This window comes from Vipera berus (genome assembly GCF_964194415.1).
Source record: "Vipera berus genome assembly, chromosome: 4".
NCBI classification, from domain to species: Eukaryota; Metazoa; Chordata; class Lepidosauria; order Squamata; family Viperidae; genus Vipera; species Vipera berus.
Window position 1 is genome coordinate 5,670,420 of NC_138206.1, and position 144,179 is coordinate 5,814,598.

Consider the following 144,179-nt stretch of genomic DNA (forward strand, 5'->3'; position numbering starts at 1 on the left):
GTTGCTTCTCTCCTTGATTAGTGTGTGTGTTTGTGTGTGTGTGTGCGTGCGTGCACGCGCGCATGACAAGGCAGAAGAGGACACATTATGAACCTACTTCACAAGGTTGTTTAGTCAAAAGAACAAAATAAAAGCCAGCAGTTTTCAGACGTTGTGTAAAAGTTACGATTGCTTTTTTCAATTGTAACAAACCTTTGTTTCGCCCATGTCTGCAGCTGGCGGAAATAAGAAAACAAGCAGGGTGACCTCAATTCTTTGGAGAAAAATCTAATCCACGAAGGAGCTCAAATTGCGATTTTGTTGTCGTGAAGGAGTCGGAGGAAAAAAAAACCTGTCCAGCCTTCTCCAGGCATATAGGTAGTCCTCGACTTACGAGCCCAAAATTTACGTTGCTAAAGGAAACATTTGCGAAGTGAGTTTCGCTCCATTTTACGATCTTTCTTCCCACAGTTGTTAAGTCCATCACTGCAAATTGTTAAGTTAGCAGCACTGTTGTGAAAATCTCGCTTCCCCATTGATTTTGCTTGTCAGAAGGTCACGAAAGGGGATAACATGACCCCGGAACCAGCCGCCAAGTGTCCAATTTTTTTTGATCACGTGACCATGGGAATGCTGCAACGGTCCTAAGTATGAAAAATGGACATCAGTCACTTTTTTTCCAGTGCTGTTGTAACTTTGAATGGCCGCTAAACAAATGGTTGTTAAGTCGAGGACTAGATACATGGCCGATGACTCCATCTTAAAAAGTTGGCGGGACCAGGCCCCACCCTCAATTCACTATCACTTAAATCGAAATTACATAAAACGCAAGTAACGTGATCTAATCACGTTGCTTTTCTGTAGCGTGAAAACCTCGTACCCCCCGAGAGAAAACTTTTGTCAGCCACGGCCACCTTTCTTTCAGGTGACATGTATTTTTCTGAACTTCTTGTTTCCTTCTTTATGCTTCATACTTCCAGGTCATAAAGGGGATGGAATTATCCCACCGGCCGTCTTCCTTAGAAAAAGCTGCTGGATTAGTTAGATAATAAACAATTCATTCTTGCATCGAGCCCGCAAAGTTCTAGATGGCCGCTAGAGAGCAGCAAAGAACAACAGGAGCAACTCACTTTTTGCCGCCCTCTAGTGGCGATCTAGATCATCGCAGGTCACATACAAGCAGTCCTCAAATTACATTCATTTACTGAATGTCTCAAGTTGGAACGGCACTGGAAAAAAGTGACTTACGACCATTTTTCACACTTATGACCATTGCAGCATCCCTGTGCTTAGCAACTGGCCTGTATTTATGACAGTTGCAACATCCCGGGGTCAAATGATCGCCTTTTTCACCCTTCTGACAAGCAAAGTCAATGAGAAAGCCAGATTCACTTAAACCACTGTGGCAAGCAAGGTCATAAAATGGGGCAAACCTCACTTAACAACTGTCTTCCTTAGCAATGGAAACTTTGGGGTCAATTATGGTCATACGTTGAGGACTATCTGTACAGCAGCTCGTCTCTTACCTAAAGCCCTTCCAGTGCAATAACTCTAAGCAGCCACAATAAGGACTCACACCATCTCATCGATAAATAACCACTTTGAATTATTAAATTGTAATGACTGAATTGCATGCCACTTCTTAGCTAAGAAAATTTCCATCCTTGGCAGCTGCTTTGGAGGGCTAAAGACAAGACATTTTGTTCTCAAAAGCAGACAGCAAAGTAACTGATATGGGAGAATAGAATAAAATAGAATAATACAGTTGGAAGGGACCTTGGAGGTCATCTAATCCAACCCACTGCTCAGGAAGGAAACCATATACATTTCAGACAAATGGCTGTCCAGTCTCTTCTTAAAAACTTCCAGTGTTGGAGCACTCACAACTTCTGGAGGCAGGTTGCTCCACGGATTAATTGTTCTAACTGTCAGGAAATTTCTCCTTAGTTCTAGGTTGCTTTTCTCGATGAGTTTCCATCCGTTGCTTCTTGTCCTGCCTTGTGCTTTGGACGATAGCTTGACTCCCTCTTCTTTGGGGCAGCCCCTGAGAGATTGGAAGACTGCTATCATGTCACCCCTAGTCCTTCTCTACATTAAATTAAAGGTAAAAGGTAAAGGTTCCCCCACACATGCGTGCTAGTCGTTTCCGACTCTAGGGGCCGGTGCTCATGTCCGTTTCAAAGCCGAAGAGCCAGCGCTTGTCCGAGGACGTCTCCGTGGTCATGTGGCCGGCATGACTAGACGCCAAAGGCGCACGGAACGCTGTTACCTTCCCACCATAGTGATCCCTATTTTTCTACTTGCATTTTATGTGCTTTCGAACTGCTAGGTTGGCAGAAGCTGGGACGAGTAACAGGCCCTCACTCTGTTACGTGGCACTCGGGATTCGACCCGCCAAACTGTTGACCTTCTGATCGACAAGCTCAGCATCCTAACCCACTGAGCCACCGCGTCCCTCTTCATTAAACTAGACATCCCCAATTCCAGCAACCGTTCTTCATATGTCTTAGCCTCCAGTCCCTTAATCATCTTTGTTGCTCTTCTCTGCACTCTTTCCAGAGTCTCATCTTTTTTCACACTGTGGTAAACTGGGTAGATAGATGGATGAATGGAATATGGACAGACAAATGCCTTGGATGAGTCTGCCTCTCAGTCCAGAAACCGGTGTGGTCTGATGGAGAAGATGCTGGACGGGAAGTAAAGAGATCAAGATTCTAGTCCTTCTTGTCTACACCAGCTCCCTGTTATGCTCTTGTGGGAACATGCGGGGAGTGGAAAATCAGACTTGTAATGTAACAATCTTTTGCATGCAATTGGGAATCCGTATCTCATTCAAACACGCACACCCTAATGTCTTCTCCTAACGAAGGCAGAAAAAAAAACACGCCTTGGAAATGACGGTGATCCGATTAGCATTTTTCCTCATGGGGAAGGAATGAATTGGAAGAGTTGCACAAGTGTTTTGCAGGCATTGCCAGGCACCGCTGCATTACAAAAGCCAGGGAGGTTTTCCTGTGAAATACGGTTCTCTCTCTCTCTCTCTCCTTGCCAAAATTCCCTCCTACTGCAGAGTATTGGCGGCCTCACCTTCCCCTGCCAAACCAGGAAGCAGAGATGGTGAAGCAACTTCTCAAGAGTTCCTTCATGTCTGCTGGGTGAGAAAAATAAGCTCTGATCTGCTCACTGGTGTTGTGTCATCTGTGAGTCAAGCGCCACCACCCACAATGGCATCACGAGATGATGTCGCTCTTTGCAGTATCGGTGCAAGCAAGCAAATGAGCCGGGGAAAACAATTTGTGTCTGCAGAGGAATTCTCCCACCGTTCCTGCTTCCCCAAATATTTCAAGTGGTCCTCGCCTTACGACCGCAACTTTAGCCCAAAGTTTAGGTTGCTAAGGGAAATATTTGTTTAGTGAGTTTTGCCCCGTTTTTCCACCTTTTCTTCTTCTTTTTTTTTTGCCACGGTGGTTAAGTAAATCACCGCGGTTGTTAAATTAGTAACACCGTTGTTAAGTAAATCTGGCTTCCCCATGGACTTTGCTGGTCACAAAAGCGGATCGCATGAGTCATAAAGGTTGTCATAAGGTTGTCATAAATGCGAACCAGTTGCCAAGCGTCAGAATTTGGAATATCTGACCACGGGGATGCTGTGACGGTCGTTAAGTGTGAAAAACAGTTGTGTCATTTTTTCCCCCGTGTCGTCGTAACTTTGAAACAGTGACTGAACGAACGGTTGTTAAGTCAAGGACGAGCTGTATTTAGGAGAGAAATTTTCACACCACAGGGCGCAACTTCCTTGCATCTCCTTCAAGGCAAGGAGATCATTATCGGAATATAGAATGCCAGGGCTGGAAGGGACCTTAGAGGCCTTCTAGTCCAACCCCCTATTCAAGGCAGAAGACCTTATTCCATCCTGGTTTAATAGCTGTCCAGTCAATTCTTGAAAACCTCCAGCGATGATGGTAAAAAAACCCAGTGCAATCTTAACTGGTTAAATTAGTAACACCGTTGTTAAGTAAATCTGGCTTCCCCATGGACTTTGCTGGTCACAAAAGCGGATCGCATGAGTCCGGGAGGACGCTGCAACCTGTCATAAATGCGAACCAGAGGGACAGAATGAAGATCACGCAAGCTGTTAGTACTGCTCCATAAAGCCTTAGTAAGGTCACACCTGGAACACTGCATCCAGTTGTGGTTAAAGGTAAAGGTTCCCCCGCACATGCGTGCTAGTCGTTTCCGACTCTAGGGGCCGGTGCTCATCTCCGTTTCAAAGCCTAAGAGCCAGCGCTTGTCCGAGGACGTCTCTGTGGTCACGTAGCCGGTATGACTAGACGCCAAAGGCGCACGGAACGCTGTTACCTTCCCACCGGAGTGGTCCCTATTTTTCTACTTGCATTTTTTATGTGCTTTCGAACTGCTAGGTTGGCAGAAGCTGGGACGAGGAACAGGCACTCAGTCTGTTACACTGCATCCCGTTGTGGTTACCACACTGTATAAAAAATGTTGAGACTCTAGAAAGAGGGCAGAGAAGAGCAACAAAGATGATCAGGGGACTGGAGACTTAAACATATAAAGAACGGTTGCAAAAACTGGGCACGGCTAGTCTTGGGAAGAGAAGGACCAGTGGTGGTGGTGGGGAGATGACAGCAGTGATCCAATATTTGAGGGGCTGTCACAGAGAGGAGGGGCTCCACCTATTTTCCATAGCCCCTGAAGGCCAGACAAGGAACAACGGATGGAAACTGATCAAGGAGAGATTCAACCTAGAAATAAGGAATATTTTTTGCTGACAGTGAGAACAATCAACCAACGGAAGAACTTGTTCTCAGAGGTTCTGGTGGCTTCATCACTGGAGGCTTTTCAGAAGAGATTGGACAGCCACTGGTCAGAAATGGTACAAGGTCTCCGGCCTGAGCAAGGGGGCTCGACTAGAACAGAGCTTTTCAACCTTTTCACCCATTGTACCACTTTTAGCATATGGCAACATCCGAGGACCACCGGTCGCCTAGCAAGGGGTCAAAAACTTGATGACCAAAAAAAAAAAAAAGGAAAAAAACTGATGAAGTGCAGGTAGTCCTCGACTTACAACAGTTCGCTTAGTGACTGTTCAAAGTTACAAAGGCACTGAAAAAAGTGCCCCCCAAGCCGCAGCTGAGCAAGACACCTGCCTGCCCACCCGGAGGCGCTCTTCCTCCTGTCCGAGGTTTTCATGGTTCTGAGCATTTCTGTTGAGGATTGGCAGCGGGGGTGGGGTGGGGGGGTGTTTGGTTTTTATTTCCCCCCACCGTCTGCTGGGTGGTTGCAGCAGGTTTTGGTCACTTCCTATGACCCTGGGACACTGTGACCGTCATAAATATGAATCAGTTGCCGAGCATCTGAATGTAAATCACAAGACCCTGGAGATGCTGCAACATTCCAGCTGATCGGCGCTTCTTCTTGCCTCAGAAGTGCCAGGATCAGTGCCGAACTCCGGCTGGATACTGGCGCTGATCCTGGCGCTTCCGCTGAGCCCTGACAGCCTTGCAGCTCCAGCCGTCTCTCGCTTGGGCTTGTGCGGTGCAACCACTAGTTCAGCTCATTCCCCTCCCCCGCTACCACTTTTCTAGGATGGTCGCGTACCACCTGCCAGGTGCCAATGTAGCACAGGTGGTACCCGTACCACTGGTTGAAAAGCCCTGGATTAGATGACCTACAAGGTCCCTTCCAAATCCGTTATTCTGTTATGATTGATAGTGAGAACAATTAATCAGTGGAACAACCTGCCTTCAGAAGTTGTGGGTGCTCCATCACTGGAGGCTTTCAAGAAAAGATTGGGCAGCCATTTGTCTGAAATGGTACAGGGTTTCCTGGCTGAGCAGGGGGCTGGACTGGAAGACCTTGCAAGGTCCCTTCCAACTCCGTTATTCTGTTAAAACACCGATCTCTTGCATTCCAGATTTGGCGAGCTAAAATTTCCAGAAGCCTCATCCAATAATGAGGTATGCTAGTAACTGTAATTCAGCAGTAACTGCCTGCTTCTGATTTACACCACATCTATTTTACTTTATTGTTGTTAAAAACAATCATCTGCACAACCATCACATTAATTTTAAAGGCCTTATAAAGAAGCTCTATATTATTGGGGGGGGGGGGCAAAAGTATTTAAGATTTGGGCTCTTTCTAGGTTTTCTAATTTTTTTGCCAACTCCCTCTTCTAGATCACACCTCATTTACTGTATGTCCTTGGACATAAATGCTGGAGATCCATATCACCAGAGCTACTTATAAACTGAGTTAAGACCCTAACCCTAAACTCCTTTAACAGCATGCAAATGCTATATTCATAGATCACACTATCCAGGGGTCTTCAAACATGGCCCTTTTATGACTCGTGGACTTCAACTCCCAGAATTCCTGAGCCAGCATGGGGGAACTATGCCCCCTTCAGAACTAGTGGACTTCAACTCCCAGAATTCCCGAGTCAGCATGGGGGAATTATGGCCCCTTCAGGACTCGTGGACTTCAACTCCCAGAATTCCTGAGCCAGCATGGGGGAACTATGGCCCCTTCAGGACTTGTGGACTTCAACCCCAGAATTCCTGAGCCAGCATGAGGGAACTATGGCCCCTTCAGGACTCGTGGACTTCAACTCCCAGAATTCCTGAGCCACCATGGGGGAACGATGGCCCCTTCAGGACTCGTGGACTTCAACTCCCAGAATTCCTGAGCCAGCATGACGGAACTATGGCCCCTTCATGACTCGTGGACTTCAACTCCCAGAATTCCTGAGCCAGCATGGGGGAACTATGGCCCCTTCAGGACTTGTGGACTTCAACTCCCAGAATTCCTCAGCCAGCATGGCTCAGCTTGGAAACCTTTCCCTTTCCCCTCAGCATGGCTGGCTCAGGAATTCTGGGAGTTGAAGTCCCTGAGTCATAAAAGAGCCAAGGTTGCCTACCCCTGCACTATACAGATAGACCTTGAGGTACAACAATCCATGTAGTGACTGTTTGAAGTTACAACGGCACTGAAAAAAGTGACTTAGCACTGTTTTTCATGCTTAACAACCGTTGCAGCATCCCCGCGGTCACGTGATCAAAATTCAGAGGCTTGGCAACTGGCATGTACTTATGACGGCCGCAGTGTCCCAGGGTCACGTGATAGCCTTTTGTGGCCTTCTGACAAGCAATGGGGAAGTCAGATTCACTTAACAACTGTGTTACTAACTTAACAACTGCAGTGATTCACTTAATAACCGGGTCAAGAAAGATCATAAAATGGGACAAAACTCTTTTAAAAGACTGTCTTGTTTAGCAGCAGAAATTTTGGGCTCAATTGTAGTCGTAAGTCGAGGACCACCTGTATGGCTGAACAGCTTGGATCGTACACCATGATCACACAATATGCTGGGTTCATACAACGTTCAGATTTAAAATTGAGTCTCCTTTGAGGGAAGCCCAACTTTGGGCGAACATGTCGTAATACAAAGAATTGCCACAGTTCTTCTCTTGGGTTCTTCTAACTTCCCAGCCTAGACTGTAGCTAGAGGATTTCCTGGTGGTCTCCTATCCCTATAGAACCAGTTCCAAGTTTTTTTTTTTTTTAGGCTTTTCAAGACCAGCCAAAGTCAGCTCGGTGCTGCCATCTGTTGGTCACAAACTGCAAAATAGGCTGTTCTTGGTGCTGTTATCTTGTTTACTGACTTCCCTCCTTCTTTTACAATTGACATACAGGTAGTCCTTGACTTATGACCGGCTGCTTAGCGACCCCTTGAATTTGGGAAAAGAGAGTTAGGACCCAGTTCTACCTCCTTGGTTGGGTGACCACACTTTGGCCACTTTTAGGGCTTTTCATGTAGCCCTCAACAAAACAAGAGTTCATTTAGTAACAGTTCAAAAGTTACAACATCCGTGAAAAAAGTGACTTAGGGCCATTTTTCACACTTACGACCTTAGCAGCGTCCCCATGGGTCACTTGATCAAAGTTCAGATGCTTGGCCACCGACTCATACTTATGACGGTTCCAGTGTCCCGGGGTCATGTGATCCCCTTTTGCGACCTTCTGGCAAGCAATGGGGGGGGGGGAAGGGGAGAAGCCAGTCTTGCTTAACAACCGTGTTACTAATTTAACAACGGCAGTGATTCACTTAACGACTGTGGCAAGAAAAGTCTAAAATGCGGCAAAACTCACTTAACGTCTCACTCAGCAACATAAATTTAGGGCTCAGTTGGGGTCGTAAGTTGAGGACTACCTGTACAGGTAGCTTTCTGTAATCCAATGCAACTTCCACAGCGAAACCAACTTCCTATCCACCAAGCCAAGGTCAAAATCTAAATTTCAGGTGGAGGCAAAATTACTCCCCTTAACCATCCTAGTTGCTCTTCTCTGCACTTTTTCCAAAGTCCCAACAACTTTTTTGTAATGTGGTGACCAAAATTGGATGCAGCATTACCAAGGCTTTATAAGGGTGCTTGTTGGTTCTAACGTGGGAACGTTGTTCAGTTGTATAACAGTTTCTTTTACTGCACTGTTCTGTGGAACAACTCTGAATGAAAACTGAGTTAAGTGTGATCAAGTACTTAATGAGTTCGGAAGCAGTGAGTAAGCCTCCTTCAAGGGCAGAAAATTCTCATTCTTGCATTCCCTTGACCCGAGCAATAATTATGTCAATAGCTTTTCCCACATAACAACAGCCCTGTGATGTGGGTTGGACTGCGTAGAGCAGACATGTCAAACCCGCGACGTCACGCGACGTATCGGGACTGTTTTGCCATTGCCAGCAATGGGGTGGGCGCGGCTTCCGCGTGACGTGTCCGGCCTGTGGGCCGGCAGTTTGACCCCTCTGGCGTAGAGTGACTGGCCCAAGATCACCCAACCGGCTTTCATGCCTAAGATGGGACTAGAACTCACAGTCACCTGGTGATTGGTTCAAAGTCATCCAACTGGCTTTCATGCCTAAGGCAGGACTAGAACTCACCCTCTCCTGATAATTGGCCCCAAATCACCCAGCTGGCTTTCATGCCTAAGATGGAACTAGAACTCAGTCGCCTGGTGATTGGCCCATAGTCATCCAGCTGACTTTCATGCCTAAGGCGGCACTAGAACGGACAGTCACCTGGTGATTGGCCCAAAGTCACCCAGCCGGCTTTCATGCCTCAGGCGGCACTAGAATTCACAGTCACCTGGTGCTTGGCCAAAAGTCACCCACCTGGCTTTCATGCATAAGGTGGGATTAGGACTCACGGTCTCAGGTCTACCAGTTTCTAGCATATATTTTCTTTCAAACTCACCAAATCAGAATATAATTTGAAATGTTAATTAGGGAAATCCCAGAGCTGAAGTGGAACGTTGAAAAGCAAAGCCAAATATAATATTGGAACAAGATGATGGGAAATCAGCTTTGTGGCTAAGAAAGCTATGCAGTCTTGTTTCTGAGGTCCCTAAGAATCAAATGCATCTTGAAGGAGCTTTTTAATCTTTTTATCTTGATAGAACTGAGACAAGAGTTCAGATGCTTTTACTATTTCAAAGCGGTGGCGCTTAACAATTTTGCAGCTGCTTTAATCTTCGCTTTATCCAGTCACAAACTACCGGTAATTAAAACTTCTTGCTTTCCCAGGCTCTGAGATCTGAGCTGTGCTGAAATTATCTTAGCTGGCAGATGAAGACCTAGGAAAGTTTGAATATATTCAATCCAGAGAGTCCTTGACTTAACAATCACAGGCCAGAGTTTTAGTTACTAAAGAGAGAAGCAACCTAGAACTAAGGAGAAACTTCCTGACAGTTAGAACAATTCACCAGTGGAACAACCTGCCTCCAGAAGTTGTGAACGCTCCAACACTGGAAGTTTTTAAGAAGAGACTGGACAGCCATTTGTCTGAAATGGTATAGGGTTTCCTGCCTGAGCAGGGGGGTTGGACTAGAAGACCTCCAAGGTCCCTTCCAACTTTATTATTATTATAAACAAAGCGGTTGTTAAAAAAAAGTCACGCCTGATTTTTACAACCTTTTTCTCACAGCGAATCATAGCGATTGTTAGCTGAATCACACGGCCGTTAAGCAAATCCAGCTTGTCAAAAGCTGGCTGGCAAGGTTGCAAATGGTGATCCCATGGTCCCGAGATGCTTCGAACATTGTAAATACATGCCAGTTGCCAAGCTCCTTGAATTGTGATCACATTGTGGTGGGGATGCTGCTATGGTCATAAGTGTGAGGACTTGTTTCTTTTCAGCGCCACTGTAGCTTCGAAGGACCACTAAAGCAACAGTCGTCACTTGAGGATGACCTGTATAACTGGACTACATCCAGGCAGGTGTCAGAAGGTTAAAAGGGCCCTGCGTTTTTTAAAAATGGATTTGAAGAAAATGGAATATATATACACACCAGGGGTCTTCAGACCTGGCCCTTTTATGACTTGTGGACTTCAACTCCCAGAATCCCTCAGCCAGCCCTGAGGGCTGACTCGGGAATTCTGGGAGTTGAAGTCCACAAGTCATAAAAGGGCCAAGTTTGAAGACCCCTGATATACACAAATACCTACTTCTGCAGACAGGGCAGCTTTCAAATCTGAGTTTTACCCTCCATTTAGTGGAAAACCGAGAAGGGGAAAAAGGAAAAATAGAAGAAAAAAAAGAGGCAGAAAAAAACGAAGTCTCTTATTTTTTTCTCTCTCTCTAAATGTTGCGTAGAGTCATTTATGCATGCCGTAAATTTACAACAGAAGGAAAACAGAAGTTGGGACAAAGAGTTATAAAACGCACGAGTGAGGAAATCGCGGGAACGGAATGACATCCTTAATATTCTGAACTCCCAGGATGCACTGCAGGTATCGCTCGAACCCCATTCCGAATCCTCCGTGGGGGGTTGATCCAAATTGGCGCAGTTCTACGTACCTGCGCAGCAAAGAAATGGGATAATTTAGCCTTGGATTTATTTCCCAATCAGTTTAATGGCTTATCTGCAATCAGAGCTTCCTGTTTACTATAGTGCAGCGGCAGCACCCGACATTTTTTAAAAACTCTCTTTTTTAAAAACAAAAAATAAGAGTTAACAAAATTTTAAACTCCAAAACAACAACAACAACCCCTAAGAAAAACTTGAAAGGAGACAAATTAAAAGAGGGGTCTTCAAACTTGGCCCGACAGCACGCTGGCTGAGGAATTCTAGGAGTTGAAGTCCACAAGTCATAAAAGGGCCAAGTTTGAAGACCCCTGAATTAAAAACACCAATTCAGGAAAAAAATAATAAAAATAAATCTGCAATACCTTATATTTTATCCTTAGCAATAGTCACTGATTTACTAATGAATACATTCCCCTAGTTCAGTGTTTCTCAACCTTGGCAACTTCATGATGGGTGGACTTCAGTTCCCAGAATTCCCCAGCCAGCAAGGGAATTCTGGGAGTTGTAGTCCACCCACCTTTAAGCTGCCATGCTTGAAAAACACTGCTCTATAAATATGATTGGTAAAGGTATTGCCATATACCACAAAACCTCTACCACAGTCATACGTATTGCTGTATCTTTGGATTCGTAGGAAATATTTGGCAAAACAGGTAGATCACCCATTTCCAACATCTTGATATCTGGAATTTCACATTTCCAATTTCTCAACGTGATTTTCTATTTATGTAAGATTTTTATCCAGCCTTTATTTATTTATTTCGATAAATAACTCAAGGAAGCGAACATATATAATATTCCTTCTTCCTATTTTTCTCACAACGACAGCCCTGTGAGGTGGGTTGGGCTGAGGGAGGGGGACTGACACAACGTCACCCATCTGGCTTTCAAAGCTAAGGTGGGACTAGAACTCACAGTCTCCTGGTAATTGGCCTCAAGTCACCCAGCCGGCTTTCAGGCCTGAGAAAGGACTAGAACTCACCATCTCCTGGTGATTGGCTCAAAGTCACACAGCCAGCTTTCATCGCTAAGGCGCAACTAGAATTTACCATCTCCTGGTGATTGGCCTCAAGTCACCCAGCCGGCTTTCATGGCTGAGGCAGGACTAGAACTCACTGTTTCCTGGTGATTGGCCCAAAGTCACCCAGTCGGCTTTCAGGGCAGAGAAAGGACTAGATCTCACTGTCTCCTGGTGACTGGCCTAAAGTCACCCAGCTGGCTTTCATGGCTGAGGCAGGACTAGAACTCACTGTCTCCTGGTGATTGGCCTCAAGTCACCCAGCCGGCTTTCATGGCTGAGGCAGGATTAGAACTCACTGTCTCCTGGTGATTGGCCTCAAGTCACCCAGCCGGCTTTCATGGCTGAGGCAGGACTAGAACTCACTGTCTCCTGGTGATTGGCCTCAAATCACCCAGCTGGCTTTCATGCCTAAGATGGGACTAGAACTCACTGTCTCCTAGTGATTGGCCTAAAGTCACCTAGCTGGCTTTCATGCCTAAGGCGGCACTAGAACTTATCATCTCCTAGTGTGATTGGCCCAAAGTCATCCAACTGGCTTTCACGTTTAAAGGGTGACTAGAACTCACTGTCTCCCAATTTCTAGGCCAGCACCCTAACCACTACTCCAAGGTGGATCTCTTAAGAAAAAAAGGGGGAAATAAATAGACAAATTATTGAAAACCACAGTCAGTTTACAGTGGTCTTTCTGTACCGTGGTCTTTCTAACCCTACAATTGTTTATCTGGGGTTTTGCTCCTTTGAGATAATTCTCTGCTTCTCGAAGATTTAAGAATCACCGGCAGAGGAGTATCTCAAGAGGCATTCAGTGTGGTTTTTGCCTTTGCAGATTTTTGTAAATTTGGAAAGAAAGGAGGAAATGATGTCATGGAGCAGAACTGGGGGAAAGAGAGAGAAATAAAGGATGGGGGGGTGGGGGGGGGAAAAGGGGAACTGTGACAAATGCAAAAATATCTTTATTTGGCGTTTGGAAGGATCTGTCGTTGTCTGACTTGTTTTTATGCCTCCAGTGGAAACTCGGAAGACATTTTCAAGTTTTACCTTCAAGAGGACTTGAAACGTTTTGCACTCAAAGCTTAACAAGTACAGATAGTCCCCGACTTACGACCACCCGAGCCCAAAATTTCCACTGCTAAGCGAGCCACTTGTTCAGTGAGTTTTACCCCCGTTTTGCGACCTTTTTTTGCCACAGTCCTTAAGTGAATCCCTGCAGTTGTTAAATTAGTAACACGGTCGTTAAGTGAATCTGGCTTCCCCATTGGCTTTGCTTGTCAGAAGGTTGCAAAAGGGGATCACGTGGCCCCGGGACACTGCGACCGTCATAAATAGGAACCAGTTGCCAAGCATCCGAATTTTGCCCATGTGGTTGTTAAGTGTGAAACATGGTCATAAGTCACTTTTTTCTAGTGCCGTTGTAAAGTCGAGGACTACCTCCAATGCGCTAAGGGCTACTTAATGACCCAGATTCAAAATTCCAACAACCAGCCCCTCTGACCCCAGGCTTATGGCAACAGGCCTACTTTTACAGTTGTTTGACCATAATTTATCTTTTCGCCGGAAATCAGCGTTTACTTCCATTTTCCAGCAAAAATTCCCTTTATAGGCAATGGATTTGCCTAACGACCACGGCGTTTGCTTTACAAGAGCCGCATTCACTGCTGCAAAAAATGTTGCAAAGTCATGTGGTGATCCATTTAATGGCTGGTATGACTAATTCCTGTCTAATTATGGTCATAAGTCCAAGGACTACATGGACTTGCTGGTCCCTTGGTTAATTAAAAAAAAAAATAGGGGGGGGGGCTTTCCTGTATCCCAACTGGTGGCACATTGTCACGTTTATTATAAAGGGCCATCACTAACATAATAAAGGTTGGTTTCTGGTTGAACTGAGATTTTATTTGCTTTTTCTCAGAAGATTTCCAAAGGCCAGGGGAAGACACGAATAATATCGAGGAAATATATCTTACCACTGATAGGTGTCTTCAAGCTTCAACCTGTAGAAACAACAAAATAATATTTTGTCAGCCAAAGGCCAGAACGCTAGGAAGTTGGCAAAAAGATTACATTTGCATGCGGCAAATCTGGACGATGGCATATAAATAATATTATAATGAAATTAATATCAGTGTTGACGTTTTGTAGCCTCTTAAAGATGTTCAAGGGACGCAGCGGCTCTGTGGGTTAGGACGCTGAGCTTGTCGATCAGAAGGTCAGCAGTTTGGCGGGTCGAATCCCGAGTGCCGCGTAACAGAGTGAGCGCCTGTTACTCGTCCCAGCTTCTGCCAACCTAGCAGTTCGAAAGCACGTAAAAATGCAAGTAGAAAAATAGGGACCACTCCGGTGGGAAGGTAACAGCGTTCCGTGTGCCTTTGGCATCTAGTCATGCCGGCCACATGACCACGGAGACGTCCTCGGACAAGCGCTGGCTCCTCGGCTTTGAAACGGAGATGAGCACCGGCCCCTAAAGTCGGAAATGAGTAGCACGCACGTGCGGGGGAACCTTTACCTTTAGTAAAGATGTTCAAGATGATTGCCGCTAGGGTTATCTCTAGCCAGGATGAAAAAATGGGCTTCCACAGTTTTAAGGTGCCACAGAATTTTGCTTCTGACACCGAAAGAGATGAAAAGCCCCCGCTTTTTGTGTGTGTTCAGACATTAAGCGAGTTTAAAAGAGCAAATTGACAGGCAAAGGTGATCGTTTTTGTCCGGCCTGCAAACTGTGAATTTTGCTCCCAGCAGACCTGATGACAAATTGGTGAGGGATAACAGGGAGGAATGTAATCACGAGTGTTTACAGTGTGTGTGAAGCTGACTCACAGCCGAGTCCAGGAACCTGTCTTTGAAAGGAATGATGGACACAGATCACAGAATCAAACGTGGAACCACCGTGGTAATTGGAAGGGTCTTCAAGGAGCGCAGAGGATACGTAAGAAAAAACCAATGAAACCATCTATCGTAGGGGTCCCCAACCCCTGGGCCGTGGCGTGGTCAGAACCGGGCCGCAAAAAGCGTTGGGCAAGTGTGCATGTACGCACAGTTCCACTCCTGCCAGCGTTGGGACACTTGTGTGTGCTCGCAGCTTTCTCCACTTGCACAAATAGTGCTTTGCCTGCACATACGGGCACCTGCCGCTCGCACAAAACCATATTCTCTCCCCTCCCCAATCGCCTTGCCAGGCCCTCAAGCTGGAAAAGTTGGGGACTGCTGATCTATCGCACCCACTGCCTTATCGAAATGCTTGCACAACGATCATGTACCATCGTCAGAGACTGCCTGGAGAAATCCCTTCAGTTTTCTTGGCAAGGTTTATCAGAAGTGGCTTGCCAATGCTTCCTTCTTAGGGTCAAGGGACAGTGACTGGCCCAAGGTCACCCAGTTGGTTTGGTGCCTAAAGCGGAACTAGAACTCACCGTCTCCTGATGATTGGCCCAAAGTCACCTGGTGGGCTTTCATGCCTAAGGTGGGACTACAACTCACCGTCTCCTGGTGATTGGCCCAAAGTCACCCAAATGGCTTGCGTGCCTAAGGCGGGGCTAGAATTCTCCATCGCCTGGTGATTGGTTTCAAAGTCACCCAACCGGCTTTGTTACCTAAGGCAGGATTAGAACTCACCATCTAGCCATGATTGGCCCAAAATCACCCAGCCAATTTCATGCCTAATGCGAGACTAAAATGCCGGTATACCAGTTTCTACCCTGAGGACTTATCCTTATTCTTAAAATAGAAAAATATAAATGAAATTCAGAATTTTGAAGATTTAATAATTGGGTAGTTGTAGAACTGGCTTGTAATAATTATAGGTCATGTACAAAGTTGAGCTTGTAACTATTAGTAATTTACAGGGAGTCCTCGACTTACAACAGTACATTTACTGACCGTCCAAAGTCACAACGGCGCTGAAAAAAGTGAGTTTTGACCATTTTTCACACTTACGACCACTGCTGCATCCACGGGGTCGCGTGATCCAAAATTCAGACGCTTGGCAACTGGCTCATACTTACCGACAGCTGCCGTATTCCCGGGATCGTGTGAATCACTTTTTGTGACCTTCTGACAAGCAGAAGTCAATGGGGAAGCCAGATTCACTTAACAACCGTGTCCCTAACTTAACAGTTGCAGTGATTCGCTTGGCCACCGTCGCGAGAAAGGTTGTAAAATGGGGCAAAATTCACTTAACAAGCGTCTCGCCTAACAACCAGAAATTTGGGGGCCCAACTGTGGTCGTATGTTGAGGATTGTTTGGTCCAGACTGTGGGGTTGTTAATTTAACTGGGTTTTAGATTTACTCTTGGGGCTTGAATTTAATTTAATTTGTTTTATTTGTTTTTAATTTTTCGTATTCATGGTTTTAACTGCCCTGTAAACCGCCCTGAGTCCTACGGGAATAGGGCGGTATACAAATCCAATAAAATAAAATAAATAAATAAATAAATTATCTGTTCTGTCTGGGAAAGAGTTGGAATCAGCACTTTTTTTCCCCTTTTCTCCTTTTTCCCCCCCTCCTTCCCCCCCCTCAATCTTTGTTCTCGTTACGTTTTTTTATGTTATCATAAGGCTCAACGAAACATGCGATTAAAATAAATAAATAAACAAATAAATAAAAGCAGGACGGCTGGCAAACGGGTTGATCGCGTGACTCTTAGCCGACCAGGTAAGATTATAGAGAATTGCAGAGATAAATTGGAGGGAGAGAAGACAAGAAATGTTAGCAGAACTATTAAAGAGATAATCGAGGAGAAAGTAAACAACAGCTCAGCTCCAAAGGGAAGGGGTGTGTGAGAAATAACCACACCTTCAATCTGGCTTTCTCAGAAGGACAGTATTTGATCAGCAGGAGAAGGCACAGCCTGCCAAATTGCTGGGGGAAATCCCCAAGCGCTTTGTGGAATTCTGCGCAATCCATTTGATGCTGGGCGTGGAGCCCTTTTTTTTTTTTTTGCAGAAGAATCGGGTGACCCACAGCTTGACAGAAAAGCAGAAAAACCACCCCAGGAGAAAACTAGCACGGCACAGCCACAAACATCAACTAGCAGTCAAGAGGTCACGATGACAAAACTCCTTTAATTTCACAACGTACGGGCAGACTCGATCACGGTTTCAACTGGGAAACCGTAGACATACGAAGAACGGCTGCGAGACTTGGGTTTGGCTAGTCTAAAGAAAAGGAGAAATAGGGGAGACACGATAGCAGCGTTCCAGTATCTCAGGGGCTACCACAAGGCAGAGGGCGGCAGGTTGTTCACCAAAGCACCAGAGGGAAGGACGAGAAACAATGGTTGGAAACTGATCGAAGGGAGAAGCAACCAGGAATTAAGGAGAAACTTCCTGACAGTGAGGACAATTAACCAGTGGAACAGCTTGCCACCAGAAATCATGGCCGCTCCATCATTGGAGATTTTTAAGAAGAGAGTGGACAGTCACTTGTCTGAAATGGTACTATAGGTTCTCTTGCATGAGCAGGGGGCTGGACTAGAAGACCTCCAAGTTCCGTTCCAGCTTCTATTCTATTCTATTCTATTCTATTCTATTCTATTCTATTCTATTCTATTCTATTCTATTCTATTCTATTCTATTCTATTCTAATTTTCTATATTTTATATTCTATATTCTGTATTCTATTCTATTCTATTCTATTCTATTCTATTCTATTCTATTCTATTCTATTCTATTCTATTCTATTCTATTCTATTCTATTCTATTCTATTCCATTCCATTCCATTCCATTCCATTCCATTCCTACTCCACTCTATTCCAAACACCTTTTACCGGTCTACCATAGAGAGCGTCCTCTCGTATGGTATTGTGGTTTGGTATGCTGGTCTGACAGCCGCGGACAGGAAAGTATTACAGAGGGTAGTGAGCACAGCACAAGACATTGTGGGCTGTTCCCTGACACCACCGGATGACATCGCCAGGGCTCGCTGCCTTGGAAGAGTGAGGAAGATTCTCAGGGATGACTCACACCCTGGACGGTATCTCTTTACTCTACTACCATCCGGTAGGAGATATAGGAATATAGCCAGCCGTAACAACAGGCTGAAAAATAGCTTTTATCCGTGGGCTGTTAGGCTTTTAAATGGGACATAATCTTATGCAGAATTGACTTGGGAGGCCGGTGTGTGGTGTAGTTGGTTCACATAGTGTGGTGGGATGGAGGGTTTGTTGTCACTGTGTTGGGGGGAGAGAGCACGGGGGGAGGCTCAGCTAATCTCAATGTACACATGTTGTACTTTGACAATAAAGGTTTATTATTTATAATTCCCCCAAATGCTAGAAAAAGCATAGAAGCTTGTCAGACAAATGAGCCATCAACAGACACACAGAGATAAAGCACATTTACACACCATTCAAAAGAAACGATGAAAAAAACGAAGAAGGAAACAAAAAGACGATCACGTATCACCTCCGGCAGCCTATACCCAGATAAGCATGGATTAAGACAAGACAAACAACCAAGCAGAAAAGAGAATCCCAACCATGGAGAAAAACTACTCCCCACCAACACAGCGCTACAAGCTGATCTATGAAAACAGGGATATTACGTAGCTGGATAGTGAAATGTCTGCAAATATCTCGCAAAAGAATCCGTGACCCGTAGTTTTGACACGAAAGGAAAGATGAAAAACCCTCCCAAGAGGACGGCAAGGCAAATCAGAATCTGCAGTTCCAAAAAGAAGCATTGGAATATCTTGTTTCTCCTAATACTCGCAGGTGGGGGTCTCAAAACTACATGCCCTTCCCTAATCCAAATTTAGAAATGCACAAAAACAGGAGTCTGAACATCGCCTTTGAAAAAGAGACTCAAAGAACATCTGAACTGAAGACACCACACACGGAGTCCTTGACTAATGACTATCACTGAGCCATAAATTTCTGTGGTTAAGTGACACATAGGATAAGGGGGTTTTGCCCCATTTTGTGATCTTCCTTAATAATAGTAGTAATAAAGTTGGAAGGGACCTTGGAGGTCATCTAGTCCAACCCCCTGCTCAGGCAGAAACCCTATACCATTTCAGACAAATGGCTGTCCAGTCTCTTCTTAAAAATTTCCAGTCTTGGAGCATTCACAACTTCTGGAGGCAGGTTGTTCCACTGATTAACTGTTCCAACTGTCAGAAAATTTCTCCTCAGTTCTAGGTTGCTTCTCTCCTTGATTAGTTTCCATCTGTTGCTTCTTATCCTGCCTTCAGGCGCTTTGGAGAATAGCTTGACTCCCTCTTCTTTGGGGCAGCCCCTGAGATACTGGAAGACTGCTGTCCTGTCCCCCCTCGTCCTTCTCTTCATTAGACTAGACCAGGGGTAGGCAACCTCGGCTCTTTTATGACTCATGGACTTCAACTCCCAGAATTCCTGAGCCAGCCAAGCTGGCTCAGGAAATCTGGGAGTTGAAGTCCTTGAGTCATAAAAGAGCTGAGGTTGCCTACCCCTGGACTAGACATACCCAATTCCAGCAGCCGTTCCTTATATGTTTTAGCCTCCAGCCCCCTAATCATCTTTTTTGCTCTTCTCTGCCCTCTTTCTAGACTCTCAGCATCTTTTTTACATCGTGGTGACCAAAACGTGATGCAGCATTCCAAGTGTGGCCTTACCAAGGCCTTGCCTTGTAAAGTAGTATTAACACTTCACGTGATCTTGATTCTATCCCTCTGTTAATGCAGCCTAGCACTGCGTTGGCTTTTTTGGCAGCTGCCGCACACGGCTGGCTCCTATCTAAGGGATTGTCCACTAGGACTCCAAGATCCCTCTCACGGTTGCTACTATTGAACAAGGTACGCCCTATACCAAGGGTGTCAAACTCAATTTCATTGAGGGCCGCATCAGCATTGCGGTTGCCCTCAAGGGGCCGGGTGGGTATGGCCTGGGTGGGCATGGCCTACTGGGTGGGCGTGGCTAGAGTGCGTATGGCCTACTGGGTGGACATGGCCAGCTCTACATCGTTCGCATCAAGGGTGCCTATGGGGGCCTGGGCAGGAGTGGGACAGATCTGGGGGTCTCTGGCAGAAGGAGGGTCTCTGGGCCAGGGCCAAGGCAGTGGGGGCCGTTCCCTCACTGTTTCCAGGATGGCTTTGTGGGCCATATGAAACCACTTCGTTGGCCGGATCCGGCCCCCGGGCCTTGTGTTTGACATGTCTGCCCTATACTATACCTGTGCATTTGGCTTTTCTTGCTTAAATGTAGAGCCCTTACTTTTTTCACCACTGAATTTCATTTCGTTAGATAGCGCCCAGTGTTCGAGTCTGTCCAGAGTTGTTAAGTGAATCACTGCAATTGTTAAGTTAGTAACCCAGTTGTTCAGTGAATCTGACTTTGTTTCTCCAAGGGTCACAAAAGGGGATCCTATGACAGTGGGACACAGCAACGATCATAAAAATGAACAAGTTGCCAAGCATCTGAATTGTGACCAGGTGACCATGGGGATGCCGCAAGAGTCCCTAGATGTGAAAAAACGGTTCTAAGTCACATTTTTCAATACGGCTGTAACTTTGAACCATCGCTAAATGAACTGATGCAAGTCGAGGACTTCCTGCATTGTAATCGCCCAGAGTAGATGGGATCCTTAGCAAACAGATTCCCCAGAAGTCCTCTCCTGCCTGAGCCCGCTACCTCTTCTTTCTCCTATACATTTTTGACGTCTTTCAGAAAAGTCTTCGATTACTTATTAAGTGGTTCCCAGCCTCTTCCCCAACAGCCAGGCAGAATAACCCCACCCTCCCGCTACCTTTGTAAGCGAGATTGCAGAAAATCCAGGCGATCTTCTCTCAAACTCCCACCGAAAAGTTCTCCAACATCTGGGACCAGTAGATCCACCGCTGCTACCTTGTAGGGAACAGAAGGTGACAAGTATCTCTGAAATCTCTCTCTGTGCGAAAGTAAACCACCACCAGGCCTACAGCTAGTCTCCAGAGGCATTCCTGAATGGCTAAAGGCAAAGGTAAAAGGTTCTCCGGCTTGAACAGGGGGCTGGACTAGAAGACCTCCAAGGTCCCTTACAGCTCTATCCCATCCTATCCTATCCTTATTTCCATTTCCATTCCACTCTACTCTATTCTATCCACAAGTCATACAAGGAGCCGTAGTTCCCCCATGCTGGCTGAGGAATTCTGGGAGTTGAAGTCCACAAGTCATGAAGGGGCCTTAGTTCCCCCGTGCTGGCTGAGGAATTCTGGGAGTTGAAGTCCCCAAGTCATGAAGGGGCCATAGTTCCCCCATGCTGGCTGAGGAATTCTGGGAGTTGAAGTCCACAAGTCATGCAAGGGGCCATAGTTCCCCCATGCTGGCTCAGGAATTCTGGGAGTTGAAGTCCACAAGTCCTGAAGGGGCCATAGTTCCCCCATGCTGGCTCAGGAATTCTGGGAGTTGAAGTCCACGAGTCATGAAGGGGCCATAGTTCCCCCATGCTGGCTCAGGAATTCTGGGAGTTGAAGTCCACAAGTCATGAAGGGGCCAAGGTTTCCCCCATGCTGGCTGAGGAATTCTGGGAGTTGAAGTCCACAAGTCATGAAGGGGCCAAGGTTTCCCCCATGCTGGCTCAGGAATTCTGGGAGTTGAAGTCCACAAGTCATGAAGGGGCCATAGTTCCCCCATGCTGGCTCAGGAATTCTGGGAGTTGAAGTCCACAAGTCATGAAGGGGCCAAGGTTTCCCCCATGCTGGCTCAGGAATTCTGGGAGTTGAAGTCCACAAGTCATGAAGGGGCCATAGTTCCCCCATGCTGGCTCAGGAATTCTGGGAGTTGAAGTCCACAAGTCATGAAGGGGCCAAGGTTTCCCCCATGCTGGCTCAGGAATTCTGGGAGTTGAAGTCCACAAGTCATGAAGGGGCCAAGGTTTCCCCCATGCTGGCTCAGGAATTCTGGGAGTTGAAGTCCACAAGTCATGAAGGGGCCATAGTTCCCCCATGCTGGCTCAGGAATTCTGGGAGTTGAAGTCCACAAGTCATGAAGGGGCCAAGGTTTCCCCCATGCTGGCTCAGGAATTCTGGGAGTTGAAGTCCACAAGTCATGAAGGGGCCATAGTTCCCCCATGCTGGCTCAGGAATTCTGGGAGTTGAAGTTCACGAATCATAAAAGAGCCAAGGTTTCCTACCCCTGGTCTACCGGGTAAGGCCGACACCCTTACTGTCAATCACCTTTTTCTCTTTCCTTCCATCTAACCTAGCATTAAGCAGCCCCATTAAGCAGAAACCAATTTCATCCTAGAAGAGAATTTATTTCAGTCCGAAAAGCTTGAGAGAGCAAAGCGAGAAACCAAAAGAGCGTGTCTGCCTTGATCGAAGCATTTTAATTAGTTCTTACAGTCCTACGAGGTCCATCTTCGTTGTCTCGCATGTAGAACGGCTTAAGATCATAGGGATAGTTGTACACAAAAACGGGAATGTCACCACAGTGTCGCACCAGGTACTTCTCGTGTTCGCTCTGGAGATCCTGCCCCCACTAAGGAAAGAGGTTTTTTTTTTTAAAAAAAAAGCAGGTTGTAAAATGAACAAGCCATAACAATCTCAAGTCGCTTTAGGTTTGCAAGCTACTTGAAAGCATGGTGAAGCTGGCTGAGGAATTCTGGGAGTTGAAGTCCACACAGTGTAAAATTGCTAAGATTGAGCAACATTGCTCTAAATAGACAGAACAGAGTTGGAAGGGACCTCGAGAGGTACTCTAGTCTGATCCCCCTGCTCAGGCAAGTGATCCTATACCACTTCAGACAAATGGTTGTCCAATCTCTTCTTAAAAACCTCCAATGTTGGAGCACCCACAACTTCTGGAGGCAGGTCGTTCCACTGGTTAATTGTTCTCACTGTCAGGAAATTTCTCCTTAGTTCTAGGTTTGATCTTTCCTTGATTCGTTTCCATCCACTGCTTCTTATTCTGTCTTCAGGTGTTTGGGGGAATAGGTTGACCCTCCCTCTTCTTTGTGGCAGCACCCTCAAATATTGGAAGACTGCTATCATGTCCCCCCTCGTCCTTCTCTTCATTAAACTAGACATACCCAATTCCACCAACTGTTCCTTATATGTTTTAGCCTCAAGACCTCTAATCATTTTTGTTGCTCTTCTCTACATTCTTTCTAGAGTCTCGACATCTTTTTTACATCGTGGTGACCAAAACTGGATGCAGGATTCCAAGTGTGGCCTGACCCAATGCCTTGTAAAGTGATATCAACACTTCCTGTGATCTTGATTCTATCCCTCTGTTAATGCAGCCTAGCACTGTGTTGGCTTTTTTGACCAATCTACTATGAAACAGCCTCTGTGTTTATTTTTTGGAAAGTGTTGAAGAGGCAGTTGTTTCCCTGATTTTAGGAGTCTATCTTTTTAATGTTCATTGTTACTGTTGAACTTGCGGTTTTACATTCGTTTACTGCTTTAATGGTGTTTACTTCTACAGTTTTGGCTTATCACGGATGTTTCAAATTTGTTCTGCCATATACTGCGTAAGATGTGGAATGTTGTTTTATTTTGCTCCAGCAGGGTAGAAATGTTTAAATAAATAAATATGGTTGTGTAATTACAATGATAGTAAAATGGGAAGCAACACAGAAAAATACAGAAGAGGTCCAATTCAGAAGGAGAACATCACCAAAGGAATGCACAGCCTTGTAAAATTTGAATATTAGGGTGAAAGTGCATGTAAATGTTCCAATATCTCAGGGGTTGCCTCAAAGAAGAGGGAGTCAAGCTACTCTCCAAAGCACCTGAAGGCAGGAGAAGAAGCAATAGATGGAAAATAATCAAAGAGAGAAGCAACCTAGAAATAAGGAGAAATTTCCCGACAGCGAGAACAATTAACCAGTGGGACAGCCTGCCTCCAGAAGTTGTGGGTATTCCAACACTCAAGGTTTTTAAGAAGAGACTGGACAACCATTTGTCTCAAATAGTATAAGGTTTCCTGCCTGAGCAGGGGGTTGGACTAGATGACCTCCAAGGTCCCTTCTAACTCTGTTGTCCTGTCCTGTCCTGTCCTGTCCTGTCCTGTCCTATCCTATCCTATCCTATCCTATCCTATCCTATCCTATCCTATCCTATCCTATCCTATCCTATCCTATCTGGGGACTCTAATGCACCATAGTGAAAGTTGGATCTGATCATTGTGATGCGGTATAATCTACATAAATGGGTCAGCAATGCTACAACGACCGTTGTAGTATCCTCGTGCTCACGTGATCAGAATTCAGACGCTTGGCAACTGACTCATATTTACGACGGTTGCAGTGTGTCCCGGGGTCACGCGATTCTCTTTTGTGACCTTCGGACAAGCAAAATCAACGGGGGAAGCCAGATTCAACTTAACCACCAGGCTCTAGCAATTTAACAAACTGCAGTGATTCACTTCACCAACGTGGCAAGAAGAGTCATAAAACGGGGGGGGGGAGAGAACTCACTTAACAAATGTCACATGATCAAGAGCCTTGGTGGAGCAGTGGGCTAATGCCTCCTTAAGTAACACCAGCTGCCTGCAATTAGTGCAGGTTCGCATCCCACCAGGCTCAAGGTTGACTCAGCCTTCCATCCTTCCGAGGTAGGTAAAATGAGGACCCAGATTGTTGGGGGCAATAAGCTGACTTTGTAATAATGCCGCTTGGGGGGGGGCGAAAGCCCTAATAAGCAGGCATATACATAGAATGAAGGCTATTGCTAAGCACATTGGTTTGTGCTTAAATTGTAAGCCACCCTGAGTCTTCGGAGAAGGGCGGGATATAAATGGGATTAAAAAAAATGTCTCACTTAGCAACATTAAATTTGGGGCTCGATGGTGGCCTCCTAAAGGTGAGGACTACCTGTACAAATTTTCGTTACTCTTGAGAAGCAACTCTAGAAAGTCTCTAGAAGTTTTCTATCAACCTTCTAAATAATTGAGTTTTACCCAACCTCCACCCCCCCCACCCCCGCAGCAATAAAAAACTCCCCAAAATACTCACGGCTGGTTTGTAAGTGAATTCTTGGTAAGACCTCCCCAAAATTTCAATGGCTTCAGTATAAGACATTCTTTAAAAAAACAACAAAACAAAAACGTAAGTATAAGGAATTATTTGCTGGAAGCTACATGTGCACAGAAGTGGCCAAAATTGTGGAAACCCTTTTGGGAAAAAATGTATTTTTGAGGTTCAGCGGCTAGTAACACCGCTTTTTTTTTTTGGAGTAGTACCATAAAATCATATGTATCGATGGAAAGATAATGTAATCAAGCATGCAATGAAGTTTCTTCAATTATCTGTACTGGTATTCTATGAAAAGTTACAGCCAAATAAGCAGAAAAAGGAAGCACAACTTGCTCGGGTTGGTGTCAGGTAGCTTTCCTTCATCTGGTGGTAGCCAATGAGCACGAGTGTTTAGAGACCCAATCGGGTGTCACCTTGTTTTGGCGATGAGCCAATCAGATCTCAGTAGGATCCGGTTATGGATGTCATGTATTGAAGCCGAGAGGAGGACATTTGTCAGTTGTGTTGTGTGATGGCTATCGAGTTGGTTGGGTTTTTTTTGTGTGTTCTTTCATTTGGTGAGCTTGTAAAACGTAATAAAAGTAAAGTCATGGTGCAAAGAATTGACCGGTCGCCCAGAAAGCGATGCAAAACAGTATTATTAAGTGAACAAGGCTACGGTCAGGGGTTTTTTTTGTCATAGAACGCTCAGAATGGAGTTCCGGCACCTTTTTTGGGATGGAACCTTGTAGTGTAGGCAAGGCGGGTTGTATGACATGTGTGAGTTCCAGCACCTTTTTTTTTTTTACAAAAAAAGCACTGGCTACGGTTATAAAGAAATTAGAAGAAAAACCAAGAGTTAAATTCAAGATTTTACAAGATGCCAGGGAAAGAGGGGGACTCAAGGCGCCGAACTTGAAATTGTACTATGATGCGGTTGCCTTGACCTGGGTTAGTGATTGGCTTAATCTAACTAACAAGAGAATACTTCATCTTGAGGGATGGGATTTGGTATATGGATGGCATGCATACTTGCTTTATGATAAGAAGGTAGACAGGGCTTTTAAATCTCATATTCTTAGAAGTGCTTTATTGCGTGTCTGGAAAAAGTATTATTATAAGTTAAATTATAAAATACCGATTTGGGGAATTCCTGGACACGCGATAGAGGGCGTATCTATGGGAGTGAGTATGGATATGGTTTCTTATAAGGAACTACTTAGATTGCAAGGGAATGATTGGCAACTTAAACCAGTAGAGGAGTTAAGACAAGAAAACATAAGTTACTCTTGGTTTCAATATACCCAATTGAAAGCTAGGTGGAAGTCAGATCAAAAGGTTGGCATCACAACTACAGATCAAAATTTAGTAAAGCAAATTAGAGATTCAAATTGTGCACATATAAAGAGGATATATAATGCTTTAATTGAATTGGATTCGGAAACGGAACTGGTTAAAGACTGCATGATAAAGTGGGCACAAAATATTCAGGAACCAATTTCATTGGACACCTGGGAGATAATTTGGGTCAGAAATGTTAAATTTACCCAGGCTCAAAATTTAAGAGAAATTTTTTATAAAATGTTTTATAGATGGCATCTGGATCCCAAGAAGCTGTCCAACATGTATCCTAATCTACAGTCTAAATGTTGGAGGTGTGGTAGTTTAGAAGCTACTTATTTTCACATGTGGTGGACTTGTAGAAATATAAAAGCTTTTTGGATTAAAATTTGGTGGAACATTCAAAAGATTTTTAAGAGAAAGATAAAGTTTTCCCCGCAATTGTTTTTATTGGGCATTGTTGTAGATTGTGATGTTAAAGAAACTAACTTGATGTTGAACATGATAACAGCAGCACGGTTACTGGTGGGACAATATTGGAAGAAGGATAGTTTGCCCACTGTAGAAGAATGGGTGTTTAAAGTTTCGAATCTTGCAGAAATGTCTAAGAGTTCTGCTTATCTAAAGGATCATTCACAGGAAAGATATATTTCAGTTTGGAGGAGATGGATAAATTATATTCAAAACAAATATGGGACTAAAAAGTATCATTTAGCTTATGAGTAGATTTTAGTGGGATATTGTTATTGGTACGTTGTTTGTAGTTATGTTAAAAGAGAGTTAAAGCGCATTATGAATTTGGTTAATTGTATATTATGCATAATTTTTATTTAGAATATGATTATTGTAACTATAATCCTGTATTTAGCTCTGGGAAGTGGGGGGGGGGAAGTGGGTGGGTTTGGGGTGGGAGGGATTTGGGGATATATTGTAAAATTTTGTTTTTGTAAAACTCTTTAATAAAAAAAAAAAGAAATTAGAAGAAAAATGGGTGGAAACTTTAACCAAAGGGGGCATTCCTACTGTACACTTTTTCCAAAAGGTTTCCACAGTTTTGGCCACTACGGTACGTTTTAAAGGTTTATCATGCATCTCAACAAAGTTATTGGTGCGGGAGACAAGCAGACAGAGCTGGGAGGTGGAGTCAAGACCGTCATTAGCTTAGGGTCCTTAAAAGGTAAAGGTTCCCCCGCATGTGCGTGCTTGTCATTTCCAACTCTAGGGGCCGGTGCTCATCTCCGTTTCAAAGCTGAAGAGCCAGCACTTGTCCAAGGACGTCTCCGTGGTCATGTGGCTGGCATGACTAGACGCCAAAGGCGCACGGAACGCTGTTACCTTCCCACCGGAGTGGTCCCTATTTTTCTACTTGCATTTTTACGTTCTTTCGAACTGCTAGGTTGGCAGAAGCTGGGACGAGTAACAGGCGCTCACTCTGTTACGCGGCACTCGGGATTTGACCCGCCAAACTGCTGACCTTCTGATCAACAAGCTCAGCGTCCTAACCCACTGAGCCACCGCATCCCTTGTAGGTCCTTACGTTCCCACAAAGGATCGAAGTCAGTGGGCCTCAAAACATTTGGGCACCAGGGACCGATTCCGTGGAGCCATGGTTTACCGCGGACTGGAGGGGGCGTGATTTCGCATGCTGCCTGCATCCTGTGGATGGGACTTTGCTTGTTTACGTGGACCGGTTTTCAGCATGCTGTGGACCATTGCTGGTCCACGGGCCGTGGCTTGGGGACCCCTGATCTAAGTCCAACCCGTCTTGAATCCTGTTGAGCCTTGTCAGGCACCAGTTTAGTACTGAATTTTAATTAACTCGATTCTACAGATCTTCTGAACTGCAACTTAACATTTTGATCTGGATTCTTTGCATTGGATAATTGCTAAACTATTCTACAGAGAGAGAGAGAGAGAGAGAGCCCATTTTGATGCCGACATGCATCCTCTTCTAGCACTGGCGATGTTACCTAGGTGCATACGGGTAGCCCTTGACTTACGACCACAACTGAGCCCTAAATTTTTGCTACAAAGCGAGACGTCGGTTCAGCGGCTTTTGCCCCATTTTACTAAGCTGTTTAAGTTGTGAGTCGCTGCAGTTCTCAAGTTGGTAACACGGCGGTTAAGCGAATCTGGCTTCCCTCGTTGACTTTGCTTGGCAGACGGTCGCAAAAGGGGATCACGTGAGCTCGCCCGGGATGCTGCAACTGTCGTTATTTGAGTCAGTTGCCGAGCCTCTGAATTTTGATCACGTGACCCTTGGGGAGGCTGCAATGGTAATAAGTGTGAAAAGTGCTCCTATAAAGTGGACAGTTCACTTAGCGACCGTTCAAAGTTACAACGGCACTGAAAACAGTGACTCATTACCCTCTTTTGTGGTGCGTGCCTGTTTGTTGCAGCAGTTTTGTATCCTGCTGGGATATTTAAATATGAGTGCTGCCTGGGGAATTCTGGGTGTTGCCTCCAGAAGCTGTGAATGCTCCAACACGGGAAGTTTTCAAGAGACTGGACAGCCACTTGTCTGAAATGGTATAGGGTTTCCTGCCTGAGCAGGGGGTTGGACTAGATGACCTCCAAGGTCCCTTCCAACTTTATTATTATTATAAAACTTTTATTCATAAAACATGAAACTCAGTCAACTGAACACTCAAATTGACTGGCACTAATGGTTGACACGGGTTGCTGCCAGCGTCCTAGGTATCAACCAGGTATCTCCTTAAAATGTAAGATGTTCCGAGTAGCACAGTTTTTTGTAGCTTTGCTGGAGTAATTGCAGGAAGTTGCAATTTCTTGATGTGTTTTGTAAAGTTTTTGGACATAGTTCCCAGTGCCCCGATGACAATGGGTATCACTGTTACACGTTTCATCCATTATCGCGCAGTTTCGATGGCCAGGTTGCGGTATTTTGTAATTTTTTCCAGTTCTTTTTCTTCGATTCTGGCATCTCCTGGTACAGCGATATCAATCAGCTGTACGCTTCGGTTCTCTACAACTGTGATATCTGGCGTGATGTGTTCCAAATGGCTATGTGTTTGTATTCGGAAGTCCCACAAGATCTTCACCCTCTCATTCTCGACAACTTTTTCCACCTTATGTTCCCACGGCTTTTCGGACAAAGGCAAGTCGTATTTTTTACACAATGCCCAGTGGATTAGTTTAGCAACTCGGTCATGTCTAGCTTTGTAATCAGTTTGCGCGATTTTGCTGCACTCACATATTAAATGTGAAACAGTTTCAAGCTTTGTTGTTGCAAAGTCGGCAATTTGGATTGTCAGTAGATTTTTGTATCTTCGCTTTCATGGCATTAGTTTGTAGTGCTTGTTCTTGAGCAGCCAGTATTAAGCCTTCCATTTCTTTCTTGACGGTTTCCATCTTAAGCCATGCCCATGTCAAGTTGTTATCACATTTTCCTTCAATGTTTTTCAAATATTGTCCATGCAAAGCTTTGGTTTTCCATCTATTTAATCTATCATCCAGCCGTTTTTCCTTATATTCTGCCTTTGTTTTTGTTATTTTGATAATGCTCTGTTTTCACAGCCTGCTGCAATTTTTCTGTACTTTGATTCACATAGTCATTCAAACTTCGTTTTTCTTCATCTACAGTTTGGTGGAGTTGCAGTAGCCCTCTGCCCCCTATTCTTCTTGGCAGGTGTTGTTGTTAGTTGCGAAGTCGTGTCCGACCCATCACGACCCTATGGACAACATTCCTCCAGGCCTTCCTGTCCTCTACCATCTTCTGGAGTCCATTTAAGCTCACGCCTACTGCTTCAGTGACTCCATCCAGCCACCTCATTCTCTGTCGTCCCCTTCTTCTATTGCCCTCAATCTTTCCCAGCATGAGGCTCTTCTCCAGTGAGTCCTTCCTTCTCATTAGGTGGCCAAAGTACTTGAGTTTTAGCTTCAGGATCTGGCCTTCTAAAGAGCAGTCAGGGTTGATCTCCTCTAGGACTGACCGGTTTGATCGCCTTGCAGTCCAAGGGACTCACAGGAGTCTTCTCCAGCACCAGAGTTCCAAGGCCTCAATTCTTTTGCGCTCAGCCTTTCTTATGGCAGGTACATTATTATTATTGTTGTTGTTGTTATTGTTATTATTATTATTATTAAGTCCACATGTCTTAAAGTGGCCCCATTTGAGAAATACTACTTTAGCCCCTTCCACATACAGGTAGTCCTCAACTTATGACCCACAATTGAGCACATTTTGTGTCGCTAAGCGAGACAGTTATTGAGATTGGTCCCATTTTGTGACCGTTTTCGCCAGTTAAGTGAATCACTGCAGCTGTTAGTAAGACGGTTGTTAAGTGAATCTGGTTTGCCCACGGAAAGTCACAAAAGGCGAAATCACATGACCTCAAGACACGGCAGCCGTCATAAATACGAATCAGTGGCCAAGCCTCTGAATTTGATCATGTGACCCTGGAGATGCTGCAATGGTCGTAAGTGTGAAAAACGGCCATAAGTCACTTTTTACAGGGCCATTGTAACTTTGAGCGGTCACTAAATGAACTGTTGTTAAATCGAGAACTACCTGTAATGAAATGTCTTCAAGCAAACAACCAAGCTGAGAGAACATAAAGGACTCCACAAAGATCAATGTCATAGCATGGAACAAAGCTTCACTTAAATGCTAATTTCCATTGCCGCTTTGTCATAAATAAATCCTCCTTTGAATTAAGCATCACGGACACATCTTTATAATGTTCCAAATAAATGGTCCCTGCTTCCATTTTCTGGACCGTGTTTGTAGTGTGGTTGTAGCCTAAGGTCTTCCTGGTGGTCTCCCATCCAAATCCCAACCAAGACCAATTCCAATCAACTTTTCTCAAGATAAATCAAAATTGTTCCAGGCTGAGAAACGTTAAGTCAAACTCATAAATTATGCTTAGGAATGAAGCAACAACAGCAACAAATCCCTTTTTCTTTTCAATATACTTACATTAAAAACGGGTTCTTCAACATTTTTTCTAGTTTGGCCTAATGAGGATGGGGAACAGAAGGGAAAGGAAAAATTAAAACTGACAGTTAGTGTCAGAAACAGGTAAGCTTTTGAAACAACAACAACAAAAAAAACATTTTGCAGAAGTCATTGGGGTGCTCAAAGGCATCAAATTGAAAGCAAACCATTCCCGTTTCAGGAGAAACTGAGAAATTTGAAGGAAAAAAACTTGAGAAAAATCTGAGAAAACCTTGGAGAAATCCAAAGAGTCAAAGGAAAGCAAATTTTGCATCAAGATAAGCCCACCCGAACCGTTTTAAATGTGGTTTGAATTACCGTATGTGGTTTGAATTACCGTATGTGGCACTGTGCCTATACCAGGGATAGGCAACCTTGGCTCTTTTATGACTCGTGGACTTCAACTCCCAGAATTCCTGAGCCAGCATGGGGAAACTATGGCCCTTTCACGACTTGTGGACTTCAACTCCCAGAATTCCTGAGCCAGCATGGGGGAAACTTTGGCCCCTTCATGACTTGTGGACTTGCAACTCCCAGAATTCCTGAGCCAGCATGGGGGAACTATGGCCCCTTCATGACTTGTGGACTTCAACTCCCAGAATTCCTCAGCCAGCATGGGGGAACTATGGCCCCTTCGTGACTTGTGGACTTCAACTCCCAGAATTCCTGAGCCAGTCTGAGAGAAACTTTGGCCCCTTCATAACTTGTGGACTTCAACTCCCAGAATTCCTGAGCCAGCCTGGGGGAAGTATGGCCCCTTCGTGACTTGTGGACTTCAACTGCCAGAATTCCTGAGCCAGGATGGGGAAAACTTTGGCCCCTTCATGACTTGCGGACTTCAACTCATAGCTGTCTCAGGAATTCTGGGAGTTGAAGTCCACAAGTCATAAAAGAGCCAAAGTTGCCTACCCCTGGCCTATACCATTTCAAACAAGGGAAAGCATTCTTGCATTTTTACAGAAACCATACAAATCTACACAAAGAGCCTGTCCAGTGTTCAGGGCAGCCAATTATATGAGCCTATGAACAGGCTCACTTACAGAAAATGAACAAAATAATGATGTCCCAGTATAATCAATGACAACTTGGATCCTTAGAAATAATAGCCATTAGTAGCCTTATTTTTCTCCACATACTCAGCTTTATAATCATTTGTTTCGTGAGACTTATGACTGGTCCTTGCAAGTACAGTCAGTCCTCGGCTTACAACAGTTCGTTCAGTGACCATTCAAAGTTGAAAAATGTGACTTATGACCTTTTTCACAGCTACACCTGTTGTTCACAGTCACCGCCTTTGCAGCATCCCCACGGTTACGTGATCAAAATTCGGATGTTTGGCAACCGACTCATACTTATGACGGTTGCAACGTCCCGGGGACATTCGATTCCCTTTTTGCGACCTTCTGATAAGCAAACTCAATCCGGAAACCAGATTCACTCCACAATTGGTTGACTTAACTTATTGGCTGCAGTGATTCACTTCACGACGGTGGCAAGAGCGATCGTAACATGGGGCAAAACTCAGTTAACCCATGTCTTAACAACATAATTTTGGGGCTCAATTGTGGTCGTAAATCAGGGATTACCCGTGTGACCACATCAGCTTTCCTACTGTCACATAATTGAAAATTTGGGTGCTTGGCAACGAATCTGCCTTTGTTGCACCCCACGGTCAGGAGACAAGCTTTTTTATGGTTTCCCAGCATTTTCTTCTGGTTCCAGCAAAAAACAACAACCCACCCATCAGGAAAAATGGTCCTGTGTAAAGAGTGCAGAGTTCACAACAATAATAGTAAAATTGGAAGGGACCTTGGAGGTCATCTAGTCCAACCCCCTGCTCAGGCAGGAAAGACTATGCCATTGGCTGTCCAGTCTCTTCTTAAAGACTTCCAGTGTTGGAGCATTCACAGCTTTTGGAGGCAGGTTGTTCCACTGGTTAATTGTTCTCACTGTCAGGAAGTTTCTCCTTAGTTCTAGGTTGCTTCTCTCCTTGGTTAGTTTCCATCCGTTGCTTCTTGTCCTGCTTTCAGGTGCTTTGGAGAATAGCTTGACTCCCTCTTCTTTGGGGCAGCCCCTGAGATACTGGAAGACTGCTATCATGTCACCCCTCGCCCTTCTCTTCATTAAACTAGACATCTCTAATTCCAGCAACCGTTCCTGATATGTTTTAGCCTCCAGTCCCCCAATCATCTTTGTTGCTCTTCTCTGTACTCTTTCTAGAGTCTTGACATCTTTTTTACATCGTGGTGACCAAAACTGGATGCAGTATTCCAGGTGTGGCCTTACCAAGGCATTGTAAAGTGGTATTAGTACTTCACGTGATCTTGATTCTATCCCTCTGTTAATGCAGCCTAACAATCATGGCATTTGCTTAATAATCTCCACAAAAGACTGTAAAATCAGGCATAGTTACATGGTAGCTTGCTTAACAACCACCATGACATGGGACCATAACTCTGGGCTCAATTATGGCCCTAATTCGAGGACCACAATTGAGGTCAGAATTTATGTTGCTAAGTGAGACATTTGTTAAGTGGGTTTTGCCCCATTTTATGCCTCTTCTTTGCCACATTTGTTAGGTGAATCACTGAAGTTGTTAAGTTAGTAACATGGTTGTTAAGTGAATCTGGCTTCCCCACTGACTTTGCTTGTCAGAAGATCGCAAATGGGGATCACATGACCCCGGGACACTGCAACCGTCATAAATATGAGTCAGTTGTCAAGCATCTGGATGTAAATCACGTGACCATGGGGATGCTACAATGGTCATTAGTGCGAAAAATGGTCATCAATCACTTTTTCCAGTGCTGTTGTAACTCTGAACAGTCACTAAATGAACTGCTGTAAGTTGAGGACTACCTGCATTTGCATAGCCCCGCCCCTTCACTGGCCTGGTTCAGCCAGGTTCCCACCGCTTGGTATCTTCATTTGATACCCTCTGAAGGCATCAAGTCCCTGAATCAAAAGGGCCATGGATGATCCAAAGGTAGGGAAGAATACCGGTGTCCGAGAGAACACTAAAAAACTGATTTAAGCCTGGCTGTAATTAAGTTACAGGAAAGGTAGCAGGAAATTATATATACATTAGAAAAAATTAACCTCATGGCCAGGAGCCATACGTTTATGAAAAAGTGCAGCATCTTGAGGGCATTTGGCTAGCACTCTGTCTGTCACGGTCTTGAAAAGATCTTCTATAACCTAAGGAAAGAAGGGGGGGGGGGAAACCAGGTTAAAAGAGAAGAATATAACCCCAAATAAACGTCCTACATCTTAAAAAATAAATACGTGGGATAAATCCATTGCAATTACAATAGCAGGTAAGTTGGTGACTTACCTGAAGGGGCCATTTTGGAACAGTCGCTTTCCCTCAGCCCATTTCACAGAGTGACACCATTATATACATTGTCTTGGGTTGTCAAAAGCAAAGGTGATATATATATAGAGAGAGACAGACAAATAGAAAGATAATGGGCGGATGGATAGACAGAAAGATAGATATAGATAGATAGATAGATAGATAGATAGATAGATAGATAGATAGATAGATAGATAGATAGATAGATAGATAGATAGGATAATAATGGATAATGAATGGATAAAGAGATAGATAGATAAGATAGATAGATAGATAGATAGATAGATAGATAGATAGATAGATAGATAGATAGATAGATAGATAGATAGATAGATAGATAGATAGATAGATAGATAGATAGATAGATAGATAGATAGATAGAGATAGATAGGATAATAATGGATAATGAATGGATAAAGAGATAGATAGATATAGAAAGACAGAATGGATGGATGAAGAGAAAGAGAGAGAGAAAGAGAGAAAAGAGAGACAGAGAGAGACAGAGAGCGAGCGAGCGCTGTAGTGGTGCAGTGGTTAGAATGCAGTACTGCAGGCTAACTCACTGCCCACAGTCAGGAGTTCAATCCTGACCAGCTCAAGCTGGACTCAGCCTCCCATCCTTCCGAGGTCGATAAAATGAAGACCCGGATTGTTGGGGGCCACATGCTGACTCTGTAAACCGCTTAGGGAGGGCTGTAGGTCACTGTGAAGTGGTATATAAGTCCAAGTGCTATTGCTATTGTTAAAGGAAGGAAGGAAGGAAGGAAGGAAGGAAGGAAGGAAGGAAGGAAGGAAGGAAGGAAGGAAGGAAGGAAGGGAGATATAGACAGATATGAGAGGAGGAGGAAAAGGAATGGTGTAGAAGGAGAAGGAATAGAAAAAGAAGGAGGAGAAAAGGGGATGATAAGGAACACTTAAACATTAGAATCAACTCTCTTTGTCCAAGTTGCTGTCTTGTACAATGTGTGTTGTAAAAAGTGACTTATAACCAGAACTCACATTTATGATTATTAACAGCATCCCCACAACCTCATAATTTAAATTTGGGTGTTTGGCAATCGGTATATCCATCACTGGAGATTTTTAAGAAGAGACTAGACAATCACCTGTCTGAGATGGTATGGGTTCTCCTGCTTGAGCAGGGGGCTGGACTAGAAGACCTCTAAGGTCCCTTCCAGTTCTATTCTGTTCATATATTTACACTATTTGCTGCGTCCTGGGATATGCGATTGCCCTTTACAACCTACCAGGCTGGTTTCTGACAAGCAACATCAATGAAGGAAGCCACATTCACTTAACAACCGCAGGATTCGCTTAATGACTGTGGCAAAAAGGGTCACTGGGCACGATTCACTAAACACCTTGCCTTGTTTAGCAATGGAAATTCTTGTCCCGATTGTGGTCGTAAGCCGAGGACCACTTATATCTCACACATGAGGGGGGAAAAAAATTAGGAAATATCCTAATTTTGTGGTATAGTATTCCTCTCTTGTGCCTCAGAGCTGGGAGATGTAAACATGTCACACTTTTCCTTTTTATGTTGCGCCGTGTGTGAGAATGGGGTGGTGAACCTGTGACCAAAACCCGCTTCCGTTTCCCCCAAAGGAGAGGAACTTTCCATTCCACAAACTTCCACCCTGAGCAAAAACTGCACACTCAACAAAAGCCGGCAAATATTTCCATTCTTCTTTGCTGGAATTATTTCCAGGAAACCATTTTTTAAAAATGTAAAACCTTAGCAAAATGCAAGCTCTTCCCCCCCCCCCCCCCAGCAAAAAAAAAGGTGGCCTGGCCCTTGAGGTAGCAAAATTTGGCTAGAATGGAAAAAAAGAATGAAAAAGAGGAGAAAGAAAAGGAAGGTAACATTATGGGTGGAAGAAAGAGCTGGTAAAAAGGAGGAAAATGGTGGAAGAGTAGAGGAAAATTGATGGGACCTCTTCTTTTGAAATTGCAAGCTCCTCGAGTCATTTGGCTATTTATTTTTTAAATTATTTTCCTGCCTTATAAATAGTGAAATCAGTAACTGCATTCCACTGTAAATTAGAGCAGCACCTTTAATATTTATTTGGTGTTTTTCCCCCCGCCTTTTTACTTTATAATTAACTCAAAGTGGCAAACATATGTAATACTCCTTCCTCTCCTATTTTTCCCAACAACAACCCTGTAAGGTGGGTTGGGGTAAGAAACAGTGACTGACCCAAGGTCACCCAGCTGGCTTTCGTGCCTAAGGCGGGACTAGAACTCTCAGTCTCCTGGTGATTGGTTCAGCGTCACCAAGCTGGCTTTCGTGCCTAAGGTGGGACTAGAACTCTCGGTCTCCTGGTGATTGGTTCAAAGTCATCCAGCTGGCTTTCGTGCCTAAGGCGGAACTAGAAGTCTCAATCTCCTGGTGATTGGTTCAAAGTCACCCAGCTGGCTTTCATGCCTAAGGCGGGACTAGAACTCTCGATCTCCTGGTGACTGGTTCAAAGTCATCCAGCTGGCTTTCGTGCCTAAGGTGGGACTAGAAGTCTCGATCTCCTGGTGATTGGTTCAAAGTCATCCAGCTGGCTTTCGTGCCTAAGGCGGGACTAGAACTCTCGATCTCCTGGTGACTGGTTCAAAGTCATCCAGCTGGCTTTCGTGCCTAAGGTGGGACTAGAAGTCTCGATCTCCTGGTGATTGGTTCAAAGTCACCCAGCTGGCTTTCGTGCCTAAGGCGGAACTAGAAGTCTCAATCTCCTGGTGATTGGTTCAAAGTCACCCAGCTGGCTTTCATGCCTAAGGTGGGACTAGAACTCTCGATCTCCTGGTGACTGGTTCAAAGTCAACCAGCTGGCTTTCGTGCCTAAGGTGGGACTAGAACTCGCAATCTCCTGGTGATTGGCCCAAAATCACCCCAATCACCTTAATGTCGAAGCAACAGCTGGGAAACACATTGTTTCATTTTTTAATAGAAACTTACCAACAATAAAAAAATTAATAAAGATGGGATAGAAACGATTAGTAAAGGTAAAGGTTCCCCCGCACATGCGTGCTAGTCGTTTCCAACTCTAGGGGCCGGTGCTCATCTCCGTTTCAAAGCCGAAGAGCCAGCGCTTGTCCGAGGACGTCTCCATGGTCATGTGGCCGGCATGACTAGACACCAAAGGCGCACGGAACGCTGTTACCTTCCCACCGTAGTGGTCTCTATTTTTCTACTTGCATTTTTACGTGCTTTCGAACTGCTAGGTTGGCAGAAGCTGGGACGAGTAACAGGCGCTTACTCTGTTTACGCGGCACTCGGGATTCGACCCGCCAAACTGCCGACCATCTGATTGACAAGCTCAGCGTCCTAACCCACTGAGCCGATTACAAACATTAAAAATGACTTAGTTAGTGGCAATGCATGTGATTGTCTTTTAGAAGTTCATAAAAATGTTTTCATCAGATTTTTCATTCAAGCAACTATCCAACCATGTAAGATAAAGACTAGGGAACGTGTATTTATAGCATCCTGTCTAACTCTAAACCAGGGGTCTCCAACCTTGGCAACTTTTAAGACTTGTGGACTTCAACTCCTCAAATAGCTGGCTGAGGAATTCTGGGACTTGAAGTCCACAAGTCTTAAAGTTGCCAAGGTTGAGGACCCCCTGCTCTAAACCTTTTTTTTTTTGTGCAGTTCCCTAATCCACTCTATATAGGGACGTGGTGGCTCAGTGGGTTAGGACGCTGAGCTTGTCGCTCAGAATGTCGGCAGTTTGGCGGGTCGAATCCCGAGTGTCGCGTAGCAGAGAGAGCGCCTGTTACTCGTCCCAGCTTCTGCCAGCCTAGCAGTTCGAAAGCACGTAAAAAATGCAAGTAGAAAAATAGGGACCACTCCGGTGGGAAGGTAACAGCGTTCCGTGTGCCCTTGGCATCTAGTCTTGCCGGCCACATGACCACAGAGACATCCTTGGACAAGCGCTGGCTCTTCGGCTTTGAAACGGAGATGAGCACCGGCCCCTAGGATCGGAAACGACTAGCACGCATGTGCGGGGGAACCTTTACCTTTTATCTTTAATCCACTCTAGCTATAACTGAAAAGAGATGATAGTGTTTTCTATATGGCAGTCCTTGACTTAACAACCATTCATTTAGTGACCGTTCAGTGGAGGAAGCTGGATTCACTTAATGACTGCATGATTCAACTAATGGCTGTGCTGATTCGCTTTAAAACTCTAACAAAAACGTTCATAAAATCGGTCACAGCAAATTTAACAGTGGGCTTGTTTTACCAACCGAAAGTCCAGTCTCCATTGTGACTGTAAGTCGCTGTAGTTCTCAAATGGGAAATATACAAGCCCTGCAATATAAACCCCAAATCTAAAAAAAAAATGTGGCAAGTTACCTCAAGATGTTATACAAAAACCGAAGAAAATCTGAAAATTCTGGCTCTTTAAAAATTCTTAAGGCATATCTCTAGCTTCCAGACAGCTGTCTACAATATTTCCCTGAAAATAAGATTGGGTCTCATATTATTTTTTGCTCCAAAAGGCTTATTTTCCAGTTAGAATCTTATATTTGGGGAAATACGGTACAATCTTAATTAGGGCTTATTTTTGGGGTAGGGCTTATATTACAAGCATCCTGAAAAATCAAGCTAAGGCTTATTTTCCGATTAGTTATTTTGGGGAAAATAGGGTATTCCTCCTATAAAATGGGGGCGCGGGGGGGGGGGAAACATTGAATTAAATACACAAAATCTGCAACCCTGAGAAACACACCCAGAAAAAGCTCTGTTTACAGTTTCCCCTGGGGAATCTTACCTGCATTATATCCTGAAGCGTGTCAACAAAAAATACTTCAGCCTCCACCATATAAAACTCCGCCAGGTGTCTGCGGGTTTGAGAATTATCTGCTCGGAAGGTTGGGCCGAAAGTGAACACTTTAGTAAATGCCCTGCAATGTGAAAAACAACACAAAAAAAGATTGAAATACTGCCTTCCGGCTAGTGCGCACTCATGCTGAAACACCCGAACGTGGAAATGCTCACATACAGGTTAGTCCTTGACTTTTCAATGTCCGCTAGCCAGATAACCTGAATCTGTTTTGAGGTCTTAGCAAAGTTTTAAACAAGTGATATGGGGTGGCGTGGGAGCAGTCTTCCAATATTTGAGGGGCTGACACAAAGAAAAGGGGGGGGGGTCAAGCTATTCTCCAAAGCACCTGACGAAGGCAGGACAAGGCTCAAGGTTGACTCAGCCTTCCATCCTTCCGAGGTAGGTAGGACCCAGATTGTTGGGGGCAATTAAGCTGACTTTGTAATGATGCCGCTTGGGGTGTGTGTGAAAGCCCTAATAAGCAGGCATATACATAGAATGAAGGCTACTGCTAAGCTTGAAAGCCGCCCTGAGTCTTCGGAGAAGGGCGGGATATAAATGGAATTAAAAAAAAAAGAAGAAGCAACGGATGGAAACTCATCGAGGAGAGAAGCAACCTGGAACTAAGGAGAAACTTCCTGAGTGTTAGAACAATTAACCCAGGGGTCTTCAAACTTGGCCCATTTATGACTTGTGGACTTCAACTCCCAGAATTCCTCAGCCAGCATGTCTGGCTGAGGAATTCTGGGAGTTGAAGTCCACAAGTCATAAAAGGGCCAAGTTTGAAGGTCCCGGAATTAACCAGTGGAATGGCTTACCTGAGGTGCACCATCACTAGAGGCTTTCAAGAAGAGACTGGATAGTCACTTGTCGGGAAGTTTAATGAAAAGTTTAATGGCTAGGATAACATGACAACAGCGAAGATGTTTTGCCACTCATCCAAGAAGCTCCTTCAGCTCTGACTGGATAGTGGGGAATGAAAAAAACAAGAAAATCCAGTTGCCTCCCGAAAAAGCACCTTGGGGACAAGCAATGGATGGAAACTAACCAAGGAGAGAAGCAACCTAGAAACAAGGAGAATTTTCCTGACTGTTTAGAACAATTAAACAGTGGAATGGCTTACCTCGGGTGCACCATTCCTGGAGGTTTTCAAGAAAAGATTGGACATCCGTTTGTTGGGAAGTTTAATGAAAAGAAGGACTAGGGGTGACATGCTAGCAGTCTTCCAATATTTGAGAGACTGCCCCAAAGAAGAGGGAGTCAAGCTATTTTCCAAAGCGCCTGCAGGCAGGACAAGAAGCAACGGATGGAAACTCATCAAGGGGAGATTCAACCTGGAACTAAGGAGAAATTTCCTGACAATTAGAACAATTAGCCAGTGGAACTACCTGCCTCCAGAAGTTATGAATGCTCCAACGCTGGAAGTTTTTAAGAAGGGAATATGTTATTCTGTTAAGTATGAGCCAGCAATGTACTGCAGCTGCTAATAAACAGAGGGACAGAATCAAGATCACATGCTAGTACCCTTTTATAATGCCTTGGTAAGCCCACACTTGGAATATTTCATCCAGTTTTGGTCCCCAGGATATGAACAAGATGTTGAGACTCTGGAAAGAGGGCAGAGAAGAGCATCAAAGACGATTAGGGGACTGGAGGCTAAAGTATATGAAGAAAAGTTGCAGAAATTGGATATGTCTAGTCTAGTAAAAAGAAGAACTAGGACTGACACGATAGCAATCTTCCAACATCTGCCACAAAGAAGAGGGAGTCAAGCTATTCTCTAAAGCACCTGAAGGCAGGACAAGAAGCAATGGATGGAAACTCATCAAGGAGAGAAGCAACCTCGAACTAAATCAGTGTTTGAAGCACAGATTGAAAAGCAGTTGCTTCAGACATCTTTGAATCAAGTTAGTGCACATTTGAATTTTTTAAAAAAACCAGGGTTTTGAACCCCAAATAGAGCAGATTTAGGCTGAACCCCCCCACCACCACAAAAGGCTTGGTACGCTAAGTTTTTTGTTTTTGTTTTGAAAACAAGAATCAAACATCATCTGTATCTCTGTCCTTGGAGCAATCTGAAAGCTGCAAGGGACGCAACAGAGATTAAGCCTATCAGCAATAAGATGATGAGCAAACAGCTGAGTTTATTACCTTTTTTTTTTTTGACCTTCCCCAAAAACTAAACAAAACCACACCTAGTCTGGCATCTCAGTCAGTAAAATTTTGTCCAGCAAAGGGCTCAAATTAAGAGTCTGCACGAGTACGTAAAATTTCCATGGAAGCAAAACAAATGCACTTCCATTTTAAAACCGTCCAGGCCACGAAAGGTTACCCAAAAGGTACAAACACAATTGAAACCAGAACCGTTGCTTAGCAAGGTGGCTATTCAGTCAGTCGCGCCCAGTTTTGTGACTTTTGCCACAGCTGTTAAGCGAATCACCGCAGTCGTTAAATGAATCGTGAGGTCGTTTAAGCGACTCTGGCTTTCCCCTCAACTCTGCTTGTTGGAAAGAGGATGGGAAGAAGGCAAATGGCAACCGTGGGAATGTGCATCCATCATAAATATGCGACAATTGACTTTGATCACGTGGCCGTGGGGATGCTGCAGCGGTTATAAGTGTGAGGATCAGTTATAGGTCACTATTTGCAGGGCCCTTGTAACCTCAAACTGCCATTAAACAAAAAGTTGTCGCGTTGACTAATAAGGTATGTTCTGAATAGGTGAGTTAAGCTTCAGTCCATTTGTATGCAGACTTGAAAAAAGGAACAAAAGTAAAACCACGATTGACTTTGTTATATATTTTGTGTTAACCTGACAGCTCAGCCGGGCATCAGCTGCGTGACACCCGGCAACAACAGGTGGCGTCAAACTCCCGTCCTATTGGTCAGGCCGTTCTGGCGGGACCCTTTAAGGATGTGGATTGGCCGCCGGCTTGCTGGCAACAGTATTTAAAGGAGCTGAGCTGTGGAGAGTTTGCTTGTTCCATCCACAATAAAGCTGAGCACTAACTTGGTGTCCTGTCATCTGTCCTGATCGGTCTACCCACGATACTTAACAGACTTGTTTGTTTCTATAATGTTATGCACAGGTATAGTACTATAGGTGGTACCTGGCTCAACAGTACTAACTGCGAAAAGGAATCCTAGCAGACAATCACTCTACATGGAAGGAAGTGTGTAGCGGGGTGCCCCAGGGCTCTGTTCTGGGCCCAGAGCTCCTCAACATCTTCATCAACGATTTGGACGAGGGGATAGATGGGGAACTCATCAAATTTGCAGATGACACCAAGCTGGCAGGAATAGCCAACACTCCAGAAGATAGGCTTAAGATACAGGAGGATCTGGACAGACTCAAACACTGGGCGCTATCTAACAAAATGAAATTCAATGGTGAAAAAAGTCAGGTTCTACATTTAGGCAGGAAAAATCAAATGCACAGGTATAGTATACGAGGTACCTTGCTCAATAGTAGCAACCGTGAGAGGGATCTCAGAGTCCTAGTGGACAATCACTTAAATAGGAGCCAGCCGTGTGCTGCAGCTGCCAAAAAAAGCCAACACAGTGCTAGGCTGCATTAACAGAGGGATAGAATCAAGATCACGTGAAGTGGCATGGGTCCGGATTACCTACGGCAACACCTGCTGCCGGGGTCAACCTCCCTCCGTCCAGTGCGCTCCCACAGATAGGGCCTCCTCAGGGTGCCACCGGTCAGAGAATGTCAACTGGTGGCCCCCAGGGGGAGGGCGTTCTCTGTGGGCGCGCCAGACCTGTGGAGCCGCTTACCGGTTGAGCTCCGGATGGCCCCCGACCTGCGCTCCTTCCGACGTGATCTAAAAACTTATTTATTTGAACAAGCCGGCCTGGTCTGATGGGTTTGGGGTTTGGGGTTTGAACATGGATTTTAACTAATGTATTATATCGGGCATAATTATTTAATGTTTTTAACTTTTGTATTTCGTATTTTAATATTTATTGCCCTGTACACCGCCCTGAGTCCTTCAAGAGAAGGGCAGTATAAAAATTTAATAAATATAAATATAAAAGTACTAATACCACTTTACAATGCCTTGGTAAGGCCACGCCTGGAATACTGCATCCAGTTTTGGTCACCGCGATGTAAAAAAGATGTTGAGGCTCTAGAAAGGGTACAGAGAAGAGCAACAAAGATGATTGGGGGACTATAGGGTAAAACATATAGGGAACGGTTGGTGGAATTGGGTAAGTGTAGTTTAACGAAGAGAAGAGTGAGGGGTGACATGATAGCAGTGTTCCAGTATCTCAGGGGCTGCCACAAAGAAGAGGGAGTCAAGCTATTCTCCAAAGTACCAGAGGGCAGGACCCTGACATCCCTTAATTTGGGGTAGAGTTGGAGCGACTGGATGGAGCTGAATGTTTACTGGCAAGACAAGAAGCAACGGATGGAAACTAACGAAGGAGAGAAGTAACCTAGAACTAAGGAGAACAATTAATCAGTGGAACAGCTTGCCACCAGAAGTTTTGAATGTTCCAACACTGGAGGTTTTTAAGAAGAGATCAGACAACCATTTGTCTGAACCACTATAGCGTCTTTTGCTTGAGCAGGAGGTTGGGCTAGAAGACCTCCAGGGCCCCTTCCAACTCTGCTATTTTGTTATTCTGTAAAATGGTGAGAAAATAAATGACTGAGGAGACGAATGCGACGAGCGAGTCTGAAGACAGGACAAAGCAAGAACTGGAAATATCAAGTCTTGATCCTGGAGAAAAAGAGATAGGGAAGAAAAGAAGAAAGAAATGAAAACGTGACCTGCATGAATTGATGCTAATCATAGGCATGAAAAGGAACACCTGGTTGAATGATCTAGTAGAAGGGGATACCAACCAGGGGAAAAAAGAAGAAGAATATACAGGAAAGATTACTGCAAAAAAAATGTATGGGAAAAAAAAGAAGAGCTGCAAAGAATGTGATGAATACGTAATTATTACCAGAATCAAACCCACACATTCTAAAGTAGCCAAGTTTGAAAATCACTAATCTATTCTAGAGGGAATGAATGAGGATTGAAATGGGAAAACAAATGCAGGATTGAGAGAAAACCGGGTGGGCTAGAATAACGAAACTCTTCCCAAAAAAAAAAAAAAAAGAAAGAAAGAAAGAAAGAAAGAAAGAAAGAAAGAAAGAAAGAAAGAAAGAAAGAAGAAAGATAGAAAACTGAAATACTTTAAAGAAAGACAATGGAAGTAACCCTCAACTCATGGCCACCATAGAGCCCGACATTTCTGTTGCTAAGCGAGACAGTTGTTAAGTGAGTTTTGCCCCATTTTACGACCTTTCTGGCTGCTGTTCTTAAATAAATCACTGCAAATGGTAAGTTAGTAACCTGGCCGTTCCCCCGTTGACTTTGCTTGTCAGAAGGTCGCCAAAGAGGATCCCCTGACCCCCGGGACACTGCAACCGTCATAAATATGAGTCAGTTGCCGAGCATCTGAATTTTGGGGATGCTACAACAGTCGTAACTGTGAAAACCAGTCAGAACTAGTAGTAGCAGTAGTAGCAGTAGTAGCAGTAGCAGTAGTAGTAATAATAATAATAATAATAATAATAATAATAATAATAATAATAATAATAATAATAATAATAATAATAATAATAAAGTTGGAAGGGACCTTGGAGGTCATCTAGTCCAACCCCCTGCTCAGGCAGGAAACTCTATACCATTTTAGACAAATGGCTGTCCGGTCTCCTCTTAAAAACTGTCAGGAAATTTCTCCTTAGTTCTAGGTTGCTTCTGTCTTTGATGAGTTTCCATCTGTTGCTTCTTGTCCTGCCTTCAGGCGCTTTGGAGAATAGCTTGACTCCCTCTTCTTTGGGGCAGCCCCTGAGATACTGGAACGCTTGCTATCATGTCACCCCTGGTCCTTCTCTTTATTAAACTACTAGACATTCCCAATTCCAGCAACCGTCCCTTATATGTTTTAGCCTCCAGTCCCCTGATCATCCTTGTTGCTCTTCTCTGCACTCTTTCTAGAGTCTCAACATCTTTTTTACATCGTGGTGACCAAAACTGGATGCAGCATTCCAAGTGTGGCCTTACCAAGGCCTTGTAAAGTGGTATTAACCCTTCACGTGATCTTGATTCTATCCCTCTATGTTAATGCAGCCTAGCACTGTGTTGGCTTTTTTGGCAGCTGCAGCACACGGCTGGCTCATATCTAAGTGATTGTCCACTAGGACTCCAAGATCCCTCTCACGGTTGCTACTATTGAGCAAAGTACCACTTATATTATACCTGTGCATTTGGTTTTTCTTGCCTAAATGCAGAACCTTACTTTTTTCACCACTGGATTTCATTTTGTTAGATAGCGCCCAAGTCTTTACAGTGCTGTTGTAACTTCGAAGTCACTAAATGGATGTTTGTTATGACGAGGACCCCGTATAGTAATCAGTAAGATAATCCAGCTAAAATGCTGGCGGAGTTCAAAAAAAAATCTCTATTCTGATGTCATCTCGCCCTGTTTACCACATCACCCAGTAGAATAAACAAACAGGCCTCTACACAGGATGTTGGCTTAGGGCTTCACACTTTGTTCTCCAACAGTGTGTTCCTTTTTTATTTTTAAAAACACCCAAACGAACAAGAGGTTTTCTAAATAGATCAAATGCAAAACTAAATTTAGAGCAGCTATACATAGAGATATTTAGACAGGATTCTTTCTTCTCTGGAGCCAGAATGCCACTCCCAGATCTTCAAAGGAGAGTGATAACCCAACCTTTAATGGATTATAAAAGAGAGGCCGGTTAGGTGGATCTGGACAATATTTTAGGGGGGGGGGAGAAACGGTTTCTAGGAGACAGGTAGTCCTCGATTTACAGCCATTTGTTTAGTGACTGTTCAAAGTTACAACAGCCTCGGAGAAAGGGATTTATGACTATTGTTCACATTTGTAACCATTGCGGCATCCCCATGGTGACCAAATCTGGACACTTGGCAACTGGCATGTACTTACGACGGTTGCGGCGTCCCTGGGGTCACGTGATCCCCTTTTGCGACCTTCTGATAAGCAAAGTCAATGGGGGAAGCCGTGTTACTAACTTAAGAACTGCCACGATTCACTTAACGGTGGCAAGAAGGGTCACAAAACAGGCAAAACTGGGTTTTCCCAAAAAATTTTTCGCCTAGCAATGGAGATTTTGGATTCTGTTGTGGTTCCCATGCATATTTTGGATTGGCGTTTATTCATCCTCTCACACGAACGTGTGAGGCAGTGGGGTAGTTAAAGGTCTTTGATAAGAGTAAAATAAGAAGAAAACGGTTATCACAAAGGCTTCTTAACTCTTCCCCCCCTTGAACCCACGTCTTCTGAGAAGCATCTTCTGAACAAGGGGGCCTGCTTCGTTGTGAAATTAAGATTGTTTGCTTTAATCAATTATTATTTGGATCTATCCAGCGCCATCTTGGAAGAATTACAGGGAGTCCTCGAGTTACAACCACAATCAGGAAATTACAACGGCGCCAAAAAAACGTGGCTTACAACCATCCTTCCACTTACGACCATCATTAGCTTCTCCACAGATCAGAATTTGGGGGTTTGGAAACTGGCATGTATTTACAACAGTCGGAGGCATCCTGGGGTCACAAGATCGCTATTTGAACCATGCCCAGCCGGTTTCTGACAAAGTCAAGGGAGGAAACTAGATTCGCTTAGCGACAGGGGTTTCCTTAACTAACAAGGTGGCAAAAAAGGTTGCAAAATCAGACACTACCACTTAACCATCTTACGATAGAGAGTGAAAATTCTGATCCTGATTGTGGTTCTAAGTCGAGGTTTACCTGCGTAATTCATGAGGTAAAACAAAAAAGAGAAGGAAGGTAGCTAAATCTGATTTATAACTCATCTTTCTAGCTTTACAAAGAAGCCACGTGCAACTCTGTACACAGGTGGTCCTCGACTTACAACAGCTCGTTTAGTGACCGTTCAAAGTTACAAGGGCACTGAAAAAAGTGACTTACGCCCATTATTGTGGTCATAAAATGAGGACTACCGGTACTACAGACTAAAATCATGCTTAAATTCCTGTGAGCCATACCCACTCATGACTTCCAAATGGAGCTGTCCCGAGACTGTGAGAAATGCCGGAATATTGAAGAAATTGTCTTCTTCTCTGGGTTTTCTCTCTTCATTTGCAGGCTGCAGGAATTAAATAGTAGGAAAATTAATTAATACATTCTGAAATTGGGTTAATCTCTCCCCAGAGGCAGCCAAACATCAGCCCTCTGAGTATTTTGAAAACAGATGACTTGCAAAGGAGTTTATTGTAATAAAAATAAATAAATTTAGCAGTGTATCCTAGCGACGACTGTGCAAAAATCACATCAGCTCTGTAGAAAGATCCGTAGAGTAAGCCTGGCAGGAAAAAATAGCCTTGGAGCATGCAAATTTCACAAATCAATCAATCATTTGGAATAATCAAGCATGATTTCTCCTCAAATTCATTCTTTTATTATTGTATACAAATAATACGTTGTAGAATACAAATCAAAACTAAGTACAGTGGTGTCTGTACAATGGAAACTGCAAGCTGCTTTCTGGCAATGACATTTTTGTCTAGTGGCTAAAGCACCAGGCTAAAAAACAGGAGACGGTGAGTTGTAGTCCCACCAGCTGGGTGACTTTGGGACAATCTCTGTGAAAATGTTGAGTTCTAGTCCCGCCTTAGGCATGAAAGCCAGCTGAGTGACTTTGGGCCAATCACTAGGAGATGGTGAGTTCTAGTCCCGCCTTAGGCATGAAAGCCAGCTGAGTGACTTTGTGTCAATCACCAGGAGACGGTGAGTTCTAGTCCCGCCTTAGGCATGAAAGCCAGCTGAGTGACTTTGTGTCAATCACCAGGAGACGGTGAGTTCTAGTCCCGCCTTAGGCATGAAAGCCAGCTGAGTGACTTTGGGCCAATCACCAGGAGACGGTGAGTTCTAGTCCCGCCTTAGGCATGAAAGCCAGCTGAGTGACTTTGGGCCAATCACCAGGAGACAATGAGTTCTAGTCTCACCTTAGGCATGAAATCCGGCTGGTTAACTTTGGACCAGTCCCTCTCTCTCAGCCACCTCACAGGGTTGCTGTTATGAGGATAATAGGAGGAGGCAGGCCTGTTAGGTATATCTGCCTCCCTGATTTATTTGTCAAAATAATAAAGGGGGATACAAATAAATGAAAGTGAAACGGGAAAGCCAGATTTGCCTAAAGACCGCATGGTTCTGCAGCCAGTCACTTGTTAAGTGATGAAAACGGTCAAAAAAATTGGATGTGACACACTCAACAACTTCCCTGATTAACAATGAAAATGCTTGTCTCAGTTGTGATCGTAAATCGAGGACTTATGGATTTACAAGGCAGACCAACTCTCATCACTGCTCTACATCAGGGGTCCCCAACCCCCGGTCTGTGGACCGGTCCCGGTCCGCGGCATGCCAGCAACCGGTCCGCACAAGCAAAGCCCCATCCACGAGATGCAGGCAGCACACAAAACCACACATCCCCTCCGGTCCGTGGAAAAACCTCTCTCCACGGAAACGGTGGTCCCTGGTGCCCCAAAGGTTGGGGGCCTCTGTTCTACGTGGCCAGGACATCTTTGAATGGAGAAAGGAAAGGGGAGAGACCTAGATCACGTCAATGAGAAACGGGCCATGTCTTTCTCAAGAGGAGACCTGCAGATTCGGCCTTCAGCTGGGGGAGACCAGTTATGGCTGGGAGGTTTAAGAAAAACTCCAGTGGGTTAAAAATGGGGGAGCCCGTAAGAAGCTAAAATCTTGGTTCTCCTACCGCGTTACCTTCTCTGATTTAGCCCTCTTTATTTCCTATCCCTCCTGTCATTCTGTTAGACCGGGGGTCTCCAACCCCCGGGCCGTGGACTGGTACCGGGCCGCGGCTTGCCAGCCACCGGTCCGCACAAACAAGCAAAGCCCCATCCGTGGGGTGCAGGCAGCACACAAAACCACACACCCTCCGGTCCACGGAAAAACCTCTCTCCAAGACACCGGTCCCTGGTGCCCAAAAGGTTGGGGGCCTCTGCTCTACATGAGAACTTTTCCATAAGTCTCCCATCAAGTCAAGAATCACGGCCCTTACTCTAGGTCAGCCAACTGAAAACATAAATTATGGATTCTATCCTATTGGAGACCCAATTGAGGTCTTCGTGACACTTCCCAAGTAGCTATACAGGCGGTCCTCTACTTACAACTATTCGTTTAGTGTCCATTCAAAGTTACAACGGCATTGAAAAATGCGACTTACGACCATTTTTTCCACACTGATAACCACTGCAGCATCCCCAGCCATGTAATCAAAATTCAGATGCTTGGCAAGTGGCTCATATTTATGACGGTTACATGACCCCCTTTTGCGAACTTCGGACAAGCAAAGTCAAAGGGGGCCAGCCACATTCACCTAACAACTATGTCTTGAACTTATTAATTGCAATGGCTCACTCAACAGCTGCGTAAAATGGGGCGAAACTGACTTAACAAATATCTCACTTAGCAACATAAAATTTGGGGATTCAACTGTGGTCGTAAGTTGAGGACTGACTACCTGTGTATTTGATGCTGTAGAGCAGAGGGATAAAAAGGGAGAGGTGAATTACTTCAAAATCTCTCCCTTTTTTGCACCACAGAGATAAACCTCCAACTTGCAACCACATTTGGGACAGGAACTTCGGTTGCTAAGTGACACGGCTGTTAAGTGACTCGAAATACTGGTAATCCTCAATTTACATTTATTTAGTGACATCCCAAGTTACAATAAGACTGCAAAAAGTGACTTACAACTGGTCCTCACGCTTATGACTGTTGCAGCCTCCTCACGGTCACGGGGTCAAAATTCAAGCTCTTGGCAATTGGCTTGTATTTACAACGATTGTGGCATCCCAGGGTCACGACTTCATTGTTTTGCGACCTGCTTCTGACCGGCCAAGTTAATGGGGGAAAGCTGGATTCACTTAATGGCCACTTAAGAGCTGCAGTGATCCGCTTAACAACCATGACCGAAAAAGGACATTAAAATCAGGCGTGACTTACTTAAACCACTGCCTTGCTTAGCGACTGGGATTCTATTCTCTATTGTGGTCGTAAATCGAGGACTATCCCTAGGCTGAAAAAGTCCGAAGCACCTCAACCAACTCTTTTTCCTCCCCCCCCACCTCCAAGCAGCTGAACTTGTTCGGCCAGCAAACGGTGCCAAACGTAAGCAAAGGCGGCATCATTTTTATTTATTTTTTTGCAAAGATAATCGCTTCTTTATACAAAGGGTTGGAAGTGACGAGGTCACAAGGAAGAGGCTGCCAAATGGAACTGCCCCAAAAGGGCTTTTTTTTTTGGAAATAAAATGCTCTTTTTTAAAAAAAAAAAAAAAAGCTTCTATCCAACCCTTAGGACATTTGGCATGGCTGGAGAGGATGGGGAAGGGAGGAATCTGGTTCATTTTTGCTCCAGGAGCAATTAAATTAAACCTGCTAAGCATGTTCAGGTTTTCCTAAATTAAGTTCATCTGTTTTCGACCGCTGGGGAGAAAAACAACAACCAAAAACTGAGTTTTACCCTGCCAATATTTTATTGCCCTTGTTTTCCTACTGCCCCTAAAACCAAGCCATCATCTACGCAACAGATGAACAAACAGCAAGAAGGCTCTTGTATACGTGCAGAGACATGACAAGAATCCGAAATTTGGCATCCAAACGAAGGAGAACCGAACGGGCAGCGTGCAAGCTGTAAAGCCAGCTAAATTACCAGTTTCGATTTGGTTACGGGCCTGAACGAGGCGTCAACCTATTAATCGGACATCTTCCCAGATCTGCCAGGTGGATGTAGCCCCGAGACTGAGAATCGGTATTTTCCAAATATCTATTGCATTTGTTTGTATCCTGCCTTTGTTATTTTTAGAAATAACTCAGCAAACGTATCCAGCACAACTTCCTCCTCTTATTTTTCCCACAACAACAACCCTGTGAGGTGGGTTGGGCTGAGAGAGAGGGACTGGCCCAAAGTCGCCCAGCTGGCTTTCATGCCTAAGGCAGGACTGGAACTCACAGTCACCTGGTGATTGGCCCAAAGTCACCCAGCCACCTTTCATGCCTAAGGCTGGACTAGAATTCACAATCTCCTGGTGATTGGCCCGAAGTCACCCAGTTGGCTTTAATGCCTAAGGCGGGACTAGAATTCAGAGTCTCCTGGTGATTGGTCCAAAGTTGCCCAGCCGGCTTTTATGCCTAAGGTGGGACTAGAACTCACAATCACCTGGTGATTGGCCCGAAGTCACCCAGCTGGCTTTCATGCCTAAGGCGGGACTAGAATTCAGAGTCTTCTGGTGATTGGTCCAAAGTTGCCCAGCCGGCTTTTATGCCTAAGGTGGGACTAGAACTCACAATCACCTGGTGATTGGCCCGAAGTCACCCAGCTGGCTTTCATGCCTAAGGCGGGACTAGAATTCAGAGTCTGCTGGTGATTGGTCCAAAGTTGTCCAGCTGGTTTCATGCCTGAGGTGGGACTAGAACTCACAATCACCTGGTGATTGGCCCAAAGTCACCCAGCTGGCTTTCATGCCTAAGGCGGGACTAGAATTCAGAGTCTGCTGGTGATTGGTCCAAAGTTGTCCAGCTGGTTTTCATGCCTGAGGTGGGACTAGAACTCACAATCACCTGGTGACTGGGCCGAAGTCACCCAGCTGGCTTTCATTCCTAAGGCGGGACTAGAATCCAGTGTCTCCTGGCGATTGGCCCAGAGTTACTCAGCCAACCAGTCCAGTAGCACAACATGCAATTCAACAACCACTGAAGGATAAAGGTTTTCCATGTCAGGATAAAGCAAATATTATCCTGAATTTAAAGGTTTCAGTGAGTCAAAAATAACTTGATAGCATATAATCAATCATAATTCTACGTTAAAAAGTTCAAACTCCTGGAATTCTGGAGGTGCTGATTGGCTGGGACTTTCTGGAAATTGAAGTCCCAACACATTTTTTTAGAGGATCAGGTTGGAGAACAAGGTTTACTTATTTAACTTGGTTAGATTTATATCCTGCTTTTCTTCCTGGAGCACATGGTAGTCATTCATTTAGTGACCATTCGAAATTACAGCGGCACTGGAAAAAGTGAGCTAGGACCAGTTTTCACACTTACGACCACTGCAGCGTCCCCACGGTCACATGATCAAAATTCGGAGCCTTGGCAACTGGCAAGTACTTATGACGGTTGCAGTGCCCTGGGGTCACGCGATCCCCTTTTTCGACCATCTGACGCGCAAGTTCAATGGGGAAGCCAGATTCACTTAACAACCGTGTGACTAACAGCAGCGGTGATTCACTTAACAACTGTGGCAAGAAAGGTCGTAAAACAGGGCAATACTCAGTTAATAACTGTCATGCTTAGCAATGGAAATTTGGGGCCCAATTGTGGTCGTTGAGTTGAGGACTACCTGAATCTCACTCCTTCACCAATTCGACCTGCCAATATTAACTGGATGAAGTGGCGTGAGTTAAGGGATAACTACTGATTTAAATCCCCCCCAAGATGAGGGAGCCCTAAACTCAAACCTTCTCACTCCTGATGTAGCATCTTCAGGCCCATATAGATGGTCCTCATTGAGCGACCACAATTGGGACTAGCCACTAAGTCATTAAGGAAAGTGGCTGTAAAATGACTTTCTTTATGGCCTCATTCCCAGGGTCTTCAAACTTGGCCCTTCCTGACTTGTGGACTTCAACTCCCAGAATTCCTCAGCCAGCATGGGGGAACTATGGCCCCTTCCTGACTTGTGGACTTCAACTCCCAGAATTCCTCAGCCAGCATGGGGGAAACTTTGGCCCCGTCATGACTTGTGGACTTCAACTCCCAGAATTCCTGAGCCAGCATGGGTGAACTATGGCCCCTTCTTGACTTGTGTACTTCAACTCCCAGAATTCCTCAGCCAGCATGGGGAACTGTGGCCCCTTCATGACTTGTGGACTTCAACTCCCAGAATTCCTCAGCCAGCATGGGGGAAACTTTGGCCCCTTCATGACTTGTGTACTTCAACTCCCAGAATTCCTCAGCCAGCATGGGTGAACTATGGCCCCTTCTTGACTTGTGTACTTCAACTCCCAGAATTCCTCAGCCAGCATGGGGAACTGTGGCCCCTTCATGACTTGTGGACTTCAACTCCCAGAATTCCTGAGCCAGCATGGGGGAAACTTTGGCCCCTTCATGACTTGTGGACTTCAACTCCCAGAATTCCTGAGCCAGCATGGGGGAACTATGGCCCCATCATGACTTGTGGACTTCAACTCCCAGAATTCCTCAACCAGCATGCCTGGCTGAGGAATTCTGGGAGTTGAAGTCCACAAGTCATAAAAGGGCCAAGTTTGAAGACCCCTGTCTTACTCCAATCCTCCTTTGCTCTGCAGATCTGTGAAGGTCATAATGTTGAGAACTGGTCGCAAAATTCCTTTTTCATAAGTGTCTTAACTGCAAAGGGTTGCTGTATGAGGCAGGTGCTAAATGAGGGGCTGCCACAAAGAAAGGGGTGGGTGGGTTTCAACCTATTTTCCAAAACACCAGAAGGCAAGACAAGAAACAATGGGTGGAAACTAATCAAGGAGAGAAGCAACCTGGAATTAAGGAGAAACTTCCTGACAGTGAGGACAATTAACCAGTGGAACAGCTTGCCACCAGAAATTGTGGGTGCTCCATGACTGGATGTCTTTAAGAAGAGACTGGACAGCCACCTGTCTGAAATGGTACAGGGTCTCCTGCCTGAGCAGGGGCTGGATTAGATGGCCTCCAAGGTCCCTTCCAGATCTATCCTGATTGATTGATTGATTGAGGGCGATCTATGCTACTCTCCAAGGTCTCCATTGAGATGGATGGCTATATAAATTCAACAAATCCATAAATAAAGTTATACACAACTCAAATTATAGATTTAAAATCCCTTCTAAAAGCCAGACAGCGCTCACAGACATCAGATGTGATATTAAATTGCAAATTGCAGGCTAATAGACAATTTGGCAAGAGACTAAAAGTTTCACAGCTGGACGAAAACATCTGGGAGGCGATAAAAGGTTGCAGCTGTAAGCCTATCCCTTCTGATCCCTCCCCCCTTTTAAAGTTTGTTTTCTAACTCTGATTGCAAAAAATAAATAAATCATTTTCTTGCAAAAATCACGGGTGGAAGCTTCAAGACCCAAGGGCTGCCTTCAAATACAGCAAGGAAACAAAGAAAAATCAGATTATTATTTTTTTTTGCTTCTTTTAACACCCCACCTGGAAATACAGCTGTGGGGAGGGAACGATGTTTGCTTTCTTTTCCTATTATCTTCCCGCAGATTCATAGTTGTTCCTTGATCTTTTGAAACATTCCTGTATCTCTATCAATCCCCTCTTTCTGGCCTCAGCTGAGGGCCAGGCAATTTTGAGAAGCATTAAATAAACCACACACACAAAAAAAAAGCCAAGTTTGGCTCACACATGTTATCCAAACCCTGATACACACGTTTGGCAACCCTGGAGCAACAGAATTGTGTGGCCACAGCCCCCTAAGCTACAGTACATTTTAACTGCAATTGCTTAAATACAGGTAGTCCTTGAATTTACGGACACAAATTAGCATACCGTAAGAAGGCATGCCATCCGAGTTGTAGGTTATGTCCCTCTAGGTATAGTAATCTTTTATCTCTCAGAGTTGTCCCTTCTTTTAACCAAGTTAATACAGATGCTTGATAACATAAAGCCCAATCTGGCAGGCCAAATCCTCCATTTTCTTTCGCTTCTTGTAGCATTTTCAACCATCCTAATTCTAGCTTTTTTTCTCCTTGCCAAATTTCAAAATTAATGTATTTAATTCATAAAAAAAAATTTTCCCCCAGTTTTATAGGTATTCGTTGAAATAAAAAGACTAGTTTTTGTAAAATATTCATCTTCACCGTTGCTCTTCTCCCTAGCATTGAAGTTGTAGATTTTTCCATTTTTCCGGGTTTAATTTTAAATGTTTTAATAATTTTACATACCGGTAGTTGTCTTCTTTTATTGTTGCACATCTTGCTGTTAAATATATCCCCAAGTATTTGATTTTCTTAACTATTTGAAGGTCTGTTTTTTTCTGACAATTGATTTTTTTGTTTATCTGTAAGGTTTTTAGTTATCACTTTGGTCTTTAAATAGAGAAAAGACCAAAGTGATAACTAAAAAAAAATATTTTCAATCCTGCCACTTCTCCAAATTCTTCTATCTTTTTCATAAGCTTGAGGCTTGTCTCAAAGACCAAGTCATCTGCAAATGGTTGTAGTTTATATTTTTCATCTTTTTTATCTCCAGTCCTTTAATTTCTGAGTCTTGCCTAATATTTCAATTCAGTGCTTCCAATGTTAATATAAATAATAATGGGGATAATGGACACCCTTATCGTGCCTTCTTTAATATTAACGTTTTCTGTAAAGTTTCCATTTACGATTACTTTAGCTCTTTGTCTATGATAAATTGTTTTAATTATATTTGTAAGGTTTTCTCCGAAATCCATTTTGTTTAGTTATTGAATCATAAATTGCCAGTTTATGTTATCAAAAGCCTTCGGTGCATTTAGGACAGGAGTAGGCAACCTCGGCTCTTTTATGACTCATGGACTTCAACTCCCAGAATTCCTGAGTCAGCTGACTCAGGAATTCTGGGAGTTGAAGTCCATGAGTCATAAAAGAGCCGAGGTTGCCTACCCCTGGTCTAGGAATATTAGCACCATCTGCTTTCCTAGGTGCATGTCATAGCATTCCAAAATATTTAAGATCATTCTTAAGTTATTTCAAAAGGCAGACTTAAAACCATGGTTTAAAAATTAGGCTGGTTTCCCTCGGGGACGGCTCAACTTGTGACAATTGGGCCTGGAATTTTCAGTCGCTAAGCAATGCCTTTTGCTTAGCTATGGCTGTGAAAGTTGGACCATAAGAAAGGCTGAGCGCCAAAGAATGGAGGCCTTTGAACTATGGTGCTGGAGAAGACTCCTGCGAGTCCCTTGGACTGCAAGGCGATCAAACCGGTCGGTCCTAGAGGAGATCAACCCCGACTGTTCTTTAGAAGGCCAGATCCTGAAGCGGAAACTCAAATACTTTGGCCACCTAAGGAGAAGGAAGGACTCACTGGAGAAGAGCCTCATGCTGGGAAAGGTTGAGGGCAAGAGAAGAAGGGGACGACAGAGAACGAGGTGGCTGGATGGAGTCACTGAAGCAGTACGTTTGAGCCTAAATGGACTCCAGAAGATGGTAGAGGACAGGAAGGCCTGGAGGAACGTTGTCCATGGGGTCGCGATGGGTCGGATACGACTTCGCAGCTAACAACAAAAAAGCAATGCCTTTGTGAAGGTTGTTCTCTGTTCGTATACAAGTAGTCCTCAACTTAAAACAATGGCATTCGTCCAGTGCGCTCCCACAGGGAGGGTCTTCTCAGGGTGCCGCTGGTTAGATTGCCGGCGGATAACACCCAGGGGGAGAACCTTCTCAGTGGGTGCGCCTGCCCTCTGGAACCAGCTGCCCGTGGAGCTCAGGACTGCCCCTGACCTCCGTTCATTCCGCCGGGACCTGAAGACCTGGCTCTTCGAGCTCTCTGGCCCAGGCTGAGAATTTTAATTTTAATTTTAATTGGGGTTTTTACTTTTTTTCAGGGATTGATGTAATTTTTTTAATTGTTTTTAACTTTTGTATTTCTTGTTTTAAATACCCTGTAAACCGCCCTGAGTCCTTCGGGAAAGGGCGGTATATAAATCTAATAAAATAAAATAAAATAAAATAAATAAAAATATTTTTTTAAAAAAGTGTCTTATGACCATTTTAAGGCCGTTGCAGCATCCCCGTGGTCACATGATCAATATTCCGAAGCTTGGCAACTGGTTCACATTTATGATGGTTGCAGTGTCCCGGAGGGTGGGGTGGTTTGTCACGTGATCTCCATTTTGCAACCTTCTGACAAGCAAAGTCAATGGGGAAGCCAGATTCACTTAACAACTGTGTTATTAACTAAACAACTGCGATGATTCCACTTAACAAACGGGGCAGGAAAGGGCTGGTCTGAAATGGTATATACGGTAGGTTCTCCTGCTTGAGCAGGGGGCTGGACTAGAAGACCTTCAAGGTGCCTTCCAGCTCTATTATTATAAGGTGGCAAAAGGGGATCACGTGACCCCGGGACACTGCAACCATCGTAAATACGAGTCAGTTGCCAAGCGTAAATAAATATGAGTCATGAAATGGGGCAAAACTCACTTAACAGATGTCTCACTGAGCAACATAAATTTTGTTGGTCCACTGTGGTGATAAGTCAAGGACTACCTACAATACTGCTTTGCCATGTCAGTGTTCTTGGCGGTTCCTTGATTGGTTTGTTGTTTGCTGCTTGATTCTTTTTGTCCGAGTTGCTAGTTCCTTGAAGCAGAAATTAGAATAGAATAGAGCTGGGAGGGACCTTGGAGGTCTTCTAGTCCAGCCCCCCCCGGTCAAGCAGGAGAACCTATACCATCTCAGACAAGTGACTGTCTAGTCTCTTCTTAAAAACCTCCAGTGATGGAGCGCCCATGATTTCTGGTGGCAAGCTGTTCCACTGGTTAATTGTCCTGACTGTCGGGAAGTTTCTCCTTAATTCCAGGTTGCTTCTTTCCTAGATCAGTTTCCAACCATTGTTTCTCATCCTTCCCTCTGGTGAACAACCTGGGCCCCTCTTCCTTGTGGCAGCCCTTGAGATACTGGAATACTGCTATTAATTAATATTTTAGGTTTGCCATTCTGTAAGAGAAGAGCTGTTTGGTCACCTAAACAATGCAGCTTGCAATCAACTCGATCAGAAACAGGCAAGCCAGTAAACAGCAGGAAGAAAAATGTCAGCTAAACTAGCGCGGGGTGTGTGTGTGTGTGTGAAGCTAAATGCAGAGATCTTATCCAAGTCACTTAATTTTTTTAACTGGGTTTTTCAAGATCGCAGGAGTTAAGGCAATGCTGCAGCCAAAGCAGCGGATCTAAGAAAGACATTTTTGCTGTAGCACGAAATGCTCACAAATGGATATGGATAGGGAGGTGCTTTGGGCAACTGGGTGTAACCACTGAGAAAATCTCTCCGTAGATATATTGGTGCCCTCATCTGGTGTAAATCCTCGGCTTACGGCCACAACTGACCCCCCAAATTCCTGCTGATAAGCAAACGCAGCTGTTAAGTGACCTGGCTGAGGAATTCTGCGAGCTGAAGTCCACAAAGTCTTAAAGTTGTCAAGGTTGCAGGCCCCTGGTCTACATGACCTCTGGGGGAACCCTCCCAGCTCCAATAGTCTATGAATCTGGATGGGGAAACGATGGCAGCCGAATCCCAAACGTATCCAGAGAATGGGCACTTTGGCGATGGGCATTGATTCAGTCAAAAATGTCGGGGTTAAGGTTATCCGGACCTTTACCTCAACTCTGAAGACTTCGCCAGCACCCTCACAGTCGTTGGACGTAATTATCGGGGTGTGTATATGGGTGTAGCCGTTCTCCTAAAAGGTGGGAAAGGGATAGAAAGAAACAGTTATTCTGCTCATGGCTGATCTGAAATAGAACCAACGGCTTGTTCATTAGAATCCAGGCTCCATCAAAAAAAAAATGTGAACGAAAGCATGAATTTTTATTTACTTTTTATTGAGCGTAGTAGGGCATCTACAGAGGTCGTGCCACCACTGCTATACATGAGTACAGATAGTCCCCGACTCACGACCACAACGGAGCCCAGAATTTACGTTGCTATGTGGGACGTCGTTGTGAAGTGAAGTTTGCCCCGTTTTACGACCTTTCTTGCCACACTTATAAGTGAATCCCTCAGGTTGTTAAGCGAATCCGGCTTTGCCCCATTGACTTTGCTTGTCAGAAAGTCGCAGACGGGGATCACGTGATCCCGGGATGCTGCAACCGTCATAAATGTGAGTCAGTTGCCAAGCGTCTGAATTTTGGTCGCAAGTGTGAAAAAGGGTCATGTGTCACTTTTTTCAGCGGTGTAACTGCGAATGGTCGCTAAATAAACTGTTGTAAGTCGTAGGCCTAACTGTAATAAATCACATTATACCGACAGACACAAATGCAAGTTTAAATAAAGCATCAGCAAATATATATGTTGTGTGCACACATACACACACACACGTATGTATGTATGTGTGTGTATATATATATATATGTATGTATGTATGTATGTATGTATGTAGGGATGCAGTGGCTCAGGATGCTGAGCTTGTCGATCAGAAGGTCGGCAGTTTGGCGGGTCAAATCCCGAGTGCCGCGTAGCAGAGGGAGCGCCTGTTACTCGTCCCAGCTTCTACCAACCTAGCAGTTCGAAAGCAGGTAAAAATGCAAGTAGAAAAATAGGGACCACTACGGTGGGAAGGTAACAGCGTTCCATGCGCCTTTGGCGTCTAGTCATGCCGGCCACATGACCACGGAGACGTCCTCGGACAAGCGCTGGCTCTTCGGCTTTGAAACGGAGATGAGCACCGGCCCCTAGAGTCGGAAACGACTAGCAGGCGTGTGCGGGGGAACCTTTACCTTTTTTATATATGTATGTGTATATGTGTGTGTGTGTGTGTGTGTGTATGTGTGTGTGTATGTATGTGTGTGTGTGTATGTACGTATGTATACACACACACACAAGGGTATGGCTACTTTATGATAGCTAAATAGTTTGAAATAGTTATGCTAGTATCCCTTTAATTCTTTGTTGGTAAATTTAAAAATATATGTACACAGACACATATACAGATATACACAGATATACATATTATATACACAGACATACACACTGTATGTGGGATTTTATACTGTACAAGGTCTATACAGAAAGAGGTGGAGGTGAAGAGAAGAGAGGAGAGGAGAGGAAGAGAAGAAAAGAGAGGAGAGGAAGGAAGAGGAAGAGGAGAGAATAACAGTTGGAAGGGACCTTGGAGGTCTTCTATCTAGTCCAATCTCTTGCTCATATATGTATGTATGTATACAATCTCCAAACAGGAGACCATCGTGCAGAAGATGGAACAACCTAGGCAGAACTGTGGAAACAGAGATATAAGCTTAAATCAGGGGGAGGCAATTAATTTTCCCAAGAGGCCACATGAGAAAGTGGAACTGCTGTGGAAGGCCACTCTCGCCACCCCTGGCCCACTGCCGTCACCCACCACCATGGGTCAGACCGGGGCAGCCAAAAGGCCAGATGTGACCCACAGGCCTGTAAAATGCCCAGATCTGGTTTACACCATCCCGTGTGATGCTCACTTTGAACTCATGGCAGAACCGGTTGAGGGCAGTGAAAACCGAGAACACAGATTAACAGAGTTGGGAGGGACCTTGGGTGTGTGTGCGTGTGTGTGTGTGTGTCTTCTAGTCCAACCCCCTACTCAAGCAGGAGACCCTTATACCATTTCAAGCAAATGGTTGTCCAGTCACTTCTTAAAAAACCTCCGGTGATGGAGCACCCACAACTTCCGGAGGCAAGCCTGATTAATTCTTCTCACTGTCAGGAAATCCCTCCTTAGTTCTAAGTTGCTTCTCTCCTTGGTTTGTGTCCATCCGTTGCTTCTTGTCCTGCCTTCGGGCGTTTTGGAAGAATAGATCGACCCCCTTTGTAGTATCTCTTCAAAAATTGGAACCGTGCTCTTGTGTTCCCCCCCTACACACACTTATTTTCATTAAACCATAGGTCATCTACCTCAGGTCAGAAGAGATGGGTTCAGATCCCTGGGTGACCGGGCTTTCGGTATTGTGGACTACCTTGCAAGGTGATCCAAGGATAACACAAGTCCAGTTTGGCTAGAAAGGATTTTAAACAGCCACAACATGCAGCCAATAAAATATTTCTCCAGCAAGGAGAACTTGAAGGCGTACAAATGCTGCCCCCTGGTGGTCCAGTGTCTGAATAGTTTTAAATGCACAACTGGGTTAATTTTAAGAGGGTCCCACTCAAAGGGAAGAACAGGGGGCATATTATAAAAGCACAGACCCAAGGCTGGGGCCGCACAGGATCCTGCCCACCTAGAGGGAGGTTTGGCTTAAAAATAATTTAGAGCAGAGTTTCTCAACCTCGGCAACTTGAAGATATGTGGACATCAACTCTTAGAATGGGAAGGAAAAGGTTAAGTGTTTCTGGAGATTCTCCCGTCCTGGTTGTCCCAAAGGTGCTTTTTTATTTTATTTTATTTTATTTTAATCCCATTTATATCCCGCCCTTCTCCGAAGACTCAGGGCGGCTTATAAGCTTAACAGTAGCCTTCATTCTATGTATATGCCTGCTTATTAGGGCTTTTGGGGGCCCCCCAAGCGGCATTATTACAAAGTCAGCTTATTGCCCCCAACAATCTGGGTCCTCATTTTACCTACCTGGGAAGGATGGAAGGCTGAGTCAACCTGGAGCCTGGTGGGACTCGAACCTGCACTAATTGCAGGCAGCTGGTGTTACTTAAGGAGGCATTAGCCCACTGCTCCACCAAGGCTCCTTTCAAGAGGCAACTGGAACTTGCTTGTTTTTTCTTCGAAGACGTTTCGCTTCTCATCCCAGAAGCTTCTTCAGCTCTGACTGGAGGGTGGGGGAATGGAAGGATTTATACTCCTTACAGACCGCTGGTCATTTGCCTCCTTTTAAGTGAGTCGTTGAGGCCACCTGGAGGTTTACCTGTGTTCTCAGGGTCACCTGAGTGGTGCAAATGGGGGTGGAGCCTTCTTGGCTGCAGGATATTTTTCTGCCCTGGGTCCCTTGAAGGCAGGCACACAGGCTGTTGGGGATGAGTTTGTGTTGTCTGCATCTCAAGCTGAAGAGCAAATAGTTCCTGGAGTCTGCAAATGTTTTCTGGAAATCCATTCACATGCACCATTTAGAGGGCGTTCCTCCCAAAGTGCCTTGCTAAATGTCTACGGAGATTCTCAGTCCTCCAGATCAGAGCTGAGGAAGCTTCTTGGAGGAGAAGCGAAACGTCTTCCAAGGAAAAATAAAGGAAGTCCAGTTGCCTCTTGAAAAAAGCACCTCTGGGAAAACCATGACCTGGAGGACGGAGAATGAAGAATCTTGTTGTTAGCTGCGAAGTCGTGTCCGACCCATCGCGACCTTATGGACAACGTTCCTCCAGGCCTTCCCGTCCTCTACCACAGGGCTTTTCAACCAGTGGTACGGATACCACCTGTGGTACGTTGGCACCTGGCAGGTGGTACGCGGCCATCCTAGAAAAGTGGTAGCGGGGGAGGGGAATCAGCTGAACCGGTGGCAGCACCGCACAAGCCCGAGCGAGAGACGGCTGGAGCTGCAGGGCTGTCAGGGCTCAGCGGAAGCGCCAGGATCAGCGCCAGGATCCAGCTGGAGCTCGGTGCTGATCCTGGCGCTTCTGCTGAGCCCAGAAGAAGCGCCGATCAGCTGGAATGTTGCAGCATCTCCAGGGTCTTGTGATTTACATTCAGATGCTTGGCAACTGATTCATATTTATGACGGTAACTGTGTCCCAGGGTCAAGTGAAGTGACCAAAACCTGCTGCAACCACCCAACAGACGGGGGGGGGGGAATAAAAACCAAACACCCCCCACCCCACCCCCGCTGCCAATCCTCAACAGAAATGCTCACAACAATGAAAAACTCGGACAGGAGGAAGAGCGCCACCGGGCGGGCGGGCAGGTGTCTTGCTCAGCTGTGGCTTGGGGGGCACTTTTTTCAGTGCCATTGTAACTTCGAACAGTCACTAAGCGAAATGTTGTAAGTTGAGGACTACCTGTACTTCATCACTTTTTACCTTTGGTCATCAAGTTTTTGACACCTTGCTAGGTGACTGGTGGTACCCGGATGTTGCCATATGCTAAAAGTGGTACAATGGATGAAAAGGTTGAAAAGCCTTGCTCTACCATCTTCTTGGAGTCCATTTAAGCTCACGCCTACCGCTTCAGTGACTCCATCCAGCCACCTCATTCTCTGTCGTCCCCTTCTTCTCTTGCCCTCAATCTTTCCCAGCATTAGGCTCTTCTCCAGTGAGTCCTTCCTTCTCATTAGGTGGCCAAAGGATTTGAAGAATGAAGAATATATAACATAAAATACACTTAACTAAGTAACACACGAGTGTAAGATTCCATAGGTCGCCCTTGATTTACCATCATAACGAAGCCGGCCATTATAGTCATAAGTTGTGACAGCTGTGAAGTAGGTCACGCAAATGACCAACCTGGTTTTACAACCTTTTTTTGCAGCGGTCGTTAAGTGAATAACCACAGTTTTAAGTAAATGTGGTCGTTAAGCGAACACCGCAGTCATTAAGCGACTTATGACCATTTTTCACACTTAGGACCGTTGCAGCATCCCCATGGTCATGTGATCAAAATTCAGATGCTTGTTAACTGGCTCGTATTTATGACGTTTGCAGTGTCCTGGGGGGGTGGGGGGAGGTCACGCGATCCCCTTTTGCGACCTTCTAACAAGCAAAGTCAAGGGGGGAAATCCAGATTCACTTTAACAACCGTTTTACTAACTTCAACGACTGCAGTGATTGACTTAACAACCGTGGCAAGAAAGGTCGTAAAATGGGGGGGGGACTCAATAAATGTCTTGCTTAGCAACAGAAAGTTTAGGCTCAATTGTGGTCATAAATCAAGGACTGCCTGTCTATGGCTCCGCCCCAGTTAGCAGCCACTTCCGTCTATGAACTGGTCGCCACATCCTGTGGCAGGCAGTTCCCAAGACCGAAGTTACCTTGAAATAGGAGTGGATTGCTGCAGTGGCTTCACTGCGTACCCTCAAGAGGGCACCCAGCACGTTGCTTCGGCATCGGATGTGAGGCAGCTCCCGGAGATATTCCAGAGAATGGTGGACTTTGTATTTCAGAGGGAAAGCCTAAAGAAGGGAGAATATATAGAAAGTATATAAAAAAAATATAGAGGCAGCTTGGTCTAGTGGTTAAAGGACTAAGTTAGAAAGAAGGAGACTCTGAATTCTAGTCCCGACTTAGCTATGAAATCCAGCTGGCTGACTTGGGCCAATTACCAGGAAACTGTGAGTTCTAGTTTGGCCTTAGTCTTGAAAGCTGGCTGGGTGACTTTGGGCCAATCACCAGGAGCCGGTGAATTCTAGTCCCACCTTCGGCATGAAAGCCAGCTGGGTGACTTTGGGCCAATCACCAGGAGCCTGTGAATTCTAGTCCCACCTTTGGCATGAAAGCCGGCTGGGTGACTTTGGGCCAATCACCAGGTGCCTATGAGTTCTGGTCCTGGCTTAGGCAGGCAAGCTGATTGGGTGACTTTGAACCAATCACCAGGAGACTTTTAAGTCCAGGGGTCTTCAAACTTGGCTCTTTTATGACTTGTGGACTTTTATGACTTGTGGACTTCAACTCCCAGAATACCTCAGCCAAGCATGCCTGGCTGAGGAATTCTGGGAGTTGAAGTCCACAAGTCATAAAAGGGCCAGGTTTGAAGACCCCCCCCCCCTGTTCTAGTCACTCCTTTGCCACAAAAACCAGCTGGGCGACTTTGGGCCAGTCCCTCTCTCTCAGACCAACCCACCTCACAGGGTTGTTGTGGGGAAAATAGGAGGAGGAAGGAATATTAGGCATATTCACAGCTTTGGAGTTCTTTGTAAAAACAAGAAAGGTAGGATGCAGATAAACGAACAATAAATTATCTTTACTCCAGGAGAAGCCCTACAGTATTGTGAGCTTGGAATGGAATTCTTTTGCAGAAAAGCTTGCAGCAAAAAAAGCAACAACAAAACACAGTCCCAGCATTGGAAAATAATTCCCTTACCAAAACGTCACAAGGTCCCACCACACGTATATTCTCTGCCGCCAGCTCCACCCTTTGTCCCTTGTGCGGACTTTTCACCAGCTTCCCTTGCACTTCCACGGAACTGCCAAAAGTCAGCGTCCTGGAATGAAACCAGAAAGAGTTTTACGGCAAAAACCTCGATAGAAGGACTTCGAATCAGTGTGGGGTTGGAGGTCACCGACAAAATTTCAGCTCAACGTGCACAACTCCCCAGTCCTTTCTCTCTCTCTCTCTCTCTCTCTCTTTTCAAAACGGGAGTGGCACTGCTGCAACTTTTGAGAGGCTGCCACAAGGAAGAGGGGGGCGGTGGGGGTCAACTTATTTTCTAAAGCACCAGAAGGCAGGACAAGAAGCAACGGATGGAAACTAATCAGCGAGATGTCAAGGTAATGATTTAATAGCTAAACAGCTTATGTAATAATGTAATGTAACGTAAGGTGGATGATGCAATGATAGGAATGACTCAGCAGGGTCTGTATCCCTTTAAGAGCCTGAGTATAAAAGGGAAGGCTTTTGCTGGACTGTTTCTCTCTCATCCGTTTCCTGCTGTAACTGCTGTGTGTTGGAGTTTGCTGTATTACCACGTGCATGTATATTGTTCCTGGTGTATGATATTGTAGATAGTGTAAGATAATCTACCATTTAATATAGACCACTGTTTACTGTGTTTATTCCCGGGTTATCTCAGTGCAATAAGACTGTGCATGCTCTGACAGTCTAGAATTAAGGAGGAATTTCCTAACAGTGAGAAGAATTTAATCAGTGGAGCAGGGGGTTGGACTAGAAGACCTCTAAGGTTCCTACTAACTCAGTTATACTCTTATTCTGAAAGATTTGCCTCCAGAAGTTGTGGGTGCTCCATGACTGGAAGGTTTTAAGAAGAGACTGGACAGCCATTTGTCTGAAATGGCATAGGGTCTCCTGCTTGAGCAGGGGGCTGGACTAGAAGACCTCCAGGGTCCCTTCCAGCTCTATTCTGATTGACTGATTCACTACAATAAATGGCTTAAAATGCCACTACAGGTAGTCCTTGACTTACAAAAACTGAACCCAAACTTTCTGTTACTAAGCGAGGCATTCGTTGTGAATTCTGCCCCATTTTACGACCTTTCCTGCTATCGTTGTTAAGTGAATCGCTGCAGTTGTTAAAACGAATCGTACAGTCATCAAAGAAATCTGGCTTCTCCCGTTGACTTTGCTTGTCAGAAGGTCGCAAAAGGGGTGTGTGTGTGTGTCACCTGATACCGGGACACTGCAACCGTTGTAAATACGAGTGAGTTGCCCAGCGTCTGAATTTTGATCATGCGACCACGGGGGAATGCTGCAACGTTGGTACGTGTGAAAAATGGTTGTAAGCGACATTTTTTTTTAGTGCTGTTCTAACGGTCACTAAATGAGCTGTTGTAAACTGAGAACTACTTCTACTCAATCTCTTTAGGATTTGGAAGCTGCAAAGAAATGGGAAAATGGTGCCTGGATTCAGGCAAAGCCACTTTACCCTCTTAAGCCCGGCAACTTTAAGAGCTGTGAACTTCAACTCCCAGAATTCCCCAGCCAGGCAGGCTGCTGTAGACCCACATGACTCTTAATGGCCTCTAAACCACACCAACAGCTTGTCAAATAAAATACAGACACAAAAGCTTTTGCTGAAAATCAAAACAGATCCTATCCAGAGTGGTCCCCTTGCCCAGCGAAGTGGCTGCCTGTTCTGTACCAGCCTGCTACCGGCCCTGCAGAAAAGGCAGGGACAACCCTTTTACAAACGGCAAGAGGCTGGAATAAAGCCTGCCAAATTTATTCACATAAAACAGAGCAAGACAAGACACCAACCATGAAACAGGAGCTATGAAACAGGAACTATCCAAGCGGTTGCCTTCAGCAAACCAGCCCTCCCACACATTCCCCTTAAATACAGCTCAGGGCGTGGCTTCTCTCTGCCTCCTTCCGAGGTGCCCCATTGCCTTCCTCTGTTTACTCCTGATTGACTGCCTCCTGCGTCAGGCGTCCTTGAACAGGGCCAGCTGTGGGTCATCTTCATCCACGCTGTCAGGCTCACACAGCTGGGTCTCCACCAGGTGGGAGGGGCCTGGCTGAGGGCTCTGCAGAGCCTCAAAGCCATCATCAGCAAGCTCTTCAACACCCCCCTCCTCCTCCTCTGAGTCGTCTGACCCAACTGCCGAACCCACAGGCTGACCCTGAATCACAACACTGCCTTCTCAAAGGAGACAAGATTTATCTTTTAGCAATCGTGCCCTTTTCGTCAAGAGAGGCTTACAAATGGCCTCCTTGATTTGCTCTAGCAAGCGAAGGTCATAACTTTAGTACTCCAGCTTTAGAAAGAGCCATTCTAAAGCCAGGAATATATTCACCAGCCCTTTTAATGAACTATCTTTTGTCATTCCTTTTTGCCCCTTTCCATCCTTTTTCACATAAACAGAGTAAGAGTTGGAAGGGACCTTGGAGGTCTTCTAGTCCAACCCCCTGCCCAAGCAGGAGAACCTATGTCTTTTCGGATAAATGGCTGTCCAGTCTCTTCTTAAAAACCTCCAGTGACTGTTCTCACTGTCAGGAAATTTCTCCTTATTTTTAGGTCGGATCCCTCTTTAATGATCTTCTACCTGGTATATATCCTGGCCTCAGATGCAATTAATCAATGGAACGGCTTCCCTCCAGAAGTTGTGGGTGCTCCATCACTGATACAGGGTTTGCTGCTTGAGCAGGGGGCTGGACTAGAAGACCTCTAAGGTCCCTTCCAACTCTGTTATTTTGTGATGCTTTGAAAGCAACCTCCTTACGAGGCCTAAAGTAGTGTAGCCCCACCCCTCAGCCCCATCCAGCTAGCCAGAGAGGATGAAACAACCTGGGCTCCAAACATGGATCTGCCACCACCTGGAGATGCTCCAACGAGGAGCCATCACTGACATGGAGAAACAAAATTCCTTTCTGAGACCGGACGGAACGGACCCAGCCCTGGACGGGGAAGAAAACAGGAGTTAATTTATCTCTAGCCAAAGATGGAGTTAGACAGAGCTCTATAACAGAAAAATATTTTTTATAGTTTTGTAGCGTTCTTTTATATAGTTTTATTTTTTAATCTTGTAAGTTGCCCAGAATTACCTGGTGGTTAAGATGGGCAGCCGATAAATAAATAAATAGATTGATAGATGATTGATAGATGATTGATATAGATAGATGATAGATTGATAATGATATAGAGGATAGATGATTAGATAGAAAGATAATGATTAGATAGAAGATAGATGATAGGTAGAGATAGATAATAGATATAGACAGATAAATATAGATAGATAGATAATGAAAGATAATGATGATTAGATGGATGATAGATGACAGGTAGACAGGTATAGATTGATTGATGAGAAATAGATGACAGATAATGATTTTTTTTAATTGAAAAGTTTTATAAAAGTTACAATGTTATCCCATCCCAACCCCCCCTAAACCCCCCTCCCCCTCCCCCACTTCCTAAAGCTGATTACAGGGTTACAAATATATAGTAATCATAATCTAATTAACATTGAGCGACTATATAAATAAGCAAATACATAATACACTTTAACCTGCCTATAACATGATTACAAACACTCTAAAAATATCCAACTTATATATAAAAAAAATAAGGAAAAAAAAGTTATTTAAATTATAACAATCTAAAATTTACTCATAAGCTAAATGGAACTTTTTAGTCCCATATTTTTTCAGAGTATAATCTATCCATCTTCTCCAAACCGAAATGTATCTTTCTTGTGAATGATCCTTCAAGTAAGCAGAAATCTTAGCCATTTCTGCTAATTTGACACTTTAAGCGTCCTCTATAGTAGGCAGACAGTCCTTCTTCCAATATTGCCCTACCAATAACCTCGCAGCTGTTATCAAATTCAACATCAAATTAATTTCTTTAGTATCACAATCTGTAATGACACCCAATAAAAATAATTGTGGAGTAAAATTTATCTTTCTCTTAAAAATCTTTTGAATGTTCCACCAAATTTTAATCCAAAAAGCTTTTATATTTCTACAAGATAATGATGATTAGATGACAGATGAAAGGTAGATAATATATAAACAGATATAGACATATAGGTGATAGATAGATAGATAGATAGATAGATAGATAGATAGATAGATAGATAGATAGATATAGGTAGGTAGATAGGTAGGTAGGTAGGCAGGTACAAAGAAAATAAGAAAGAAAATAGTAAGAAAGAAAGACCACCATAACCTCATCACACACTATGCTTATACAGTTAGTCCTTGATTTACAACCATTTGCTGTTTAACGACCATTCAAAATTACAATGGCACTGAAAACAGTGACTTATGACCTGTCCTCATGCTTATGACCATGGCAGCATCCCTACAATTACATGATCAAAATTAGGCTGCATTTATGACAATTGCAGCATCCCAGGGTCATGCGATTACCGGTTAAGTGAATCAGGTGATCATTAAGCAAATCCAGCTTCCCTATTGGGAAGCCTTAGGCACGAAAGCCATCTGGGTGAGTTTGGGCCAATCACCAGGAGACGGTGAGTTCTGGTCCCGCCTTAGGCACAAAAGCCAGCTGGGTAACTTTGGGCCAATCACCAGGAGACGGTGAGTTCTAGTCCCGCCTTAGGCATGAAAGCCGGCTGGGTGACTTTGGGCCAATCTCCAGGAGACAGTGAGTTCTGGTCCCGCCTTAGCCATGAAAGCCAGCCGGGTGACTTTGGGCCAGTCCCTCTCTCTCAGCCCAACCCACCTCACAGGGCTGTCGTTGTGGGGAAACAGGTGGACAAAGGAGCATTAGACACGTTTGCTGCCTTGACTTTCTTATCAAGTAACAAGAGTGAAATCAAAGTCTAATAAATAAAAAATATATATATAGCAATTCTGCTCTTCCCACCTACCTGAATTTTAACATCACACCCAGTTGGATCTTGGACCTCCAATGCCTCTCGGATTTGGAGCTGTCTGGCGGCCACACTAGTTTTTGTGGATGGAAGAGAAGAACAACTCCGAAGAACCAAGCGTGCACAACGGGACCCAAACATCTAGTAGTTGGAGAGAGAAGCAAGAAGTAAAATACAAACTGAGCCGAGACCATCCAAGCAGGAGACCCCACAACCATTTCAGACAAGGGGCTGTCCAGTCTCTTCTTAAAACTTAATTTTTTACACACACAGAGTGTCCAGAGCCAGAGAGTGCCCAAATCAAATTATACATGCAAAAGTAGCCAGGATCATCACCCTAAGCTTGAAATAAATAAGGACTAATAAAAAGTCTTTATTTCTTTTCTTCCTTTCCTTCCCTCCCTTTCTTCTTTTCCTTTCTTTTCCTTTCCTTTCCCCCTTCACTCCCCTCCCCTTCTCCCAAGTTTTAGGTATTCTGAAGTCTGCTTTTGAAAAAATGTTCCGGCTGATAAAACTGGAATCCCTGGGGAGAATATATTTTTAATAGGAAAAAAGGGGGAAACGCAGGAATCTTCTTTTCTTTCTTTTTCTCTCTCTTTCCTTCCTTCTTTCTTTCTCTCTTTCTTTCTTGCTTCCTTTACTTTCTCCCTTTCCTTCCCTCCCCTTCCCCCAAGTTTTAGGTATTCTGAAGTCTGCTTTTGAAAAATATTCTGGCTGATGAAGAATCCCTGTGGAGAATATTTTTTAATAGGAAAGAAGGGGGAAAACGTAGGAATCTTTTTTCTTTCTTTCTCTTTCTTTCTCTTTCTTTCTTTCTTTCTTTCTTTTTCTTTCTTTCTTTCTTTCTTTCTTTCTCTTTCTTCTTTTTCTCTCTCACCACAAAACCAACCCAGCTTACAAGTTTACACTAAAGTTAAAAGGTAAGCTAAACTTATACTAAACTTTAAGCTTTATTACAGCGTTATGGATTTATTTGTCTATTTTTATATTTTGATACCTTTTTTCTACTTTAGGGTCTAGTAGTTCCTCTGCAGCCACCTTCTCCAAGCTGGCGCCCCACCGTTACGGATACCCAGTGCTGCAAAATGCCAGGGAATCACTAGAAGGAGCAACGCAATGCAATAAACCCCGACTCTCTACCGCTACGCTATCTAGCGCCCGTCCGGATGATTGCAGTTTAAGCAGAAAATCTCAGCATGCGCAATCAGCCGCGCATTATGGGTTCTGCTTCTACCCCGCATTGCCCCCACCGCAAAAGTGAATTTCTGCCCGCCACTCCGCTCCCAACTGGTTGCAAAGCGCTTCAATTCGATGCAAACCAGGAATTGCAAAGCCGCCTCCCCTCCCCTTTCCAGCCCAGGACGGGTCGTCTGGCAGCCAATGGGAATGGAGAAATGGGCTGTAAGTCAGCCAATCGCGTAAAGGCAATTCTTTACGGAAGTGACGCCTCTCTCAGGCGCGCTGGCTCACGGGAGTTGTAGTTCCTGGCTTGAATATCACAGGAAGTCGGGAGGCGGACGAATGTGATGGATATTAATATACTTTGCTTTCAATACATAATGAATAATCTGACCTATACTGTACGTGTACATACACATAAATAACCAATGAGCAATAATCGAACAATGACAACAATAAAATAATAATATAGCCACAATAAATGAAGAACAGAAATTTTATATATATATAAATTCGAATTTCAGATAAAGGGTATGACTGACTGATGAGAACATAAGAAGTTCGAAATGAATATCTCAGCCTCCCAAATTCTTTATTAGCAATTTGAATAATTTACACAAATAATGAGCTGTCATAAGTTGACTATATCCTGTGGATAAGCCTTGAGTCAGGCCAAAGCAGGAAGGTAAAGGTAAAGGTAAAGGTTCCCCCGCACATGCGTGCTAGTCGTTTCCAACTCTAGGGGCCGGTGCTCATCTCCGTTTCATAGCCGAAGAGCCAGCGCTTGTCCGAGGACGTCTCCGTGGTCATGTGGCCGGCATGACTAGACGCCAAAGGCGCACGGAACGCTGTTACCTTCCCACCGTAGTGGTCCCTATTTTTCTACTTGCATTTTTACGTGCTTTAGAACTGCTAGGTGGGCAGAAGCTGGGACGAATAAAAGCAGGAAAGAAAGAGTTAAATAAATAAATAAACACACACACACACACACACACACACACACACACACATCATATAGTATATAATTAAAATGCTAAGAAATATAGCAACTAATACACATTAATTTAGTCATTGCAGTACTATACATTAAAATTATTTGTTAGGGTTAGAATTTTATCTATTTGTTTATATCTCACCTTTATTATTTTTATAAATAACTCAAGGCGGCAAACTCACGCAATTCTATTATTATAAAAACTTCATTATACAGCAAGGATAACAATAATAGGAAGAAATCCCCTGCAAAGATTTTGCTCCGCTTATCATGTGCGGTAAAAAAAAATCACTGGTTAGCCCACTTTTTTAAAAAGAGTCTTTTTAAAAAATATTGGGAATATTTTAAGAGAAAGTAGTCCGTGATCGTCTGTTTTTCTTGCTGTTATTTTTATTTCTAATCCTGCTTTTCAACTCCAAATTTATCGGATCTGGCTACCAATATCTCTAGTTGAAGGCAGGTTTAACACTTAAATTCTATTTTAGGTTTGCTTTCTGGAGGCATTAAATACTCAAACAATTAATGGCCAATTAATGACTTGATTGCAAGCCTTGAAAAGTTCTTGGATGCAATAGATTTTGAAAGTGGTAATGTTTTGCATTGGATCTCCTACTCTGTCACTCATCTTTTCATCTGTGTCCTGGGCTGATATTTGATGCTGGACAGTTAGGATATGTGGGATTCCTAGAATCAACAATCCCTGACACGAAAAATGTAAGAGTCATCAGCCACAGCCACAGGGAAGCAGGATTGACCTCTGGGGCATAATAGGTTTAACCCACCACCATCAGAATATCAGAAAGGCACACTCAGACTCAGGTCAAAGTTCATGCCACAGGAAGAACTCCAAACAAAAGCCCAAGAAGGTATAAAAACCCACCACTCCCTACTACATGTGGTTGTTTTTTTTTTCTTGAGCCATCTTTCTGTCTGGCTCTCCTCTTCAATAAACTGCAACCTTCTTTCTAAAGCAGTCGCCATGTTGTTTATTCCCAGCTTGGATTGAACCATGATGAAGACTTTTCCTTCAACAGATAAGATGGAGGTTCTTATTATAAGTTGTCCTTGACTTACGACGGCAATTGAACCCAAAATTTCCCTTGCAAAGCAAGACAGTTCAGGGGGTTTTGTCCCATTTTACAACCTTTTTGTTACAGTTCTTAAGTGAATCAGTTCAGTTAAATGAATCATGCAGTCGTTAAGCGAATCTGGCTTCCCCCATTGACTTCACTTGTCAGAAGCCGGCTTGGGAAGGTTAGAAATATGATCACATGAGCCCGGGACACTGCAAACGTCATAAATACATGCCAGTTACCAAGTGTCTGAATTTTGATCACATTGACCACGGGGATGCTGCAACGGTCACAAGTCTAAAAAATGGTCATAAATCACTTTTTTCAGTGTTGTTGTAACTTCGAATGACCACTAAATGAATACGAATGGTCATAAGTCAAGGACTAACTGTTTTTCCCCATTGTTCTAACTCCTCTCAATTTGTTCTCCACGAAACCCTGCCAATGCTTTTTTGTCCTCGTAAGCTTCAACGTTGTACTTCCCAGCCAAATGTCCAAGGGGAAGTTCATCAGGATAATGATTTAAAGGCTAACCAGCTGATATAATGTAAAGTGGATGATGCAATGATAGGAATGACTCAACAGGTGTCTGTATCCCTTTAAGAGCCTCAGTATAAAAGGGAAGGCTTTTGCTGCTGTGTGTTTTCTCTCGTCCATTTCCTGCTGTAAGTGCTGTATGTTGGAGTTTGCTGTATTACCTTTGAACTACGGTGCTGGAGAAGACTCCTGCAAGTCCCTTGGACTGCAAGGCAATCAAACCGGTCAGTCCTAGAGGAGATCAACCCTGACTGCTCTTTAGAAGGCCAGATCCTGAAGTGGAAACTCAAATACTTTGGCCACGTAATGAGAAGGAAGGACTCACTGGAGAAGAGCCTAATGCTGGGTAAGGTTGAGGGCAAGAGAAGAAGGGGACGACAGAGAATGAGGTGGCTGGATGGAGTCACTGAAGCAGTAGGCATGAGCCTCAATGGACTCCAGAAGATGGTGGAGGACAGGAAGGCCTGGAGGAACGTTGTCCATAGGGTCGCGATGGGTCGGACATGACTTCTCAACTAACAACAACAACATGTTTTTCTAACCCCACCAGATCCAGCCTGAATGGATTAAAAAAATCTGCATTTCTAAAGAGTGGCCTCCTCCAATTTCTGCCTAAGATTTTTTCCCCTCCATTTCTCCTTCATGGGAAATATTCTATCCTGCCTTTTTTAATATTTCTCCAAATATTTCATTCTCTAGGATGGGGGGGGAGTGCTGACTCCCTACAGTGGGAAGACCGTGGGAAACGCCATCTCTGAAAGATTATTACAAGCAGCGGGTTTTGGGGCAGCTAATAGAGAAGAGTAAATTTATCATATTAAAATGCTGGCTTTGGATCTACTGTAAATTCCAGTTCAGGATCGTGAATTTGGAGCAGAAATCTTTTGCTAAGTCAATACCATGGAGCAGTGTTTCTCAACCTGGACTTCAAATCCCAGAATTATTCCATGCTGGCTGGAAAATTCTGGGAGTTGAAGTCCACACATTGTAAAGCTGTCAAGGTCAAGAAACAATTCCATGGACTTTTACCTAAGCTGTGTGTGCATAATGCACAGGGGTAATGTAAAATTAGAAGTGGACAAAAACATTGAAGCTTAAACTTGAGGTTTTTCCATTGTGTCTTCAGAGATAGTCGGTTGGGATTGAGTCATGTCACTCTAATAGAATAGAATAGAATAGAATAGAATAGAATAGAATAGAATAGAATAGAATAGAATAGAATAGAATAGAATAGAATAGAATAGAATAGAGTAGAACAGAATAGAATATATGGTGATGGTGATGAGAATAGAATAGATTAGAATAGAATAGAATAGCAGAACAACAGAATAGAATTAGAATTAGAATTAGAATTAGAATTAGAATAGAATAGAATAGAATAGAATAGAATAGAATAGAATAGAATAGAATAGAATAGAATAGAATAGAATAGAATAGAATCTGAAGGGGACCTTGGAGGTCTTCTAGTCCAGCCCCCTGCTCAAGCAGGAGGACCTATACCATCTCAGACAGGTGATTGTCCAGTCTATTCCAGTGATGGAGCGCCCACGATTTCTGGGTTCAGCCCCATTTTATCCAGTTTGGGGTGCTGCGAATAAAAACTGGAGTGTTCAACCAATGGGGGAGTTCTGCCACTGTAAAATTGTGATTTGCCTCTAAATTAGTAGCTCTCAAGTACATTACAGCCTCTGGCAATTGCCCAAAAATGAATACGTGAAAGTAAGTACATTATTCCATTTATTTCCATGTGATGGGCTGGTCGTTCCTCTGGAATAAAGAAAAAGCTATGAAGCCCTGCAGAAGCCTACTCAATTACAGGTAAGTCTTTGACTTACAACCATTCATTTAGTGACTGTTGAAAGTTACAACGACACTTATGACCGTTTTTCACACTTAGGACTGTTTCAGCATCCCTGTGGTCACATAATAAAACTTTGGCAATGCTTGGCAACTGACTCAGATTTATGACGGTTGCAGTGTCCCAGGATCATGTGATCCCCTTTTGTGACCTTCTTGTTAAGCGAGATTCACTTAACAACCGTGTGACTAACTTAATAACGACAATGATTCACTTAACAATCCTGGCAAGAAAAATCCTAAACTGGCCCCAAACTCAACAATAACAATAACAATAATAGGGTTGGAAGGGACCTTGGAGGTCTTCTAGTCCAACCCCCTGCTCAAGCCCCCTGGCCTGATGGGGGGATTTTAGGGTTTTTAATTGGTTTTTATACTGTATTGTTTTATTGGGCGATTATTTAATTCTCTTTTTAATTTTTGTATTTGTTATTTATATGTGCCCTGTTCACCGCCCTGAGTCCCTCGGGAGAAGGGTGGTATATAAATTTAATAAATAATAATAATAATAATAAAAGCAGGAAACCCTATACCATTTCAGACAAACGGTTGTCTGGTCTCTTCTTAAAAACTTCCAGTGTTGGAACTTAACAACTGTCTTGCTTAACAACATACATTTTGGGGCTCAATTGTGGTCGTAAGTCGAGGACAACATGGAGAACTTGAAATCTTTGGTAACATGGCAACTATATTGGTTTAGGGCTTGGAGGATTGGAGATATATAGATATAGATATATGTATGTATGTATGTATGTATGTATGTATGTATGTATGTATGTATGTGAAGATTAACATACTGCATAACTTGAAGAGTAATCATGGAATTTTTGAATGTCAAAATGAGCCAGCCTGGCATTCTTTCATTTCATTTCATTTATTATATTTGTATACCGCCCTTCTCCCGAAGGACTCAGGGCGGTGAACAGGGCACATATAAAAATACAGAATACAAAAATTAAAAAGGAATTAAATAAGAGCCCGAGCTAAAAACAGTAGAATAATATAAAAATCCCCAATAAAAACCCCAGCACATCCCCCATCAGGCCAGGCTGGCTTGTTCAAATAGATAGGTCTTCAGACCGCGTCCAAATGAAACAGATGGTTAAAATGCATAGAGAGTTAAATTAGCATGCTAATCAAACCCAACAGTTTGTATATCCTGGATGTGAAAAAAATTGGCATTTAGAAGCTTTAAGCTCCTTAGCGAGGGCATGCTTGCAATGGGCTACTAATCCCCTTCTTTCTAGGGCTTCCTTAACGCTGGTCAACTGACAATACAATTCTGGCTTAAAGATTTTTCAACCCTAGCAAAATAAAGATTAGCTTTATGGGTTTTTTTTGTTTTTTTTAAAGACTGCATTTCTCCAGACCTATGTTGTCCTCTAGGTATCTGCCCTCTGAAGGTGGAAAGCAGGCATGGTCTTGCTAGAAAGAGTGCAAAGAACAACAAAGATGATCAAGGGACTGGAGGCTAAAACATACGAAGAACAGTTGCAGGAATTGGGCATGTCTAGTCTAATGAAAAGAAGAACTAGGGTTGACATGATAGCAGTCTTCCAATATCTCAGGGGCTGCCACAAAGAAGAGGGGGTGGGGGGGGTTGTCCACCTCTTTTCCAAAGCACCTAAAGGCTCTCCTGTAATAATAGAATGGAAAATGTTGAAAGAAAAATCAGGTGTGGTTCCAAGCCGGGAATAAAAAAATATGCAGGCTGACTGCTTAGGAAAAAGGGTTCTTGTTTATTGAGCAGAACCAGAAACAGCATTCAGTTCTGGGACAGCTGAGAAAATGGCTGAGTGAGTGGATGGATCTTGATTGAGATGCTCTGGGGGTGTGGGGGTGTGTGTGCGCAATGTAGCGAGCCTTGCATCAATAGTGGTAGGTTTATCCTATTATGTCCTAAAGGTCATGTCCTGTCCTTAGGGTGGGTGGATGTAAATTCTTAACCCCATCAGTTCTGGGGGCTGAAGGCGTTTTGTTTAGGAATAGATTGGCCCAGTCTTCTTAATGGATCTCCTAAAGACTGGCATCTTTGTGTTTCTGCTTGAGCCTGGGGCCACTTTTTGCCTTTGTTAATATTTTTCCTCCATTTCTCCATTAGGGGAAATATTCCCTTTACGTATCGGCATCTCGTGTAGTCCAAGATCTTCCATCTTTGGTTATGGGGGGAGAGGTGTTGCCTCCCGTTGATAGGGCACGCAACTTAGGCGTCCTCCTGGATGCACGACTCAGTTTAGAAGATCATATTGGAGTCATGGCTGGGGGGCATTTGCACAGGTTCGCCTGGTGCGCCAGTTGCGACCCTATCTGGACCGAGATGCTTTACGTACGGTCACTCATGCGCTCGTCACCTCCCGGGTAGATTACTGCAATGCTCTCTACATGGGGCTGCCCTTGAAGACCACCCATAGGCTTCAGCTGGTGCAGAATGCGGCCGCGCGGGTTGTGATGGGAGCATCCCGATACTCCCATATTACACCCCTCCTGCGTGAGCTGCATTGGCTACCGGTTGCCCTCCGGGTGAGATTCAAGGTGCTGATTCTTACCTACAAAGCCCTACATGGCTTAGGCCTGGGATATTTGCAGGACCGTCTGCTGCCAGGAACATTTTCCCATCTCCCTGTGTGCTCACACAGAGAGGGCCTCCTCAGGGTGCCGTCGGCCAGACAATGTTGGCTGGTGACCCCCAGGGGGAGGGCCTTCTCTGTTGGGGCACCTGCTTGGTGGAATCAACTCCCCCGGGAGCTCCGGATGGCCCCAGACCTTCGGTCCTTTCGCCGTGACCTTAAGACCTTTCGCCGTGACCTCTTTTCCAACAGGCCGACCTGGACTGATGATAATGGGGTTTTTAATTATGATTTTAAATGTTTTTATTGGTTTTAGTGGGACTTCGACACAATTTAATTCTTTTTTAATATTTGTATTCATTTGTATTTTATTGTTGTTAGCCGCCCTGAGTCCTTCGGGAGATTGGGCAGCATACAAGTCTCATTCTAGATAAAATAAATAAATAAATATCCCATCCTGCTTTTTTAATATTCCCCCCGTGGAGTTTTGGGTGCTTCGTCGCTGGAAGTTTTCAAAAAATAGACGGGGCAGCCATTTGACCTGGATAGTATAAGGACCCCCGCCTTGAGTAGGGGGTTGGACTAGAAGATCTCTAGAGTCCCTTCCAGACTTATGATTCTGTTTTTTTTTTGGTGTTCTGTCATGTGAGGCCCCAGAATGAAAGGTCCAAAGAGGAACCATCTAAGAAGTGAGCAAAAATAAGGGTTGCTTTTTTTCCCCTTCCCCTCAACAAAATGGCGTTTCTCTGGCTAAAAGGAGCTGTATCGGTCCTATACGGTCACCTGAAGCAGAAGTCTATAATGTACTTTTATTTACAAAAGTCATCAACCGTCTAATTTAACTTCTCCCCTTGGAAAGAAACACTAATGGGATCTACAAAAAATGCTAGTTGTTTTTTTTTTGCATTTAGCATTTAGGAGGCTAAAACACATACGACGAACAGTTATAGGAATGGTGTGGGTCCAGTCTAATGAAAAGAAGGATTAGAATTAGATTAGATAACCTTTATTGTACTTTTTTTTTTTCCTGTGGGCACAATGGCACACGTTGTTGTTGTTAGCTGCGAAGTCGTGTCCGACCCATCGCGACCCTATGGACAACATTCCTCCAGGCCTTCCTGTCTTCTACCATCTTCTGGAGTCCATTTAAGCTCACGCCTACTGCTTCAGTGACTCCATCCAGCCACCTCATTCTCTGTCGTCCCCTTCTTCTATTGCCCTCGATCTTTCCCAGCATTAGGCTCTTCTCCAGTGAGTCCTTCCTTCTCATTAGGTGGCCAAAGTATTTGAGTTTTAGCTTCAGGATCTGGCCTTCTAAAGAGCAGTCAGGATTGATCTCCTCTAGGACTGACCGGTTTGATCGCCTTGCAGTCCAAGGGACTCGCAGGAGTCTTCTCCAGCACCATAGTTCAAAGGCCTCAATTCTTTGGCGCTCAGCCTTTCTTATGGTCCAACTTTCACTGCCATACATTGCAACTGGGAAGACCATAGCCTTGACTATACGCACTTTTGTTGACAGGGTGATGTCTCTGCTTTTTAGTGCGCTGTCTAGATTTGCCATGGCTTTCCTCCCCAGGAGCAAGCGTCTTTTAATTTCTTGGCTACAGTCCCCATCTGCAGTGATCTTGGAGCCCAGGAAAACAAAATCTGTCACTACCTCCATTTCTTCCCCATCTATTTGCCAAGAATTGAGAGGGCCAGATGCCATGATCTTGGTTTTCTTAATGTTAAGTTTCAACCCAAGTTTTGCACTCTCCTTCTTCACCCGCAACAAGAGGCTCTTTAGTTCTTCTTCACTTTCTTCACGTTAAATGGCACACGTTAAAAACGAAATTTAGCTGATAGCAGTCTTCCAGTATTTGAAGATGAGGGGCTCAACCTATTTCCCATAAAAGAGCCTTGGTGGAGCAGTGGGCTAATGCCTCCTTAAGTAACACCAGCTGCCTGCAATTAGTGCAGGTTCGAGTCCCACCAGGCTCAAGGTTGACTCAGCCTTCCATCCTTCCCAGGTAGGTAAAATGAGGACCCAGATTGTTGGGGGCAATAAGCTGACTTTGTAATAATGCCGCTTGGGGGTGTGTGTGAAAGCCCTAACAAGCAGGCATATACATAGAATGAAGGCTACTGCTAAGCTTGTAAGCCACCCTGAGTCTTCGGAGAAGGGCGGGATATAAATGTAATAAAAATAAAAAATAAAATAAATAAAAACCAGAAGGCATAGGAAGAAGCAATGGATGGAGACTAAGCAAGGATAGAAGCAACCTAGGACTAAGACGAGCTCAATCAACCCATGGAATACTGTAGCTTGCCTTCAGATGTTATGGATGATCCATCATTGGAGGGTTTCAGAAAGAGACTGGACTGCCACCTGTCAGAAATGGTGTAGGGTCTCCTGCTTGGGTGGGGGGTGGGTGGGGCGGGGCGGGCTGGACTAGATGACCTACAAGATCCCTTCCAAACTCTGTTACTCTGATTCTGATTATTCTTCCTTGTTCTATTTTTAAAGAATGCCCTTCCTATTTCAGAGGCAACATACCAATCTCCAAAAGATGGCAGTGTTACACAATGAAAGAACAAATGTTTGTGTGTGTGCAAAAAAAGAAACTTTATCTGGGGAGAGGGTTTGTGTGTTTTGCTAAACCTTTCCCCTCATATTTGTAAGATGATATTTTCCCAGCCGTCTCTTCTGTTTGGAGAATTGCTTCAGAAACACGACACCTTCATTAACTTCCCCTGGTATTTTTCTAAAGCAAAGCCGGTGCTGATTACATTTTATGGACATTTGGGGGGGGGGGAATCTGTGCTTGGCCACTTGCTAGCCCTGCAGATATATATTTTTCTGGTTTCCCAAGCGAAAAGAGAGAGAGAGAAGCACCAGATTTTGATTTTCATGTGGAACAAAAAGCTTAATGGAATTAAAAATTTTCCCTGGAGATCATTTCATGGTCTCACCGCTCCTCAGCCGCCAAACTGGATGCAAAATTTGTTGGAACAAACTACAAACTTTGAAAAGAGCTGAATGAGAGGCGAGGTTGAATGTCTAATGCAGCTTTACTCAAACCTTGTTTGATCTGTGTTTGGTTTATCTGTGGTTCAATTCGCTAAAATTACAGAAAGTATGGTAAGAGCTGTAGTTCCGCCATATCCATGAAAGCCAGCCAATTGGTGACTTTGGCCAAACACCAGGAGACAGTGAATTCTAGTCCCACCTTAAGCCAGCTGGGTGACTTTGGGCCAAGCACCAGGAGACAGTGAATTCTAGTCCCGCCTTAAGCCAGCTGGGTGACTTTGGGCCAATCACCAGGAGATAGTGAGTTCTAGTCCTGCCTTAAGCCAGCTGGGTGACTTTGGGCCAATCTCCAGGAGACAGTGAATTCTAGTCCCGCCTTAAGCCAGCTGGGTGACTTTGAGCCAATCACCAGGAGACAGTGAATTCTAGTCCCGCCTTAAGCCAGCTGGGTGACTTTGGGCCAATCACCAGGAGATGGTGAGTTCTAGTCTTGCCTTAGGCATGAAAGCTGGCTGGGTGGCTTTGGACCAGAAGTCCTAGAATTCTCCAACCAGCAGGACCATTGCTGGAATCCAAAGGTTCAGCTCCTCCCTTTTGGAAGTTGCTCAGATTGGGACTTCTGAAGAAGACATTTCCAAAATGGTTGACTTTGTGAGTCGCCTATGTTGTGTAGTGAGTTCTTCATGCAGGAAAGAAGACCAGGCAAGGGAGTTCAACAAAGCTCATGGTTTATTGCTTGCAGGATCTGAACTGAGGATTGGGCTGCAGCTTGCAGCAATTTATAGCCTGGCCCCTAGGCGGCAGCCAATAGATTTAAAGTAACCCATTGCTGCCTAGGGGCAGCCAATAGCAGCACTGGAGACCTGAAGTGTGGGTTGCTGGAGAGCCATTAGCTGCTCCAGCTAACCATGTGGTGTTACACTTGAGCCCAATACATAACAGCCTACAACCCTCAAGTCAATTTCTGGTTCATTGTTTGGCACCCTCAAGAGAGGGTGTCTAGTTTACAGTTGGTAGTCTATAATGACTCTCATAAGCTGGTTCCGAAGAGTTAATTCATGCATCCTTTATTAATGTATGTGTAGAAATTCAGTGTATTTTTATTAAAGACTAATTAATAGCCAAGATTCATCAGATCATGCTCTTGAAATAGGTCTTCATTCATCTGAATGAATGCAGCCTTTCCTTTCCTTTCCTTTCCTTTCCTTTCCTTTCCTTTCCTTTCCTTTCCTTTCCTTTCCTTTCCTTTCCTTTCCCCATTTCTCTTTCCTTTCCTTTCCCTTCCTTTCCTTATCTTTCCTTTCCTTTCCTTTCCTTTCCCCATTTCTCTTTCCTTTCCTTTCCCCATTTCCCTTTCCTCTCCTCTCCTCTCCTCTCCTCTCCTCTCCTCTTTTCCTTTCCTTTCCTTTCCTTTCCTTTCCTTTCCTTTCCTTTCCTTTCCTTTCCTTTCCTTTCCTTTCCCCATTTCTCTTTCCTTTCCTTTCCCTTCCTTTCCTTATCTTTCCTTTCCTTTCCTTTCCCCATTTCTCTTTCCTTTCCTTTCCCCATTTCCCTTTCCTCTCCTCTCCTCTCCTCTCCTCTTTTCCTTTCCTTTCCTTTCCTTTCCTTTCCTTTCCTTTCCTTTCCTTTCCTTTCCTTTCCTTTCCTTTCCTTTCCTTTCCTTTCCTTTCCTTTCCCCATTTCTCTTTCCTTTCCTTTCCCTTCCTTTCCTTATCTTTCCTTTCCTTTCCTTTCCCCATTTCTCTTTCCTTTCCTTTCCCCCTTTCCCCATTTCCCTTTCCTCTCCTCTCCTCTCCTCTTTTCCTTTCCTTTCCTTTCCTTTCCTTTCCTTTCCTTTCCTTTCCTTTCCTTTCCTTTCCTTTCCTTTCCTTTCCTTTCCTTTCCTTTCCTTCCTCCTTTCCTTTCCTTTCCCCATTTCTCTTTCCTTTCCTTTCCCCATTTCCCTCTCCTCTCCTCTCCTCTCCTCTCCTCTTTTCCTTTCCTTTCCTTTCCTTTCCTTTCCTTTCCTTTCCTTTCCTTTCCTTTCCTTTCCTTTCCTTTCCTTTCCTTTCCTTTCCTCCTTTCCTTTCCTTTCCTTTCCTTTCCTTTCCTTTCCTTTCCTTTCCTTTCCTCTCCCTCTCTCCCGTCATTCCAGTCATTCCTTTCCTTTCCTTTCCTTTCCTTTCCTTTCCTTTCCTTTCCTTTCCTTTCCTTTCCTTTCCTTTCCTTTCCTTTCCTTTCCTTTCCTTTCCTTTCCTTTCCTTTTTTCCTTTCATTCCTTTCTCTCCTCTCCTCTCCCTTCCCTTTCTTCCTTTCTTCCTTTACTCTCTCCCTTCCTTCCTTCCTTCCTTCCTTCCTTCCTTCCTTCCTTCCTTCCTTCCTTCCTTCCTTCCTTTACTCCCTCCCTCCCTTCCTTCCTTCCTTCCTTCCTTCCTTCCTTCCTTCCTTCCTTTACTCTCTCCCTTCCTTCCTTCCTTCCCTTTCTCCTTTCTCTCCCCTCCTCTCCCCTCCACTTCCCCTAGGTTTTAGGTATTCTGAAGTCTGCTTTTGAGAAATATTCTGGCTGATAAACAAATCCCTGTGGAAAACTTCTTTAACAGGAAAGATGGGGAATATATCGGAATCTTAATTATGGAAATGTTCCCGTTCTCCAGTGCCTTTCCATCATCTGCTCCTTTCAAAAGTAAGGCCAGATGGTAGAATGAAGCACATTTTTCTCTTCGTGGGATTTGAAAGATTGATATCAGCCTCACCAGGTAGACCAGACAGGAAACATGGCCAGATAAGTTAATTCTGTTTTGTTGTGAAATTACATTAACAGAATCTTGCAAGTCTGAAATTTCAGTACAGTTTTCCCGCGGTCACCTTCACAGCTCAACAGAGGTAGTCCTCTCCTTACGACCGCAGCTGAGCCCCAAATTTCCGTTGCTTAGGGAGACAGGGGTTAAGTCAGTTTTGCCCCATTTTACAACCTTTCTTGTCACAGTTGTTAAATGAATCGTGCAGTTAAGTTAGTAACATGGCTGTTTTAAGTGAATCTGGCTTCTCCGTTGACTTTGCTTGTCAAAAGTTTGGAAAAAGGGGATCACGTGACCCCTAGGGATGCTGCAACCGTCGTTAGTACATGCCAGTTGCCAAGCCCCTGAATTTTGATCACGTGACCACGGGGATGCTGTAACAGTCATAAGCTTGAAAACCAGTCATAAGTCACTTTTTCCAGTGCCGTTGTAAATTCAAACAGTCGCTAAATGAACGGTTATAAGTCGAGGATTACTGTAAAAGTATAAACAAGGGTTTACATTCTGCTTGTGATGCTGGAAAGGGAATTGAACTCCATCCTGTACAAATCAGGTTTCCAAGCAAATTAGGATGGTTCGTGACAAAATCAACCAAGGGAGCTATATTTTGACAATTTCCATGTCAAAATATTGCCCATTTTGAAGCTCAGAGCCCTTGTTTCTTCCACTGTTGCTGGAAGTCTTCCAGTGTTGTTGTGATCATTCCAGCTGTCTTTGCAGTTGTTTCAAACTCAAAATGGAGCATTCAAGCTTGGAACGCTTCCAGAATGATTGGAACAGTCTTGGAAAACTTCCAGTGAGGTCAGGACAATCAATTTTGACTTCAAAACATTTCAAAGTTAGCAAGTTTCGCATATCACTATTTTTGAATACGGTAAACTGCTTAGCAGCAAAAGCTCGTACCATGTCTAGATCTGTTGTTCATTTATTCATTATATCAGCCTTTCTTTGGTCTTCAATTTAGAGAGAGAGATGATTTTATTTTTATTTTTTTTAAATTCCATTTATATCCCGCCCTTCTCCGAAGACTCAGGGCGGCTTACAAGCTTAGCAGTAGCCTTCATTCTATGTATATGCCTGCTTATTAGGGCTTTCAAACACACACCAAGCGGCATTATTACAAAGTCAGCTTAGTTGCCCCCAACAATCTGGGTCCTCATTTTACCTACCTCGGAAGGATGGAAGGCTGAGTCAACCTTGAGCCTGGTGGGATGCGAACCTGCACTAATTGCAGGCAGCTGGTGTTACTTAAGGAGGCATTAGCCCACTGCGCCACCAAGGCTTCTTTCTTTCTGATGGATAGAGATAGATAGATAGATAGATAGATAGATAGATAGATAGATAGATAGATAGATAGATAGATAGACACAGACAGACAGACAGACAGACAGACAGATATAGCAACAGCACTTAGACTTATATACCGCTTCACAGTGTTCTACAGCCCCCTCTAAGCTGTTTACAGAGTCAGCATATTTGGCCCCAACAATCTGGGTCCTCATTTTACCGACCTCAGAAGGATGGAAGGCTGAGTCAACCTTGAGCCAGTCAGAATCAAACTTCTGGCAGTTGGCAGAGTTTGCCTGAAATACTGCATTCTAACCACTGCTCCAGCATAGACATAAATAGATAAAAGATTTACATGATAGATTAAAGATAGAAAGACAAAGAGAAAAATAGATTTAGATAGATAGATATAAAGAGATGATAGGTAATTAGATAGAGGTTAGGTAGATAGATAGATAGATAGATAGATAGATAGATAGATAGATAGATAGATAGATAGACAGACAGATAAATAGATGAATAGATAGATGATAGGTATAGATAGATACTGTATTTTCCGGCGTATAAGATGACTTTTTAACCCATGAAAATCTTCTCAAAAGTTGGGGGGTCGTCTTATACGCCCAGTCGTCTTATATGCTGGAAAATAGTACATAAATCAATCGAGCGCCCCCGTTCTTGCAAAGCAACTTCAAGCCTCCTTAGTCCAGTCCCCCCTCCAACGTGACTCTCCCTTCCCACCCCAAGAGCCTCTAAGCCCCTTCCCCTCCCCCTTGCAAACGCCAGACCCCGGGAGTGGCAGGAAGCCCCTCCCCCTCGCCCAAGCGGCATCTGAGCATAAGCAGAGCGTGCCCTGCTACCCGCTATCTCTCCCAGCAGTCTGGACAGTGGTACTTGGCGGCCTGGCGTCCCTCTCGCCTGCAGACCAAGCAGCGGCCCTTGCCAGCCGGCCTCGGCATGGCCGCCCCAAGCCCGGCTCTCCAGCGCGTCTTCTGGGCCCGCCTGGCTGACTGCCTCCCGGGCGGGGCTTGGCTCCAGACGCGGCGGCTGCTCCGTCTGCAAATGTACTCTCAAAGCCGGATTGTGCTCGGCTGTGCAGGCTGCCGAAAGGCGGGGACTCGGAGTTCCCGCAGTGGTTGCGGCTTCTGGTGTGCCGTTTGCAGAGTCTGGCCTGGAAGAGCGCATCGTGTGAATGCAGCTCTTGCATTTATTCCAAAGGGTGGGTGGAAGGAAAAGGCTCTATGGGCTTCAAAAGGGAGGCTTTGCACCATCTGCATCAGACGGGGCTGAATCGGGCTTCTGTCGGACACTTGGCAACTGGCATGTAAGTATTTTCTGGCGTATAAGACGAAAAATCTTGAAAATCTTCTCAAAAGTCGGGGGTCGTCTTATACGCCCAGTCGTCTTATACGCCGGAAAATACGGTAGGTAGATAAATAGATGATAGGTAGGTAGGTAGATAGAAGATAGATAGATAGATAGATAGATAGATAGATAGATAGATAGATAGATAGATAGATAGATGATAGAGATATCAATAGATGTAGATGATATAGGTTATCTATAGATATAGATAGAAAGATATTTAGATGATAGATTATATCTAGATACTGTATATGCTTATAGATTTTAGAAATAGATGGATAGACAGAGATAGATGATGAGACAGAGAGAGACAGTGTGAGAGAGATGATAGCTAGCTATTTATGCAGACAGATAGACAGGCAAGGCAAGAATATAATACATATTTCAGAAAAAACATGACAAAAACATCTCTTTTTTCTGTTCTGTTCTGTTTGTCTCTCTAAATTACGTTTCGTATTTTTTGCAGTGGTATTAAGAGTTGTAACTGTTATGTACTGGGCTTTTGGCACCACACCACGTGTGTTGCTGGAGAGCTAACGGCTCTCCAGCAACCCAGACACGCTGTCTCCGGTCCTGCAATTGGTCAGCCTCAGACGGCAAGCGCGGGTTCCATCCTATTGGCTGCTACCATAGGGCTAGGCCACAGGTCTGCAACCCGCGGCTCCGGAGCCGCATGCGGCTCTTTCAGCCGTCTCCTGCGGCTCCCAGTCCTCTGCCATGTGCAGTCCCCCCCCCCAAAAAAAAAGTGGGAGTGAAAAAGTTCAACCAATCAATTCAAATGCAGGGTAGGTGCATATCTCGCCTTGGCTCCACTCTTCAGTTAAACTCTGTGCTGCACATGCGCGCATGCGCACACATTTTTTGCGGCTCCCAGTTTTTCCTTTTGTGAGGGAACCGGTTCCGAGTGGCTCTTTCACTGTTTCAGGTTGCTGACCCCTGGGCTAGGCTATATATTGTGGCTGGGAGCAGCCCAAGCTCAAGTACAGTTCCAGCAAGAATAAAAGAATTGAGTTTCTCTGTACTCAACCGTGTGTCTTCATTCCTGCTCACCAGAGCCCATGACTTAACAGTAACAATCCTACAAGTCATGGCCGAAGCCTTAAAACAGGTTTATTTACGTGAGTTTGATCTAAAGATGAACTAATCAAGCAAAGTTGCAACTTGGCCTCAGCAAAATAACCGAGCCAAATTCATGAAATATGATTGCAGGCAGGCTGGGTCCCCAGCAAATCTCCTAGGAGGCTCTGGAATGGCCTTGATTTTACCTCCTGGAGGAGGGAAAAACTGAAAGATTGATCGCTATTATTCATCGGGCCTCCGTCAGGCGCTATTTTAAATATTTTAGCGCTTCTTAAATTATTGGTTTTCTTCTTCCTATGGTGCTTGGGATTGTATTTCTGGTAAGGCTGATTGTAATTACTCTTGTGTGTCATTCGCTTGTTTATGTGTGTATATTTATTCGCTGGGAAACCAGCACGTATCTAGAGACCGAAAGTTGCTAAATAAAACCAGTCCTTTGGCTGAAAGATTTATGCACTTCCCCCTCCTCGGAGGCGTCTCTTCTGCAAAGTTGCTGAAAGGTAACATAACTATTGATGAAAGCTTTTCTTTTCTTTTTTCTTTCTTTCTTTTTTTTTGGAGAATGCCTGAACTCACTGATTCAGCTTGCTTCATTTTAGAACTGGAGAGGCCGCTGAGTTTATTAATCAGAACTATTCTGTTGCTGTGATTAATAATCTCAGAGGAAACTGGAGGATGAAAAGACAATGAAACCTTTTAATCAGTATTCCAAGTAACTTTCTTTCTTTCTGCTTTTCCTTCCTTCCCTCCTTCCTTCCTTCCTTCCTTCCTTCCTTCCTTCCTTCCTTCCTTCCTCTTTCTTTCTTTCTTTCTTTCTTTCTTTCTTTCTTTCTTTCTTTCTTTCTTTCTTTCTTTCTTTCTTTCTTTCTTTCCTTCTTTCTCTCTCCCTCCCTCCCTCCCTCCCTTCCTCTTCTTTCTTTCTTTCTTTCTTTCTTTCTTTCTTTCTTTCTTTCTTTCTTTCTTTCTTTCTTTCTTTCTTTCTTTCTTTCTTTCTTTCTTTCTTTCTCTCTCTCTCTCTCTCTCTCTCTCTCTCTCTCTCTCTCTCTCTCTCTCTCTCTCTCTCTCTCTCTCTCTCTCTCTCTCTCTCTCTCTCTTTCTTTCTTTTTTGTCCCACCTTTATTATTTTTAAAAACAACTCAAGACAGCAAACATAGTATAATCCTGTCTTCTTTTTCTCCCCACAACAGCAACCTGTGAGATGGGTTGGGCTGTGAGAGAGGGACTGGCCTGAAATCACTCAGCTGGTTCCTAAGGTGGGACTAGAACTCACCATCTCCTGGTGATTGGCCCAAAGTCACCCAGCTGGCTTTCATGCCTAAGGCAGGACTAGAACCCATTGCCTCTTGGTGATTGGCCCAAACACACCTAGCCATCTTTCATGACTAAGGCAGGAACTCACCATCTCCTAGTTTCCAGCCTAGTGCCTTCATGACTACACCAAACTGACTTTATTTTACAGTACCTTCCAAATTTTGAGAATTATGCCTTTCCTTCTCTTAATAATCAAGGCTAGTTTTGACATTAGCTGCCTCAAAGTATAAGAAATTAATGTAGACTAGGGTCCCTTCCTGCCCCTTTCCCCCCCCCCCCAAAAAAAAAACCTCCACTCTGTTTCTTGGGGTAATTGCAGTTGGCAGTTCAGAATCACCTAAGAGGCATAAAGTCTGAGGGATGACAGTTAAAAGCTGGTCTGTTATAACGCAGGCGTTTCCAGCGCTTTGTGGAAATCAAAGATGGAGGTTGGGAAAAGCTGCACAGATGGTTTAAATCAAGTAAAAAAGGGAGAAAAGTGAGCCAGGTTTCACTGTTAACGGTACTTAATACAGGATTTATTTACAAATGTGTAGGTTGTGTAGATAGAAGTTTGCAAGTCAGGTTCCTCTTAGGGGGTGTCGTATTTCAGTTCCCATCATCCTGGGTCAAGATGGAGAATGGTAATTGGGCAAGAGTGAGCCAGATAGCACAGGGAGTCAGTCGTGCCCAAAATTTCTGTGGCTAAACAAGACAATTGAGTTTTGCCCCACTTTACAACCTTCCTCACCACAATTGTTAAGTGAATAACACTTAACAATTGTTCCCTTAACAATTTGGTTCCTTCCTATCTTTGTCCACCCTGCTTATGTGACCTCCTTCACCTTTCAACATGGCGGCTTAGGCCTTGTTTCACACCCCAAGAAAGCAAAATCCAGAAATTCTCAGTTGTTCTTTTCAATCCCTTTGGATGTTCTGCTCTTGATTCAGATAGTCCTCAGCTTACGACCACGACGGGACCCAGAATTAACATCCTTAAGCAAGGCGGTTGTTAAGCAAGTCATGTCCAATTTTACAATGGTCGTTAAGCAACTCATTGCAGTTAAACAAATCACCCCGTCATTAAGCAAATCCCCCTCCCCCTCCATTGACTTTGCTTGTCGGAAGCCGGCTGGGAAATTCGCAAATGGTCATCACTTGAACCCAGGACACGGCAACCATCATAAATATATGCCAGGCACCTGAACTTTGATCACGTGACTGTGGGGAATGCTGTGACGGTTGTAAGTGTGAGGACCAGTTGTAAGTCACTTTGTTCAGGGCTGTTGTAACTTTGAATGGTCGCTAAACAAACAGTTGTAAGATGAGGACTGACAGTGCAGATGCTCGTCCTTGGTCTACAAGGTTAAATTGCTGAATCGGAATGGAAAATTTTATTTTATTTTGGAGAACTGCAAATTCTTGGCCCATGACAGGAATTAAGTAACTCACAAAGCAATGGAGAGTGGCTGGAGAAAGCACTTATTGTATTTACTTGATTATGGATTAAACAAATGGTCAGAGGTCGTCCTTTTACCTCTCCTGAGGCCAGGTGTATAATTGTTTCTCATTGCCAATTAATGGACTTATTATAAGTTAAGAGATTCTCTAGAGGGAATTCTTTGGGCAAAGCATTTTTTTTGGAGGAGCAAATTTGTGATAAAAGTTGCACAGAGCAAGCCTGGATAGAATTAAGCTCGATGCCTTTATTTCTCACTTGGTGGGCTGTAGGACTTTACCTCATGAAATTAGTTTACGTAGAGTATGAATCCGGAAAGGGGCTGAACACTTTTAAGAGAATTGTTTAAAAACACTTTATTAGTTTTTAAGACATCAGTAGAGTCTCCGACTGGAGTCACGGTAAGTCATGATACAGGTAGTTCTTGGCTTACGACCGCAATTGAGCACCAGGTTTCTGTCGCTAAGCGAAACATTTGTTAAGTGCATTTTGCCCCATTTTACGACTTTTCTTGCCCCTAGCTGTTCAGTGAATCACTGTAGTTGTTAACTTGGTAACACCGTTGTTAAGTGAATCTGGCTTCCCCGTTGACTTTGCTTGTCAAAAAAGGAGATCGCGTGACCCCAGGACACTGCAACCGTCATAAATATGAATCAGTCGCCAAGCGTCTTGAGTTTTGATCACGGGATCATGAGGATGCTGCAACGGTCATAAGTGTGAAAAACGGTCATAAGTCTCTTTTTTCAGTGCTGTTGTAACTTCAAATGGTCACTAAATGAACTGTCATAAGTTGAGGCCTACCTCAAAGATGGCAGTACTATCGTCATGCAGACGCCGCCATTTTGTATTTGACTCTTGACGTTTATTGTAAGTCGAGGAGCCCGCCCACCATGTTTCACATGACCGACCCAATTTTACAGCCTTTTTTGTAGCGCTCATGAATCGAACATTGTGATTGTTAAGTGAACCACTAATTCACTATTTGTGTCATTTTGCCAAAAGCGCCAATAAGTGCTGGTTTTTGGCAAAACCGTGATAAAATGCAGTCATGTGACTAGAGGATGCTGCAAAATGGCTGCAAATGCAGCCCCCACTGCTGATCATCCAAAATTTGGTCACGTGGCTGGGCTGTGTTGGGGAAGGCAAACATTGTAACCTCGAATGATGGCTAAGCAATCAGTCAGAAGTTGAGGGCTACCTGTGTACAAGCTGTAGCATCTGTGTGGTCACGTCGTTCAGGTTTTGCGCCCCCGTTTGTCCCTCTCTGGTGGAATCCATTCCCCATTGTGGTTTGTAAGCCCAATGTTAGTTTACTAGGTTATGTAATCGATGAGAAGCGAAACGTCTTCAAGGTAAAACCAAGAAAATCCAGGTGCCTCTTGAAAAAATAACTGGATGAATCTCCATAGACACTTATGAGTGGCTTTACAGTGCACCCACAGTGCAAGAAAAGCTGGTGGGGGGGTGTCTCAAAACACCTTTCCCTTGGGCGTTCATCCACACCTGATTTACCCCAAACCCTTTCGTGCTTGGTATCTCTCTACATCTCCTCAGTTCTAGGTTGCTAGTAAGATGGCTGTAAATTGAATCCGGCTTCCCCGTTGTCTTTGCTTGTCAGAAGGGTGCAAAAAAAGGGACCACATGACCCCAGGACACTGCAACCGTCATAAGTTCATGCCAGTTGCCCAGTGTTTGAATTTTGAATATGCGACCACAGGGATGCTGCAGTGGTCGTAAAGGTGAGTCCAGCTTCCCCCCCCCCCCCCTCATTGGTCTTGTTTGTCAGAAGCCGGCTGAGAAGCTTCTAAATCATGATTACCTGATTTGGAGACAGTGCATAACTGTCATAAAAATGAGTGAGTTGCCAAGAGCCTGCATTTTAATCACGTGATCATGGGGACGCTGCAATGGTCCTGGGGGAAGAATCCCGAGAAAGAAATATTTTGGGAAAGATTAAAAAGGCAGAATATATTTTCCCAAAGGAATAATAGAGAAGATCTTTTTTTTTTAAAAAAGGCAGAAACCATCCTCCAGAAATCAGCCTCAGCAGCCCTTAGGCAGAAGCCAGCTTTTAGAAATGCAAATTCAATAATCCATTCAGGAAGGTTGGAGCCTTCCAGCTAGAAACGGAAGAGATTAGGACAGGGGTGTCAAACTCAATTTCATTGAGGGCCGCATCAGCATTGCGGTTGCCCTCAAGGGGCCGGGTGGGTGTGGCCTGGGTAGGCATGGCCTACTGGGTGGGCGTGGCTAAAGTGCGTATGGCCTACTGGGTGGGCGTGGCCAGCTCTACATCGTTCACATCAAGGGTGCCTATGGGGGCCCGGGCAGGAGTGGGACAGATCTGAGGGTCTCTGGCAGAAGGAGGGTCTCTGGGCCAAGGCAGTGGGGGCCGTTCCCTCACTGTTTCCAGGATGGCTTCATGGGCCACATGAAACCACTTTGCGGGCCGGATCTGGCCCCCGGGCCTTGTGTTTGACATGTCTGGATTAGGAAGACAAAGACCCCTAAGATCTACATACTCGACCCAAACTCTAAGACAGGACATAACAGGATTAATCCACCGATGCCAAAGGGGACACCCAGACTCAAGTCAGCAGAATACATGACACAGGAAATACAAAGCCTCAGACAGGAACAGGAAATCACCTCAAGAGCCCCAGAAGGTATAAAAACCCACCACTCCCTGCTACATGCGGTCAGTTTTTTCCCCCCAGAGCCATCTTTCTGTCTGGCTCTCCTCTTCAATAAACTGCAAACCTTCTTTCTAAAGCAGTCTCCATTTTGATTATTACCGGCTTGGACTGGACCCTGATGAAGATTTTTCTTTCAACAGTCCTAAGGGTGAAAAATGGTCGTAAGTCACTTTTTTTCTAGTGCCATTGTAACTTCAAACGGTCACTAAATGTGTTCTGTACCAGCCTGCTACCGGCCCTGCAGAAAAGGCAGGGACAACCCCTTTACAACCGGCAAGAGGCTGGAATACGCCTGCCAAATTTATAGCTACAAAAACAAACAAGACACGAACCAAGAAACAGGAGCTTTAAGAAACATGAACCATCCGAGCGGTTGCCTTCAGCAAACCAGCCCTCCCACACATTCCCCTTATATAGAGTTCAGGGCGTGGCTTCTCTCTGCCTCCTTCCGAGAAGCCCCATTGCCTTCCTCTGTTTACTCCTAATTGACTGCCTCCTGCGTCGGGCGTCCTTGAACAGGGCCAGCTGTGGGTCATCTTCATCCATGCTGTCAGGCTCATACAGCTGGGTCTCCGTGGTGACCAAGTGGGAGGGGCCTGGCTGAGGGCTCTCATCAGCAAGATCTTCAACCCCCTCAGCAAGGTCTTCAACACCCCCCTCCTCCTCTGAGTCGTCCGACCCAACTGCCGAACCCACAGGCTGACCCTGAATCACAACAAAATGAACTGTTGTAAGTCGAGGACCACCTGTACCAATGTGCTAAGCACATTGATTTGTGCTTAGACTGTAAGCCGCCCTGAGTCTTCGGAGAAGGGCGGGATATAAATGGGATTAAAATAAAAAAATAAAAAAAAATCTTCTTGGCAATATGGCTGTCGAGCCTTTGATGACTTCTACTGATGGAGCATCCATAACTTCAGGAGGCGGTTTGTCCCGCTGCTTTATAGCTTTCATCCCCGTGAAATCCCTCCAGTCTTTCTCCCCAAGGCTTTCCCCCATCTTTTGTCAGGTTGCCAGATACCCAGACCTTACTCTTAACAGGAAATCTCTGAAATACGGTGAGGCTTTTTCTCTTTTTTTGCTAAATACTTCTGATTTATTGGTGGAAGAGAAATGCGCAAAATCTTTCCAATATGTTAGCACGTGCTTATGGCATATAACGTAAAACAGTATCATCTTGGGCATCATTTACCTGGTATGTATGTTTTTTTTATGTTATGCTCCGGAATCTGTTTGCTTCAATTAATAAACCTTAAATTTTCTTAAATTATTCACTGTTGTGCTTATTATCTCTGGACCCCAAAGAAGGAATTGCATGGGCACCTGATCACTGCCTTGACAATTGGCAAAATAGCCTGATTGGCTGAGCGTCTCCCAGCCGGCTTTCATTTCCTAAGCGGGGACTAGAACTCACCATCTCCTGGGGATTGGCCCAGAGACACCTAGCAGACTTTCATACCTAAGGTGAGATTAGAACTCACCATCTCTTGGTGATCGGCCCAAAGTCACCCAGCTGGCTTTCATGCCTAAGGCGGGACTAGAACTTTCAGTCTCCTGGTGATTGGCCCAAAGTCACCCAGCTGGCTTTCATGCCTAAGGCGGGACTAGAACTCACTGTCTCCTGGTGATTGGCCCAAAGTCACCCAGCACTGTCGACCTTTGTAGCATCCCCATGATCACGTGATCAAACTTGGGGTGCATGGCAGCTGGCTCATACTTATGATGGTTGCAGTGTCCCGGGGTCATGTGATCCTCTTTTGTGACCTTTTGACCAGCAAACCCAATGGGGGAAGCCAGAATCACTTAACAACCGTGTCCGTAACTGATCAACTGCAGTGATTCACTTAACAACTCTGGCTAGAAAAGTTGTAAAATGGGGCAAAACTCACTTAGCAAATGTCCCCCTCGACAACAAAAATTGGGGGCTCAATTGCCGCCGTACGTCGAGGACTACCTGTAGTGTTCCCAACCCTTGAATACTCCCATGTTGTAAACTTGCCTTGTATTTTTCCAGTTTTCTCCCTCTTGAAGGCCGCGTTCCTCTCAAACCAGACTTCCCTTCCAAATTCCGCTCCCATTTCATTCCGTCAACTGAGCTCCTGGCTAGGCCTCCCAGCGTTCTTTCATCTATCAGTTTGACAGGCAGTCCATCAAATCTGGCCCCAAGATAATTCCCAACAGGACCTCACTGGTTACTCTCCAAGTCTGTGGAAAGCCGTCAGTCCTGGTCTTTTAAAAGTGTTAGCCAGCCACTTCGCTTTTAATGGCCTCCAAACCACACCAATAGCTTGTCCAAGAGATTATGGAGACCTGGCAAAAGCTTTAGCTGAAACTTGAGATACATCCTATCCAGAGTGGTCCCCTTGCCCGCCGAAGTGGCTGCCTTCCCAAAGGAGACAAGATTTATCTTTTAGCAATGGTGCTCTTCTCATCAAGAGAGGCTTGCAAATGGCCTCCTTAATTTGCTTTAGCAAGCGAAGGTCACAACTTTAGTTCTCCAGCTTCAGAAAGAGCCATTCTAAAGCCAGGAATATATTCACCAGCCCTTTTAGTGAACTATCTTTTGTCACTCCTTTTTGCCCCTTTCCATCCTTTTTCACATAAACAGTGTAAGAGTTGGGAGGGACCTTGGAGGTCTTCTAGTCCAACCCCCTGCTCAAGCAGGAGACCCTACCTATGTCTTTTCGTATAAATGGCTGTCCAGTCTCTTATTAAAAACCTCCAGTGATGGATACCTGGAGTTAACCTGTTCCACTGATTAACTGTTCTCAATGTCAGGAAATTTCTCCTTATTTTTAGGTCGGATCCCTCTTTAATGATCTTCTACCTGGTATTTTTCCTGGCCTCAGATGCAGTTAATCAATGGACAGGCTTCCCTCCAGAGGTTGTGGGTGCTCCATCAAAATAGATTATATCCAGAGTGGTCCCCTTGTCCACCAAAGTGGCTACCTTCTCAAAGGAGACAAGATTTATCTTTTAGCAATCCCGCCCTTCTCATCAAGATGGTTACAACTGGCCTCCTGAATTTGCTCTAGCAAGTGAACATCATCAATGCATAATTTTAGTACTCCAGCTTTGGAGCCATTCTAAAACCATGAATATATTCATCAGCCCTTTGAGGAGTTCCTTTTTGTCCCATTTCTATCCTTTTTAACCTAAACCAGGGGTAGGCAACCTCGGCTCTTTTATGACTCATGGACTTCAACTCCCAGAATTCCTGAGTCAGCTGACTCAGGAATTCTGGGAGTTGAAGTCCATGAGTCATAAAAGAGCCGAGGTTGCCTACCCTTGACTTAAACAGAATAAAAAGAGTTGGACGGGAGGTCTTCTGCTTCAATCTCCTACTCAAGTAGGAGACCTCTACTATTTCAGGCAAATGACTGTCCAATCTCTTCATAAAACCTCCAGTGATGGAGCACCCACAACCTCTGGAGGCAAGTCATTCCCCTGATTAAGTGTTCTGATAGGAAATGTCTCCTTAGTTCTAGGTTGCTTCTCTCCTTGATTAGTTTCCATCCGTTGCTTCTTGTCCTGCCTTCAGGTGCTTTGGAGAATAGGTTGACCCCCCCTGTTCTTTGTGGCAGCCCCTCAATTCCTGGAAGACTGCTGTCATGTCACCCCTAGTCCTTCTTGTCACTAGACATATCCAATTCCTGCAACTGTTCTTCATATGGTTTAGCCTCCAGTCCCCTGATCATCCTTGTTGCTCTTCTCTGCACTCTTTTCTTGGGAAGCTGGACTTGCAGGATTGAATGTGGCCTTGTTCACAAAGCCATCGGGAGTCAAGCATAACGGAGTAGACTTTTAACAGAATAACAGAGTTGAAAGGGACCTTGGAGGTCTTCTAGTCCAGCCCTCTGCTCAAGCAATGAGGATTTTACTTTTTTAGCTGCTGCTTTGAACCCTGAGCCTGGATCTAGCAACTGTGAAAGCAAACTCCATGCAATCAAAAACAGTTTCCACTCCTTTCTTTAAACACAAAATATTCTTTTTATTTGTCACCGAAGGCTACACGTGGTCACTTCTGTTCTGAGAGAAATTTTTTTGTTGTTGTCATTTTGATTTTTGTTTTCTAGAAGGTATCTACATCTGCATGTATTTACAGGGTTGTTTTATTTACAGTCAAGAATACAGTGTTAGAAACACAAAAGTTTTCAAGAGAAGAAAAAAAAATTCTCAAGAAAAATAAGTTCCAGACCTCTAGGAAATTTACACACAGTAACAAGAACAGATTGTAGCTGTGCTCGGATGGCAATTGTGATTTTGACAGAAAGCCTTCTTCTCAACCCGCCTGTGGGGTAGTTTTATTTCCTTTTATATAAAGCGTATTTTTGTTTATCAGATGAAATAGATCAGTTATGCTATCCTAACAGGTAGCTTAACTTTCCTCCATTCCTTGGGGCGTGCATGTGTGTAAATATATTCTCACACATATATTTTAATTGTTGATTCATAGGTTTGGGAAGATCATTGTCACAAATCTTGCAGAGTGTGGATAGGGCATCTTAAATTTCAGGATAAATTCTGGATTGATCCTTCTACTCTGAAAATAAAAATCTGGAGCTCATTTGATATTCTTGAGGCACATTTTTATGAAAGATTTGAAGAGGGCATTTAGAGTGAGATGCAGATGGATGTTTATGGAAATTCTCAAGTCATCCAGGTCATGGCTTTTCCCAATAGTGTTTTCTTAAAAGGCCACTGGACTTTGTTTTTCCTTGAAGATGTTTTGTTTCATCAGAACTGAAGAAGCTTCTTGGAATGAGGAGCAAAACTCTTCAAGGAAAAACAAAATCCAGTGGCCTCTTGAAAAAGCATCTTTGGGACAAACAGATGGCTGATCCATCCAAGTATACTCTGGATTTAAATTGTCTAATTGCAATTTTGACCGGGCTTATCGCAAACCATCTTGAACGAAGTGAAATCTACAAAGATGCTTCAAGATGGTTACTTCAGTAACCTCCATTGAGATTACTTCTGTAGATTTCAATCTTCTTAAATTCCTTATAAATGCCCTGCATTCTTAGTTGGCTCTAGATTTTTTTTCCCCAATTTTCTTTTCTTTTTAAATCAACTTTTTGTCATCATTGTCTTTCCTCTTTGAAGTTTTGTTTCAAAATGATTTCCGGATCGGAGTTCTTTTGGGTAGAGCACAAATAAAGCATGCCAATTTATTATAACAGATTTATAAACGTCTAATTGGATGGTTCTGTTTCAAACATGATCCAGTGGTTTTTATCCCCGGGTTTCTTATGCATCAATTTTATCAGGTGCTGATGCGATATTAGAAAACACACTTTAATGTCATTTTTCACACTGCTCAGCATCTGTGTGCAATATATGTGGTGTGTCATTAGAATAATTCTTCAGTTTGAAATATTCAACAATATAGGACCATTGTTGCCAGAGAAAACTAGATTCAAATTTTTGCTGGAATTTTCTTCACGTTCTCCCAACTTTTCCCTTACGTTGGGAACAATTCCTGATTTGTAAAGTGGTAATGTGTGTGGATGCGCACAAGTGTGTGAACAGAGAAATATGTTTTATTTTTTGTCTTGGAGCAGTGGGCTAATGCCTCCCTAAGTATCACCAGCTGCCTGCAATTAGTGCAGGTTCGAGTCCCACCAGGCTCAAGGTTGACTCAGCCTTCCATCCTTCCAAGGTAGGTAAAATGAGGACCCAGATTGTTGGGGGCAATTAAGCTGACTTTGTAATAATGCCGCTTGGGGGGGTGTATGAAAGCCCTAATAAGCAGGCATATACATAGAATGAAGGCTACTGCTAAGCTTGTAAGCCGCCCTGAGTCTTCGGAGAAGGGCGGGATATAAATGGAATTAAAATAAAAAAAATAAAAAAATAAAAAAAATCAAGATGGTGGGAATTGTTTGATCCTAAAAGCAAGTTTCTTGTCATCGTCTGGAGAAAAATGGCTGAATGGTGGCTACAAAATTGGCAAATCAAAGACGCTTTGATTAGTTGTTGAAGAATGGAGATGCCAGTCTTTGTATTAATTTATGCTACCCATCAAAATCTTTGCTGAAGAATCATGTAGTCATAATTCTCAAAGGATTGCTAGCAGTTTTGCCTAAACTGACTCCTTATGGGGCGGGTGTCCAGCCTTGGCAAAGACTAGTGGACTTCAATTCCCAGAATTCCACAGCCCACTATATTTATGGACTTCAACTCCCAGAATTCACCAGCCCGCCATACTTGTGGACTTCAACTCCCAGATTTCTCCAGCCCGCCATACTTGTGGACTTCAATTCCCAAAATTTACCAGCCCGCCATATTTGTGGACTTGACCTCCCAGAATTCCACAGTCCACTATGCTGACTGGGGAATTCTGGGAGTTGAAATCCACAAGTGTTAAAGTTGCCAAGGCTGGATACCCTAGGCTTTGATGTAACTGTTACTTGCAAGTCCTACAAGTACTAGCTCAAACCTAATAATCAAAAGAGCTAGGATTGGGGTGGATCACTCTAATGAATGTTAGTTTAATCAAATCCATGATTTTTTTTTGCGGGGACATGCTAAGAAGTAATGATGAGGATAACTGCCACTATCTTGATCTGTTTTGGCAATTCTAATGGAGAAATATTGTATGTTCTGGGACTCAAAAGCAAGTAACAATTGGGATTATTTTGGTTCCTTAACAGATACACCCATGTGAAACAGTTCCTGGTATGTAGGAAGAACAATGAGTGTGCCACAGAAGTAGCACTAGAAACCATGCTAAACCACTTTAATTGTGCCAAGAAGCACCTATTGTAGGAACTCCTGTATTTTTTATTCATGAAAACATCTGAGAAGGAAGCCGAACTATAACTTTCAGCGCAAGCTTCTATTGCATTTCTATTTTGTCTCTTTAAAAAAAAGATGTATGCTCTGCTGGCTAAGGAATTCTGGGAGTTGAAGTCCACACATCCTAAAGTTGCCAAGGTTGAGAAACACTGTATTAGACAATGTACGTCTTCTTAAAAGAAAAAACAACAACCCTATAATACATGGGTCTTCAAACTCGGCCCTTTTATGACTCATGGACTTCAACTCCCAGAATTTCTCAGCCAGGCATGCTGGCTGAGGAATTCTGGGAGTTGAAGTCCATGAGTCATAAAAGGGCCGAGTTTGAAGACCCCTGCTATAATACAACGTTCTTATCCATCAAGGATGCCAAACATCTGCAGGGTTTCATATATCATCCTGCCTCAAGCTGGCACCTCCTACAGAAGTTTGGACTGCAATTCCCAGAATTAAGTATAGCCTTGGATCCTGCTGGCTGGGAATCCTGGGAGTTGGAACGGTTGCCCCATTATGAAGATGAACCTTTCCAACTTTTCTGAGATATGTCCTACGCCAGGGGTCTTCAAACTTGGCCCTTTTATGACTTGTGGACTTCAACTCCCAGAATTCCTCAGCCAGCATGCCTGGCTGAGGAATTCTGGGAGTTGAAGTCCACAGGTTATATAAGGGCCAAGTTTGAAGACCCCTGTCATACGCTCTAGAACAGGGGATCTTGGCAACTTTAAGACGTGTGGACTTCAACTCCCAGAATTCCTCAGTCAGCCACTAGTCTTAAGGTAGCCACGTTTGGAAACCCCTGCTCTAGAAAACACCAGGAAAATTGCCACAGGCGCTGAATAGATAGATGCCCATGTATGTTTTTGGAAGTCTTAGCTGAACAGGATGAAATCCTTCACTATCTTTATCCCAGTTCCCCAAATTTACCGAATAGTTCTGGTTGTCCACGAGGAACCAAGTCATGAAACAATACGCTTCTCAAAAACTCAATGGAGTTTTAATTCAGTGACTCTTGAAACGTTCTAGCTTAGTCTACACCTTCAGGGATCAGTGGGTGTCCGTCACCTATATATTTACCTCGAATAATGCTCATATTTTGTTACACACTTTTCCTGCTGTCAGCATTTACATCTGATAAAATCAAGCATCTCCCGTCACAACTATTAACAAAATGTGGGGTTTCAAAGAATAGAATAGAATAGAATAGAATAGAATAGAATAGAATAGAATAGAATAGAATAGAATAGAATAGAATAGAATAGAATAGAATAGAATAGAAATAGGAATAAGAATAGAATAGAATAGAATAGAATAGAATAGAATAGAATAGAATAGAATAGAATAGAATAGAATAGAATAGAATAGAATAGAATAGAACAGAACAGAACAGAACAGAATAGAATAGAATAGAATAGAATTGGAAGGGACCTTAGAGGTTATTTATTCCAACCCCCTGCTCAGGCAAGAAAGCCTGTACCATTTCAGACGTATGATTATCCAATCTAGGGTCCTCCTGCTGCTTTGGATTTTAATTCTCCAATTCTCAACCGATAGCCACGTTGGTTGAAATGTTAAATGTACCTGGAAACAATCGACAAACACTCTAGTTTCCTATATGTGGGTAAAGAGAATGTTTTTCCATTCCAAAAACGTCATTTTTAGAAGGGATAACAAGAAGTCAGAGCAATGGTTTGATTTTTGGCCTCAAGAAAAACTAATCAAAAAGCCATTTGGGGTTAAGGTTTCTTCTTGTCGTACTCAAAACACAAATTCTTTGAATCAGCCCCAAAACCTGGATTGATAACACCCTCCTTTAGCGTCAGGAAGAACACGCTTCTTTCCGTTTTTATGAATTTTCATTTAAATACAGTTCACCTCGATACCCCTATCAGGAAATCAGCTTTTTTAAAAAATAAAAGCAGCTCTGGATAGATTTTGATCTCTCGATATGGAGTCTCACGGTTCTACTCAGAAAGCTTTAGGTATCAACGGGGGTTTATACGTGAAAAACAATGTAAAAGGATGAAGTTGAGATGAAAGATCTGTTTAACATTTCTGCCATGCCTGCCCGTCAGCTCACCCACTGACATCAATTTCCAGATGTTTCTATTTTGCTGGCGCTATCTCAACCAACGTCTTTGGAATCTCTTATGTTGGATGAGAATAATTCATACACAAAAGCAACGGATCCAGGCACATATGGGTAACACTATTTCCAGCAGTCCTGGGACTAGACATGACTTGCATCAGCCGTGAATTTCTTTACAAAGAGTAGTAAATCCATTCCCCTTTTGAAACTATAGTACAGAATGCAGCTGGGCGCACGATCCTATCGTACTCTAAGCTAAGATGTTCTTGGTTCCTAATGCCCTAAATTTAACCCTGGTTTTGCTTTTACAAGATGTCTTTGGAGATTCTCAATTGTCCAGATCATGGCTGTCCCAAAGGTTGTTTCCCCCACCCCCCTCCAAAAGGCACGTGGACTTCCTTGGTTTTTTTTTCTTTAGGACTTTTTTTACAAGATGCTATTAAATCAACAAAAGGACTTCCTCCAAATTGTAGGTTCACTCCTAAAAGCTAGAATAGAGAAAAACTGATTTGTGTAGTTGAAAATTCAATCCACGTGGGACCGGATAGATTGATCAAATTCATCCAAGCTAAATTGTCCCGAAGGGGCTTTTTTTCCCCCCCCCAAGAGGCAACTGGACTGTCTTTGTTTTCTTGGAAGACGTTTCACTTCTCATCCAAGAAGCTTCTTCAGTTCTGGCTGAACGGTGGAGGATAGAAGCAGTGGTGGGATTCAAATCGGTGAACAACCGGTTCTCTGTGTGGATGCCGCTTCCGGAAGTCCGTTCTGGGCCTGGGCAATAAAAAATTAGCTACCGATTCTGCCACACTGGTGCGAACTGGCTGAATCCCACCACTGGATAGAAAGATGTATATTCCTTGCAGTCATCTGGTCATTAGTATTCCCTCTGAGAGTCACTGAGGCCGCTCGGAGGTTTATCTGTACCCTCAGGGTCACCTGAACGGTGCAAATGGGTGTGGAGCCTTCTTGGAATTGCTGAAAGGACTGTGTTGTAAACAGGAGGTAGGTGGAGTTGTAGCCCTCCACCTCTGATTTCAAGGCAAAGCAAAGGAAGTCCAGTTGCCTCTTGAAAAAGCATCTTTGGGGACAATCACAATCTGGATGACTGAGAATCTCCACAGACTTCCAGGCCAAATGTTTTGGCCTGATCTTAGTTTGGGAACAGGTAGGAGATACGTTGTCTATTTCCTTACACCCCATCTGCCACCAACCTTAACCTTCTAAAAGTCATCCCAGCGCTAGAAAAGAACCATTTTGGTAGAAGCGGCCCGTGGAGAAGCAATTAAGCATCTTTTCATCTACTGATGCTTCCTTAAAGTAAAAAAAAGAATATATATATATATATATATATATATATATATATATATATATATATATATATACACATATACATATGTATATATGTATATATATATGTATATATATATATGTGTATATATATATATATATGTATATGTGTATGTATGTGTGTGTATATATATATATATATATATATATATGATTAAGGATGACCCTACTCTAGACAAATCCACCATTAGCAGAAAAGAGGTTGTATCCTCAAAAGTTAAAGACACTTCACTTGGTATACAGAAATACTATATATTTAAGGAGGGTTTTACTGTTGACAAATATACATCATTGGTGCTTCCCATCTAACAGTATGTGCAACAAAGGTAGTGAGAATGTGGTTTTCCCCGCCCCACCACCCCGGTCGGATAGCTGTTGGGGGTGTGTGTGTTTCCAAATGAAAAAAAAGATGCATCCTCTGTCACACAACAGCAGAAAAACAAACCGGTGAACAAAATAGCCTATCGTAATAAAAAAGACCCATTTTTAAAAAAAAAAATTAAAAAAAGAGAAAGATTTTTTGAGTTCACAAGTCTCAAGATTGCAGCGGTTTGGCCTCCTTCAGCAAATAACCCCACAAGGCAGGTTATCCAGAAAGAATGGGAAATGTAAAAATGACACCCGCCCCCCAAGTTCTTGTTTTGAGGCTCACAAAATGTTTGAAGGGGATCCAGTTTTCATTTTCTTTGCAGGACGCTGCAGGAAATTGTGAATTTTTCTCCTCCGCCAGGCCTTCTTCCTGTGCCCGTTCCTCATAAATCCTTTTTTTTTCCCCTCCAACCCCATTAGGAAAGGTTAACCAAACCTAATACAGAGGCTCTTTCCCCCCCCTTTAAAAAATAGAAACACAACAAAAGAAAACCAACAAATAGAAACTAGGGATTTAAACAAACCCCTCCTCGACCTGTGCAATGCCCTTGCACGAAAGGCCTCGCACCATGGCGAAATGACACTTCCAAGAGAGGAGATGGGGAAGAGCAGAGAAGGGGAAGAATGAAAAACAGCCAACGGCGAGAGAGAGAGAGAGAAGAAAAAAAATCTAACGTAAAAGATGTTGCCTGAGCTATGGTGCCACCGTGTTCTTCCTCCACCTTGCCTGTTTTCCGTAAAGTCCTTTGTGTGTTTTGTCTTTTTGTTTAGAAAAGAAAAAAAGAAAGAAAGGCTCAAGTACGACGCAGTCTCAAACAGCTGTCTTTGGCAAGAAGTCAATGCTATCACCCCTCTCTGTCACCTTCTGCCCATCTCGCTCTGTCGCATAAAATGGATATTGTTTGCGCTGTCCGACAGTTCTGGGTATTGTTCGGCGGAAATGACGAAGTAGCCGTCATAGCCCTGAACGAGTCCCGTGTTCAGCAGTTGCTGCTTCTCCCCCTCTGTCCACGACCGGCTACCCTCCTCCCCATCCTGCAGTCTCTGTTGCTCCTGCGCCCACGCGTGGCTCACGGCCCGTTGCCTGGCCAATTCCAGCACGCGGGTCTTTTCCTCGTCCAAACTGGTCCCGTATCGGGTGTTGAGGCACAAGGCTCCGTACTGGAGCGAGATGTCTGTGTAGCGTCTAGTCCTCCCGTTGAGCACGGTGTTGATTTGGGAGACGGTGACGTTGACCCCGTTCTCCAAGGTTCGCCTTCCGCCGCTGAGGCCCAGGATGGACAAGTCGCCGTCCGACGGCCCTGGTTTGACGAAGTAGTGGGTGTCCGTGCCGTCGACGGTGAAGTGCAAGTTCTCCAGGTAATAGGCGTTGTGGAGGATGGCGGCGACTCTCCGCTCGTCCTCGTTCGCGGTGCTGATGATATCGGTGGCCACCCGGCCGTCTTTCATGGCAAACTTGACCCCCTTGCCAATGATGGAGTCTCCCGAGGCAAAATGGCGGTGCTCCTTGACTTCCTGGCATCCGGCGATGCTCGATGTGTAGATCTGTTCGAAGCTCTCCAACGTGACGAAAGCCTTCAGCTGCTTCTGCACTTCGCACTGTACCCCTAAGATCGACTGCAGAGGGGCAGGGAGAGAAGATTGAAAAGAGAGGGACTCGCGTTAGATGCAAGACGGAGGCACGAAACTCTCCACAGGTAGTCCTCAACTCACGACCGTAGCTGAGCCGGGAATTATGGCTGTGTCTGCTATTAAGCACGTCGCTACATGATCGGGCCTGATTTTGTTATCTTTTTGCAGTGGTAGTTAAAATGAACATGGCAGTTTTTTAAATTATAGAATAGAGCCGGAAGGGATCTTGGAGGTCTTCTAGTCCAGCCCCCCCCACTTAAGCAGGAGAACCTATATCATCTCAGACAGGTGATTGTCTGGTCTCTTTATAAAGAGCTCCGGTGATGGAGCGCCCACGATTTCTGGTGGCAAGCTGTTCCACTGGTTGATTGTCCTAACTGTCAGGAAGTTAAGTGGGCCCATTATACAGGCTAGTCCTTGACTTACAAACATTCATTTAGTGACCTTTCAAAGGTACAGCGGCACTGAAAAATATTACTTGTGACTGTTTTTTACGCTTACGACCATTACAGCATCCCTATGGTCACAGGATCAAAATTCAGACGCTTGACAACTGGCTCATATTTACGACGGTTGTCGCGTCCCGGGGTTGTGTGATTGCCTTTTGTCACCTTCTGACAAGCAAAGTCAATGGGGAAGCCTGCTTTGCTTAACCACTGTGGCAAGAAAGGTCGTAGAACGAGGCAAAACTCACTTAAGAACTATCTTGCTTAGATGACCATAAAGCCTTCACAAATTACTTATAGGTCGTCCCTGACTTACAACCATTTCTTCAGTGACTATTCAAAGTAAAAAAAAAGCCCTAAAAATGACTTACGACCAGTCCTCACACTTACAACCACCATAGCATTCTCACAGACATGTGATTGAAATTTGGCAATCGGCATGTATTTACGATGGTCCCGGGGTCATGTGATCGCCATTTTGTGACCTTCCCAGCCAGCTTCCGACCAACAGGGTCAATAGGGGGAAGCCCGATTCATTTAATGACCCCGTGATTCACTTAACAACTGCAGTGATTCACATAACAAGATGGCCAAAAAACGGTCGTAAAGTCAGGTCCGACTGATTTAACAACTGCTTTGCTTTTAGCCGTGAAAATTCTGGTTCCCACTGCCGTCGTAAATTGAGGACTATCTGTAGTTTGGGCCAAAATAATGCGAGTTTCTCCAAAATTCAGAATTGTGCCATCTTAAAGACAACTTTAGCCCTACCAACAGCCCAGGATGTTTGCCAGCTGCAATGAAATGTTATCATGAATATCACTGGGATTGTAATTAAAAACAACAAAAAAAACCCTCTTTTCGTTATCTCAAAATAAATCCTGCGCCTTTGGAAAGCTGCTTCATTTGCAGAAAAAAATGACCTTGAATGCAGCCTTTTAAATAATAAAGTAATGGATCTGGGGAAAGTGATTTCTGCTCAGAAAGATAAAAAGGAACTTCTGGGGCAATGAGGCTGCCAATGGTTTTTTTTTTTTAAAAGGGACACAAACAGATGATTAGGCCCAGTTCAAAGAGATAGCTGATCTTGCCTTTGAAATTTGTTCCCCCTGTGGTTTCATCTTTCCGTTCCCCAAAGGAAGAGAGAGAGAGAGAGAGAGAGAGAGAGAGAGAGAGAGAGAGAGAGAGAGAGAGAGAGAGAGAGAGAAACAGGAAATATTAGAGGGAAGATCGTGTTTACCTGATAAAGCCAAAACTTTCAGAGAATTGCCGTGCCACAGAGCAGGGTTTTTCAAACAGGGCAACTTTAAGATGTGTAGACTTCAACTCCCCCGTGTTGGCTGGTGAGTTTGAAAGCCAGCTATCTAAAAATTGCCAGGTTTGAATAACGCTGTTGTACAGGTAGTCCTCAAGTTACAACATAATTGAGCGTGGAATTAACGGTATTAATTTGTGCCGGTTTTTTAAGTGGGTCAATACATGATTGTGTCTGATTTTAAGAGCTTGTGTGCAAATGGTTGTTAAGCAAACGTGTGTGTGTGTGTGTGTGAGAGAGAGAGAGAGAGAGAGAGAGAGAGAGAGAGAGAGAGAGAGAGAGAGAGAGAGAGAGAGAGAGAGAGAGAGAGAGAGAGAGAGAGAGAGGTGTTTGTGATGTGAACTCCCTGCCTGCAGCCTAGGAGTATTATTGTGTGGCGTGGTTTAACCATGATTTGGTCTGGAGGCTGAAACATACAAAGAATGGTTGCAGGAAATGTTTAGTCTAATAAAAAGAATTATGATAGTAGTTTTCCAATATCTAATGGGCTGTCACAGAAAAGATGGGGGGAGGAGGTTTGTCAACCTATTCTCCAAAGCACCTGAAGGCAGCACAAGAAGAAACGGATGGAAACTTAAAACAAGGAGAGAAGCCACCTGGAATTAAGGAGAAACTTCCTAACAGTGAGGAGAATTAACCAGTGGAACAGCTTGCCACCAGACGTTGTGGGTTTTACATCACTGGAGGTTTTTAAGAAGAGATGGGACAGCCATTTGTCTGAAATGGCATAGGATTTTCTGCTTGAGCAAGGGGTTGGACTAGAAGACCTCCAAGGCCCCTTCCAACTCCGTTAATCTGTATTTCTATTTCTGTAATGAGAGGGTTTTTTTTTTGCCTGAACCCAGAGATAATGCTTCTTGGTTCTTCTCGCAAAGAATAATAATATAATATAATAATATAATAATCATGGTCATGTGAACACAGGAGGCTGCCAATGGAGGTGTGTGTGTGTGTGTGTGTGTGTGTGTGAGAGAGAGAGAGAGAGAGAGAGGAGACAGAGAGAGAGAAAAGAGAGAGAGGGGAGGAAGAGAGAGAGAAAGGAGAGAGGGGGAGAGGGAGAGAGAGAGAGAGAGAGAGAGAGAGAGAGAGAGAGAGAGGAGACAGAGAGAGAGAAAAGAGAGAGAGGGGAGGAAGAGAGAGAGAAAGGAGAGAGGGGGAGAGAGAGAGAGAGAGAGAGAGAGAAAGAGGAGACAGAGAGAGAAAAGAGAGAGAGGGGAGGAAGAGAGAGAGAAAGGAGAGAGGGGGAGAGGGAGAGAGAGAGAGAGAGAGAGAGAGGAGACAGAGAGAGAGAAAAGAGAGAGAGGGGAGGAAGAGAGAGAGAAAGGAAAGAGGGGGAGAGGGAGAGAGAGAGAGAGAGAAAGAGGAGACAGAGAGAGAGAAAAGAGAGAGAGGGGAGGAAGAGAGAGAGAAAGGAGAGAGAGGGGGAGAGGGAGAGAGAGAGAAAGAGGAGACAGAGAGAGAAAAGAGAGAGAGGGGAGGAAGAGAGAGAGAAAGGAGAGAGAGGGGGAGAGGGAGAGAGAGAGAGAGAGAGAGAAAGAGGAGACAGAGAGAGAAAAGAGAGAGAGGGGAGGAAGAGAGAGAGAAAGGAGAGAGAGGGGGAGAGGGAGAGAGAGAGAGAGAGAGAGAAAGAGGAGACAGAGAGAAAAGAGAGAGAGGGGAGGAAGAGAGAGAGAAAGGAGAGAGAGGGGGAGAGAGAGAGAGAGAGAGAGAGAGAGAGAGAGAGAGAGAGAGAGAGAGAGAGAGAAATGCCGAAATGCAGTCATGCAAATGGAGGGGGGGCACCATTGGAACTTTGAATCTGGGCTGTTAGTTTTTTTTAAGTTCGGTTGTAACTGTGAATAGTCGCTAAGTGAAAGGTCGTAAGTTGAGGATTATCTGTAGAAGAGTAATGAAACATCAGAAAGACCACAGGTGGTCCTCAACTTATAACCCTAACTGAGCCCAACATTTCTGTCGCTAAGCGAGAAAGCTGCTAAGTTTGTTTTGCCCCACTTCATGACCTTTCTTGCTAGAGTGAAGTGAGTCGTTGCTGTAGTTAAGTTACTAACATCACTGCAGTTTTTTAAGTTAGTAACAAGTGGTTAAGTGAATCTGATGTCCTTCCCCACTGACATCAGAAGGTGGCAAAAAGGGGACCCCATGTCCCCGGACACTGCGACCGTCATAAATATGAGTCAGTTGCCAAGCACCCAAGTTTGGATCACGGGGATGCTACAAGGGCCGTAAGGGTGAAAAACGTTCATAAGTCACTTTTCCCAGTGCCGCTGTAACTTCAAGCCGTCACTAAATGAACGGTTGCAAGTCGAGGACTACCTGTGCACATTCTCCACTCCCCACTGGACGTTTCCTCTGGGATAAAGTAGCGACGGTTCAAAAGTTAAGTGTTTCCGGAAGCTGAAGAAGATGGTGGCGCCTCAAAAATCACATTAATTACCTTGCTATTGTCCCATTCCTGAGTTTTCAGCTGGGTGTGGGTGAGCTCATAGGATGGCTCCACAGCGTTCATCTCAGGTTTAGGATACCCAGGGATAACGTTGTGCAACTGGAAACCAAAGGTAAGCAGCCAGCTGTTGACATCTGGAATGGGAAAGAGAAAAACCAAAAGGTTACGTGCTAGCCAGAAAGTTAAATGCACAAGGTTAGCATAAGTCAGGGGTCTTCAAACTTGGCCCTTTTAGGACTTGTGGACTTCAACTCCCAGAATTCCTCAGCCAGCATGGGGGAACTATGGCCCTTTTAGGACTTGTGGACTTCAACTCCCAGAATTCCTCAGCCAGGCACGCTGGGCGTTGAAGTCCACAAGTCCTAAAAGGGCCATAGTTCCCCCATGCTGGCTGAGGAATTCTGGGAGTTGAAGTCCACAAGTCATGAAGGGGCTTACGTTTCCCCCCCATGCTGGCTGAGGAATTCTGGGAGTTGAAGTCCACAAGTCATGAAGGGGCCTTAGTTTCCCCCCATGCTGGCTGAGGAATTCTGGGAGTTGAAGTCCACAAGTCATGAAGGGGCCTTAGTTTCCCCCCATGCTGGCTGAGGAATTCTGGGAGTTGAAGTCCACAAGTCATGAAGGGGCCTTAGTTTCCCCCATGCTGGCTGAGGAATTCTGGGAGTTGAAGTCCACAAATCATGAAGGGGCCAAACTTTCCCCCATGCTGGCTGAGGAATTCTGGGAGTTGAAGTCCACAAGTCCTAAAAGGGCCATAGTTCCCCCATGCTGGCTGAGGAATTCTGGGAGTTGAAGTCCACAAGTCATGAAGGGGCCTTAAGTTTCCCCCCCATGCTGGCTGAGGAATTCTGGGAGTTGAAGTCCACAAGTCATGAAGGGGCCATGTTTGAAGACCCCTGGTATAAGTGGTACTTGACTCAACAGTAGTAAGAGTAGTAGTATTGGCTTTCCTATTGAGATTCTGGAAGCTGCCTGAAGCCACCATGAATGAGTTGGGTGGCCTTTAAATTTTCTAAATAAAAAGCAAACAAACAAATAAATCTATTCCCTAGGAGGGTATAGTCAAATGTCCCAACGGCGCTTCTTTCAAAAAGGCAACTGGACTTTCTTGGGGTTGGTGTTTTTTTCCTCTTTGAAAACATTTCGCTTCTCATCCAAGAAGCTTCTTCAGTTCTAACTGACTGGTGGGGAATGGAAGGATTTATATTCTTTGCAGTCATCTGGTTGTTAGTACTCCCAGGGTTAGCTGTTCGCTCTCCCGAGAGTCGTTGAGATACCTTGGGGGGGTTTCTCTGCATCCTCACGAGTCGCCTGAATCAGAGGATAAATGGGTGTGGAACCTGTGCTAACAACCAGATGACCGCAAAGAAAATAATGATAATTATAATGATGATGATAATGACGACAACAACCACAATAATAATAAAGTTGAAAGGGACCTTGGAGGTCATCTAGTCCAACCCCCTGCTCAGGCAGGAAACCCTATACCATTTCAGACAAGTGGCTGGCCAGTCTCTTCTTAAAAACTTCCAGCGTTGGAGCACTCACCACTTCTGGAGGCAAGGAGTTCCACCGATTTAATTGTTCTAACTGTCAGGAAATTCCTCCTTAGTTCTAGGTTGCTTCTCTCTTTGATCAGTTTGCATCCGTTGCGTCTTCTCCTGACTTCAGGCGCTTTGGAGAATAATATAAATCCTTCCATTTCCCTCCAGTCAGCTAAAAGTGAGGAAGCTTCTCAGTTGAGAAGTCAAATATTTTGAGAAGGAAAAAAAAAAAAACCCAAGGAATTCCAGTTGCCTTTTGGAAGAAAGCACCATTGGGACAACCGTGACCTGGATGATTTGAGACTCTCCATAGGCATAAAGTCAAAGGCTGTCTTGACTTAAACGCAACGGTTATGGAAGGAAGGAATGGCCAGGAAAGCAGAGGAAGAAGAGGCGAGGGCGCAACTCCAAAAATTGCCACCAGGAAACAACAATATCTACCTATCCCAGGTCCTTGGGAAGGACCCGATAGGTGGATAAAAATGCCAAATTCAGTCTAAATATCTGGTTGACTATGCACCCAACTATAAAGATGACCAAAATGCATCAGAGGGGCCACTGGTTTGCAGAGAGTATGAACGCTTGTATCTGATAAAGGACTTTCGGGGTGAGAACGACGTGGCTACTGCTTATTTCAATGAAAAATAAGCTCCGGAAATTACAGAATGGAGTTAGTTGAAGGCTGATCCTCTATCCCAATGCAGGATCGTCCAGTAGAGCAAGAATTTCTCAAACTTTTGAGTGCTTTAAACCATAGTCACATCCAAGACTACAGCTACACATTCGCACCGGGAGAATCAATCTATTCCTCAAGAGGGACTAGCACCTTATTATCAGAAGCTATTGGTGGAGAGTCAATTCAAAGTCGCAATGATGTGCAAACAATTTCATTGTTTCTGGAATAGTTCTTCCTTCTTTTATTTTATTTTTTTTATTTTTAATCCCATTTATATCCCGCCCTTCTCCGAAGACTCAGGGCGGCTTACAATTTAAGCACAAATCAGTGTGCTTAGCAATAGCCTTCATTCTATGTATATGCCTGCTTATTAGGGCTTTCACACACACACCAAGCGGCATTATTACAAAGTCAGCTTATTGCCCCCAACAATCTGGGTCCTCATTTTACCTACCTCGGAAGGATGGAAGGCAGAGTCAACCTTGAGCCTGGTGGGACTCGAACCTGCACTAATTGCAGGCAACTGGTGTTACTTAAGGAGGCATTAGCCCACTGCTCCACCAAGGATCAATCTTTTAAAGTTTAAAAAATTCTCTCTCTCTCTCTCTCTCTCTCTCTCTCTCTCTCTCACACACACACACACACACACACAGACACAGACACACACACACACACACAAACATTCTCTCTCTCTTTCATTTATTTGCTATCCATCTTGCAGTTCATCATCTGGATCTTCAGCCTTGACATTGATCGAAAGCCCTAGGGCAGGGCTAGGCAACCTTGGGAGTTGAAGTCCACGAGTCATAAAAGAGCCAAGGTTGCCTACCCCTGCCCTAGGGTTATGAAAACAGCGTTTCTAAGAACAGGAAAAATGCTCATTTGAAGATGGAACGGCTCAGTATGACTTTTAAGGTGCCCCAACTGAGTTGGGGATGATGAGAAGGTAATGTTACAAATGTCAACAACTGTTGTGAGACTGGAGGTGTTTGTGATGCAAATACGTGGCGTGCAAAAATGAGCTCCGAATCGCTCTACGCTCTGTTGTCTGTTTTGGCTCTGTCCTTCGTATATAACAATCCCCAGATAATTTACCCAGATAATAACCTGCCTCCAGAAGTGGTGAATGCTCCAACACTGGAAGTTTTTAAGAAGAGACTGGACAGCCATTTGTCTGAAATGGTATAGGGTTTCCTGCCTGAGCAGGGGGTTGGACTAGATGACCTCCAAGGTCCCTTCCAACATCATCATCATCATTATTATTATTATTATTATTATTATTATTATTATTATTATTATTATTATTATTATTATTATTATTATTATTATTATTCCCACGTTGCCTCAGGGGCTGCCCCAAAAAAGAGGGAGTCAAGCTATTCTCCAAAGCACCAGAGGGAAGAAGCAAGGGATGGAAACCAATCAAGGGGAGAAGCAACCTAGAACTGAGGAGAAATTCTCTGACAGTTGGAACAATTAACCAGTGGAACAACCTGCCTCCAGATGTTGTGAGTGCTCCATCGCTGGAAGTTTTTAAGAAGAGACTGGACAGCCATTTGTCCGAAATGGTATAGGGTTTCCTGCCTGAGCAGGGGGATGGACTAGATGACCTCTAAGGTCCCTTGCAACTCAGTTAATTCTATTCTATGGTATTCTAATTCCTCCAACTTCGCTGGAGCTTGATTTCCTTGATTCGTCTCTCCCTCTGCCTGAGCTGGAACCGCTGTGTTGTGTTTTTTCTTTTTCCCCCACTGCCCTTTAAAATAGCAATTCTCATGGGTGAATTAACATTTCACCGCATTGTTTTTTTTTAAAAAAAAAAGGATTGACGGAAAGGTCAGGATTAGAAAGGATTCAGAAGCTTCTCTCGTGAACGAGCCTCTTTCATGCAGTTTATTTAGAGGCTGTTGAGGATCTGGGTGCCAGCTGAGGCCCACAGTAACTCTGTACGACTGTCAAAAAATTAGAAGGACATTAATCGCCCTTTAATCCACAGAACCTTTTAGAGTCGAAGCAAAAAAAAAAATAAAACAAATTATGGCGCTGCTTGGACGGTTGCTTTAAAATTAAGAGTTATTTGTTAAATCTGAGTATTTATTTGTTCTTCACAACCAAGCAGGTTTTGTGCTCACTTCAGTATCTGAGGCAAAAGGAGAGCAGAGAACTTCCTGAAGCCTTTAGTTATTTAGGAGCGCTTTATCTCGTCTTTATTATTTTTTTATAAGTAACCCAAGCCAGCGATCATAATTCTTCCACCTATTTTTCCCCACAACAACTCTGCGAGGGAGGTTGGGCTGCGAGAAAGTGTCAAAAAGTCACTTCCAACCTGCTTTCAGGCCTAAGGTGAGACTTGAACTCACCCCTCTCCTGGTGACTGGCCAAAGTCACCCAGACGGCCTTCATGGCTAGGGCAGAACTAGAACTCACTGTCTCCTGGTGATTGGACCAAAATCATCCAGCTACTCAGTCAGCTTTCATGCCTTAGACAGGACTAGAACTCACTGTCTCCTGGGGATTGGCCCCAAATCACATAGTCAGCTTTCTTGCCTAAAGCAGGACTAGAACTCACCGTCTCCTGGGGATTGGGCCTAAATCATAGTCAGCTTTCTTGCCTAAAGCAGGACTAGAACTCACCGTCTCCTGGGGATTGGCCCCAAATCACATTCAGCTTTCTTGGCTAAAGCAGAACTAGAACTCACCATCTCCTGGGGATTGGCCCAAGTTTCCCAATTGGCTTTCATGTCTAAGGCGTGACTGGAACTCACCATCTCCTGACTCTTAGCCCAAAGTCACCAGTCGGCCTTCACGCCTAAGGTGGGACTAGAACTCACCTTTCCCTGGTTTCTGGGCCAGCACCTTAACCGCTACCCCATAGTGGCTCTTTTAAATGGAAGATGCTGTACCTAGAAACTTGCGTGCTTTTTGCCAGTAAGCAGAGGCGTCCATTCTGCGGAGGAGGTCCCAAGCTTCACGACCAAACTCCATGCAAAAGTTCCCATTCTGCCCTGGGCAGTTAACTAACCAGCTGAGCAGGAATTTTTTACCTGTCATGTAGCACTTTATATCCTGGGCGTTGCTCATCGGATTGTTGTTTTTGAACATGTAGAGATTGAACGGCATGATGTTGCTGTGGCTGAGACGCTTCCAAATGCCGTGGTTCGGACTGGTCCACCGGCCGGCGAGGACGTCGTAGTCTCTCTTCCCCAGATGGATGAGTTTGGTGAGGGGATCGTACAGACCCCCATGGTAACCAACGATAATTTGGAAGTTCGGGTTGGTATCCATGTAGATCTCTCCGTACGCCGTGTAGAGGATCTGCTTGATCATGAGGCCCGTCCCGCTGAAGACCGCCAAGGGCGTCCCGATGTTGTCGCAAGCAATGTAGAATTCATCTCCACTGCTGACCTCCATGGCAAAGAGGTGACCCTGAAGGTCGTAATAGAGAGAGGTGATCTCAGAACTGGAATGGTTGTACAGGTGGGTGACCTTGGTGGGGTTGGTGAGGTCCGCGTAGAAGAACTGCAGATGGTGACCGTGGGTGGTTTTGCTGGAGACTCTTCTTCCCAGCCCGTCGTAGCGATACTTCACGCTCCATTTGCTGGCTTTGTTGTAGGCCTTGATGAGAAGTCCCGCGGAGTTGTACTCAAAAATGTCGTTTCCTCTTTGCCTCAAGAAGCCGTCTTCGTCCATCTTATACTGCACGTCGCCCAGTCTCGTAATCCTGTCCCGGAGGTCGTACCTCAGTGGCGTAAGACGGGCGCTGTTGCCAGGACTCAACAAATGGAGATTCCCGTTGAGGTCGTAACTGTATCTCCAGAGGGGCTTCTCGTTGATGGACACCGTCTGCAACTGGCCGTCGGCATCATATTCATACGAATACCTGGTGGTATTTGCGTAAGGACCGACCTTCAGTTCCTTTTTCACCACTCTCCCCATGTTGTCGTACTGTACGGTCATCCAGTACATGAGGGACCTGAATATTTCATACTGAACTTCCTTCATCCTACCGTAGGCATCAAAATGTTTAGTGTGGGTCATGACCGCCGTGGTGATGATCTGGTTGATGTCGTAGTAGATCACCCCGAATTTGCCAAATTGCTCAGTTTTGCCCGACACATCGTCGTAACGGTAGAGGTCAATAGGCAAGGGGGTTTCATTGATCACGGCTTGCATGCTGGTCACCCGGAAGCTGTTGTCATAGTTGTAATCAAAACGGGCGTTCACCATGCCTTCTTCCGTGAAACGGAAAATCTGGCGGTCAATGAGCGGTCCAATCTGGCGGTATCTGATCGTGCAGGTGAAGCCTTCATTTTGTAAGTTGATGGTCTTCAACATGCCCGCTGTTTCATCATAGGTGAAGCTGATTTTGGTGGTATCATAAAGCATCTCGGCCAGTTTGGACAGCTTGCCGTACTTATAGATGACCCGTCTCCCGGTCCCCAAGTAGTAAGTGTGAAGGAGTTGCCATTCCTCGTTGAAGTCTTCTACCACTGTAGCATTGCCCTCCGGGGGCCTGTAGATATTCCTGTAGTAGCCAATTGATCGAAGTGTCTCCAGTGTCTGCCGAGCTACGTTGGGCATCGTTACTGACGACAAGCGATCGTTCTTATCGAACTCAAAAATGTACTGCCGCTGACTGTGAAGAAGCAGGACCATGGACTGTAATCAGAAGAGGAAAAAAGAAGTTATATCAAGGACATTTTGTCGACATCATTATTACGGCTACGTTTTGTAGCAGGATACAGAAAGTGGATTGTTTCTGCCGTGACCAACATTGTCCAAAGTTACTTAAAACTTCTTCAGGTTGAAAAGATGCCAGAGGGAACAAGAAGTTTCAAGCAACTCAAGAGGTGATCTGTGGATGTAGCAGAGGCGAGGCTGATAACAATAAACCTTTATTGTTAAAGTACAACATGTGTACATTGAGATTAGCTGAGCCTCCCCCCGTGCTCTCTCCCCCCAACACACAGTGACAACAAGCCCTCCATCCTACCACACCATGTGAACCAACTACACCACACACCGGCCTCCCAAGTCAATTCTGCATAAGTTCACAGAGATTATGTCCCATTTGAAAGCCTAACAGCCCACGGATAAAAGCTGTTTTTCAGCCTGTTGCTACGGCTGGCTATATTCCTATATTTCCTACCGGATGGTAGGAGAGTAAAGAGATACCGTCCAGGGTGTGTGTCCTCCCTGAGAATCTTCCTCACTCTTCCAAGGCAACGAGCCCTGGCGATGTCATCCAGTGGTGTCATGGAACAGCCCACAATGTCTTGTGCTGTGCTCACTACCCTCTGTAATACTTTCCTGTCCGCGGCTGTCAGACCAGCACACCAAACCACAATACCATACGAGAGGACGCTCTCTATAGTAGACCGGTAAAAGAGGGTCATTAGCCGTTGTTATGAAGTTATAGTAAATAGTGTTGGTGCGAACTAGAGTTTGCTAGGGATTCTTTTCCTTTTTTTTTATCTCCTGTCCTTAATTTTTTTCCCGTGTTCTGCATTAAGTTGCTTGTCTTGAAAAGGAATAGCGGGATGAATATGTACCCAGGTAACACGGAAAAACGATTTGGAGATTATTTTTTAATAATCTTCTGGGAGATATAAAGGGAGGAAAATAAGAGAATACTAGACATCGTATGCCTGTTGGGTTTCAGAGATATATTTCCTTACCTAAACAGAGAAACAGAATGATGAAGGAGTAGCAAAAAAGCAATGGGAGCAGGAAAGACTTCTGATTTCCTGCTGGCTTCCCATTGAGTTTCCTTGTGGGAATCTGACAGGGAGTCTCAGTAAATTTTCTTTCTTCCTTCCTTCCTTCCTTCCTTCCTTCCTTCCTTCCTTCCTTCCTTCCTTCCTTCCTTCCTTCCTTCCTTCCTCCCTCCCTCCCTCCCTCCCTCCCTCCCTCTTCCAGCAGGCAGGTAAGTGGCTGCTACTGAATGTGGGGGAGAGCAAGGGATTACTAGACTGGCTAGGAAACTGTCACAGAATGTTGAAAATAGAACTTCATGTCCGTCACTGCAGCAGTAGCAGGCCAGCAGTACTGAAACAGCCACAACTTCCTCAAATTTCATTCCCTTGGGAGGCACAGGATTTTGACCACATTCTGTAAATCAGCCCATTTGAGGGACCTTGGTTCAAAAATGGTTGTGTTATGGTGCATTGTTTTTCCCAGTGAAAGGTCACGACCATTTTAGTATGGGTAGTCCTCGACTTACAGCCACAGCTGAGCCCCAAACTTCCAATGCTAAGCAGGACAGCTGTTGGGTGTGTTTTGCCCCACTTTACAATCTTTCTTGCCGCAGTTGTTAAGTGAATCACCGTAGCGGTTAAGTTAGTAACACAATTAAGTGACTCTTGGCTTCCCCCATTGACTTTGCTTGTCAGAAGGTTGCAAAAAGTGGATCATGTGACCCCGGGACGCCGCGACCATCATAAATATGAGCCAGTTGCCAAAGCCTCCAAATTTTGATCACGTGACGGTGGAGATGCGGCAACAGTCATGTGAAAAACGGGCAGAAGTCGTTTCTTTTCAGTGCGGTTATAACTTTGAACGGTCATTAAGTGAATGGTTGTAAGTCAAGGACTGCCTGTAGTATATAAATATAATTCAAAGAGGCAGATTGGGTGATTCATAAAACTTCAGTTGGTTAAAACTTTACAGACACCTCTTCCCTATGGCACTCACCTTCTCTAAATATGTGTAGGTCCAAGATTTGCCGTCAGCAAACATTCTGGACGTGATTCTGCCCGCTTGGTCGTATTCCATTCTTTCGGACATAGTACCCCTTTGGATCCCGGCTATATGTCCTCCAGAGGAATAGGTGACGTTCACCCCATTCAGACGACTGCTGGGGGACCAGAGCGTGGGCCGGCCCGCCTGGTCGTAGAGAATGCGCAGCGTGAATTTGCGATGGTCGTCGTAAATCTTCTCGGTACGTGTCACCCGGTCGAAGTCAAGGGACAACAAATTTCGGTTGTGAACCTGCAAGGATAAGAATGAGGACAATTACCAAAAGCCTTAGTAAGATTCATCGTTAACTACCGTTCGGAACAATCTCTTTTGCTTCCCTCCCCTGGGCAAAGTGGCAAATAGGGTTTTTGCCCAGTTGCAAAAAACTCTCATGAGATGCAAGCAAGAAAGGCAGGAAGGAGAGCCTTGAAAAATCCATACGCTGGGATTCAGCTAAGTATTTTAAACTGTTAATAATATCTTGGTTCTTTATGTATAAAGGCATTTGCACTATATATTTGGTGTATAGGGCACTGCACACCAAAACAACTAGACACAAGGAGCTTCCCACATGCCGTCAATCTGCTAAACAACTCATTTCTGCAACATTGCCAAAGTACTTTGTTGTTGTTAGTTGCGAAGTCGTGTCTGACCCATCGCGACCCTATGGACAACGTTCCTCCAGGCCTTCCTGTCCTCTACCATCTTCTGGAGTCCATTTAGGCTCACGCCTACTGCTTCAGTGACTCCATCCAGCCACCTCATTCTCTGTCGTCCCTTCTTCTATTGCCCTCAATCTTTCCCAGCATTAGGCTCTTCTCCAGTGAGTCCTTCCTTCTTATTAGGTGGCCAAAGGATTTGAGTTTTAGCTTCTTCATATCTTATTATGACTTGGTTGCTTGTATCTTACGATTTAACATTGTTTTATTTAGTATCCTCGTATGATTTATGTTGTTTGCTTAGCTAGTTCTCCTAGGACGATCATTAAGTGCTGCACCTTATGATTTATGATGAATGCGTTGTCTCTTATGATTTATGACGAATGTATTTTTATGTTGATTGGGATCACGGTTTCTCACTTATTGCTTGTATATGTACACTGAGAGCTTCTGCACCAGAGATAAATTCCTCGTGTACCCAACCAAAGTTGGCCAACAAATAATTCTGTTCTATTCTGTTCTATTCTATAACTGGGGCAGCCACAAAAAAAGGCAGAAAAAGTCAAGATGGTGGCTGTGATATATGCTGAAAGCCACGCCCCTTTTCAATATACATGCAAAAATGAGACAGTGGATATAAGCATTTTTTGATATTTGATAGGGGCAGCACCAACAATATTGGGAAGTGATAAGTTATTGCTTTACACCACAGTGGTGAGGCCACATTTGGCTGGGATAGGGGTAGGCAACCTTGGCTCTTTTATGACTCGTGGACTTCAACTCCCAGAATTCCTGAGCCAGCTGGCTCAGGAATTCTGGGAGTTGAAGTCCACGAGTCATAAAAGAGCCAAGGTTGCCTACCCGTGGGCTGGGAGAACGATGGATTCAGAGTACAGTTAATCCTCGTTTAATGATTGTTTGAAGTTACAACGGCATTGAAACAAGTGACTTATGACCATTTTTCACAGATACAACTGTGTCAGCATCCTCCTGGTCACAGGATCACAATTCAGACACTTGGCAACCGACTCACGTTCCTGACGGTTGCGGTGTCCTGTGTTGATCCCCTTTTGCGACCTTCGGACAAGGAAAGTCAATGGGGAAAGCCAGATTCGCTTAACAACCACGTTACTAACTTAACAGCTGAAGTGATTCACTTAGCAACTGTAGCAAGGAAGGTCATAAAAATGGGGCAAAATTCACTTAACAGCTGTGAGCAACGGAAACTTTGGGCTTAACTGTGATCGTTAAGTCGAGGACAATCTGTTTGTTGTTCTTTCATTCCTGCTAACCTACCACGAAAGGTCACAACCCTTCACTCGGTCTAGTTCCAGGTCACCCTGGCTGTAATTTTTAAATGTTGCCCCTTCTTGTTGCAAAGGAAGACCCACTGCAAAACTCAACCCATCTCGCGTGTTCCTTCCGACTGATGTGACAACACCGGGAAGTGTTTTAACCTAGGGATCCCCAACCTGTGGGCCACAGCCCACTACCGGGCCGTGGCCTGTTGGCCATCGGGCCGTTCGAGTGGCTGGCCGGTGTGTCTGTGTCTGTGCTCACTCGCGCAAGCGTCACTGCAAGCATCACAGGTGTTTGTAGCCCCTCTGGCGTGAGCGTCGCAAACTCTCATCCCCCACTCGCGCGAGTGTCATCATGAGCGTCGTGGGCATTCGCCGCCCCAGGTGTTTGTGGGTGCGCACATGTACGTGCATGAGTTTATCCCTCTCGTAAAACCATCCCTTTTTTTTCCTCCTCCTCCTCCCGCTCCAAAAAGGTTGGGGAACTCTGCTTTAACCCTTTCCTCTCTGGTGAGAAGAAGAACCAACAATTTCAGGTCCATCCGTGCTCACCGGGAACGGGCCCACTCACCCTCAGCCTGCGTCCAAACACGGTGATCTGGCCTCTGGATTGCTCTTTCCGTTGTCTCCACTCGACCAGGTTGAGACCGTTGTCGATGGGCAGGGTCACGTTCCTCTTCCCCACGGTGGGGTTCACGGTGCCCGCCAGGAGATGGGGCTCAGTCTGAAGAGCCACCTCCATGCCGTTAGCCAGGATCAGGCGGAGAGAGCCATCTGCCCCGATGTAATAGCTGTTGCGCACTTGATCTATACGAGAGAAAGAGAGAGAGAGAAAAAACCCCAACAACTTGACAGGCAGCCAACCCTACGCGGCTCCCCTTGCAGGTAATCCTCGACACACGGCCATAACTCAGCCCAAAATGTATGTCGCTAAGTGAGAAATTTGTTAAATGTGAGCTTTGCCTCCCTTTGTGATTTTTCTGGCCACATTACTGCAGTTGCTAAATGAGTAGCACAGTTGTTAAGTGAATCTGGCTATCCCTCATTGACTCGGCTTGCCGGAAGGTCACAAAAGGGGATCTCCCACGACCCACGAGACACCTGCGACCATCATAAATATGAAGCAGCTGTCAAGCATCCAAATGTGAATCACGTGACCCCGGGGATGCTGCAACGGTCATAAAGGTGAAAAGTGCTCATAAGGCACTTTCTCCCCCCCCCCCCCGGTGCCGTTGTAACTTTGGTCGCTAAATGAACGGTTGCAAGTCGAGGGCTATCTGCAGTTTTGCAAATGAGACATAAAGCAGAGCAGGTTAGAGAATTTGAGTGCCTTAATTATCAGGGTGGTTAACCAGTTCAACAGGATGGTGGCTTTCAAATCTTTCGTTAATGAAAAGATTTATTCTGATTTTTGCCCCCCCCCCCCAAGTAGCTTCCTTTAATGAGTTGCGCACCCATCCATTAAATTTCACACAAATTTTCCCTTCGTAAAAATGGCACACCCCCGAGATCCACAAAGTCTCGTAGTCCATTGCAGGTAGTCCCCGACTTTACGACCACAAGGCAGTCCAAAATGTCTGTGGCTGAGCGAGACAGCTGTTAAGTGAGCCTTGCCCCATTTTCCGACCTTTCTCGCCACAAGGTACCTGGTACCTTAACCGGGTACCACCGGTTAAGGAATGCCGGCGGGTTATTCCCAGGGGAAGGGCGTTCTCTGTGGGCCCGCCGGCCCTATGGAACCAACTTCCCACGAAACTCAGGACTGCCCCCGACCTTCGCTCATTTCCCCGGGACTTGAAAACCTGGTTCTTCGAGTTGTTTGGCCCAGACTGAGGGGTTTTAATTTCATTAATTTAATTGGGTTTTAGTTTAACTTCAGGGACTGTAATTTAATTAATAGTTTTAACTGATTTTAATTTTGTATGCTATGTATTTTAATTTCCCTGTAAACCGCCCTGAGTCCTACGGGAATAGGGCGGTATATAAATTTAAATAATAAATAAATAAATAAATAAATAAATAAATAAATAAATAAATAAATAAATAAATAAATAAGTAAGTTGTTAAGGGAATGGCTGCAGCGTTTGAAGTTAGTGACACAGTTGTGAAGTGAATCTGGCTTCCCCCCACTGACTTCGTTTGTCAGAAGGTCGCCAAAGGGGATTGCGTAAATCTGGGATGCTGCAACTGTCATAAGTACATGCCAGTTGCCAAGCCTCTGGATTTTGATCACGTGACCATGAGGATGCAGCAATGGACATAAGTCCAAAAAACGGTCATAAGTCACTTTTTTCAGTGTCGTTGTAACTTCGATCAATAAACAAGGTGTTGTAAATTGAGGACTACCTGTATCCACTGGCTGAGTGATCACCTATCCTGTCCTGGAGCTGGCCCTGATCACTAAATATGGTTCCCAGAATCAGCTCGGAGCAACTGAATATTCAGATGCTCGGGAGACAATTATTACAAACTTTTACTCAGCTCTGATCGTTTAAATCTCGCCCTAGTCAATTAATTCCCCAAAGAGTTCTGAAAGTGCTTTCTGTTGCTTAATTAGACTCCTGAGGTGGAGCTGAATTTCCTTTCCAGCATTAATCTGGCATTTTAATTTTTCTAAAATGGTTGAAATCAGTTAGAGATGGTCTTTTATTTTTTATTTTTTGGGTACAGAAGATACTCTTCCGGCTAATACCCTTACGTCCTACACACCTGGCAGGTGCTAAGTTAGGATAGACCAGGGGTAGGCAACCTTGGCTCTTTTATGACTCGTGGACTTCAACTCCCACAATTTTGAGCCAGCATGGGGGAAACTATGGCCCCTTCATGACTTGTGGACTTCAACTCCCAGAATTCCTCAGCCAGCATGGCTCAGCTTGGAAACCTCTCCCTTTCCCCTCAGCATGGCTGGTTCACGAATTCTGGGAGTTGAAGTCCACAAGTCATAAAAGAGCCAAGGTTGCCTACCCATGGAATAGACCAATTTATATACATATCAGTTCTTGCATATTGCCCTTATGGTCATTTTCCTTATTCTTCCATCCTTTACCTGGTGATTGGCACAAAATCACCCAGTTGGCTTTCATATGTAAGGTAGGACTAGAACTCATTCTCTCTTGCTAACTGGCCCAAAGTCACCCAGCCGGCTTTCATGCCTAAGGTGGGACTAGAACTCTCAGTCTCCTGATGATTGGCCCAAAGTCTCCCAGCTGGCCTTCATGCCTAAGGTGGAACTAGAACTCATTGTCTCCTGCTGATTGACCCAAAGTCACCCAGCTGGCTTTCACGCCTAAGGCGGAACTAGAACTCTCAGTCTCCTGATGATTGGCCCAAAGTCTCCCAGCTGGCCTTCATGCCTAAGGCGGGACTAGAACTCTCAGTCTCCTGATGATTGGCCCAAAGTCTCCCAGCTGGCCTTCATGCCTAAGGTGGAACTAGAACACATTGTCTCCTGCTGATTGGCCCAAAGTCACCCAGCTGGCTTTCATGGCTAAGATGGGACTAGAATATGTCTCCTGGTGATTGGCCCAAACTCCTTACCTTTCAGAATGTTCAAACAATAATTAGAGTGAACAAACCCAGAAATAATGTTCAACATTAGGATCTTCTACTTAGACCTTCTGTTCAAGAGAGGCTTTACCCGGCTTTTCCCTAAGTCTGGGGTCCCCAGTCCCCAGGACACCAGCTGTTTGGAACTGGGCCGTGGCAGCGGCGGGCGAACACGTGCCACACGCACATCCCCGCTTGCATGAGCGGCGCACGTGCGCTCCATTTGCACAAGCAGCAGGTGCGCGACACTGGCCACTCGTGTAAAGGGAGCTGCATGCACACCAGCTTGCCGGTCGCTCGTGGGAAGCCGTCCCCTCTCCCCTGCCGGTCTGCAAATGTCTGCAAAGCTCTAAGGCTGTCCTGCCCTGGTTCAATTAAGAAAAACTTAAAAGGTTTTTTTAGGAGGAAGCTGTCAAACTATGTCGGGCTTACCTTGCAGGAGGGTGTAGTAGGCACCTGAGGCTGAAAGGTTGGTGGTGATGGTTACATCATCCTTGCTGGACGTCTCAATCTGGACGTGGACAGAGCTATCCGTATCGCTCCGGAAAGTGGTGACTTGACCAGTTGGGAAAGTGATGTTAGTGAGGTGTCCAAAGCTGTCATATCTGCAAAAAGAAAAGAGTTGCACGGACACAAATGAAAGAGTGAGAAGGGAAAGAGGGGAAACAGAGGGAAATCTCTACCTAGGCCAAAGCACCAGGTCTTCGGTCGAGGCAGCAGGACAAGCTCGGCGGTTTAAAAATGGGTTGTGTGTGTGTGGGGGGGAACTTGTGCAATTCGGGGGTGACATTTCACCCATGCTGTGTGCCTGTGGCTTCACTCGGAGGAGAAGGCTGCACAGAGAGAGTGATTAACATTCCTCTTGTTGTTTTTAACGAGATGCAGACGAGGTGTACAATTTTGCCGCTCAAACAGAAACTTCTCTACAATGAGCCTTGGTGGAGCAGTGGGCTAATGCCTCCTTAAGTAACACCAGCTGCCTGCAATTAGTGCAGGTTCGAGTCCCACCAGGCTCAAGGTTTATTTATTTTTTATTTATTTTAATTGACTCAGCCTTCCATCCTTCCGAGGTAGGTAAAATGAGGACCCAGATTGTTGGGGGCAATTAAGCTGACTTTGTAATAATGCCGCTTGGGGGGGGGGGCGAAAGCCCTAATAAGCAGGCATATACATAGAATGAAGGCTACTGCTAAGCTTGTAAGCCGCCCTGAGTCTTCGGAGAAGGGCGGGATATAAATGTAATTAAATTTTTTTTTGAAAAGGCAGCATAGAAAATTGAAAAGCCAGCACAGAAGGAAATCCTATGTGTGGGTGAACTGTAGACAGTTCCTCTTGATCACCCAGGAAATAAGCCAAACTTCCCTTCCCTTCCCTTCCCTTCCCTTCCCCCTTCCCTTTCCTTTCCCTTCCTTTCCGTTCAAGTCTGGGAAGCTGAAGTCCACACATCTTGAAGTTGCTAAGGTTGGATAATACGGCTCTAAAGTTTCAGATCTTCCTACCTGGGAAGATCTTTCTAGACAATTGCTTTTCTGAACACTTTCGTGGAATACAGTTCCACAAAAATGATGACAGCCACAACATTAGGTAAAAGGTAAAGGTTCCCCCGCACATGCGTGCTAGTCGTTTCCGACTCTAGGGGCCAGTGCTCATCTCTGTTTCAAAGCCGAAGAGCCAGCGCTTGTCCGAGGACGTCTCCGTGGTCATGTGGCCGGCATGACTAGACGCCAAAAGCGCACGGAACGCTGTTACCTTCCCACCGGAGTGGTCCCTATTTTTCTACTTGCATTTTTTACGTGCTTTCAAACTGCTAGGTTGGCAGAAGTTGGGACGAGTAACAGGCGCTCACTCTGTTACGCGGCACTCGGGATTCGACCCGCCAAACTGCCGACCTTCTGATTGACAAGCTCAGCGTCCTAACCCACTGAGCCGCCGCGTCCCTTACGCCACAACACTAAGTGCCCTTAAAAAAGAAAACACACGGCTATCATGGCATGTTATCATTTCTCCGACGGTCAAGTAGATTAGAAACTTCAGATTCAGACAACCTAGCCCAGCCTGAGTTTTTTTTTAAATTCATGAGGTGGAGGACAACGATGGAGGAGGTCTCCTCTCAGTTCTTTCCGTGGACTTTTTGCTGCCAGCTGTGAGAAACAAGGGACCACACCATAATAGATGGGGAAGATAGACAATCCTATCCTTTCCACTCATGCATTCATGATGAAAAGGAGGAAGAGAAGGAAGAGGAGAAGAAGAAGAAGAAGGAGAAGGAGAAGGAGAAGGAGGAGGAAGAGGAGGAGGAGGAGGAGATTAATAATCATGATGGAGTGGCTGCTCTACCACTGAAGGTTTTCAAGAAGAGACTGAACAGCCATTTGTCCAGAACGATACTGTATAGGGTCTCCTGCTTGAGCAGGGGGCTGGACTAGAAGACCTCCAAGGTCCCTTCCAACCTTATTATTCAACATTCTATGTGACCTTCCAAGTCTGAAAATATCATCTCAACCAATACTCACTCGTAAAATGTGGTCCACCCGTTTTCATTGCTCTTGGTAGCGAGGAGGCCCGAACTGCCATGGTAGGTCATCATGGCTATCTCCTGGCCCTGTGCGGTCACACTCTTGAGGGCGCTGTTGGTGCCCATCGTGAGCCAGTAGACTTGTCCATCTGGCACCACCAGCCAGAGTGGCATCCCAGTGGAATCTCTCCGGATATTGACCAAATTTCCATTGTTGTCGGTGATGAGGGTGATGTCCCCATCGCCCGTGTAGGTGAAATTGTACAGGTAATCTCCGGTCGGGAGGCTCTGCGTGAAAACATGCTTGCCGCTGGGGTCAAACAGGTAGAGCTCCTGATCGATGGGCGAGGATAATTCGTACAGGTTCTGGGTGTTTAGAAAAGGCTTGTTTTTCCGGATGAAGCGGATTCGGATGTTCCCCAGATCCGCCACGTACAACTCCCCGTCTGCGCACACTGCGAGGGAGGAAGGGGCATTCAGCTTGGCATCCTTGGCATAGCCATCGTCCCCGGAGAAGCAGTCACAGTTGGCGTCGTTCTTACAATCGCAGCCGCTGGGAGCGCCGGCAACCAGTGAAATTTCGCCATTGGTGGTGACTTGCCGGATCCGATTGATCTTCTTCTCGTCGGTCTCGGCAATGTACAGGACGCCGCTGTGTGAGACTGCCACAGCCGTGGCGGATTCCAAAGTAGCATGAATGGCTACCTTGCTCAGAAGGAAGTGGTCGATACCGGGGACTTGACAGTGCATCGGCCGGCCCGCCACGATGCGTACCTGGTGATTTTCGGAGATCTGCAGCACAACGTTATTGTCCAGAACGTAGAGGGAATTGTCCATTGGGTTGACAGCCAGGTCTGTCGGCCACTCCAAACGGACCTTGCAAAATGAAAGGAAGAGAAACAGCTGGTGAGAACATGTAGTAATTTTCCATTGCTGGTAGTCACCGTTCAGTGCAGGACACAGATTAGAACAGAACAGAACAGAACAGAATAGAATTACAGAATAGAATAGTTGCAGAATAGAATAGAATTACAGAATAGAATAGAATTACAGAATAGAATAGAATTGCAAAATAGAGTTGCAGAATAGCATAGAATTACAGAATAGAATAGAGTAGAAATACAGAATAGAAAAGAATTACAGAATAGAATTGCAGAACAAAGTAGAATACAATTACAGAATAAAATAGAATAGAATAGAATAACAGAATAGAATAGAAATACAGAATAGAATTACAGAATAGAATAGAACAGAGTTGCAGAATAAAATAGAATTACAGAATAGAATAGAAATACAGTATAGAATAGAATTACAGAATAGAATTGCAGAATAGAGTAGAATTGCAGAATAGAATAGAATAGAATAGAATAGAATAGAATAGAATAGAATAGAATAGAATAGAATAGAATAGAATAGAATAGAATAGAATCTGGAAGGACCTTGGAGGTCATCTAGTCCAGCCCCCTGCTCAAGCAGAAAACCCTATACCATTTCAGACAAATGGTCTCCTCTTAAAAACTTCCAGTGTTGGAGCACCCACAACCTCTGGAGAATTCTGGGAGTTGAAGTCCACAAGTCTTAAAGTGGCCAGGTTTGAGGACCCCTGCATTAAAGGTTTTAAAGAGATATACCGTAAATTGCTCCTTTCGTGGAATCCTTAACGGATCCCAGTGAGTCAGGAATAGTGATGGAAGATAATTATTTGTTGCTCAGGTTGGGACTATGGGGGTCCCTTGTGCTCTCTGAGGTTGGGGGTTTTCTTGCAGGCGTTTCATTACCAAATAGTGCCCTGATAATGCTACCTGGTTTGGTAATGAAACCCTGTGAAGTGGGTTAGGTTGAAAGAGAATGTCTGACCCAAAATCACCCAGCTGGCTTTCATGGCTAAAATGGAACTAGAATTCACTAGCTCCTACTGAGTGGCCTAGGGTCACACAGTTGGCTATCACGCCTAAGGCAGGACTAGAACTCACCATTTCCTGGTGATTGGCACAGAATCACCCAGTTGGCTATCATACCTAAAGGTGGGACTAGAATTAACCGCCTCCTGAAGATTGGCCCAGAGTCACCCAGTTGACTATCATACCAAAGGCAGGACTAGAAGTCACAGTCTCCTGGTGACTGGTCCAGAGTCACCCAGTTGGCTATCATGCCTAAGGTGAGACTAGAACTCACCATCTCCTGGTGATTGGCCCAGAGTCACCTAGCTGACTTTCATGCCTAAGGTGGACTTGAATTCATGATCTTCAACTTTCTATCCCTTTTAAGCCTTGCACCAAACTGGCTCTCATTTATTTAAGATTATAATGTTTAAGAAACTCAAATAAAATAATAAAAACAAAATGTAGCTTGACCGTATTCTGTAAGCCTTTTCCCCCCCTTTCTTTTAACGATCCCGTAATCCCTTGCATCGGGGTGGAGTCCGGGTGACTGAATGGAGCTGAGCATTTACTGGCTGGATGCCCTTCCTGACACCTATGTGGAGCTCACAGCAAATATTTTCTTTTTGCACCCAACGAGAGAAATATCTGCCGCTATCTACGATCGAAATGGCAGCCTTCTGATTGGGAGGCAAACCGTATTCTGCGACTCCCAAGCAGAAACAATAATAATTTAAAAAATCCTGCATCCGAGCTTGCGTCAACCTTTTCTAGGCGGAATGGGAACCCGAGTGCGCCGGTGCGGAATTAACAACCCTTTGCTTCAAAGTCTGCAAAGCAAATTGACCTTTTGCAGCCCTGTCATTTTTATCAAGCTCGTAAATGGCAGGCAGTAGGGTAGCCAAGCAATCTTTTCAAATTAGAGGAAGAAAGAGTGAGAAGAATAAGGGCCAGGTGGACAAGCGAGAATTATACGGGCGGTTTAAAAAAGGACGATTCCCTGTTGTGTTCTATTGTGCCTAAAGAACAGCCTTTGAGAGTAGCGGCCAATAACCGGTTTTAGCAGAACAAAGAATATTTCCTCGATCTATTGAAACAATAATGTCAGGCATATTGGGATTCAGAAGGTACAGCTTCAGAACGGTATCCCAACAGACATAATGCCTGTCCCCAATTCCTAAACTTTAGGCAGCCTGAGTTATGTCCGCCTTAGCCTGGAAATACAGTTTCAAAATAATAAATACGTAGGTTTTTAAAAAGCAGCCTTCAACAGTGGGAGTTAAGAAGCTCAGCGTGACAGCCCTCGCTCACTCCCCCATTTTGCAATCGAATGCAATTCAAAATCCGCCATTTTCCTGCTGTTGATAATTCGGCCAAACCGTTTGCGAGCTATTGAATTGAACTTGTACCCCCCAAATCCACGGTGTCTTTGACGCAAAGCAAAAGTCTATTCATTGTGAGCCACGAATTGTACCAGTAAATAACAACCGCCACCAGCACCACCACCACCCCCCGAAAAAAAAAAATTGAATTGGAACGTGTGGTAATATTATACTTATAATAAATACACTTTTGGATTTATAGTCCCAAAGTTGCTTTTCTAAGAGACCACTAAGGCTTACTTTTTTTTCCCTTTTTTCCTTTTTTTTTCTTTTCCTTTCGACACTATTATCCTGTAACTCTTACTATTTACACAGGGGCCAGATTCTAATTTGTAAACCAAGTGTTTACAAATTATTCTGACCTACTGGCTAAGTCAGGGGTCGGCAACCTGGGCTCTTTTATGACTCGTGGACTTCAACTCCCAGAATTCCTGAGCCAGCATAGCTGGCTCAGGAATTCTGGGAGTTGAAGTCCACGAGTCATAAAAGAGCCGAGGTTGCCGACCCCTGGGCTAAGTTATTACGGAATATTATCAGCCATTTTAGCTTCTAAAAGGTGGAACTAAACTGAAGTAAAGTACGCCCTGAGTCTTCGGAGAAGGGCGGGATATAAATGGGATTTTTTTTTTAAAAAAATGGTTATTTATATGACCACCCATTTTCTACACAGTAATTCTGGGTGGGTCATGTGATCAGCAGGTAAAATTACTGGAAATAAAATAGGACAAAACATCCAACGTTTGCCCTGTAGATTCGTTAAGTTCACTATTTCAGCTACAGGCTAGCTCTCGACTTACAACCTCAACGTTTCCGTTGCTAAGCTAAGCAGTTGTTAAGTGAGTTTTCCCCCCCACTTTATGACCTTTTTTTGGCCACAGAACCGCTGCAGTCGTTAAATGAATCATGCGGCCGTTAAGTGAATCTGGCATTCTGCCACTGACTTTGCTCATCAAAAGGGCAAGGACTGGTCGTAAGTCACTTCTTTTAGTGCTGTTGTTGCGTCAAACGGTCACTAAATGAATGGTTGTTACTCAAGGACTAAGTGGAAAGCTATTCTGTCGAAAGTATTATGTATTCAAAAGATAATGTTGGCTTAGATGTAACCGGGAAAAGTCCGTGGAACAAGAACAGGTTAGATTTAGGTAATAATAATAATAAAGTTGGAAGGGATCTTGGAGGTCATCTAGTCCAACCCCCTGCTCAGACTCGAAACCTTATACCATTTCAGACAAATGGCTGTTCAGTTTCTTCTTAAAAACTTCCAGTGTTGGAGCATTCACCACTTCTGGAGGCAGGTTGTTCCACTGCTTAATTGTTCTAACTGTCAGGAAGTTTCTCCTTAGTTCTACATGGCTTCTCTTCTTGTTCTGCCTTCAGGTGCTTCGGAGAATAGCTTGACTCCCTCTTCTTTGGGGCAGCCCCTGAGATACTGGAATACTGCTATCATGCTATCATGTCACCCCTTGGTCCTTCTCTTCATTAAACTAGACATCCCCAATTCCAGCAACTGTTCTTTATATGTTTTAGCCTCCAGTCACCTGATCCTCTTTGTTGCTCTTCTCTGCACTCTTTCTAGAGTCTCGACATCTTTTTTACATCGTGGTGACCAAAACTGGATGCAGGATTCCAAGTGTGGCCTTACCAAGGCATTGTAAAGTGGTATTAACACTTCACGTGATGTTGAGTCTATCCCTCTGTTAATGCAGCCTAGCACTGTGTTGGCTTTTTTTGGCAGCTGCAGCACAGGGCTGGCTCCTATTTAAGTGATTGTCCACTAGGATTCCGCGGTCCTTCTCACAGTTACTACTGTTGAGCAAGGTACCCCCTATACTATACCTGTACATTTGGTTTTTCTTGCCTGACTTTTTTCACCATTGTACAACAGTTTCTTTAGTGACCATTCAAAGTTACAACAGCTCTGAAAAAAGTGATTTACGACTGTTTCCCACACTTACAACTGTTGCAAAATCTCCATGGCTGCATGATCAAAATTCGGATGCTTGGCAACTGACTCGTATTTATGACGGCTGCAGTGTCTCAGGGTCATGCGGTCCACCTTTTGTAACCTTCTGACCAGCAAAGTCAATGGGGGTGCCAGATTCGCTTAACGACCGTGTGGCTAATTTAACAACTGCAGTGATTCACTGAACAACGGTGGCAGGAAATTTCATCAAACGGGGCAAAATTCACTTAACAAGTGTCTCACTTAGCAACCGAAATTTTGGGCTCAATTGTGGTCGTAAGTTGAGGACCACCTGTAATGCCGAGAATCAAGAGGGGGAAAAAAATCATAGTATTGAAAGATTTATGCGCAGAAAGTTGATAACGCAGCTTAAAAGGAGAGCAACCCAACAGAAGAAAATAGAATTTACTGGTTAAGAGGCATTTCCAACCATGAGAAGGAACACGAAAGGGAAAAAGACGATACAGATGCAGAAAAAAAATCTATGCATGAGACACATGTACCTACCTGAGAGATATCCATGACAGAATCACAGCTCAGAGGCCTAGTGGATGTCAGGTCATTAGAACCCAGGAGGGTTGAGATGATTCCGTTTTGGTCAACACGTCGGATCATTGTACCATCCACAAAATAAATGAATCCAAACTTGTCCACTGTGATGCCTGTGAAGAGGAAACAAACTCAATAAGACTTCTCTCCTTGATTAGTTTGCATGTGTTGCTTCTTGTTCTGCCTTTAGGTTCTTTGGGGAGCAGGTTGACACACACACCCCTCTTCTTTGGGGCAGCCCCTCAATTACTGGAAGACGGCTATCACGTCAACCCTAGTCCTTCTTGTCACTAGACATACCCAATTCCTGCAACCGTTCCTTCTATGTTTTAGCCCCCAGTCCCCTGATCATCCTTGTTGCTCTTCTCTGCACTCTTTCTAGAGTCTCAACGTCTTTTTTACATCATGAGGACCAAAACTGGATGCCGCATTCCAAGTGTGGCCTTACCAAGGCATTGTAAAGTGGTATTAACATTTCACGTGATGTTGAGTCTATCCCTCTGTTAATGCGGCCTAGCACTGTGTTGGCTTTTGTGGCAGCTGCAGCACACTTGCTGGCTCCTATTTAAGGGATTGTCCACTAGGACTCCGAGATCCCTCTCACAGTTACTACTATTGAGCCAGGTACCACCTATACCAGGGGTAGGCAACCTCGGCTATATATATTTGGTACCACTACCACACACTTCTCCCAGAAGAACGAAGCTGAAGCCACCAGCCTGAGGATGACAGATGAGATTTCGTCGAAATGTTGCCCTGATACCTCCAATTCTACGTGGGGAAAAACCCGAATGACCAAAGATACATACATACATACATACATACATACATACATACATACATATACATATATATATATATATACATGCACACACACACACACACACACACACACACACACACACACGTCTCCGTGGTCATGTGGCCGGCATGACTAGATGCCAAAGGCGCACGGAACGCTGTTCCCTTCCCACCGTAGTGGTCCCTATTTTTCTAGTTGCATTTTTACGTGCTTTCGAACTGCTAGGTTGGCAGAAGCTGGGACGCGTAACAGGCGCTCACTCTGCTACGCGGCACTCGGGATTTGACCCGCCAAACTGCCGACCTTCTGATCGACAAGCTCAGCGTCCTAACCCACTCAGCCACCGCGTTCCCTATATATATAAGAATGTTAAGGACCACCTGTATTTCACCCAACCTCTTAAAATTGTCTCTCTTACCCCTGGGGCTTGTTAAGGTAGCCTCGTTTGCCTTTCCTCCGTCTCCGCAGTGGGTCTCATCAAAGGGAAGACATTGGTCTCCTGTCCCGGCTACCACTTCTGAGTTCTTCACAATGTCCTTGATCACCGTCGTTGACTTGATCTTGAAAACGCGACGGCTGCTGGTGTCAGACAGGTAGATGGATCCAGAGGTGGGATCGGCGGTCAGATAATATTTGTGCGCCGGGCTGTGACTGCAAAAGTGAGGGCAGAAGGACCCGTTTATCTCTCACATACCCCAGAAGGGAAAATGTGTAACCGTGTGAATCGCAGCAGCAACGTTGAAGCCCAAAAGCCAATGCCGTAAGCAAAAAATATGGTAGGATGGGAGAATCGAAAGACTGGAAGAACTGAAATAGACGTGGCTTCTGCTTATTTGGGCTTGCCACGCTAAGCTGGTGAAAAGGAAGTTTGGTCTGAAGGGTGCTGGGTGCTTTTCTGAGCTTGGTGGTTTTCTTGCGGACGTTTCATCACCCAACTAGGGAACATCATCAGTCCTAGAAGGGTGGGGGGGTTTGTGGAATGGAGGAGGAGAAGGCCCATGATGATGACTGTGGGGTCCTTGGTGCTCTCGGAGACATTTCATGACCCAACTAGATGACATCATCAGTGCTAGAAGGGAATGGAGGAGGAGGAGGAGGAAGACTGTGGGGTCCTTGGTGCTGTCTGAGACATTTCACACCCAACTAGATAACATCATCAGTGCTGGAAAGGATCTACTTCCTCCTAGCAATGAAGATGTATAATAATAATAATAATAATAATAATAATAATAATAATAATAATAATAATAATAATAATAATAATAATAATAATAATAATAATAATAATAATAATAATAATAATAATAATAATTTGGAAGGGACCTTGGAGGTCATCTAGTCCAACCCCCTGCTCAGGCAGGAAACCCTATACCATTTCAGACAAATGGCTGTCCAGTCTCTTCTTAAAAACTTCCAGTGTTGGAGCATTCACCACTTCTGGAGGCAGGTTGTTCCACTGGTTAATTGTTCTAACTGTCAGGAAGTTTCTCCTTAGTTCTAGGTTGCTTCTCTCCTTGACTAGTTTCCATCCGTTGCTTCTTGTCCTGCCTTCAGGTGCTTTGGAGAATAGCTTGACTCCCTCTTCTTTGGGGCAGCCCCTGAGATATTGGAAGACTGCTATCATGTCCCCCCTCATCCTTCTCTTCATTAAACTAGACATACCCAATTCCAGCAGCCGTTCCTTATATGTTTTAGTCTCCAGACCTCTAATCATCTTTGTTGCTCTTCTCTGTACTCTTTCTAGAGTCTCAACATCTTTTTTACATCGTGGTGACCAAAACTGGATGCAGTATTCCAGGTGTGGCCTTACCAAGGCATTGTAAAGTGGTATTAGTACTTCACTTGATCTTGATTCTATCTCTCTGTTAATGCAGCCTAGCACTGTGCTGGCTTTTTTGGCAGCTGCAGCACACGGCTGGCTCCTATTTAAGTGATTGTCCACTAGGACTCCAAGATCTCTCTCACAGTTACTACTATTGAGCAAGGTACCACCTATACTATACCTGTGCATTTGGTTTTTCTTGCCTAAATGTAGAACCTTACTTTGTTCACCCTTGAATTTCATTTTGTTAGACAGCGCCCAGTGTTCGAGTCTGTCCAGATCCTCCTGTATCTTAAGCCTATCTTCTGGAGTATTGGCTATTCCTGCCAGCTTGGTGTCGTCTGCAAATTGGATGAGTTCCCCATCTATCCCCTCATCCAAATCGTTGATGAAGATGTTGAAGAGCACTGGGCCCAGAACAGAGCCCTGTTACCTACTTTAGGTCATGAAACGTCCGCAAGAAAACCACCAAGCTCAGAGACCACCAAGGACCCTTCATTTCAACCCTGAGCTACAAATATTCTCCTTTCTTGTGGTCTGGAGTGTTCCTCGCTCAGATGGCATAGCTCTTTTTTAAACAAACATCTGCCAAAGGTAATATGTACAGATATAAATGATATGCACAGCATGAAACGGAAGGAAGGAAGGAAGGAAGGAAGGAAGGAAGGAAGGAAGGAAGGAAGGAAGGAAGGAAGGAAGGAAAACCACCCTGATTTCTGAGGCATAGTAACTTAGCTAACTTTACTTGAAAACTCGGTGGGTGAACATTTCTTTCTGTTTTGTTTTTAAGGCAGTGGTGATGGGACTGAAACACGGTGGGAAGTTAGGAAAAAGGGACAGTAGGTTGGAAATGGGCCTTTATGTTTATATTTTTAATAGATTAGATTATGTAAAACGGGCAGGAAGTCGCACAAAGTAATTTTTCCCTCTACGGACAGATAACTTTCCGCACTGGAAAACCAGCTGCTGTTTTCCTTCAACAGAACTGGTTCCTTAAAAAAAAACAAAAAAAACCCCCAACTATAAACATTTTGATCTTTTGCAACAAACAAATAAAAGTAAAAAGTATAAAGCATCCTGAATTAAAAACACCAAGGTTTATACTAAGAGCGCAAGGATGGTAGTGCAAGAGATCAAAACTCACCAGAGGAGAAAACGTGGCACAGTGAGCTAAGCCCCGCCCCTTTTGCACACGTGTGCAAAAAAGGGGAAGGGCCTGGCTTGTGAACTCCTCTCGCAGATTTTGAATTCAGGACCTCCCATTTTTTAATTTCCTTTGGATTTTACCCGTTTGCTGCTTGATGTGCAACACAGCATGGGAGAATCTGATGTTAAAAATAAAATGCATTTTACCCGTGACTCGGTATTCCTTGAACAGTGGCAGCCCAGCAAGCTTAAGTCACCTTATAAAGTGCGACAACAAGAAAAGGAAAAAAAATAATAATAATAAAAAAAGAAGAGCATGCAACAGGACAGAGAAAAGGCACCCGCAATTGGCCACCGGATGTCTTACCTATGTCTGAAATCTTTATTTCTGACAGGAGAGCAGGAACACAGAGGGCAGAAGAGAAGGAAGGAAGGAGAAGAGATTGAAAAGGTTACAAGCTGAACTCCGAGCCTTGCGGCTTAGGCTGAAAAGTTGGCGGCGACAACCACACTCTACAAGGCAGCGATAAATAAAGAGTTAGCAAACCGGAGGTCGATCCTTCTGAAAGAGCAGGCAGAACAACTGAATGGCTGAGTTGGAAGGGACCTCGGAGGTCTTCTAGTCCAACCCCTCGCTCAGGCAGGGAAACCTATCCCATTCCAGACCAATGCTTGTGCAATCTCTCTTCTTAAAAACTCCCCAGTGTTGGAGCACCCACAATTTCTGGAGGCAAGCAGTTCCGCTGGTTAACTGTTCTAAGGAAATGTCAGGCATCTCGTTGGAGACCTGCCTTGTAACGCTGATACCTTCCATGAGGTTGGGTGTGTGTGGAGGGGGAAATATCATTTTGTCTGATGCTGGCTGGATGAAATATAACGTAGCTCGATTGTTGTTATCAGTGCTTTTTTTTGTCAAAGAAAAAGGTGCCGGAACTCACACATGTTATACAACCCGCCTTGCCTACCCTACAAAGTTCCATCCAAAAAAGGTGCCGGAACTCCGTTCTGAGCGTTCTATGAGGAAAAAAGCCCTGGTTGTTACAGAAATCCATTGTTGCGTTATGTTGTGTTATGTTTAGAGAGCATGGCCAGTTGCCAAGCGTCTGAATTTTGATCACCTGGCCCTTGGGGATGCTGCAATGGTTGCCAGTGAGAGAAACGTTCGTTAAGTCAATTTTTTCAGTACTGCTGTTACCTCAAACAGCAGCTAAACGAATGGCTATTAAGTTGAAGACTACCTGTACTTACAATGCTTTTCTAGCTCACCTGAGTTACCGTATTTTTCGGACCATAAGACGCACCGGACCATAAGACACACCCACTTTTTAGAGCAGGAAAACAAGAAAAAAAATTCTTTCTCCTTCTCTCTCTCTCCCTCTCTCTTTCTCTCCCTCCCTCTCCCATTGTCCCTTCCTTCCTTCCTTCCCTCCCTCTTTGTCCTTCCCTCTCTGCATTAGAGCAGTACCCGCAGAGGCGGCCCTGCAGCCCGGCTTTCTCTTGCAGAAAGCAAGCTGAAACGGAGCGAGGGAGATTGCCAGAAATGCAAATCGGCTGATCTCGCGCTCCTGCAATCTCCTTCGCTCGGTTTCAGCTTCCCTTGCTACAAGAGAAAGCAGGCTGAAACGAGGCAGATTGCAGCAGCGCGAGATCAGCCGATTCGCATTCCAGGCAATCTCCTCACTCCGTTTCAGCCTGCTTTCTCTTGTAGCAAGGGAAGCTGAAACCAAGCGAGGGAGAGTGCAGGAGCGTGAGATCGGCGTTTCTCAGCACGTGCCGATTCGTGCTCCACTTGCAGAGGTTGGGGCTGGCCATACGGATCACCTTCGGACCATAAGACGCACCCTCGTTTCCCCCCCCACTTTTGGGGAAAAAAGTGCGTCTTATGGTCCAAAAAATACGCTACATCTGGTTGCTAAATTCACATTAGAGTCCAAGAGATAGCAAGAGGCTATCCTGTATGTTTCTTGCAAAATTGCAATCTTTTTTTTTTAAAAGTTACCCCACTGGTCAGTGTACGTCTTCATGTTTCATGGACAGGCTAAGACTTTTTAGATACATAATATGCCTGCAATTTGTTTGATTTGTCTCATTCATTGGAACTGTGACAGCTGTATCCTTGTGGGCAAAAATGGTTGTTTTTTCACTTTTATTGCACAAAAGTCCCCAGGTTGCCTCCGGGGAGAGAGAGAGAGAAGTGGGGAAAAAGAGAGGAAGGGAGAAAGACTCCTAATCCAATGTTTAGGCTGAGCTCGGTGGCCCTGAACGAGCTTCACCAAACTTGCCTTGTTGCAATCTTTGTAAACCCCTACTTTAACTCTGTGGATTTGGGAATTCCGGGCATTGTAAGATAAAGGTAAAGGTTCCCCCGCACATGCGTGCTAGTCGTTTCCGACTCTAGGGGCCGGTGCTCATCTCCGTTTCAAAGCCGAAGAGCCAGCGCTTGTCCGAGGATGTCTCCGTGGTCACGTGGCTGGCATGACTAGATGCCAGAGGCGCACGGAACGCTGTTACCTTCCTACCGTAGTGGTCCCTATTTTCCTACTTGCATTTTTACGTGCTTTCAAACTGCTAGGTTGGCAGAAGCTGGGACGAGTAAGAGGCACTCACTCTGTTACATCCACCAATGTAAAATATTGTTAAGTGTTAAAAAGATTGTCACTTGTATAAGCTTGTAAGCCACCCTGAGTCTTCGGAGAAGGGCGGGATATAAATGGAATTAAAATAAAAAAATAAATAAATAATAAAAATATTTAGAATTTGGGGGGAGAAATAAGTTGAAATAAACATGGTGACAGGATTCATGATAAGGCAACTAAAACAATACACAGGATTATTGAAACTATATATTTAACTGTTGTTAAGCAAATAAAATTGTCTTAATCTAAGGTTTTGCAAAGAAAGATACTTTGGGGAAAGGGGAAATCAAATGAAATTAACATATGGAATATAGATTATAGAAATTGATTGTTTAGGACTGTTTTATAAATGTTACCCAGACCACATTCTGTTTTATAATGATTTATGTTATGTTAAAAAATTCTAATAAAATATTTACAAAACAACAACAACAACAAGACACTCATTATACCTTAACTCCAAAATATTGGTGACGTTTCCCGAAGGGAAGATTCTCCGGATGTAGTTGAAGTCTCCGACGTACAGGCTGCCATCGGAGCCGCAGGTGAGGGCAACGGGTGCCAGGAGCTTGTTGCCGTCCGCCAGACCATTGCAACTCGGGCAAGAGATGCTTCTCCGGCGTCCATTCCCCATGATGCTCCCTATGACCGGGGGCTGCTGGGAGATGAACTGGTTTTCCCCGTTTCCTTTGTGCAGGATACCTGGAGGGCAAACGCAAAGGTGATAGGCAGACTTTGCACCGAGAGACAGCTCCGTTGGGACTTGACACAACGATCAAAACTGGCCATTGGCATGCGCAGATACCCTGTTCCCCTCCAAATCAGACTTAACTGGAAAATAACGTTTTTCCAGGATGTTCATTATATAAGCCCCACCACCCAAAATAAGGCCCAGTTAAGATAGTCAGCCAGACGGACACATTTAGTACCGTATTTCCCCCCAAAATAAGACCTAACTTAAAAATAATCCCCGATGTGTCTTTTGGAGCAAAAATTAATATAAGACCTGGTCTTCTTTTCAGAGAAATATGGGTAGCCCTCAATTTACTGCAGTTTGTTCAGTGACCGTTCAAAGTTACAACGGCACTAAAAAACCGACTTATGACCATTTTTCACACTTGTTGCAGGATCCCTGTGGTTATGTGATCATAATTCACACGCTTGGCAACTGAGTCACACTGATGACAGTTGCAGTGTCAGTAGCCACCAGCACCTTTTTGCGACCTTCTGACAAGCAAAAGCAACAGGGAAACCAGATTCACTTAACAACTTTGTGGCTCACGTAACAACGGCAGTGGTTTGACTTAACAGCTATGGCCAGATAGGTCAACAAATGAGACAAAACTCACTTAACAACTCTCTCGCTTAGCAATGAAACTGTGGTCATACAGTAAGCTGAGGACTACCTGTGTATATTCCTGGTCATTCTTGTAATGGGACATCTCCTTTGTTTTTCATCTAGAGCTTCCCCAACCCCCGGGCTGCGGCCTGTTCAAAACCAGGCTGGGGGGGGGATGGTCAAGCGTGCGTGTATGAAGCTCTACTCGCTTCATAGTGCAAGTCATGAAGGGGCCATAGTTCCCCCATGCTTGTCAGGAATTCTGGGAGTTGAAGTCCATGAGTCATGAAGGGGCCATAGTTCCCCCATGCTGGCTCAGGAATTCTGGAAGTTGAAGTCCCCAAGTCATGAAGGGGCCAAAGTTCCCCCATGCTGGCTCAGGAATTCTGGGAGTTGAAGTCCACGAGTCATGAAGGGGCCATAGTTCTCCCATGCTGGCTCAGGAATTCTGGGAGTTGAAGTCCACAAGTCATGAGGGGGCCACGGTTTCCCCCATGCTGGCTCAAGAATTCTGGGAGTTGAAGTCCACAAGTCATGAGGGGGCCAAGGTTTCCCCCATGCTGGCTCAAGAATTCTGGGAGTTGAAGTCCACAAGTCATGAAGGGGCCATAGTTCCCTCATGCTGGCTCAGGAATTCTGGGAGTTGAAGTCCCAGAACGTGAAGCTTAAAGGCAACGTCTGGGTTTTCTTGCATTTTTTTTAACCAAGCCACACCTCAGATCCTGCAGAACAAGGCCGCCAAGCCTGAAAAGTTGGGGATTGCTATATTGCCGTGGTTAAGTGGACCAACCTTTACAGCTTACAATCAGAAAAGCAGGCTCTCTTACACTCATCACTCAAGGATTAGCCACAGCAATTAACTGCAGCTCTGATCCTAAAAGCCATCCAAGGGAGACGAGTGGTGAAGAAATATGAAGCATGTGTAAACAAACAAACGTACCACTTTGGATGTTAAGTGCGTGGTGTTTATCCAGAGACCACCCTCCTAGTTTGGAAGCGTCTATCTCGTAACCTTGAAGCACCGCAGTCCGTTTCTCCCACAGGATCAAATCAGGGCACGATTCGTATTCGTAGCCCACTGAAACTGGGGAGAGCGAGAAAGAACGGGAAAGAAAAAAGAAAAGCAAGAGAGAAAAGAAAGCAGCCCACATTAACAGCTTTAAAGCAGTATATCTTTAAAAAGACAGTCCAAAACACAGCCCCGGATTAGCTATGAAAAGAGTCCCAAGGAAAGAAAAAGAAAATAAACAAATGAACAAAAGAAAATAAAAGCAATTCAACTAGTTCAGGGGTAGGCAACCTTGGCTCTTTTATGACTTATGCACCTCAACTCCCAGAATTCCTGAGTCAGCATGGCTGGTTCAGGAATTCTGGGTACTGAAGTCCACAAGTCATAAAAGAGCCATGGTTGCCTACCCCTGAACTAGATCGAACCCTTTATATCTCCCATCCCAAGAAAAGTATAGGGCTATCATTTCTGGGCATCCAAAATTCTGACAACCACTAGGTGGTAGCAAAGAGTCAAACTTTTCTGTAGCTCTTTGCTACCACCTAGTGGTTGTCTGAATTAAGCAGCTTAAATATAGTAACTGTAAGAAAATGTCAGGTGGGAAGCAATAATCTTCCCAGGCAAAGAGTTCCAAAGAGTGTAGAACCTGAAATCAGTTCCCCAAGTGTCATCTGAACTTCGGATAGTGGTTGGTCAGGACTTTACAGAAAGCTATCTTGGTTAACTTAAGTTGGCGGGTAGGTAAGAGACAGAAAGAAAAAAAAGTGATAAGAGTTGGAAGGGACCTTGGAGGTCTTCTAGTCCAACTTCCTGTTCAGGCGGGAAACCCTATAGCATTTCAGACAAATGGTGGTCCAGTCTCTTATTAAAAGCCTCCAGTGATGGAGCACCCACAACTTCTGGAGGCAAGAAGTTCCACTGGTTTATTGTTCTCCCTACCAGGAAATTTATCTTTAGTTCTAGGTTGCTTCTCTCCTTGATTAGTTTCCAACTGTTGCTTCCTGTCTGCTGCTTTGGAGAATAGGTTGACCCCCTCTTCTTTGGGGCAGCCCCTGAGATATTGGAAAACTGCTTTCATGTCCCCCTTAGTCCTTCATTAGATTAAAGGTAAAGGTTCCCCCGCACATGCGTGCTAGTCGTTTCCGACTCTAGGGGCCGGTGCTCATCTCCGTTTCAAAGCCGAAGAGCCAGCGCTTGTCCGAGGACGTCTCCGTGTCATGTGGCCGGCATGACTAGATGCCAAAGGCGCACGGAACGCTGTTACCTTCCCACCAGAGTGGTCCCTATTTTTCTACTTGCATTTTTATGTGCTTTCGAACTGCTAGGTTGGCAGAAGCTGGGATGAGTAACAGGCGCTCACTCTGTTACGCGGCACTCAGGATTTGACCCGCCAAACTGCCGACCTTCTGATCGACAAGCTCAGCGTCCTAACCCACTGAGCCACCGCGTCCCTTCCTTCATTAGACAGATTAGACATACCCAATTCCAGCAACCTTTCCTTATATGTTTCAGCCTCCAGTCCCCTGATCATCTTTGTTGCTCTTCTCTGCGCTCTTTCTAGAGTCTCAACATCTTTTTTGCACCGTGGTGACCAAAACTGGATGCCGTGTTCCAAGTGTGGCCTTACCAAGGCCTTGTAAAGTGGTATTAACCCTTCACATGATCTTGATTCTGTCCCTCTGTTAATGCAGCCTAGAACTGGTTTTGGCTTTCTTGGCAGCTGCCGAAGATATAAAGGCAGATATTGAAACGATATCTTACCAAAGACTTCTGATAAACCAAACACTTTCTGATTGTAGACATCCGTCTTGTCCCAGATGAAGTAATAGGAGAGATCTGGAGCTGCAGCAAACCACTTTCGGAAGAGGCGTCCTTCAACTGCAACCATGAGGTGGACTTTCATAAGGTTGAAAGGTATGGTAGGATGCGTCAAGCTGATCCTCAGGACCGATTTGTAGCCAGATGTACGGCTGCTCAAGTAGCTTAGCTTGATTTTAGTCCCTGAAATTTTAATCTCTTCTTGTAAGGCCTGGAGGTTAAAAAAGAAAAAAGAAAGAAAAATCACGGCTGAAGAAGAACTACCAAATGAACCTTGGATGCCTTCCATGGGCAAACCAATATATGTATATATTTTATTCAAGCAGGCATTTTTGTCCTGGATTATTTGGGGTTTTGGTCTAGTTTGATCTGATGGGAATGACATGGCTGTTGGCAAATTGTGGGGTGCCTGGTGCTGGTTTCCTTGCAGATGTTTATTTACCCAATCTTCCCTGTCAATCAAGGAACTAACAAAAAGAAAACAACATTCCCACCAATGCTGACATGACAAGCTACTGTATATAAACAGGGAGAAAACCTCACTCCCTTCTAGCATCGGTGATGTTGCCTAGTTGGGTCATGAAACATCTGCAAGAAAACCACCCAGCTCAGAGACCCCCAAGGACCCCACAGTCCTCCTCCTCCACAAACTCCACTCCCTTCTAGCATGGTGATGTTGCCTAGTTGGGTCATGAAACATCTGCAAGGAAACCACCCAGCTCAGAGACCCCCAAGGACCCCATAGTCCTCCTCCTCCTCCTCCTCCTCCACAAACTCCACTCCCTTCTAGCATTGATGATGTTACCTAGTTGGGTCATGAAACGTCTGCAAGGAAACCACCCAGCTCAGAGAGCGCCAAGGACCCCACAGTCCTCCTCCTCCTCCTCCTCCTCCTCCACTCCCTTCTAGCATTGATGATGTTACCTAGTTGGGTCATGAAACGTCTGCAAGGAAACCACCCAGCTCAGAGAGCACCAAGGACCCCACAGTCCTCCTCCTCCTCCTCCTCCTCCTCCTCCTCCTCCTCTCTGGAAACCCCACTCCCTTCTAGCACTGATGATGTTACCTAGCTGGGTAATGAAACGTCTGCAAGAAAACCACCAAGATCAGAGGGCACCAAGGACCCCACCGTTCAACCCTGAGCTACAAATATTCTCTTTTATTAGAATCCAGCAAAAGAAAGGCCAAAATACCCCATGATCTATCTTCTATTTATCTTCCACAGACACCACCAAGCTCAGAGAGTACCAAGGACCCCACAGTCCTCCTCCTCCTCCTCCACAAACTCCACTCCCTTCTAGCACTGAGG

At 44.6% G+C, this 144,179-nt stretch overlaps 2 protein-coding genes across 2 annotated transcripts in view; both read right to left on the reverse strand.

The window, feature by feature from the left end:
* Window positions 1-10,499: 10,499 nt before the first annotated feature.
* On the reverse strand, window positions 10,500-71,348 carry LOC308668149 (asparaginyl-tRNA synthetase-like). Its single transcript, XM_081327841.1, has 15 exons — window positions 70,939-71,348; window positions 69,939-70,082; window positions 67,889-67,998; window positions 65,008-65,128; window positions 63,959-64,099; window positions 58,680-58,760; window positions 47,324-47,424; window positions 39,205-39,337; window positions 34,183-34,281; window positions 31,066-31,103; window positions 24,789-24,855; window positions 22,172-22,309; window positions 20,598-20,695; window positions 13,846-13,872; window positions 10,500-10,850 (listed from the first exon to the last, which is right to left on the reverse strand). Exons 2-15 carry the CDS (start codon window positions 70,080-70,082, stop codon window positions 10,706-10,708), a joined length of 1,443 nt encoding a protein of 480 aa, XP_081183967.1. The 5' UTR covers window positions 70,939-71,348; the 3' UTR covers window positions 10,500-10,705.
* A 32,998-nt stretch (window positions 71,349-104,346) lies between these two features.
* Window positions 104,347-144,179, reverse strand: part of TENM4 (teneurin transmembrane protein 4) — a 315,526-nt gene continuing 275,693 nt past the window's right edge. The window contains exons 18-30 of the mRNA XM_081327781.1: window positions 142,814-143,081; window positions 140,984-141,127; window positions 139,157-139,406; window positions 136,436-136,456; window positions 133,519-133,751; window positions 132,257-132,411; window positions 126,523-127,400; window positions 124,442-124,614; window positions 121,035-121,270; window positions 118,462-118,758; window positions 114,813-116,427; window positions 109,540-109,682; window positions 104,347-105,332 (exon numbers count right to left, since the gene is read on the reverse strand). Coding sequence (XP_081183907.1) covers window positions 104,574-105,332; window positions 109,540-109,682; window positions 114,813-116,427; window positions 118,462-118,758; window positions 121,035-121,270; window positions 124,442-124,614; window positions 126,523-127,400; window positions 132,257-132,411; window positions 133,519-133,751; window positions 136,436-136,456; window positions 139,157-139,406; window positions 140,984-141,127; window positions 142,814-143,081 — 5,172 coding nt within the window. The 3' untranslated portion in view covers window positions 104,347-104,573. The remainder of the gene's footprint in view (window positions 105,333-109,539; window positions 109,683-114,812; window positions 116,428-118,461; window positions 118,759-121,034; window positions 121,271-124,441; window positions 124,615-126,522; window positions 127,401-132,256; window positions 132,412-133,518; window positions 133,752-136,435; window positions 136,457-139,156; window positions 139,407-140,983; window positions 141,128-142,813; window positions 143,082-144,179) is intronic.

Excerpts from the sequence above, each read along its gene's own strand:
- LOC308668149 (XM_081327841.1), bottom strand. The coding sequence starts at position 70,082 with ATGTTTGGGTCCCGTTGTGCACGCTTGGTTCTTCGGAGTTGTTCTTCT. Across the intron at positions 39,338-47,323 it reads CATTTGGAAGTCATGAGTGG|GGCATTTACTAAAGTGTTCA; the intron begins GTATGGCTCACA and ends TTCACATTGCAG. Across the intron at positions 20,696-22,171 it reads AAGATGGACCTCGTAGGACT|GTAGCAGCGGTGGATCTACT; the intron begins GTAAGAACTAAT and ends GTTCCCTACAAG.